The following is a 144,179-nucleotide window of genomic DNA, read 5'->3' on the forward strand; positions in this document are numbered from 1 at the left end:
TTTTTTAATAGGCTATTCACCTCCCTCTAGCCATTAGGACCATTCAACGTGGTCCCTAATGTGCATGCAAGCCCAGAGATTGCGACTCCTTTGGACATCACTATGGACTATGTGGACACTTCTCTAGTGTTGCCACACGTCTAAGTGGTAACAGAGGGAAGTAGGTGCATGGTTGGGCCTCCTTCTTGCAATGGATCGTTGACTGGGCTGCTTCCACCTGTCTAGTCTCCTGTTAATGAGGGATCATCTCAAGACAATGCGCCAGGTGCTGGTCATCCTTCAGTCCAAGACTTCATTGCTAGTCTAAAGCTACCGCTTGACAAGCCACTAATCCAGTCACCGCCGCGCCTTCATGTCTTGCACGTGCCTGTCGAAAGTCTCATGCCTTGGCGCAGTGATAGACTCGCAGCCAAGTCCGCCTAATGTGACCTGAACCTAGAGAAGCAAGCCAATTGGGTGATGCTCACCAAATGGCGGCCCTCGCCGAGTGCTCCACGGTCTTCGCCAGTGACGCCTGATACGTCCATCGCGACTTAGTTCCCGAGACGTTCCAAGAGCCACTATCTTCCTCCAAATGCGTAGCCATGTGTGAGCTCTTTCCCATGGCTGGCTGGTGCTCACAAGAGGCGGGCGCCGCCTCAGGCATCTTGAGCATAGGTTCGCTCAACGTCGCAAGCTCTTCGGTCGCACATTTAGTCTCTTAGTTACAACAGCATGCGTTCCACCGTCTAGCGGTGCCTTGTGTTCGTGTTCAACGCCATCCGTCATGGCACCTTGCCATGATGTGATGTTGGACGGTAAATCTTCTAATCTTTTTCTTAATGAAACACGTGCTATGCACGTTCTTGATTTTTTTACGTTTAACTAACTATAAATAAAAATGTCAATATTTATAATATGACATAAGTATCATTAAATTTGTTATTAGATATACTCTCATATATACTATATTTATTTGGTGTTATAAACATTAATATTTTGTGTATATATATTTATTTAAATTTTACACACGTTAGCCAAAACTACATCTAGAATTGTATTTTGGACAGAGGTACTACTACCTCATTTTTTTTCTTTTTTTAGGCAAACTACCTCATTGTCTCCCTAGCGAGGATTATTGATGAGCAACGGGCCGGCTTGGCATGGCACGGCACGGCACGAGTGAAAGCCCTAGTTTGGTTTTGGTTAATTGATGAAACCCTAAGTTCTAACCTAGTTTATCAAAGTAATTATGAGATAAGTAGCACTATTCTAAGTGGTGAAGCAAATGAAGATCATAACATGATGATGGTGATTCCATGGTGATGATCAAGTGCTTGGACTTGAAAAGAAGAAAGAGAAAAACAAAAGGCTCAATGCAAATGTATAAGTTGTAGGAGCCATTTTTTCGGTGATCAAGACACTTAGCGACTGTGATCACATTTATGATCGATAGTTGTACTATTAAGAGGGGTAAAACTCGTATCAAAATATAGTTATCAAAGTGCCACTAGATGTTCTAACTCATTGCATATGCATTTAGGATCTAGTAGAGTGCTAACACCCTTAAAAATATTTGTGAAAATATGCTAACACACATGCACAAAGGTGATACACATTGTGTTTTGCACTTGGGAGCAAGGGTTCAGAACACCACCGGCGGAGTGTCTGCCCGTAGAGTGCGGATAGTCCGATGATGCCACCGGTGCCCTATATAGAAAAGACAGGGGTTCACAGAGTGTCCAGACACTGGTGGTGCAGGGACCAGACGCTGGGGTCCTGTGTCTGGTCAGTGTGTAGTAAAGTCCGCCCTCGGTCTCTTGACTGGACACTGGCATGAGAAAAGACCAGACACTCAGGGCCTGAGTCTGGTCAGTATGACATATGATGACATATGCGGCGCATAGGGGAGACGTTGAGTGACCGAACACTGAGTGAATCTAGTCGGGCATGACCAGACACATCCGGTTGTGATTTTTCGCTTCTAGATTCTTACTGGAAACAACCGGACGCTGAGGTCCTATGTCCGATCACTTCGAAGCAACATGTCTGGTCACAACTTAAATGTACTGATAACCGTTGAGATCGGACAATCAACGTTTGAAGCAGGGGACATGTGGCACACATCGTGCGACCGTACGCTATGGTCCAGTGTTCGATCGATCTGATCTATGCGTCCGGTCATCCTGTTTTTAGTGGACTGAGGAGCCAATGACTCTATTTCATAGGGGCTTCTATTTAAGCCTCGTGGCAGGCTCAAGTTCACTCTTTTGGCCATTTGCATTGATATAGCAACCTTGTGAGCTTAGCCAAAGCCCTTCCACTCATCTCCATCATTGATCCATCATCATTGAGAGATTGGGAGAGAATCTAAGTGCATTGCTTGAGTGATTGCATCTAGAGGTACTTGGTATTTGTATTTTGCTGCGGGATTCACTTGTTTCTCTTGGTGGTTGCCACCACCTAGATGGCTTGGTGCAGCTATGGAGGATTGGTACGAGTCGATGATTGTTCGTGGCCATCTCTTGGTAATTGTGAGGGGTCTTGTGCCTTCTCCGGTGGAGCACCGAAAGGTAACTCTAGTGGATTGCTCGTGTCATTGAGTTACCTCACTTATGGGTAGGTTCTTGCGGTGTCCAATTGTGTGGACGAGGTTTGTGCAACACCTCTTAGCCGCCAAACCATCAAGTGTTGGTCGACACAATGGGAACGTAGCATGTTGGCAAGCACGTGAACCTCGGGAGAAAATTGGTTGTCTCTTGCCCCTTGGTATTCTCCTGGTGATTGATTTAGTATTCATCTTATGATTGGTCCACTCCTCTACACGGCGGTATAATCACCCTACTCACTCATTTATATTCTTGCAAACTAGTTGTAGCAAGCTCTATAGAATTGAGAGCTTGCTTTATAGTTTAAGTTCATCTAGTGGAGCATTTTAGTGTAGCAAGTGTGAGAGCTCTTAGTGAGTATGACATAGAGTATTGTGTGATTAGTGATCATAGCAACTAGAATTGTTGGATAGGTGGCTTGCAACCCCTATAGAGCTAGAGGAAGTTTGCATTTTGCTATTTGTTATACTAATCAAATTGCTCTAGTTAGTTTATAGATTTTTAAATAGGCTATTCACCCCCTCTAGCCATATTAGGACCTTTCAAGTGATATCAGAGCCGTGGTCACTGTTTAATTGAAGGCTTAACAACCTCGGTGTCAAATTATGGCTCAAGTTGTGTTCAACCATGTGGGGGGTAAACCACCGTTCTTTGATGGCATAGGCTATGATTATTGGAAGAGAAAGATGAGGATGTATCTTGGTTCAATCAATGATCAAGTATGGGATGTGACCAAAAATGACTATGCTATCATTGATCCCGTCAATCTCACCAACCAAGACAAGACCAACAAGCAATGTAATACAATGGCTCTCAACACCATATACAATGTCATTGATTCCAAGGTGTTTGAGCAAATCAAGGATTGTGAAAGAGCTAATGAGGTGTGGAGAAGATTGGAGGAACATATGAAGGCACTCCAGCGGTGAAGAGTGCCAAATTGTACACCCTCAAGGATAAATTGACAAGCTTCAAGATGAAGGAAGATGAGAGCATTTTGGAGATGTTCCATCGATTGTGAAGTGATTGTCAATGATTTTGAAGGCATTGGGAGAGAAGATCAAGGATGATAATGTCTCTCATCGGTTCTTGATGTGCCTACCTCCAAGATTTGAGATGTTGAGATTGCTTATCATAAGAGAAGGATTGAAGAAGATTACCCCTAACCAAGTACTAGGTGATGTTATGACACAAGAGACATACCAAGTGGAAAGGGAAGGGGTTGATAAGGATGACAAAAAGGAAGAAGAAGACAAGAAGAAGAAGAGTGTAGCATTCAAGGCTAGCTCATCATCCAAGAACAAGGGCATGTCCAAGAAAGAATCAAGTGATGATGAGGATCTTAGTGACATTGATGATGAGGCCATGGCTCTATTTGTGTGCAAGATAGGAAAATTCATGAAGAAAAAGGGCTATGGTGCAAGAAAGAGAAGAGATCATACCAAAAGCAAAGAATATGTGAGAAGATGCTACAATTGCAAGAGCCACAATCACGTTGTAGCGGATTGTCCCTACAATAGTGACAATGATGAGGATAAAAAGAAGTACAAGAAGAACAAGAAGGAAAAGAAGGAGAAGAAGGAGAAGAGGATGACCTTCCAAAAGAAGAAGAAGAGTGGAGGATATGTGGTCACTTGGGATAATGATGGCTCGTCGAATAGTGATGACTCTAGTGATGATGGTAAGAAATCTATCAAGAAAGCACTAGCAAGCATTGCCATCAACAATAAGCCCTCCATCTTCGACACTCCATCGACATGCCTCATGACAAAGCCTATCAAGGTAAAATATGATGTGAGTGATGATGATGAATGTGAAAGTGATGCTTGTAGGAGTGATGATGATGATGAGGAGGAGGAGGAGTACACCAAGGAGGAGCTCTTGGACATGTGTGAGCAAGTACATACTTACGTTGAGATGAAGAGAAAGGAGTGCAAAGAATTACACAAAAAAGTAAAATTTCTTGAGCAATCCTTTGATGAGTTCAATGCCACTCATGAGAGGCTAATGGAAGCCCATGAAAAGCTTAGAAAAGCTCACTCTAAGCTTGAAAAGGCTCACTCCTCTCTCATCGAGCAAGTCAAAATAGAGGAAGCCAAGAAGGAGCAAGTGATTATGTCTTGTGATGTGGGACTAACATGTGATATTATTAATGAATCTTTTTATAAACCCATTGTAGTTGCTCCCACTAACATTTCTTGTAGTACTACTACTACTACTTCACCTTTGAGTGATGGTCTCACTTGTGATGCCTCACTAATGGTGGAAAATGAGACCCTCAAGAAGGAGATAAATGAGCTCACTCGTGCCTTAGGCAATGCCTATGGTGAAGATGCCCTCATGCTAAAGTGCTTGGATAGCCAAAGATTTTCCCTCAATAAAGAGGGATTAGGCTATACCCCCAAGAAAGGCAAGATGGCCTTTGTCACTCCCAAAGTTAGCTTTGTGAAGGGCAATGGTCGGTTTTGCAATAGATGCAAGCAAGTTGGACATATAGAGCAATATTGCAAGACTAACAAGAACAAACTACCTAATATATCCTCAATTAAATTTGATTTTTGTTACATGCTTGTTAAGGGTGTCAATGGTGTGAAGGCTAAGTTCATTGGTACACCAATTATGAGCCCAAAGAAGAAGGCTATTTGGGTACCAAAGACCTTGGTAACTAACCTTCAAGGATCCAAAGAAGTTTGGGAACCTAAAAAGAATTAATCTTCTTTTATAGGTCAATTGTAAAGCCAGAGGAAGGCATTTCATACTTGATAGTGGGTGCACACAACACATGACTGGTGATCCAAGAATGTTCAATTCAATCAATGAAAATAAGAGTAATGGGATTGATAGTATCACATTTGGTGATAATGGCAAAGGTAAGGTCAAAGGTCTAGGTAAGATTGCAATATCCAATGACTTGAGCATTTCTAATGTGTTGCTAGTAGAGAGCTTGAACTTCAACCTATTGTCGGTAGCTCAATTGTGTGATCTTGGTTTCAAGTGCATATTTGGTGTGGATGATGTAGAGATCATGAGTGTAGATGGCTCTAACTTGATATTCAAAGGATTTAGATATGAGAATCTATACTTGGTTGATTTCAATGCTAGAGAAGCTCAATTGTCAACATGTTTGATCATTAAGTCTAGCATGGGTTGGTTATGGCATAGAAGGCTCGGTCATGTTATAATGAAACAATTAAATAAGTTGATCAAGCATGATTTAGTTAGAGGCTTGCAAGATGTTATATTTGAGAAGGATAAGTTATGTAATGCATGTCAAGCCAAAAAGCAAGTTGATAACACACATCCTAAGAAAAGCATGATGAGCACATCTAAGGTATTTGAGTTGGTGCACATGGACTTGTTTGGACCAACCACATACACTAGCATTGGTGAAAACAAATATAGATTTGTGATTGTGGATGATTTCACTAGATACACATGGGTGTTCTTTCTTATTGACAAGAGTGATGTGTTTGCAACATTTAAATAATTTGTCAAGGGCATTCATAATGAGTTTAAAATAATTATCAAGAAAATTAGAAGTGACAATGGTAGTGAATTTAAGAACACTAAAATTGATGAGTTGTGTGATGAATTTGAAATTAGACATCAATTCTTAGTCAAGTACACTCCACGATCAAATGGTCTTGTTGAGAGAAAGAATAGAACACTCATTGACATGGCAAGATCAATGTTAATTGAGTACAATGTGAGTCATTCTTTTGGGGCCAAAGCAATCAACATGGCTTGCTATTATAGCAATCGACTCTATTGTCACCCCATGATGAAGAAGACACCTTATGAGCTATTGAATAGAAGAAAGCCCAACATAGCATACTTTTGGGTTTTTAGTTGTAAATGCTACATATTAAAGAAAGGCACTAGATTGAGCAAGTTTGAAAAAAAATGTGATGATGGTTTCTTGCTTGGTTACTCCACTACTAGCAAGGCATATAGAATTTGGAATTTGGCTAGTGGTACTCTTGAGGAGGTTCATGATGTGAAATTTGATGAAACAAATGGTTCCCAAGAGGAAGATGAGAATCTAGATGATATAAGAGGCACTCAATTGGTCAATACAATGAAGAACATGGACATTGGTGATATAAGGCCTAGAAAGGTGATTGATGTTGAAGATGACAAGAATCAAGTGCTCTCTAACTTAAATGTGCAAGCTAGTGGTTCTCATAATCAAGTTTAAGCAAGTACTAATGATGACAAAGTGCAAGATCAACAACAAGTGGCTAGTTCATCATCTCAACCAAGTGATCAATCAAATGCAAGCAATCAAGTACAAGTGCTTTAACCAACCAATGTTGCAAGAGATCATCCATTGGACACTATAATTAGTGATATTTCAAGAGATGTGCAAACTAGATCAAGATTAGCTTTATTTTATGAGCATTTCTCATTTGTGTTATCTATGGAACCTAAGAAGATAGATGAAGCTTTGAAGGATGTTGATTGGGTCAATGATATACATGAAGAGCTAAACAACTTCACAAAAAACTAAGTATGAGAGTTAGTTGAGAAGCCTAAGGATCATAATGTGATTGGAACCAAGTGGGTCTTTCAGAACAAGCAAGATCAAGATGGGATAGTAATAAGGAACAAAGCAAGATTAGTGGCTCAAGGTTACACTCAAGTTAAAGGTCTTGACTTGGGAGAAACATATGCCCCGGTTGCAAGATTGAAAGCAATTAGGATCTTGTTAGCCTATGCTTGTGCCCACAACATCAAGTTGTACCAAATGGATGTGAAGAGTGCATTTCTTAATGGGTACATCAATGAGCTTGTATATGTTGAGCAACCTCCTGGTTTTGAAGATGAAAAGAAATCCAACCATGTTTACAAGTTGAGAAAGGCTTTGTATGAATTGAAACAAGCACCAAGAGCATGGTACAAGAGATTGAGGGATTTCCTACTCTCTAAGCGATTCAAAATGGGAAAGGTTGACACCACTCTCTTCACCAAGAAGCTTGGAAATGACTTGTTTGTAATGCAAATCTATGTTGATGATATCATATTTGGATCAACAAATCAAGATTTTTGTGAGAAGTTTGGCAAGATGATGGCAAGTGAGTTTGAGATGTCCATGATTGAAGAGCTTAGTTACTTTCTTGGTCTTCAAATCAAGCAAATAAAGAATGACATATTTATGAGTCAAGACAAGTATATCAAGGACATGCTCAAGAAGTTTAAAATGGATGATAGTAAAGCTATTAGTACACCAATGGGGATAAGTGAAAGCTTAGATAGTGATGCTAGTGGCAACATGATGGATCAAAAGATGTATTGGTCTATGATTGGAAGCCAACTCTATGTGACCGCATTAAGGCCGAATGTGATGTTTAGTGTATGTATGTGTGCTAGATTTCAAGCCTCACCAAGATAAAGTCATTTGAAGGCGACAAAGAGAATATTGAGGTACTTGAAGCATACATAAAATGTTGGATTATGGTATCCCAAAAGAGCAAGATTTGAGTTGATTGAATATTCAGACTCTGATTATGTGGGATGCAAAGTTGAGAGAAAGAGCACATCGGGCACATGTCAACTATTGGGAAGATCACTTGTGTCTTGGTCATCAAAAAAGCAAAATAGTGTGGCACTTTCAATCGCTGAAGCGGAGTACATTTTGGCCGATAGTTGTTGTGCTCAATTACTTTGGATAAAGGCTACTTTGAGTGACTTTGGGATCAAATTCAAGCAAGTGCCATTGCTATGTGATAATGAGAGTGTCATAAAGCTCACCAACAACCCGGTTCAACATTCAAGAACAAAGCACATTGATGTCCGCCATCATTTTATAAGAAATCACCAATAAAAAGGGGATATTTGCATTGAGAGTGTGTGCACGGAAGACCAACTTGTCGATATCTTCACCAAGCCACTTGATAAGAAGAGGTTTTGCAAACTAAGAAATGAATTGGACATACTTGACTTCTCCAATATGTGTTGATGCACCCCCCTTATATGACATGCCTCTCCTTCGAGCAAAGCAAGGTAAAGTTGATTGACATGTCATCCATCCATTGCTAAGGACTTGTTTAGTGTATCTAGTCATTCCTATCATGTCCTAGGCTCATTCATGAAAATCAAATGAATTTGATGCTTGTATGGTACCACTATTGCTTGTATGTTTGAAATGATCTAGTGGTAGCATATGACATGTTTGTGGGCTTGTAAACCTTGTGCTTGATCTAGAAAATAAGCTATAAGTGTTTAACTCAACATGGTACAAGATAACTCTTATTTGGAGGTGTGAAGAAGCTTGTCCTTGGATCAAATCGAGTTAAATATCTTTTGCAATTGATCTATATTGAACCAAATTAGGAAAATGATCCTCATTTCACATGGTTTCACCCCAAACCTATTTATAATTTGAGCTCATCTTTTGTGCTAATTGTTGACAAAGATAGTAAGATAGGAGGAGCAAACAAATGAAAACAAATGAAATAACATTGTAAAGGGATCAATAAAAAATGCACACAAGTAGGGGGAGCAAGCTCATAAACTTGTATGTTGCATTTGAATGTGCATTTCATATATTTGCTTGCATGACATAAGTTTTAAATTTTAATATCCATGCTTGTGTGGTGTATGCTAGTTATATGCTTGAATTGTGAAATGAAAAAACTAGCATGCATAGGCCAAAGTAACTAGACTTATATTCATCTTATGGAAACTAGACCCTTGCTTATAATGTTGATCTCATGGGATATTCTAGTTTTTGTGTATGTTTAGTTACTAATGGTGCTAAGGATGGTATATTGATGCACTCCAATTGGTATCACGCTTCAAAGGTCCATCTCTTATACCTTAGCATCATTTGGTAGACATTGCGTCCTATATTTCCTATCTAAGCATATGTGCAAGCTACAATCCAAACTCTTAGCACATATGTAGGAGGAGCAATTGCTACCATTTGGGGTTCATAAAACTTGTCCATATCCTTTTACACTTAGTAAATATGCTTGGGCAAGCAACGTGGATTCAATTAAATCTAAATTCATATATTTGTGTAAGGGTTGTCATCAATTACCAAAAAGGGGGAGATTGAAAGCTCTAGTTTAGTTTTGGTTAATTGATGAAACCCTAAGTGCTAACCTAGTTTATCAAAGTAATTATGAGATAGGTAGCACTATTCTAAGTGGTGAAGCAAATGAAGATCATGACATGATGATGGTGATTCTATGGTGATGATCAAGTGCTTGGACTTGAAAAGAAGAAAGAGAAAAACAAAAGGCTCAAGGCAAAGATATAAGTTGTAAGGAGCCATTTTGTTTCGGTGATCAAGACACTTAGCGAGTGTAATCACATTTAGGATCGATAGCCGTACTATTAAGAGGGGTAAAACTCGTATCGAAATGCGGTTATCAAAGTGCTACTAGATGCTCTAACTCATTGCATATGCATTTAGGATCTAGTGGAGTGCTAACACCCTTGAAAATGTTTGTGAAAATATGCTAACACACATGCACAAAGGTCATACACATTGCGTTTAGCACTTGGGAGCAAGGGTTCAGAACTCCAATGATGGAGTGTCCGCCCGTAGAGTGCGGACAGTTCGACGGTGCCATCAGCGCCCTATACAGAAAAGACAGGGGTTCATAGAGTGACCGAACGCTAGTGGCACAGGGACCGGATGCTGGGGTCCTACATCCGGTCAGTGTGTAGTAAAGTCCCCCCTCGGTCTCTTGACCTGGACGCTGGCACGAGAAAAGACCAGATGCTCAGGGCCTAAGTCCGGTCAGTATGACGTATGATGACATATGCGACGCACAAGGGAGACGTTGAGTGACCGGACGTTGAGTGAGTCCGGTCGGGTATGACCGGACACGTCCGATCATGATTTTTTTGCTTCTGGATACTTCCTAGAAATGACCGGACGCTGAGGTCTTGCGTCCGGTCACTTTGAAGCAGCGCGTCTGGTCACAACTTAAATGTATTGATGACCGTTGAGATCGAACGATCAGCTTTTGAAGCAGAGGACACATGCCACACATTGTGCGACCAGACGCTGGGGTCCAGTGTTCGGTCGATCTGATCCGCGCGTCCGGTCATCCTGTTTTTTAGTGGACTAAGGAGCCAACGACTCTATTTCATGGGGGCTTCTATTTAAGCCCCGTGGCAGGCTCAATCTCACTCTCTTGACCATTTGCATTGACATAGCAACCTTGTGAGCTTAGCCAAAGCCCTCCCACTCATCTCCATCATTGATTCATCATCATTGAGAGTCTGGGAGAGAATCCAAGCGCATTGCTTGAGTGATTGCATCTAGAGGCACTTGGTATTCGTGTTTCACTGTAGGATTCACTTGTTTCTCTTGGTGGTTGCCACCACCTAGATGGCTTGGTATAGCGGTGGAGGATTGGTACTGAGTTGGTGATTGTTTCGTGGCCATCTCCTAGTGATTGTGAGAGGTCTTATGCCTTTTCCGGTGGAGCGTCGAAAGGTAACTCTAGTGGATTGCTCGTGTCATTGAGTTACCTCACTTGTGGGTAGGTTTTTGCGGTGTCCAATTATGTGGACAAGGTTTGTGCAACACCTCTTAGCTGCTGAACCACCAAGTGTTGGTCGACACAATGGGGACGTAGCGTGTTGGGAAGCACGTGAACCCTGGGAGAAAATTGGTTGTCTCTTGCCCCTTGGTATTCTCCTGGTGATTGATTTAGTATTCATCTTGTGATTGGTTCACTCCTTTACACGGTAGTATAATCACCCTACTCACTCATTTATATTCTTGCAAACTAGTTGTAGTAAGCTCTTTAGTGTAGCTAGAATTGAGAGCTTGCTTTGTAGTTTAAGTTCATCTAGTAGAGCATTTTAGTGTAGCAAGTGTGAGAGCTCTTAGTGAGTAGTGACATAGAGTATTGTGTGATTAGTGATCATAGCAACTAGAATTGTTGGATAGGTGGCTTGCAACCCCTATAGAGCTAGAGCAAGTTTGTATTTCGCTATTTGTTATACTAATCAAATTGCTCTAGTTGGTTTGTAGATTTTTAAATAGGCTATTCACCCCCTCTAGCCATATTAGGACCTTTCAATGGGCCTATGCCAGGCATGGCCCGATGGCATCGGGCTAGCACGGCACGACGTGCCCTACGGGCCATGCCTCTCAGGCACGTGAGCCTGGCCTTTGACCCAGGCATGGCACTATGGGCCGTTTTTCATGTCGGGCTGGCCCGGTAAGCACGGCAAGCTTAGCAAGTCGTGCCTAGCCTGAGGCCCACTTTATAGGTTTCCAGAAGGGGAAGGAAGCAGGAAGGTGAGCGAGGGAGGAGGTCGAGCTAAGGCCGATGCCGTGACACCCTCACGAAAAAGGTGTGCTCGAGGACGGCAGGTGGTCGCACCCTCATAGCATGCGCCCTGCGTAGCTGTGCTACGTGCTCGAGGGCGGTGCCCTTGCAGCCGCCGCCCTACCGCCCCATGGTCGCATGCTTGAGGCTGACAGCGCCCACGTGACCTCCGCGCTCGAAGCTGGAGAGCAAACATGAGCGAGGAGGAGATGCGGGAGGAGTCGCTCGAGCATAGCCACCATAGGGGAAGGAAAGGGATCCAGGAGGGGAAGCTAGGAAGGATGAGGAGTCAGTGCGACTCACGTCGCGAGACTCACTGACCATGAGCATAGAGAGCCGAGGGAGTGCGAGCGTGTGGTGGCTGGGGTGTGAGGGGAGGGGGGAAACGAAGTTAGGGCTAGAGAGTGGGGAATAGCAAGGAGTGCACTGGGCTTTTTGTGGGCCAAAATCGTGCTTGCCTGTAAATGTCGGGCCGGGCTGTGCCGACACATCATGCCTAGGGTAAGGCCAAGGCACGACCTATTCCTTCGGGCTATGCTAGCCTGGGCCCACTGACCACCTGGGCCATGCTAAAAAAATAGGCCTCGTACTGGGCTGACGGGGTCAAGCTTCATGCCCATATATAGCGAGGATCGCTTATTCGGAACTTGTGTGTGTTGGACCACGAAGCCTCATGATAACCAATGTGTGTTCGGCGTATATGGGGTAGGAGACTCAACTGGCCTAGTATGTAACTGGTGGGCCTTAGGGAGTACACGTGGAGCTGGATCAGCATAGGATGGCAGTTGTCCCTGTCACCGCGCCAGGGTGCTTGTGCTTCCTTGTAGCCTTGCTAGGACGGGCCGGTCATCGCGATGCCCTGCCGCATTGGCCCAACTCATCGCGGTCATGGCCTCTCGTTTGTTGCCGCTCTAATGCCCACCCAACCGAGCCCGGGAGCGAGTGCGTACGCGGCCGCGTGTGACGTTCGGTGGCTCACACGCTTGCGATGCACTGGCTGATCCTCCGTCCAAACGCGTGGCCGCCACACACGTAGACATAGGTGGGCAACACGAGGCTCGCCGCCGTCGCCGCTCTCGAGGCCACAGTCACCCACGAACACCTATAAATCGCTGCCGTTAGCGCACATACACACACCCCCAATCCAATCCAGACCACAAGTGTAACAACCAAAAATCCATACACCAAAAATACCAACTACAAAATTTTTCTCAAAACTCCCATGTGATGATGAGTGTCATGTATAGAAACACAACCTAAGAGATGCATTAGGTCTAACCCCAACCCAAGTCAACACATAAGCATGGCATGTCATTTGTTGATTATGATTATTTAATTTCTAACATATAAAGTGATGCATACATTTGTTAACTCAAATTGTGATTTGGATTTCCATTTGTTTTATGTTATGCTTAACAACTCTTTTAAAGAAACACACCATAAAGTAATTACTATTCAAACCAAAGGATAAATGTGTAAAAAGAGAAAACTAATTCTATTTTTATATATAACAAACTACACCTATGATTGATATACAAACTAGCTAAATAAATTCCTAATATATATATATATAAAGAATGTGGTGGGCCTCATATCTAAAACTCCTAATGAATTTGGTGCACCCATTTTGAATTCAAATACCCAACAATTGAATTCAAATCAAGGAAGAAGAAAAGAAAAGAAAAAGAAAAGAAAAGAGGAGAAGGCCTCGTAGCCCAGGCCTACTCAGCTTCTCGGCCTGCCAGCGCGCAGCAACCCAGCAAACAGCCTCGCCAGCGCATAGCAGGCTGGCCCAACTCGCGCACAGCAGCCCAGCAAGCAGCCCAGCGCGCGTCGCCCATGCCCGCACGCCTCCCCGTTTCCCTTGCTGCCACTGCCACTTGGCCCCACATGTCAGCCGCACCCCGCAACAGCGTCATCTTCCCCCATGCCTCAATCGCCGTGTGACCAAAGGCCGACACAATGGCAGGAGCGGGCTAGGGGATCATGCCCGGGGCATGGCCCTGTCTCCCCTTGCACCGCACCCACGCAACCATGCGTGTGCCGTTGGATGCAAGCGAGCGCCCCCGATCACCCCTCGATCTCCATCCATTGATCACCGAGCTCCATGGCCGAGCTCGGCTATAAAAGCCCCAGCCCCGGAGCCCTAGCTCATCCCATCGCCCCGCCGCCACCGTGGTGGCCATCCACTGCGCACCCGAACCAAGAGAGAAGAGGGAGAAGGGGAAGAAGAGAGGGGGAAAAACGCCAAAGCCGCTGTGGGGGAGGAGGTCATCAGAGCCGAAGACAAAGCCGTCGTCTTCATCACTGACATAGGCAACGCTGCACTGCACGGCTTCTGGAGCTACATGGCCACAACTCGTCACTACACCGCCATCCCCACTTCCACAACACCTATGGTGAGCCCCTGGTTCTTCCCCTGCTCGCCGCCGGACCCTGCTACTCCCGCCATGGCGCTCCACACCGAGAGCACATAGGCTAGGGCCATCTCTGGCCACTGGGAACACACACACCCACACACACATCCGCGACCACGCCGTGACAACTCCGCTGGAGCCCCATAGTTCACTCGTGCGCCTCGCCGTCGTCACCTTGTCACCGTGGCCGCCGGGGAGTCCCTACCGGCCACCTGGAAGCCAAAGCCCGCCTTGAGCCCTAGACGCCTTCGCCGTGCACCCATGGATCCGCAGAGGCCCCTATCTGCCCAGCCAAGCCATCGGGGAGCCTACTTGCGTGACTTCGCCACCGGCAAGCACCGCCGAGCCGCCAGCCGCCATGGCCAATGCCCTGGAAGGCCCCTGGCCACCACTTAGACCCCTAGCATCATGATCATCGTGGCCTAGGGGAAGCTTTTCCCTTCCCCAATTGGACACCATCACCACCACGGAGGCTCACCAGCGAGCACGCCGCCGGTGGGAGCACAGCCGTGGGAGAAACAGGGGAGACTCCCCTCAGCCGATCGTCCACGCCTGCACTTGGTCCACGTGAGCCAAGCCGAGGGAAAGGATGGTGGACTCAGTCCACCATGGACCCTATCTTAGGTCCATGGACCGTGAACCTACGTCCACCATGAACCACGCACCGTGAGCCAGCACTGTGGACTGAAGCCCAATAGAAGCCCATGACTACGACGTGGCAGCGTCACAGCTTGACACAGTGGCGGTCCAAGCCTGGCCTAGATCCAGCCCTGTCCAGGCCCAGTTTGAACCCAGCCCGTGTTGACCATTGACTTGTCACATGTTGACCATTGACCTAGGCCCCACATGTCAGTGACACGGACACTCTGGACCCACATGTTAGATGCTGATGTCACACGGGACCCACACGTCAGAAGCCAACACAGCCAAGGTGACGTCATGCTGCCTGTCACGATGACATCAGCTGCTGACGTCAGCAGCCCTGGCCCCACATGTCAGTGACCCTAATCGTTGACCATAGACCGTTGACCATGTGACTGACATTGACTTTGACTGGACCCACATGTCAGTGACCCTAAGAGTCCCTGTGCCCACTTGTCAGAACTAATGACATTGCTGACAGTCATGCTGACGTCAGCTGGACCCCACCTATTAGCTCGGAACCGAGACGATGACGTCATGCTGACGTTAGCATGCCATGTGGACCAGTCACTAGCGTGACACGTGTCAGCCTAGGATTAATTTAGCCTTTTTCCATTTTCAGAAATAGATTTAAACTTTGGAAATTCATAACTAATTCATATGACCTCAGAAAAATACGACACTAGGACCAAAATTCATCTAAAATCGAGCTCTACGCAATGAAAGCATGTTTGAGTGCATTTGGCTCTTTTGAATTTTCATTGCTTCTTTGTGCTATTCTATAGACGTCGCTAACATGACTATAATACGATCGTTTGTAGACTCAGGAGGAGAACCTAGACCGACGAGGATCGTGAGTACTGTGAGGAGTATGGAGACGACTACACTGAAGGTGCCACATCCCACCTGATCTCGTAGCACCTATTACGCATGGCTAATATAGAACTGCTATTGCTTTACTTTATAGTTGTAATCACACTGTGATAGGACCTACATGGCAGTATGCTTTCTTGATGGCCTTTACCTTGACGCAACCTTACCCCTGCTCACCCTGCTATTAGGCTAGACACACTGCTTGCTGCTATATTACTTATTACTTCTACTACTGCTTGTACTACGTTGATGCATGGTGGAAAACTAGTGTTATTTGGACTATGGGGAGAGTGCTGCAGTGTGTGACTTGGGTGTGTGGAGGGTGAGGGCTTGTGTCGACCAAGTTGGAGTATACGACTGAGCCTAGGGCAAGTCTTGCCATGGGGTGCTACCTAGGGCACCAATGGAAATGGATACCTATGGTGGGTAAATGGTATATGAGGTGGTCCTGGGTGTGAACCTATGATGGGAGGAGCCCGAGATGGAGGTGCTGTGGTGGCACGGTAAATGGAAACCCTGATGGAGACATTCTGGCTTGGTCAACCCTAAGGACTTAGTAGTACTCAGATTCACCGGGAAACCTTACGTACCACTCGCCCTATATGGTGCGGGACTGGCCGGACTACTTGATAGGATATTGCCACTACTGCTAGGTTGATAGCGGATAGTGCGAGAGAGGTACTGAGGCATAGAGGATTTCCCCCACACCCTTCCAAGACTTCATGGAGACCTTGTGGACCTAGGCTCATGACTCACTAGTTTTAGCCACCCCAGACTAGACTTGGGGTGTACTAGGGCTGAATGATAGAGTGGCATTATCCTAGGCTAGCAAGCGGCTAGGAATCAGCCTAGTTGACGACGGTCAGTGAGGAAGGTGAATCTTGTGGTTATGTAAAACCTCTGCAGAGTGTATGGTTGATCGATCGATACATGTGCTGATTTGTCGGCTATGGACCTTTCCTAGGTTTCGCTTAAACTAGATAGTGAGATGAGTCCTTGTTTTCTCCCCTTGGGAGTGAGTGTTCGGTCATAGCCAGGGGCTATAGGCCTTGAGACAGTGCCGAGAGGGAGTTGGCCTATCGACTGAGCGATGGTATAGTTATGGTATGGTGAAGGTGTGGTGATGGTGGTATATCGATCCCTGGATCGAAACCTAGCTCTGGAATGGGAATGGGGTGGAATGTGTGTGGAAATGGTGTTAAAACTTAACCAACTACTTTTATATACTTGATATGCTAAATACATAGGAAACCCCAGCCTTATAGGTTCCTTTGATTATATCTAACTTGCATCCAAATTCCACAAAGCAAATGCTCATAGGGTTGGGAGTGGCCAGTACAAATCGTACTGATAAATTTTGGCACACAGGTTCTGCTGAGGAGTTTAGCTCCGAGGAGTTTGATGATTGAGGGGTTCGTGCCTACGCTCAAATTTGGTGATCTTATCTTAAGCTATTCTGGATGAATGCTACTTTGATTCCACCAATGCGGCGATGTAATAATTTATGTAATTCCGCACTACTTGTACTCTGATTTTATCGTTGTATGGATGTGATATTCGACTGGAATTTGGGTAATATGATCTACATCGGTCTTATTACACTTCGACGCTGTGGTTTTCCCATCACGGAAAACGGGGTCGCTTCAGTTGGTATCAGAGCCATACTTGACCATAGAACGAAACCCTTAGAAATGGACGATAGAATAGGACGTGAACAGCCCTTCTTTCGATTATATATCGACCCTGCATTTACTTTTATGCAAGGCTTATCTATTATTGACCTGCTAACACCTGATTCCTTAAAACATGCAGATGGCAACGAACATCGACTGGCCGCCTCTAGGACCGCTACCTCTGGACCATGCCAAGCTTACCTTCGACCTACATGAGCTCGGGGGATTTGCACAGACCCTCTACCAAGTTCTTGTCATGTTAGGTGTCCCCAATGAGCTAGTCAAGGTCACCTACACTAGGAAGCTAGCTTAGGAAAGAGGAATCGAAGGACCAGTTATCACCTCAGTCGAGTTCCCAGCTAGCACTACCTTACCTTATGTCCCAGCTTTCACCGAGTTGACTATAGAGGACATAGTCAAGGAGGGACTGTAGGCTATCTCATACAAGGCACTTCATAGAGTGATGAGGGACCACTACGAGCACTTGAAGATGACAGAGTTCCGTCTACTTCCCCTAGGCCCTCGACCTCAGCCTTACCCCTAGTGAGCAGAGTTTCGCAGCCTGGTAGAGTTATCCTTGCCGAGGAGGACAGATGCCTTCACGTCTCAGCTATCCACCTACTGGAGCAGGACAGGTATGTGACCCAGCTAGAGTAGAGGAGACGCTAGGACCTAGGCCCTTCTAGTGGGAGTACTAGGAGCGAGACTCACAGGGAGCACAGAGCATGAGCTAGTCTACTAGAGACAGTCGCCAAGCTACAGGACGAGCTCAACCATCGTGAAGAAGTCCATAGAGCCGAGGTCGCTGACTTATAGGACAAAGTAGCCTACCTAGGCAACAGGAACTACTACCTGGATAGCAAGGTCTTGGAGTTGCAGAGAGAGTTGGACGATAAGAAGGCCTGAGTTCAATCGTAGAGGAGATAGAGAGAGGTCCAAGGGGATTGATATGCTGAAAATCCAATCTAAGAACAAGACCATGACTCAAGATCTAGAGGAGTTCAGGAAGAAGGCCATTCGCAACCAGGGTCACCTGATCGAGGCACTCAGGCAGAACGAGTACCTCCAAGACAAGTGTGAGAGGACTCGGTAGGCTTGGCAGAAGTCTGACAAGAAGCACCTTAGGGAGATGAAGGGTATGTGGGATCAGCTACCCAAGGAGATTCGTAGCAAGATGAAGCCTAGGATAGAGGAGTTTGAGTTAGCCCCAACTCGCCTCAACCTAGACGCCTGCCCTACCTTACCTAGATCCAAGCCTACTAAGGAGCTCGCCGAGGCCTTGAAGTACGTGTCCCGACTTCACAAGTCTGATGAGGAGATCGAGATTGAGAACAGTCGTATCCCAGCTGTGGTGTATGAGTTAGAGTAGAATGACCCTATGAGGTCATAAGTCATGTCAGTAGCTTCCGTAAGTTGTACCCCATGATGTACCCCTCATGAGATGTATTATGAGACACTATGCATAGAATGATTCTCGCACGTCTTCAAGTGTAGCTACTGGAGATGATGCTAAGTAATAAAACCCATGTAATGAATGTTTTGGATCTTATTGCATCTCATGGATCTTATTGCTTCTTTGAAATGAGTGTTGGATAGTATAAACGTTTTTCTTTAAATCGTCAAAATCATGTAATCATATTGAATTATAAGCACTTATGGCACAAGCACTAAATTCTCTATGATCCGTGTTACAGATGTCTAACCACCGATCTAATCGCCTAATGAATCATGGACGTGCACCCACCCCTGAACCAGTTGAACCAAATGGGGGACGTGGTGGCAACAACCATGGCGTGGCCTGTGGCCATGGACGTGGACGTGGAGGGATACCCTTCCACCTGGAGAATACTCCGCTGCCTTGAGGAGAACATTCCACCACCACCACCCCCAAACCTGGTAGAAGTGATGGCACAACAGACCTAGCTTCTTGCAGCTCTTGTTGAAGGAGCAAATCATGGCCCAGGGAGGTCAGAAGAATGATTTCCAAAGGAAGCTAGAAGGATTCCTAAAGCTAAGGCCACCTACCTATGATGGCACCGACCCTGACCCTGCTTGTAGCCGATGACTGGCTCAAGGAGATGGAGAAGAAGCTTGACCTCACTACTTTCACCGACGATGAGTGTGTTGGAGCAGCCACACACTAGCTCACAGGTGCAGCACGCGCCTGGTGGGACAGTTTCAGTGATTCCCATGAGGACCCTGCTAACATCTCATGGGATGAGTTCACCGAAGCATTCACTGAGTATCACATTCCCAAGGGTATCATGGAGGCCAAAGCTGAGGAGTTCCACAACATCAAGATGGGAAAGGACAGGGTGACTGAGTACACCACTCGTTTCACCAACCTTCTATGCTATGCACCCTCCTATGTTGTGAACTCTGAGAAGGAGAAGCTATACTATTACCGCAAGGGACTTAACCCGTACATCAAGCTAAAGTTTGGCGGTATTGAGAATAACACGTTGCGTGCTCTGGTGGATCGCTGCATCCAGATCGAGAAAGATTGTGCTGAAGCTAGAGAGGAGTACAGGGAGAGGAAGCGTAAGCCTGAGGAGTCCTTCCGTGGATGCGATCGCAAGAGGTTCCATAGAGATGCACCATCCAGGGAACGCTCTTGCCACACCAGGGATGATAACCCTAGATTGAGTAGGGGTAGTGGAGGTTACATCGCCAAATACTCCTGCCCTGCTCAGGATCATTACACTCGGGACCGTTATGCTTAGGACCGCAACACTCAGGACCATTTCAACCATTCCCGCTCTGTGAATGAGCGCCCAACACAAAACCGCTCCACACCTAGCACTGGAAACTAGAAAGGCACCCGTGCCAACCCCTATAGGCGGTACACCTTTCACCTACTTTGCTTGTGGCCAACCAGGTCACAAAGCCACTAAGTGCCGTCAGAACTCAGCTGCTCAGAAGTCTCAGTTCAAGGGATCTGCTACCCATGGATGTCTCAACCATCTAGACGCTGAGGAAGCACAGGCTGCCCCTGACGTTGTGTATGGTATGTTTTTAGTTAATGGCAATACTGCATTAGTTCTATTTGACTCTAGAGCAACTTGTTCTTACATATCATCCAAGTTTGCACGAGAACATGACCTACCTATAACCCCACGTGAAAAGCCTATCATCACTAGCTCACCTTTAGGAGACCTAAAATGCACCCACATCTGTAAGGGAGTGAGTCTTACCATTGAGGGTCTTATCTTTAAAGCCGACCTAACCCTGTTACCTTCCACCAACCTAGATGTCATCTTAGGTATGGATTGGTTAACTATTCACCGATGTATCATATCATGTTCGCCTAGATATGTCCAAGTGACCCACCCATCAGGCCAAGTCATCAGATGTGAACCCCTAGTCCAAAAAGTCCACCTCTATCCTGTGTGCCCTTAAAGCCAGTTCAGAGTCATAGAAAGAGGAGAAGACAGTTCATGATGTGCCGGTGGTCAGAGACTATCCTGATGTATTCCCTGAAGAATTACTGGGTATGCCACCAGACCATGATGTAGAGTTCATCATTGATCTTTTGCCTAGGAACAGGACCTATTGCCAAGAGACCCTATCGTATGTCCATTGATGAACTGGCCGAGCTCAAGAAATAGCTTGATGAGCTCATCTCGAAGGGATATATCAGACCTAGTGCTTCACCCTGGGGATCCCCTGTTCTGTTTGTTAAGAAGAAGGATGGCTCGATGAGAATGTGCATTGATTATCGGAACTTGAATGCAGTCACCATCAAGAACAAGTACCCTCTGTTGAGAATCGATGATCTGCTTGATCAACTTCGAGGTGCCAAGTATTTCTCCAAGATTGATCTTAGATCTGGCTATCATCAGATAAAGATTCGAGAGAGTGACATCCTGAAGACAGCTTTTGTGACTAGGTATGGATAGTTTGAGTTCACTGTGGTGTCCTTTGGACTCACGAATGCTCCCGCATACTTCATGAACTATGATGAATAAGGTTTTCATGGATGAACTGGATAAGTTTGTGGTAGTATTCATTGATGACATCCTTGTTTATTCATCCACCACTGAAGAACACGAACATCATCTGAGAACGGTGCTTGAGAAACTAGCCCAACATCAGCTTTATGCAAAGTTCAGCAAATGCGAGTTTTGGCTATAGAAAGTTGCCTTCCTAGGCCTATGTACTATCAGCTGAAGGTGTCAGCAGTTGACCCAACCAAGATTGAAGCCGTGAAAGAGTGGGATCAACCCCGTAATGTGACAGAAGTCAGAAGTTTCTTGGAATTGGCCGGATATTATCGCCGATTCATTGAGAACTTCTCCAAGATAGCCCGTCCAATGACCTAACCTTCTAAGAAGACTAAGGAGTTTGAATGGACGCCCTGAGTGCGAACAAAGCTTCCAGGAATTGAAATAGAAGGCTTACCACAACTTCTGTGTTAGCATTGCCTGATATCAGCAAAGAATTCGTGGTCTATTATGATGCATCCCATCAAGGACTTGGTTGTGTACTGATGCAAGATGGAAGAGTGATAGCATATGCGTCTCGACAGTTGCAAGAACACGAGAACCGTTACCCAACCCATGATCTTGAATTAGCAGCAGTTGTACATGCCTTGAAGATCTAGAGACACTACTTGATAGGCAACAAGTGTGATATCTATATGGACCACAAGAGCTCGAAGTACTTTTTCACTTAGGAAGATCTAAATATAAGACAATGCCGATGGCTAGAGTTGATCAAGGATTATGACCTAGAAATTCACTATCATCCAGGAAAAGCTAATGTAGTCACAGATGCTCTTAGTCACAAGAGTTACTGTCACACCTTGATCATAGAATCTGTACCACCTGAGCTCAAGGAAGAGATTGATGATTTCCAACTAGAGATACTACTGCATGGTTTGTTGAATGAGCTCCGCATACAGTATGATCTCACGGATCACATCCATCAAGCTCAGAAAAGTTACGAAGAGATCGAATATCTCTGTGGTCTGATGAAACTAGGCTATAAGACCAACCACCAAGAAGATGAATAAGGAACCATCTGGTTCAAGAATAGAATCTGTGTTCCATCTGACCCAGTACTACGAGAGGAAATTCTGTCAGAAGCTCATGATTCCAAGTACTGTATTCACCCTAGAGGTTCAAAGATGTACCAAGACTTGAAGAAATACTTCTAGTGGAAGGGCATGAAGACAGACATTGCAGGACATGTGGCACGTTGTGACACCTGTAATAGAGTCAAGGCTGAACATCAAAGGCCTGCAGGTTTGCTAAAGCCTCTGACTGTTCCCGAGTGGAAGTGGGAGAGCATATCCATGGATTTCATAGTTGGATTGCCCCGTTCACAGAAAGGCAATGATTCCATTTGAGTGATTGTTGATCGTCTGACCAAGATTGCTCACTTTGTACCAGTAAAGGCCAAGACCAATGCAGAAAAATTAGCAGACCTATATGTTGAGCATATTCTCAGACTGCATGGAGCTCCTTCTAGTATTGTATCTGATCGTGGTCCTCAGTTTGTGTCCTGATTCTGGGAAGCTCTGCATAAGTCTATTGGAACCAAACTTAATTTCAGTACCGCTTACCATCCACAGACAGATGGACAGATAGAATGAGTAAATCAGATCTTAGAAGACATGTTTCGCGCTAGTGGGCTCTGATTGGGAGAAATGCCTACCCTATGCAGAGTTCTCTTATAACAATAGCTACCAAGCCAATATCAAGATGTCGCCATTTGAAGCTCTGTATGGCAGACCTTGCAAGACACCTTTGATGTGGTCCCAACCGAGAGAAAGGTCGTTCTTTGACTCCGCAAAAATTCAAGATGCCGAAGGAGTGGCTCAAGTGAAGGAGAATTTGAGGATTGCTCAAAGTCGATACAAGAGCTATGCTGACAAAAGAAGAAGAGAGCTAGAGTTCAATGTGGGAGATTTTGTCTATCTCAAGGTATCCCCGCTACGTGGAACTGTCAGATTCCATGTGAAAGGAAAGATTGCCCCTAGATTTGTTGGACCCATATAAGATTTGCAAGAGGATTGGAAGGCTCGCCTACAAACTTGAGCTACCCGAGGAATTGATGGGTGTACATCCCGTATTCCATGTCTCATAGCTACGTAAGTGTTTGAGAGTACCCGATGAAGTAGTTCCAACTAATACACTTGACATTCAAGATACACTCGAGTATAAAGAACATCCTATCAGAAATCTAGGTAGAGATACCAAAGAGACCCTGAAGCAAGACTATTCCTATGTGCAAGATCTAATGGAGCAATCACACTGAGAGAGAAGCAACATGGAAGAAAGAGTCTGACCTCTGGCTACGATATCCTTACCTCTTCGAAGAGTACGTTATGCTTTAATCTCGGGGACGAGATTCCGTCAAGGGGGTAGGACTGTAACAACCCAAAAATCCATACACCAAAAATACCAACTACAAAATTTTTCTCAAAACTCCCATGTGATGATGAGTGTCATGTATAGAAACCCAATCTAAGAGATGCATTAGGTCTAACCCCAACCCAAGTCAACACATAAGCATGGCATGTCATTTAGTTGATTATGATTATTTAATTTCTAACATATAAAGTGATGCATACATTTGTTAACTCAAATTAGTGATTTGGATTTCCTATTTGTTTTATGTTATGCTTAACAACTCTTTTAAAGAAACACACCATAAAGTAATTACTATTCAAACCAAAGGATAAATGTGTAAAAAGAGAAAACTAATTCTATTTTTATATATAACAAACTACACCTATGATTGATATACAAACTAGCTAAATAAATTCCTAATATATATATATATAAAAGAATATGGTGGGCCTCATATCTAAAACTCCAATGAATTTGGTGCACCCATTTTGAATTCAAATACCCAAACCAAATTTGAATTCAAATCAAGGAAGAAGAAAAAGAAAACAGAAAAGAAAAGAAAAGAGGAGAAGGCCTCGCAGCCCAGGCCTGCTCGGCTTCTCGGCCCGCCAGCGCGTAGCAGCCTAGCAAACAGCCCTGCCAGCGCGTAGCAGGCTAGCCCAACTCGGCACGCAGCAGCCCAGCAAGCAGCCCAGCACACGTCGCCCACGCCCGCGCGCCTCCCCGTTTCCCTTGCTACCGCTACCACTTGGCCCTGCATGTCAGCCGCACCCTGCAACAGTGTTGTCTTCCCCCACGCCTCAACCACCGCGTGACCAAAGGCCGACAGCAATGGCAGGAGCGAGCTAGGGGATCACGCCCGGGGCATGGCCCTGTCTCCCCTTGCGCCGCACCCACGCAACCACGCGTGCACTGTTGGATGCAAGCGAGCGCCCCCGATCACCCCTCGGTCTCCATCCGCCGATCACCGAGCTCCATGGCCAAGCTCGGCTATAAAAGCCCTGGCCTCAGAGCCCTAGCTCATCCCATCGTCCCGCCGCCACCGTGGTGGCCATCCACTGCGCACCTGAACCAAGAGAGAAGAGGGAGAAGGGGAAGAAGAGAGGGGGAAAAATGCCGAAGCCGCTACGGGGGAGGAGGTCATCGGAGCTGAAGACAAAGTCGTCGTCTTCATCACTGACATAGGCAACGCTGCACTGCACGGCTTCCGAAGCTACACGGGCGCAACTCGTCACTGCACTGCCATCCCCACTTCCACAACACCTACGGTGAGCCCCCGGTTCTTCCCCTGCTCACCGCCGGACCCTGCTAGTCCGGCCATGGCGCTCCACACCGAGAGCGCATAGGCTAGGGCCGTCTCCGACCGTTGGGAACACACGCACCCACGCACACATCCGCGACCATGCCGTGACCACCCTGCTGGAGCCTCGTAGTTCACCCGTGCGCCTCGCCGTCGTCACCTTGTCGCTGTGGCCACCGGGGAGTCCCTACCGGCCACCTGGAAGCTAAAGCCCCGCCTTGAGCCCTAGACGCCTTTGCCGTGCACCCACGGATCCGTACAGGCCCCTATCCGCCCAGTCGAGCCACCGGGGAGCCTGCTTGCGCGACTTCGCCACCGGCGAGCACCGCCTGAGCCGCCAGCCGCCATGGCCAACGCCCTAGAAGGCCCCGGCCACCACTTAGACCCTAGCATCATGATCACCGTGGCCTGGGGAAGCTTTTCCCTTCCCCAATTAGGACACCAGCGCTGCCATGGAGTCTCACCAGCGAGCACGCCGCCGACGGGAGCACAACCGCGGAAGAAACAGGGGAGACTCCCCTCGCCGGTCGTCCGCGCCTGCACTCGGTCCACGTGAGCCGAGCCGAGGGAAAGGATGGTGGACTCGGTCCACCATGGACCCTATCTTAGGTCCATGGACCATGAACCTGTGTCCACCATGAACCACGCACCATGAGCCAGCACTGTGGACGAAGCCCAGTAGAAGCCCACGGCTACGACGTGGCAGCGTCACAGCTTGACACATGGCGATCCAAGCCCGGTCCAGATCCAACCCTATCCAGGCCCAGTTTGAACCCGGCCCGTGTTGACCGTTGACTTGTCAATGTTGACCATTGACCTGGCCCCACATGTCAGTGACACGGACACTCTGGACCCACATGTCAGATGCTGACGTCATGCTGACATCACACGGGACCCACACGTCAGAAGCCAACACAGCCAAGGTGACGTCATGCTGATGTCACGATGACATCAGCTGCTGACGTCAGCAGCCCTGGCCCCACACGTCAGTGACCCTGACCGTTGACCATTGACTGATGTTGACTTTGACCGGACCCACATGTCAGTGACCCAAGAGTCCCTCGGCCCACTTGTCAGAACTGATGACGTTGCTGACGTCATGCTGACGTCAGCTGGACCCCACCTGTCAGCTCGGAACCGAGACGATGACGTCATGCTGACCTCAGCATGCCACGTGGGCCAGTCACTGCGTGACATGTGTCAGCCCAGGATTAATTCAGCCTTTTTCCATTTTCAGAAATAGATTTAAACTTCAGAAATTCATAACTAATTCATATGACCTCAGAAAAATACGAAACCAAGACTAAAATTTATCTAAAATTGAGCTCTACGCAATGAACCCTATGTTTGAGTGCATTTGGCTCTTCTGAATTTTCATTACTTCTTTGTACTATTCTATAGACGTCGCTAACGCGACTATAATGCGATCGTTTGCAGACTCGGAGGAGAACTAGACCGACGAGGATCATGAGTACCATGAGGAGTACGGAGACGACTACACTGAAGGTGCCACATCCCACCCGATCTCGTAGCACCTATTACGCAGTGGCTAATATAGAACTGCTATTGCTTTACTTTATAGTTGTAATCATACTGTGATAGGACCTGCTATGGTAGTATGCTTTCTTGATGGCCTTTACCTTGACGCAACCTTACCTCTGCTCATCCTGCTATTAGGTTAGATACACGCTTGCTGCTATATTACTTATTACTTCTACTACGCTTGTACTACGTTGATGCGTGGTGGAAACTGGTGTTATCTGAACTATGGGGAGAGTGCTACGTGTGTGACTTAGATGTGTGGAAGGTGAGGATTGTGTCGACCAAGTTGAAGTATACAACGAGCCTAGGGCAAGTCTTGCCATGGGGTGCTACCTGGGCACCCCTGGAAATTGATACCTATGGTGCGTAAATGGTATATGAGGTGGTTCCTGGGTGTGAACTTATGATGAGAGGAGCCCGGGATAGGAGGTGATGTGGTGGCACGGTAAATGAAAACCCTGATGAAGACATTCTGGCTTGGTCAACCCTAAGGACTTACTAGTACTCAAATTCACCGGGAAGCCTTACGTACCACTCGCCCTATATGGTGCGGGACGGACCGGACTACTTGGTAGGATATTGCCACTACTGCTAGATTGATAGCGGACAGTGCGAGGGAGGTACGGGGCACAGGAGGATTTCTCCCCACACCCTTCCGAGACTTCATGGAGATCCTTGTGGACCCGGCTCATGACTCACAGTTTCAGCCACCCTAGACTAGACTTGGGGTGTACCAGGGCTGAATGGTAGAGTGGTGTTATCCTAGGCTAGCAAGCGGCCGGAATCAGCCCAGTTGACGACGGTCGGCGAGGAAGGCGGATCTTGTGGTTATGTAAAACCTCTGCAGAGTGTATGGTTGATCGATCGATACATGTGCCGACTTGTCGGCTATGTACCTTTCCTGGGTTTCGCTTAAACTAGATAGTGAGATAAGTCATTCTTTTCTCCTCCTGGGAGTGAGTGTTCAGTCGTAGCTAGGGGCTACGGGCCTTGAGACAGTACCGAGAGGGAGTTGGTCCTGTCGATTGAACGATGGTATGGTTATGGTATGGTGAATGTGTGGTGATGGTGGTATATCGATCCCTGGATCGAAACCTGGCTCTGGAATGGAAATGGGGTGGAATGTGTGTGGGAATTGTGTTAAAATTTGACCAACTACTTTTATATACTTGATATGCTAAATACATAGGAAACCCCAGCCTTATAGGTTCCTTTGATTATATCCAACTTGCATCTAAATTCCACAAAGGAAATGTTCATAGGGTTGGGAGTGACCAGTACAAATCGTACTGATAAATTTTGGCACACAGGTTCTGCTGAGGAGTTTAGCTCCGAGGAGTTTGACGATTGAGGGGTTCATACCTACGCTCAAATTTGATGATCTTATCTTCGAGCTGTTCTGGATGAATGCTACTTTGATTCTGTCAATGTGGGATGTAATAATTTATGTAATTTCACATTACTTATACTCTTATTTTATCATTGTATGAATGTGATATTCGACTGTAATTTGGATAATATGATCTACGTCGGTCTCGATCTTACACTTCGACGCTGTGGTTTTCACATCGCGCAAAACGGGGTCGCTTCAACAAGAGCCAGCAGTACGTGCTACGCAGCACGCCCGCTGCTGCTCAGCGTACGCGAGACGACGGTCAGGCCGGCCGGTGCTTTTCAGTTTGGAACAATGGCGATGGCGATGGCGACGACTACGGCCGGCGGCGGCAAGGCGAAGGTGCAGCCGCGCGGGCCGGTCGCGGGCGCTGTCCCTGCTGCTCGTGGTGCTGGCAGCGGGGCTGGGCGGAGGCGCCGAGGCGCAGCAGACGACGTGCGCGGGGCAGCTGAACGGGCTGGCCCCCTGCTTGCGCTACAGCGTGCCGCCGTTGCCGGGGCAGGCGCCGCCAGGCGCCCGGGCCGGACTGCTGCTCCGCGCTGGGGGCCGTGTCCAGGGACTGCGCCTGCGGGACGTTCGGCATCATCAACAGCCTGCCCGCCAAGTGCGGCCTCCCGCCAGTCAGATGCCGTAAGACCTCGATCTCTAGTTACTTTACACACATTGCATTGGTTTATGATCACTGATCGGGCGAACGTGTGTTTATTTGTCGTGCTGACGATTTGCTCTTTGTTGCCGTGCGTGCGTGCAGAGTGATAAGCTGACGGCCAGTGCATCGCGCCAGGCAAAAGGTGAAGGATCCAAGTTCCAAACAGACTGAATAATAAAGACCGTCTACTCCAGTGTTGGTTTAGTTTTCTGAAGTTTTTTCATCTACACGTTCAGCCAGTCCTATCTTTGAGACACCAGTCAATGCTAAAGCAAACTCATCTGACGGTCGTTTCGCACCATCTCCTGTGCCCTTTTTGCGACCTCCTTATCTTGTACGCACGAGACCAGCCTGTGGCTGTGCAATGTGCTTATGTGCAACATCGCTTTGATTTACAGAACCAACTATATATATATATACAGAACCACTCTGCACAGCGGGACTCATTGAAACGAATGGTCATGCGTAGGTATAAGGTATCACATTGTTGTATACACATACTGGCCCCATGCCGTCCACGGTTTACCCTGACATAATATGCATAGCAAAGCGCAATGCGTCACGACATGGCGCCACAAAAGAAATTTTAACCTCTGTTCGCCCAACCCAACCATTTGACAGACTTTGAGTTTTTACTGGCAAAAGGTGCAAGTATAAAATGTAAAACCTCCGACTCCAGCTGTGGTATCTCTAACCATGCCTAACACTTATCCTCTACTCCGTGATCTGTTCTAGAAACAGGGCTTCCTGCTTGCTTGTTAGGCCAAGATCACTGAACGATACGCCACCCTCACTGTTGGTAAATGTACGCCTTGGGTATGTCCTCACCTGCGTGATGCAAAATGGTGGCAAATACAAAGTTCGGGTGAATTTAAATAGAAGAATGACAATGTGCCACAAGAAAACTTGTCAAAACGAATTCATAGTCAAAACGCTTCATAGTCAAAACGAATTGTACTCTGGATCAGGGATTTTCAAATAATGATAGCTGCCTGGTTACCAGTCATTAACTGAAATGGTCATAGATGATTTATGGATACAATAAAAGAAACACCATCCAGCCAAATTTATACTATTTTGTTGCCAGAATGCCACCAGGAAACTACCAGTTTCAAGAGATCTCCAGTTAGGGAGGGTTTTTCTTCAAATGATATTCCAAAATGCACCCTGCATAGCCAACTAGCCTGACACTAACTACCTACTTTTTCTGCAGACCATTTCAGAGCAATGATAAGAAATCAAGCTAGCTACTTCTACCATTTCTTAAGAATATCAGACATAGAAAAGCGATGGCCTGGAACAAAACTATGTGTTTGTGTTTGGTTGCCAAGTATAAGTTGCATTTGCTAATATTGTGTTTGGTTAGTTGGCTGCATTTTATTTCCTGTGATCACCCATGCTTGTTGTGGTGAGATTAAACTCTCACGTTTAATGCTACAGAAGCTTGCATGAAACATCGCTCAAAAGCCACATAGCATGCCCTGACTCACGAATAAAGTAATTCAAACTGATTTATTTGAGAAAACAGGAAACTGACAAGTTCTTTTTAACACAAAATTTTATTAAAAACTAATGGTAGACAATTACCAATCTGTAGGTCCCTGGCTTGCAAGTCCTCCCAATGTCTAAGAAATCAAATAGGAACTGCAGACAAGACAACAAGCAAGTATTAATCACTCAGATATAAAAAAATACAGGAAAAAAGAAAGAAAGAAGGCTAATGGATGATTTTGTTCTGGATTCAGGCATCTCAAAATTGTTTACCTGAAGTTTATCAGTTTTGAGAAAGCGACGCCCCTGTCGACTACCATCAGGCATGCGGACTACAATTGTCACAGGCACCCTCTGTGTCTGGAGGCGGTTCCAATGGTAATGATGCTTGCTTAGAAGCGAGACTGGACTCTAGCTCCTATTGATCGAAACATCAGGGACAACATGACAAATAGGTAGTCAAATATCCAGTCAAGAAAAAACAGATAGCATAAACAATGAAAATAAAGATCAAGTAAGCCAAACTGAAATTGGTGAGATGAAGTGGCTAGTTATCATAACCTCGTGCAAATAAGACATTTTTACCAGTTTGCAGTCCCAACTAAACACATGATATTAATATGATGAATAATTGAATACAACTCACAAACTAAACCTACACCAATATCCATGCAAACATAAGATAAAAAGAGCACCGAGTTTCATATGATCACACTGATGAACTGATGCTGTAGTTATCTTTTTTCTCGAAAACGAAGGAGAGCTGCGCATCATTATATTAAGAAGAGAAAAGGGCAAGAGCCCAAGATGCTGTAGTTATCTAGCATTCAAATATTTAAGATAGTTGCCTATCAACCCTTGACTTTCCAGATTACATGTGACAGAAAGATACCTCTTCCTCAAGTTGCTTTGTATGCCTTTCCTCCTCCTCTTGCTTCTGTTTCTCAAGAGCAGCTTCTCTCGCAGCAGTTTCTTCTAGGCGACGTTGCTCTGCCTCCTGTAAGGCCTTTAACTCCTTTTCTTGATCAGCTTGTAGCGATGCAAGGTATTCATCATCCTGTAAATCAAAATTGATAAAGTAGCTCACCCATAGTGGCAATTATGAAAAGATTGATGAATATTAGACCTCGAACCTGCTGTTCTCGTAATAACCGCTGTTCAGTTAATGCTGGTGATGGAGAGTGAGCTATTGGGGGATAATAAGTAGAGCTTCTGTGAGAAGGCATGGAGAAAGGATATGTTGGTCCTTCAGGAACTCCACCAAACATTGCAGCCTCAAGCATAACAGCTTCATCATGTTCCTCAGAAGAAATGCCACCCCACTTTTTTATAAAGAAAAAAGAGGTCAGAAATTAAACAAATGCTGTCTAATGTCCTACCGAACATTGGGACCTCAGATTATAATACCTCAGATGGAAAATCATCTCCATTATTATACTGGTGATCGTTCAGAACAGGGCTAGCACCTGGGTGCACCATTTGTGCTAGCTCGGTGTTCTCAGAAGGGGCACGCCGAGAACGGCGTCTAACTAACGGTTGTTCCTCTATATCTTCAGTCTCCTCTTGGAAGCTCTCTTCATCTATTGGTTGCCTAGACGTTCCAGCCTTTCCTGAAGCTGGTCCTTGCCTCCAAAAGGAAATTGCGTGTATAAGGAACCAACTGGTGCTGTAGTAGGGTAGCTTGGGTAATGAGGTGGGTAGTAAAAGTTAATATTCACCTCTCGACTATTCCATCTACGGTTCCCATGTCTGCTTTATCAGAAGAATGTTCCTCCAAGTTCACTCCCTCTTGATGCTGGTCTCCTCCTTGCCCTGCTATCTGAAAATTATTGAAAAATTAGAGATGACATCAAGATAGATTCAAGTAAGCATGTTGGGGACAAAATATGAGCATAGAACACAAGTGAGCGTGCAAACAGATGTCATAAACCAAAATTGAAGATTCACAAAAGAATGTTGGAGAAAATATGTGTATGCACTTGCATGTATGCACACAAGCTAGCACATCCATATTGGAGAAAGAAAATATAAGCACACAAGCACACACAGCTACATTACATTTGCCAGTGCTTCGGAATCCTTCTTTGAAGCTTCAATTGCTGCCCTAATCATTTCCTCTTCTATGTCATCATCATAGTCATTAACTTGAACCAATGGAGGAGCAGTTGGCACAGAAGATGTATTGCTAGGAATACTGGCATGTGGAGCAGATGGTGCAGATAACAATCCGCCGTCCTCATCATCAATTATGATAACTTCAGGGCCATTTAAAGACTCATTTCCAGTAACATCCTCAATAACAGGGGCCTGGCCAGATGGACCTGTTTGAGGATCACTATCCTTAACTTCGATAGGAATCTCCCTAGCCTCTCTAGGGTGCGAAACCAGCGGTCCACGACTGACACCATCAGTGGAGCCAACTCTGTCAAAAAACTGGCGCTGAAAATTTGGATCCATTAGCGCAAAAGGGTCACGGAAATTCTCTGGGAATGAAGATCTTTGAAATGTATTGTCAAGTGGTCCATCCAGGTCCATCATATCATCATGACTAGCGGGCATGGTGTTTTGACTGATTCCATTCCTGTAAACAACAAACATGTTATTAATCTGGACAGTATGTGTTACCAGGAGTGAACTTCGATATCCATAGCAAACATGGTTAGGAAAGCTGAAACACTTACAATATGCTGTCTCCATCATTGAAATGCGAATTTATTGCTCGATTAAGGTCACCACCATGTTCCTGGGTTACATTAGTCAGTTAGCCACTATGACTAGATGATAGGTAGATGAAAACAGATGCAAATAGAGTTTGCTAGACTTCTGAAAGAGAAAATCATAGTAATAGAAAGTTAATGAACTGTTATGTGATTTCCCTCCTAAGATCAGATCGAAAACATTGGATGATGGTATGGTAACAAGTGTAGCCAACACTCAACAGGCTCATTGGAAATGTAACTATGAACCCTCATAGTAAACAAGTACAGGAAATGTCTGCATATGGTACAAGCAGAATGAGCCAAGTAATCATTTAGAACATGAACAGCGAATTGGACCAGATCATGAAAACAATGCTAATCAACCTGGATACCCTGTGACCAATTTGAGCCCTTTTTTCGTTGAGTGAGGCAAAATAGTGTTGCAGTTTAACTACCACTTCATAGGTGGTATCTAAAGATAAGAGTTACAGTATCTAGACCCCTGAAAAAGAAAACAATAGGAATAACAAGGTAACAAAATTGTTATGTGAGTTCCATCTTAGGATTGGATCGAGCAAATTGGATGACAGTATGATATCAAGTGTAGTGAACATTCTGACAGGTTTGTCGTGGAATTGTAACTATGAACACCCATATATGTAAGTAGCACGAGATATTTCTGCAAATACTACTTAACAGAATGAGCCAAGTAAATCATTCCGAACAGGAACAGCAAACTGAACCAGATCATGCAAACAATGTCAATCAAACTGGATGCCCTGTGACCAACACGGGCCCTATTTCACTTGAGTGAGGCAGAAATTGAACCTTTTCTGAAAAAAAGAGACACTTTTGATGAAATAACTATATATAAAGAGAGAGAAAAACAGAAAGGGGACAAGAAAAGCGACGAGATTTGGTAACAAAATCCATTCCGTAACTGCACACCAATTCCAGCACTTGCTAGTGACTCCAAAATTCAAAAAGCCATGTGGGTTAATAAGCCCGGCACGCAAATCTGGTGCACCTCATCTCGATGACATCTCGTCGCATCACACCAAAACCCCAACCCCATCCGCTACACACCCGAAAACATGATTAAACACCAAGGCCAAACGGTCGCCCCAGCGCGACCAAATCCATCACGAGCCTAACCGATTTCGCCAGATTCCGGATTCTGAATTGAACAGGGGAAAGTGAAAATGAAAAAAGGAAAGGCCTTTGGGCGGTACCTCGAGCTTGCGTACGGCGACGGCCTCGTCCGCCCCCGTGATGCTGATGAAGGTATCGATCGCCTCCTGCGGTGGCCTTGCCATGGCGGGAGGATTCGGTGCCAACGCGGCGCGGAGGAGGGAGCGAGGGACACAGAAGATATGAGGGGAGTTGCGTGAAGAGGAGAGAGACGGCAACACACTGAAGAGAGCAGGTGTTCTCTTCTGATTCTGATCTCTGTAGAGAAGCTGTGTTTAGTTCCAAGAAGTTGAAATTTAGCTGTACTGTACTTTCGTTTTTATTTGGTAATTAGTATTCAAACATGGATTAATTAGGCTTAAAACGTTCGTCTCGTAATTTCCCATTAAACTATGTAATTAGTTTTTTTTTGTCTACATTTAATGCTCCATGCACGAACTGCAAATATTCAATATGATAGATACTGCAGCACCTTTTGGGATTTTGGGATCCAACTAAACACGCGCTGAAGCCGCGACTCCGAGCGGTGACCTGTTTGCTGAAGTCTTTGAGTTGAACAACCCACCTCAAAAGGGCTTTCCCTTATCATCGTTCTCAGCACCTCCCCCCACTCCGATTTACAGGAAGCATATTATTCTCTTCGTTTCTAAATTATAAAATATGTTTTAATTTGCTATATACAATTTATATTATATTATACACTTAGATATATGCTATATATCTAAATAAAAAATAAAAATATATATCGAGAAAAACAAAATATCTTATAATTTAAAATTATAAGGGAGTACAATTTAAATTTATAATTTTCTTAATAATTAAATATTGTATAATGTAATGCAAACTTACAGTTAGATTTATAGCTAAATATACTATCCAATAATTATGATTTTATTATCTAAAAAATATAAAATAAATGAATGGTTAAGTTATAATTTTAAAGACTACTTTATGTTCGAGTAACTAATTACAGTAATTTTTTCACGGACGGATGGATTAGTAGAGTGTCCAGCATTTATCTTGGTTTTCTAAATACCCCTCTAGTCCACCATCTTGATCTATCAATGGGTATCAGAGCCGAGGTCTCTCATCTGTGGTCATCACCGACTTGAGAGGATGGCGACTTCTAGGCTAGATGTTGATTATCCACATATTTTTTATAGCACACACTTTGCACGGTGAAAAAAATAGATACTAGCAATTTTAAGTTTATTTGCTCTCAAATATGGTGGATCGTAGATGCAAACTTTTTTTATGTGTTGGGTGAAGAGAATCTAACTCAAGCACAAGAGAAATGCCTAGATCTTGAAATCCAAGCCACTTGCATTTTACATCGATCTTTGGGTGACAAGATATTTGGAAAAAAACTATGTACATGAAGACCGCCCATGATATTTGGTTGTATCTTAATTTGATATATGAAGGATCTCTAATGATGATGAGTACAAGGAGGAGGTATGACGTGCATACGTGTATGGAACATGCGACTGCAGCTTGTATGGCCTAATCTTCATAGTGGAGTCTAAGAAACCTTGATAATAACTATCGTTGCATGACCTGATGGAGAGGTAGCGCACCACGAGATCTTGCACTCGCAACGAACTGTCGAGACATCCACCCTTCCACGCACCGACAAAATCAGTCCACGCAATCAAGCCATATAGACATGAAGGCACGAACTGAATGAACCGAAGTTCGGTGTTCTATAACTCCCTCAGGAATCGAAAGAACAAAAATTGCAAAGCACTCATGCCTTGCTGAAGATTCCAAATATTCTCTCCATGAGAGGAGAACACACACGATGTGGCTATATTTTAACCAAAAAGACTCTCTTACATTGAAGCATTACATGAGTATCTATACTATGATGAAAAGTATGTGAAAAGTTGACATTAATCTAGGTGCTAAGCACCATGCTGAAGGTCATCTTTACTTTTGGCTAACTGAAGTGGAAACTCAAGCAATCTCTTCAATTCTCACGGAAGTGTTGGACTGCATGTGCACCTTCCACTAAAACAATTATAACTCTTAGCTCGAAAGTCCAAATGTTACACCGTTGGTTGCGTGTGGAACTAGACTTCAATATCTTTTTGTTGATATGGAAAAAGGATGCTAAAACGTGGCCCATGTTGTAGGTATAGCTATAAGAAACTGTTGAATCATAGTTGAGGTTGAGTTATCCTTGTCCACATCAAAGTACATGAGGATGTTGAGCATATCCACAACACTGTGGTTGTGAAACTATAGTTAGAGCTAAGAAAACACAATTGCAACTTGTGAAAAGGTTGTAGTCAAACTATTAGGAAGTAAGCTCATAACAGAAGCAACAGATGCACATTACATTTGAAAACAATGCTTGCCCTAGATAAAATCGTAAGTAGGACACTCACCAATATTGGTTACAAAACATCACGGTGTCTAGTGAAACATGATTCCTATCATCATTTGTTCTAACAATAGCATTTACATTCTTAGTCATGGAATTCCTTTTCTTCTTAATAGCCTTGACTATCTTGCTAACTCTTTCATTAAACAATTTGCTTGTGAACTCATCTGAGCACATATCTGCATAGTGTGTTGACATCTTGCTCATTATTATCGCATAATGGATTGAAATGACATTCTCTGTTTTTCCTCCACAACTTCACCTCTTGTCATGTCCTTAATTTCCTATCCATTTCAATTGCCCATCTTGGGCGAATGAATGATTCTGGCAATTTAGTCGTACCTTTTCTTGTTGTTATATTAAACACATGGCAACAATGAAGGCCATCCCTTTGGAATTTTGCACATGAAGACTTGTATAGTTGGCCATCTTGAGAAACAGTAACCTTATATAGATTCTTTTGGTACTCAGTTGTATCATATTGTTTTACTCTCTTCAACAAAAAATATGTACCAACACGCTCTTGTTCAACAATATATGTTGTACCGTTTCTCATTTCCTTCTGCAACTTACCAACAATTGGCCTTGTGAATATATTCATTGCCTCTTCCTCAATAACTGACATAACATGAACTGTGCAGACCAGTCAGGCAGCTTACTGATTGCATATTGAATGTATATTTACTACATTGACTAACAACATGCAGACAAAATATAAAATCTTACGAAAACAGGTATATTTGTAAAATTTGGAGTAAACCAAAATGGCACAAGTATGGCAACGGAAATGTGTACAGAAGTCAGAAGTGCCAAACATGTAATCGTGCAGACGAAAGTAAACATTACCTCCACAAAACTGATGCCACTTAAGCAGTTAAACTGCAAAAGGAGCAAACCACTGGTTAAATTTCAACAAAATCAAAGTTGGGGTTTGCAGTCGAGCTCATCTGCTACTTTGATCTCGGACTACACAGAAGACACAAAAGTTCATACTCCAGTTGGCAAGTGAAGCAAGGTTCAAAATTTCTGACAGATGCATACCGTCAAGGTATACGAAGCCTCCAGTTTACCAATATTCTTAGTTGTGACCTTTGCAGTGCCATATTGACTTAAGGCTTCAAATGTTGGAACACTAATGTTGGTTATCTTCCCTGGACTCCTGATGTGGAAGTACGACATATTAGACATTCTCCTAAATTAAAGAACATAAAAATGTAAAGAGCGGGACTTGAGAAGAAACCTAGAGTACCAACGTTTGTTTCCCTACTGTTTGTCAAACATGGCATAGATTTAAAGGGACACTTGTTATTTGGATAGCATCTACTTTTAAGAATAGGGCAGTGGTCAACAAATATAGACATGGCTCTAATAGCTAAATTGAAATGAGTATGAACACCTGATCAATATAAATCTGTCTGCTCCGTTCAAAAAAATATATAAATCTGTCTGTACTTGCTAATTTGAAATGAGTGGGGCCGTGGTCAACAAATATACCTCTGATACATGTATTCTATGTCATCAGCACTCAGCTCTCTCCGTAAATTGCTATTACGAACTTCTGTCACTCCAATAGAAAAAGTATGAACACTTGCATTCTGTGTAGGAGGTGTGTCAAAAACTTGATCCAACGTTAGCAAATGAGAACAAGATAGGAAAAGAGATGGAAACATTACTGGATGTTGATTGATCCTCTGAAACCTTCCCTGCACAACATATTGGGGCTGTTGGCTCCTGTTTATCCGATTTTTGTCAGACTGAAACATATGGGTGACAGTTTTCAAAGACTTGGCGCATAATAGGAGTAATTCATTGCAAAGAGCAGATAGTGGTTTAATAAATAGGCACCTAACACTTGCTCTTTTATGGGGATCTCAGTGCTATCGTATGAAATTAATGACAAACAATCTGAATTTAAAAATATGATTCAAGGTATGTGTGTGTGTGTGTGAGAGAGAGAGAGGGAGTTCAGTGTGGTCCAGTTGCTATATTGAATCTGCCATAACCAGTGATAACCAATCAAGGTAATAGTTATTTTTGCTGCTCTTTATAGGATTGATGCACAATTTCCCATCCTAGTGCAAGAAAAAAGGGAAAAAATGGAAGCTTAGGGTTTTGGTCAAAGATGGCTTGATTGGATGAAGGCATGGGAAAACATTCCATTGTAAAAGAGGAGTCAGGCAAGGGGATCCCCTCTCTCCCTTGCTCTCTGTCCTTGCTGCAGACTTCCTACAATCTATGATCAACAAAGCCAGAGCCATGGGTCTGCTCAACCTTCCAATTCCTTTGGAGCACAACCAAGACTTTCCTGTAATTCAGTATCCTGATGACACCTTGATCATTGTTGAAGGTGACACCAGGCAGCTCTTCTTCCTCAAAGCTCTTTTGAACACATTTTCTTTGTCCACTGGATTAAAAGTCAACTACAACAAGACCATGATGGTTCCAATCAATGTCTCTGAGGAAAGATTAGAAATTCTATCCCAAACTTTTGGCTGTGCTAAAGGGTCCCTGCCCTTCACATATTTGGGTCTGCCTCTAAGCCTGACTAAGCCCAAGGCACAGGACTTCCTGCCATTAATAAACAGATGCAAAAAGAGGCTTGCTGGTGTCTCATCCTTGCTGAGCCAGGCTGGGAGACTAGAGCTCACAAATGCAGTGTTTACATCACTACCCACCTTTTACATGTGATCCCTTGATCTCTCCAAAGCAGTAATAGAACAGATTGATAAATTCAGGAAAAACTGTCTTTGGCAAGGTGGAGAACTGAGTGCCAGAAAACCCCCAAAAGCAGCTTGGAAGATGGTCACAGTACCAAAAGTTGATGGTGGGCTGGGAGTGACTGATATCAGAAAGCAAAATGAAGCCTTATTGCTCAAGAACCTGCATAAATTCTTTAACAGGATTGATATACCTTGGGTGAACCTAATCTGGGAAAAGCACTATAGGAATGGGAAGTTACCAAGCCATATAAAAAAGGGCTCATTTTGGTGGAGGGATGATCTGAAGTTGTTACCCAAGTTTAAAAGCCTCACTCTGGTCAACATTGGAAATGGTGAAAGCTGTCTCTTCTGGACCGATAATTGGGCTCCACATTGCCCAGCCAATGCAGCACCTGAACTGTACTCTTTTGCCAAGAACAAATCCTTATCGCGGTTAATGCTGTGATCAACAAGAGCAGCTTCTCTGATCTATTTCATTTACCAGTCTCCCAAATAGCCCTCTTCCAAATGCAGAATCTGTCAACCAGTATTGCCCAGATCGCCCTGACTGAAGATAAGGACAAATGGGGTTACCTATGGGGCTCGGGGCTCTCCCTTCCTGAAGGCGTCGCATCTGGATTATCGCCGCGGCCTCGATGCAAGGCATGGGTTCGCGACTGGAAGTCGGAGCTGCTCTTCGCTGGTTGAGCTTGGCAACGATGACCGGTGGCGGTTGTTTCCTTTGGACCCATCGAGAGGTGACCAGTGGGTGGGCTGCCATGGGATGTCCAAGCTGCTGGCAGCTTTCCTTCCATGCTCGGCAACGATGATCCATAGCAGTGTGTCGTGTTTGTGCTCTTTCGCGTCGCGTGGGGTGGTTAGCCCCTCGGGTGCCATTTTGACTACTCGGTTGGCTAATCTTCTTGTACATTATTACTTTCTTTCGTCTTAATTGAGCGGCAGAGCTCTTGCCTTTTGTTTCAAAAAAAAAGGGGGGCTCAGGGCTCTTCTCTTCATCTAGAATTTACAAGGCTTTGATAGAGCATCCAGTTGTACACCCTGCTTTCGAATGGATCTGGAAGTGCCCCTGCCAGCCTTCTTTTGGTTGTTGCTCAAAGATCGGCTCAGCACCAGGAACATTCTAAAGAGAAGAAACATGGCCATTGATGATTATAACTGTGTTCTATGCAGCCATTCAGTAGAGGAGACCTCTGAGCATCTTTTCTTGCACTGTCAGTTTGATGAGCAATGTTGGAACATTTTGTGAATTAATATAACCCCAGGCAGCACCTTCCCGGAAGTGGTGACTGAGTTCAAAATAAGGTTGCAGTCCAAATTCTTCATGGTAGCAACAATTCTCATGAGTTGGGCCATTTGGGCAGCTAGAAATGATTTAATCTTCAAAGGGCTGCAACCAAACATAGAGAGATGCAAAGCAATCCTTTTCAAAGAATTGAGACTGGTTCTCTTCAGAGTCAAGCCAAGTTTGCTCCCAAGTTTCGAATTATGGAGTCACAACCTTATTCCCTTGCAGTAGTCCCTTCCGACCTTATTTTCTTGGTTTCTTTCTGGGTTCCCTAAGCGAACCCCATGCTAGCCTTGTCTTTTGTTTTTTCTGTTTCACTTTGTATCTAAAACTTGTTTTTACTATTAAATAAATTTTCTGTAGGGGCTACGGCCCCTCCAGTTCTCTCTCAAAAAAAAAGGAAAAAATTCCAGGGGCTGTTTACAATATTGTTATTATATAATTACCTCCAAAAAGGTCCATAGCTGATTGTACAAACAGCTCCCAAATGCCGATGCACAGAAGTTAGGTTGGTTTTGGAAAGCCTGATAACCAACACCAATTTTGTCACATTCGATACCGTCTGTAAAACGAACTCTCTCCAACAGCATCCACTTGCTATATTCAGCACCAAGGTTTTGTGGCTCACCACTACCAGCACAAGGGCCGGCCCTGAGATTTTGGGGGCCCAGAGCAAGACTAAAAAAATGAGGCCCCTGTTATCACTCCTATTAGTTTGGATACTAAGCTAAGAGTAGTTAGCTAACATGCATTACCTATTCTCCTTGCATCATACACTTTCCAAAAAAAAAAGTTGTCACATACCTCACCGATGTCTAAATTATTATCTACTGTAAGGCCTTGCTATTAGGATTATCTTGTCACATACTGGTTAATAGAATTTTTTTAATTTTCTTCGAAATGAGACACATCAACTAGTACGGTTGCTTCAGAACACACACGTTTCTATTTCTCCTTCACAAAAAGCTTGGCAAAACGTAAGAACCAAACTGGTACAGACGTACAGTTGGGGGTTCATACATACGGGCAACGCATCAGGCTGAGCTAACAATGCTTATTACTCGGTGATTATTTTCAAGAGATAATCTGGAGAAGTAACCATCAAGCTAGCCGAATGGCTGCATGATGGAGTGGCTGGTCATTGTCAGATAAGAGCGGAAGCAGATCTTCTTCTAGGGCCTCGAGGCGGCCAACGGGATATCCTCCGAGAAGAAGAAAGTGGGCGAGCTTTAGCAAGGCTTTCTGCAAGAAGGATGCGAACAAGAAGGTTGCAAATTTTGCTACCGAGAACAACCACCTCTACAAGGCCGTTGACTCCAAGAACGAGTTGAGGGCCGGGAGTCAGAGTCCGCAGCGGCCACTGGGGACAAGCTTGCCGACGCGACGACGAGGCTAGAGTTGGCGAGAAGAAACTAGATGGGAGCGCGCGCGAGAAGGAGAGAGGACAGACGTGCTCGGGGGCCCTGACGGATCGGGGGCCTAGGGCGACCGCCCCGCTCACCCGCCCCCAGGGCCGGGCCTGCCAGCACCCTTCAATGTAACACATCAAAAAATGTTTTCAAGTCACATAATAGAACACTGCAAATACATTGATAGCGTCAGGGTGTCTATTGTAATTTAGTGATGTACCTTCCTAGGGGTCACAAGATAGAAGTGCTCAAATGTTGGGATGCTGTTATAACCATCAAAATCACCAATAAGATCCACTCTCAGAAAATTGTCTTTAGAAACAACAGTTCTATTCTCCGGACCAACAACAACCTCCTGCAGTGCAATTGGGGATAGATATAAAAGACACTTCTGAAGTGAGTGACATAACAAAAAATCTACTGCAAATTATGAGGAAAACCCATTTAAAACTAACTTTGGTTTTATAAGTAAACACCAAAATTCACAATTTAGTTTCTAGACTAGAAAGAAAAACATCTCAAAATAAACAAATAAGTATAAGCATAGTAAGGTTGTGGAATTTTCTCAGCACAGATCATGGGTATGTATGCTTAACCAAGCAAGAAACTGGCATGAGCAATCTGATAATTTATGCCCTAGTCCTCACGTGATACTAGTTGGAACTCTTATGCAGAATTTCAAATCCTACCGATACGGATGAACCTTTCTTAACTTGTACCCTGATGTTGAACCCAAGTGACCGTGTTTCAATTCCAAAAACATGGAACCTGTTCATCAGAAAATAAAGGAATATCAATACACATGTTTATTATTAGTATACTTGTATAGCCTATTGTCGTACCACACTAACTTGTATTGTATCACAAGATATATGTAACACCTCTGGTGTTATGAGCTCGCTAAGCAATGAGATTATGGCCTGAGAGATAGATCTATAAATATAGCGAGTTAGATACGTAAATGCCTATATGTGTTAATGAAAAATCATAATGCGAAGAATAGAATAAGTAGTTCTAAACATTGCCACGGAAGCAATTTTTATAAACAAAAATACAATACGACTTGTATATAGTACTTAAATAAAATTCGAAGTGTAAGTTTAGTAGATGGAAATACAACTTTTGTTTTGGTAAATAAATGTTGTTCAATAGTATTTTTGATAGCTCAAGGATTGAAGTTGGAATTTAATTCCAGCCTCTAGAACTAGAATAGTCTGAAAACCTAATGACGATGCTGTTTTGGCATTTAAATTTTGATTAAATTTCTTAAACACTAGATTCGTGTTTTGCACTGTTGGGTGTACCAAGGTGAGTACATGAGTATAGTGTAGGTCGAAGTCGTGTTGGAGATCCGTTGCTCTTGTAAAAATTGTCCAAACTTCGTTAGAACGCGTTGCGGTCAGGTTTTGGCGCTCCGTTCGCGAATCAGCACCTGGCCTGACGAACCTATTTTGGCATGTCTCTATCTCTCTCGGTAGTTCATCTAAGTTTGCGTTTGATGCTCCTTGGGATAGCCTTTAGGACCCTCTTGAGCCTTGGCAAATTGGTTTGGTCTCAACCGAGCTGGTTGGTTTTGGTCGGAAGCTTTAAAATTCCGTGCACGTCACTGATACCAGCCGCTCGGTCCGGGCTCATGGTCACCGCGCGCGGGGCGCTGCTGATGCTAGGGCTGTGGCCGTGGCCGGGTGAAAGGTCCCAATGGCTAGAGGGGGTGTGAATAGCCTATTAAAAATTTCTACAACAATACTAAGACAAATAATTAGTCAATAAGATAGCAAAGCGAATTTTACGCTAGCACTATACTTGGGGTTGTAAGCCACCTACCCAATTCTATTTCCTATGATCTCTAGTATATCACAACAAAGCTATGTCACTAATATACACCTAGGTGATCAACCTAGTGAGAGTAATATAATTAAATGATACACTATCTAGTCTTAACTACCACTAGCTCTATCCAAGTGAATGTATAATGAAATACAAGAGAGTGGTAGAGAGGTATACCGTTGTGGCAAGTGACCAATGAGTGAATACCAATGAATACCAAGGAGACAATCAAGACAAAATGATTTTTTCTCCGAGGTTCACTTGCTTGCCGCCAAGCTAGTCCCCGTTGTGGCAATTCACTCACTTGGAGGTTCACACGCTAATTGACATCACACGCCAAACCATCAATAGGGTGTCACACAACCAACACAAGATGATGATCACACAAGCCATGAGCAATTTACTAGAGTATCTTTTGGCTCTCTGCTGGGGAAAGATCAAGAACCCGTCACAATCACAACGATCGGAGCAGAAGATAATCATCAACCTCCACTCGACGATCCTCGCTGCTCTAAGCCATCTAGATGGCGGCAACCACCAAGAGTAACAAGAGAATCCCGCAGCGAAATACGCACACCAAGTGCCTCTAGATGTAAACACTCAAGCAATGCACTTGGATTCACTCTCAATCTCATAAAGATGATGAATCAATGATGGAGATGAGTGGGAGGACTTTGGCTAAGCTCACAAGGTAGCTTTGTCAATGCATATGGCCAAGAGGGTGAGCTAGAGCCGGCCAAACAATATTTATAGACACCCGAAACAATAGAGTCGTTGCCTTAATTATTGGGCTGACTGTGGGACGACCGGACGTGCAGGTCGTGTGCATCGAACGCGTCCGGTCGCTGCCTGACCGCCACGTGTCCCTTTCAAATTGTTTAGCCATTTGCGCCCAATGACTATCTCTACGCACAGTAATACTACGTGATCGGATGCGCTGTTAGAAAACGACCAGACACGGAAGACGCAGCGTCCGGTCGAGTCTAGAGAGCTCCTAGAGCCGCTCTGGGCCAACCGGATGTGTCCGATCACATCGGACCAGACGCTCCCAACATCCAATGAATTATGGCACTGAAAAACCGAGACTTGCTGGCAACTAGACGTGTCCGGTCGCTCTTTGTAATCCTACTTCGGGCTATATCACTTTGACCTGACGCTAAACAGTAACTCATCAGCATCAGGTCACTCCACTGAGCCAGAGTTCAGTCATGTCGGTAACTCTTCCCGCGCCTAGCCAGAATACCAGACACGTCCGGTATCAATATTGGACGCGTCCGGTCACGTCAGGAACACTGTCGCCTAAGACAGTACTGGATGCGTCTACTAGATGCGTCCGGTACGCATGTCGGACGCGTCCGATCGCCCCGTGACCAGTGCATTCAACTTTGTTTCAACTCTATCTTCTTTACCCTTGCTCAAATATGCCAACCACCAAGTATATCACCTTGTGTACACGTGTTAGAATATTTTTCACAAATGTTTTCAAGGGTGTTAGCACTCCTCTAGATCTGAAATGCATATGCAATGAGTTAAAGCATCTAGTGGCACTTTGATAACCGCATTTCGATACGAGTTTCACCCCTCTTAATAGTACGACTATCGATCCTAAATGTGATCACACTCACTAAGTGTCTCGACCACCAAAACGAAAAAGCTTCTATCAATTTTCTGATGTGAGGAATTTCTTCGGGATCTTCCTTTTGCTCTCGAACAATCTGTTCCAGCAATTCTGAGGTCAATGCAATGTGAGTAGGGATGAAAACGGATCGGATACGGACGGATATCACCGATATTACATTTGTTTTTATATTTCTGTCCGGATTCGGATTCGAATACGGATAGTGTCAACTATGTCGGATAGGATACGATTGGATATCGACATCATAAATATGCGATTTGAGTATTCGGATACGGATACGGTATCGGATGTTGGATATCCGGACTTGGATACGGACAGATCTCAACCCCTCTAAACGGATTCGGTTTCGAATACGGTCGGAAAATATCCGTACCGTTTTCATCCCTAAATGTGAGCCAACACCTCTGTGTGGTTGAGAGATAAAGGTGCTTCCTCAACCTGATGTGACTTTCGGCTCAAAGCATCAGCTACCACATTGGCCTTTCCTAGGTGATAATAGACTTCCAAGTTATAATCCTTTATCAATTCTAGCCATCTCCTCTACCTCATATTTAGCTCAAACTGAGTGAAAATATACTTGAGTCTCTTGTGATCTGTAAAGATATGCACTTTGTTGCCCAACAGATAGTGCCTCAAATCTTTAGAGCATGGACAACAGCAGCTAGTTCTAAGTCATGAGTGGGGTAATTCACCTCATGCTTCTTCAGTTGGCGCGAAGTATAAGCTATCACACGCCCATCTTGTATAAGCACACACCCCAACCCTGTCTTCGAGGCATCACAGTATACATCAAAGGGCCTATCAATATCTGGTTGGGCCAACATAGGAGCAGTGGTCAGAAAAGTCTTCAGAGGCTGGAAAGCTTCTTTACAGGCTAGGCTCCAGTCGAACTAGGTTTCTTTTTGGAGCAGCTTGGTCATTGGCTAGGCTATCTTGGAAAAATTAGGAATGAAACACCGATAGTATCCAGCCAGACCAATGAACTAACGAATCTGATACACAGACTTGGGAGACTTCTAATCCAATACATTTTGCACCTTGCTGGGATCTACTGAAATGCCCTCAGGTGTCAACACATGCCCCAAAAACTGCACTTGATCTAACCAAAATTTGCACTTGCTGAATTTAGCATACAACTTGTGCTCCCTTAGTCGAGCCAGTACTATTCGAAGGTGTTGGGCATGCTCTTCATCATTCTTGGAATAGATCAGGATATCATCAATAAAAACTACCACAAACTTATCCAGCTCCGGCATAAAAACTGAATTCATCAGGTACATGAAGAAGGCAGGAGCATTGGTGAGAACAAAAGACATCATTAGGTACTCATACAGCCCATACCTAGTAGAAAAAGCTGTCTTTGGTATATCATGTGACCTGATCTTGATCTAATGATAGCCTAACCGAAGATCTTTCTTTGAGAACACCTTGGCACCAGCTAATTGGTCGAATAAAGTATCTATGTGGGGCAAAGGATACTTGTTCTTAACTGTTACCACATTAAGAGGGCAGTAATCCAAACACATCCGCAGAGTACCATCCTTCTTCTTCACGAAAATAGCTGGACAACCCCATGGTGAAGAACTAGGATGGATGAAACCTTTGTCCATCAACTCTTCCACCTGCTTCTTTATTTCTGCTAGTTCCCTTGGAGCCATGCGGTACAGGCGTCTGGAGATAGGGGCAGTACCAGGCTCTAGCTCAATGGAGAATTCTACCTCTCTGTCCGGTGGCAATCCAGGAAGATTTTCAGGGAAAACATCCAGGAACTCATATACTATCGGAATAGAGGTAAGATTAGGAGAAGCTTCAGCATGGGTAGCAACAGGTAAGACTAGATCTGAGGGTACAATAAGAGACATCCTATCCTCAGAAGAAGGAAGTCGTAACTCCACACTTCTTCTCTTCAAATCCAAGACTACCCCATACACCCGCAACCAGTTCATTCTAAGAATAGCATCAATGCCTTGCCTAGGCATGACCATGAACTGTAGGCGGTAAGGGTGGGTGGCTAATACCAAACTTACTGTATCTGTACGGGTATTGATGAACATTTGCGAACCCAGTAGTATGGATCTTATATGCATAAGGTATAGCCATAAGTGGTAAGTTATGCCGCTCTACAAACCCTATGCTCATAAAGGAATGTGATGCACCAGAATCGAACAACACATAAGCTGGATGGGAGTAAATGGTAAACATACCAACCATCATCGGCTCCTGCTACAAAATCTGCTTAGCATCTATGAAATGCACCTGACCAGATCTGTTGGGCACTTTCTTCTTGATTATGGTCCTCTCGATAAGCCTGGAGTTCGCTGACGGTTGAGCGGACTGAGCTGGTTGGTTCTGGGGACAAGCTCAGGCATAGTGGCCATCTTTGCCACACTTGAAGCAAGCACCTAGCTTGTTCCCAAACCCCTAACGAGGTGGGACCTACTGTCCCTAAGACTATTGGGGCTGCACCTACTATGGGGGTGCATGGTACTATGTGGAGAAAGTTTGAGAAGTATGCTGGGGCTACCGGAATGAAGGCTCGCCTGATGACTGATAGGGCCCTCGTCGGACAACCTATACCTTCTGAGGGTGAGGGTGGCTAGAAGATCCAGCTGCCACCCACTTCCTCTTCCACTCTGCTTGAGACTCCCACTAAAAACCCTCCATGGTGATGGCGGTGTTCATCAGCGCCCCGAAGGTCTGATAGTTCACCATGTACAGGATGGAAGAGAGACCATGGAAGAAGTGGTCCTTCTTCTTGTCGTCAGTGTCCATATGAATACCAGCATACTGGGTGAAGTGATTGAACTTATTCACATAGTCCATCACTGTCATATTCCCCTAGCGCAGCTCCAGAAACTCAGTCACCTTCCGGTTGATGACACCCATAGGGATAAAGAAATGTTGAAATGTGATGGTGAACTCCTGTCAGGTTGCCGGATGATTAGGCTGCTCCATGGTATGGAAGGTATCCCACTATGCACTTGCAGACCCCAAAAGCTGCTACGCTGCAAAGCGCACCTTCTACTCGTCAGCCACGTCGAGAAGCAAAAACTTTTGCTCTAGAATGTGAAGCCAGTGCTTCGCATCCAGAGGCTCATCTGATGGTGTGAAGGTGGGTGGGTGAGTCTTGAGGAAGTCCGGGTAAGAGAGTGGTCCCTTAGGATGGTGGGCACCACCCCCGTTCCCACCGTTGCCCCTGTGGCCTCCGTAGGCGAGGCCTGCGATAGCTTGTGCCATGATCTCCATGGCATGGGCTGACTCACGGCGAGCAGCCAATAGCTCCGACATCATCTTAGCGTGGGTCATCAGAGGCGGCGGTGGCGGAGGAGGAGCCAGAAGTGGAGCCCCATGGCTCTCCCCGTTGGGCTCATGGGCCCTGGTCACTCTCGTCGTGGCCCTCGCCAAGACCATGAGCCACCCCCATACTAGTGCTCCCGTGTCCAAACATTAGATTCACCTATAAGAGATATGAACCATCCGTTAGAACACCTTCCCGATCGGAATCAAGGGATTAGAGAAATGACATCACCTTTAGTAAAGCATTCATTTAGTTAGTCCTATCAATTTACTAACTCAATTATACATGAAGGGGGATTTTAGTTTGAGTAAGATGCTATTATTATGATGCATGCTTTGGCCTATTCGCTCACTCAAGCTGGAATATAGCAGTATTCGTTAAATTTCCGGCACATTGCACACTCACTTTCCATATAATAAGCGATTTTTTACGCAACATAAGTTAGTGTACCTGTAGAAAACTGATTAGATGAAACCAGTGCCGCTATCCTAGATAGACCATATTGCTAGGGCTTATACTTATTTACCTAATATAATCGCATCCTACTTTTCGCAAAACTTTTGTTGGTCAAATTTTTAAGTTTTGAAAATGGGTGATGAAATCGTAACCATTATTGGCTCTGGTACCAACTATGGTAGAACCGCCAGGAAATAGCACGCTTATAGAGGTGCTCAGTCTCCCACCAAACACTAAGCACCCTAAAAACAGGCTACCACAAGCGGTATCCGTCGGGCACACCCTAAGAGAGAACCCGAAAGATCAACATTTTTCCCAAGGATCCAATAATAACAACGAGTTACAATACAAGTCCATTTCATACATCAGAGATTATTATAAAGTACATTATTACATTACTAAATGTCAGAGTGCGGAATGATAAACATTGGAATTTAAATAAACATCTAGCGATAGGAGCGAGGATTCCGTCTGAGCCCACCAGAAGAACCCTCCACACAAAGATACTTCTCATGCATCACCTGCTACAGGTGTAAATAAACCTTGAGTATATAATGTACTCGCAAGACTTATCCGACTAGAGAGAATAATTTTCCTACTTCAAGGAATATGAAAGCTTTATGGTTTGCTGGTTTCTTTTGGTAGAAAGCAATACTAATAGTGACTCATTATTTATGTATTATTATCAGCCGTATTAGGTTATTACCTAGCTAGTCTATATAAGCACCTGTTCTACTTTCAAACAAGAGTTGAGCAATCAGTTCCATTTCTTCTTTCAACTTTTAGTTCTTACTACGGTGCTAAGCCGTATCGGATTTCCTGATGATTCACGAATCAATGTGCCTAGCTGGGTGCCCTGAAAACACACGCCCCGCTTGTACCCTAGGCACAAGCAGGACTAACCCATCACTCTCCTGTCCCTGGTGTCCAGGTCCCCGTCCAAACTTGGACTCCAAGCCCCCACTCCTGAGTCCTAGACTCAGTGTGGTGCAAGGACCTCCACCATCTCCGCCTCCCTATCAGTCGGTCCGAAAAGAGCCGGATCCGTGATAAGAGAGCAACAAGTTTTCCCTGCGCCCATACCCAAGTATGCGCTCGGGACAGTAAATCTGTGACTTGCCTAGAGTCATATGCAACGATCAATCCTTAATCGACATAGATAGGGAAAAAGTGTAACCAGGCTATGCCCTGTTGGCCGCAGGAACACAACCCTTTACACCCACCAATACCCAAACCATATCTCTACCCAGTCACCAATTACCTTTACACATTTTATCATGAGTGATCATATTTATCACCTACTTGCGAGTAACGACAGGTTACTCATGCTACCGATATCCTGAGCATAGCAGCTGCTCGACCTATACTAGTAGAACTCATGGATAGATATATTTATGCATGTAGTTTTCATGAAATGCCTATAACTTAAATGCACATCACATATATATATTCAGTGAGGGTTATACACCAGGGCTTGCCTTGGGCAGGCGACGGGTCAGTAAGGTCAACACCAATAGGCTCCGGGGCTCCCTCCTGCATGAGGATCTCCTCCTCGTACTCCTCAATCACCTAGTCGTACACCTGCTCATCGACGGGCACATGAATCTACCAGCTCGTGATCTACATGTATAAAATGATGATGCAACGCTTAGTAACATAGCAACAACAACTCTTAAAATAAAGTTACATCTGTTTAACCACTAAGATAGTACTACTGACCACAGTATTAAGCTATCTATCGTTACCGATAACAAGTTTGAAATATGACATTCATTGTTATTATAGCAACTACAGGTATTCTTACTCCTAATGCTAATTTACGCTATATACGATAAAGCAAGGGTAATAGCTACTCTATTTAGCATCCTACTCTAGGACTATGAAATTTATAGCAAGTACATAATAATCTAGTGAGGTTACTATAAAATTTTTATAGCTATATCCATCGCCAATCTACCACAAAAATTCCTACAATTATTAATCTACATAATACTAAGCCATCTAGTTTGAATTTATGAACCTACCATTGTCACGGCAACCTGTAATCTAACTGCACTAACAGGTAGATGGAAATTTAGCGAACCTAACAAACTTGGTTTCACTATTTTTAGACATCTACATAATTTACTGTAATTTATCAAAGTTTAGCTCATAACTAAATTAAATAAGTATTTCTACTTTACTGGAAATTGAAGAAACCAATTTCTAACACGCGGCCCAACTCGCGTGGCTCGGGCCATAACGGTGCGACGCGCGCGCGCAGCGCTTCCCAGCCAAACGACGGCCCGCGGCGGGAATGACCCGCGCGCATTGGTCAAATTGTAGAAACACCCCTGGACTACTCTGTATTCCCATCGAGCTCTAAGGCACTATTCCACTAGCCTACGGTTTTACAGTTACGCCCTTGGAATATCTATCTTTACATCAGCGACATCCCCGACACCCGCGCGTGCGCTCCGGCGCGGCGACGCTGGCACCGGCGGCATACGCCGGCCACAGCAGGTCTTCCCCTCCCTAACAACTGGGCTGACCCTTACCTAGGAGCGAACGTGAAGTGACAAGCGAAGAAAGTGCGAGCCTGAGATGTAGTAGCATGGTCTGACCACGACTGGCTTAGGTCCTGCAGTCACGGTGGTGCCGTTTTGGTGAATTTTAGCAAGGCCAAGGAAAAATAGGTAGCTAGTGAGCTCCAGTGACTCACCCCAGGAACCCTTCGAGGCAGGTGATTCGTTCGGAGATGGCCCAAGCCGAGCTGACCACGTGCGCGTGGGGTGGTGCGGCGGCACACGGCGATGGCACAGCCGCGTCAGGGAAAGCTGGGCTGTGGTAGGGTTATGGCCGAGATGCATAGGGTACTTAGGAGGGGGCGATGAGGCTAGTGGTGCAAGGAATCGCCACGAGGTGCTTTGAACAATTGGCTTGTCATCGGTGCGCACCCGTCCGATCTTAAGGACCCGGCGGAGCGGCGATTCCGAATTGTGGCACTATGCAACGGTACATGTAGTGTGGTGGGGTCAGTTGGCGGGCCGGCTGCCTGGCAGAGCTGAGGGCATGACTAATTAAATCACGGTACTATCACCATGGCGAATCAAAGGAAAAGGTCCCGCCGGCCATGGTGACAGCAGAGACAGGGGGTTTTGGCATGGCTTGGCTCGGCATAGTTGTGGTTGTCAACGCAAAGTAGGGCTATCGACCCAAGCCATGACATCACACCACTTCTTAGGCCGTAAGCTCTACAAAAATTCCCAAACGCGGCTTCATCGACCCAATTACAGACTTAACGCGAAACGAGTAAACCTCGATGGTTTCGCGTCGAATTCAATTTTCGAGCTTCTTGATATACTAGCTAGCGAGCCTCGTCCTCGACCGTATGCATTTTATCGTTGCCTATGAAGTACATACGACAAACTTTACTAAAGTTTGCATAAACATTCTATAGCATTTTTGTTCGATAAAAATTCGCTTAGAATATTAAATGATATTAAACGACATGAAGCGTAACATTTTTTTCTTGTTTCGTATAAACGTTTCAAGTGTCAGTACATTGATTTATACCTTATGTTACACACCTTTACACATAAGTATAATGCTCATGCAGTGTTTTAACAAAAACTAGTACAATGTAACATCGAGGGTGTTACAAATCTACCCCCCTAAAATAAAATCTCGACCCGAGATTTCATGTGCCTAGTGTGAGAAAGAGGTAGGGAATACATTTTTGGCAGCAACAACTAACTAGCAGAGCCGACGAGAAGGTGGGAGTAATGCTGCAATAGGTAACTCTCTTGCTCCCAGGTGGCTTCATCATCCGAATGATTTTGCCACTGCACCTTGTAGAACTTTACCACTCTGTTCCTAGTCACTCTCTCCTTCTCATCCAAGATTTTAATAGGGTGCTCCACATGAGTCAAATCTAGCTGGAGGGGAAGCTCTTCAATTTCCACAGCTTCATCAGGAGCACGTAGACATTTCTTCAATTATGATATATGAAACACATTATGTACCATAGATAAAATATCAGGAAGCTAGAGACGATAAGCAATGGGGCCACACTGTTGCAACACCTGGTATGGGCCCACATACCGAGGGGCTAGCTTGCCATGGACACCAAATCGATGCACCCCTCTCATAGGGGACACTTTAAGATACACATAATCCCCAGCTACAAACTCCAAAGGCCTCCTTCGCTTATCTACGTAAGACTTTTGTCGGCTTTGAGCTGCCTTCAAGTGGCTTTGAATAATGTTTACTTTCTCTCAAGCCTCTTTTATGAAATCAGGCCCAAAGTACCCGCGGTCTCCCACTTCAACCCAGTTCAGTGATGTTCTACACTTCTGCCCGTATAAAGCCTCAAATGGTGCCATGCGGATGCTCTCTTGGTAGCTGTTATTGTAAGAAAATTCAGCTAACTTCAAGCACCTATCCCACTTCTCAGGAAAAGAGATGGCACAAGCCCTCAATATATCCTCGAGCACTTGGTTAACCCTTTCAGTTTGACCATTAGTTTGTGGGTGGTATGTTGAGCTTCTAAGAAGATGAGTACCCAGAAAGTGTTGCAGTTGCTCCTAGAAATGAGAGACAAAGATTAACCCTCTATTAGAGACAATAGTAATGGGGAACTCCATGAAGGGTCACAATCTGATCGAAATATATCTCATCATACTTCTTGGCTGTATATCTAGTGTCCACCAGGACAAAATGGGTAGACTTGGTGAGACGGTCCACAATGACCCAAATAGAATCAAAGCCCATGGATGTGCGGGGATAAACCCATAATGAAATCCATAGAAATATCTACCCATTTCCAAATAGGAATGAGCAAGGGCTGCAAATATCCTAGGGTACGCATATGATCTACTTTAACCCTACCACAAGTATCGCACTCCTGTAACATGCCGGGTGATGTCCTGCTTCATGTTAGACCACCAGTACAAGTGACGCAGATCATGATACATCTTGTTGCTGCCAGGATGAATAGATAGTTTTGAATGGTGAGCTTCATTCAAAATCTTTCTTTTCAGCTCTCCATTGGATGGAACCACCAATCTATCCTTATATCTCACTACTCCATGTTCATCAACACTAAAGTGAGGGCCACGTCCTTCGGCCATCAATTTTCTGATATGAGGAATTTCTTCGGGATCTTCCTTTTGCTCTTGAACAATCTGTTCTAGTTATTGTGAGGTCAATGCAATGTGAGCCAACACCTCTGTGTGGTTGAGAGACAAATGTGCTTCCTCAACCTGATGTGACTTTCAGCTCAAAGCATCAGCTACCACATTGGCCTTTCCTAGGGTGATAATGGACTTCCAAGTTATAATCCTTTATCAATTCTAACAATCTCCTCTACCTCATGTTTAGCTCAGACTGAGTGAAAATATACTTGAGTCTCTTGTGATCTATAAAGATATGTACTTTATTGCCCAACAGATAGTGCCTCCAAATCTTTAGAGCGTGGACAACAGCAGCTAGTTCTAAGTCATGAGTGGGGTAATTCACCTCGTGCTTCTTTAGTTGGCGTGAAGCATAAGCTATCACACGCCCATCTTGCATAAGCACACACCCCAACCCCATCTTCGAGACATCATAGTATACATCAAAGGGCCTATCAATATCTGGTTGGGCCAACATAGGAGCAGTGGTCAGAAAAATCTTCAGAGCTTGGAAAGCTTCTTCACAGGCTGGGCTCTAGTCAAACTGGGTTTCTTTTTGGAGCAGCTTGGTCATTGGCTAGGCTCTCTTGGAGAAATCAGGAATGAAACACCGATAGTATCTAGCCAGACCAAGGAATTGACGAATCTGATGCATAGACTTGGGAGACTTCCAATCCAATACATCTTGCACCTTTCTAGGGATCTACTGAAATGCCCTCAAGTGTCAACACATGCCCCTAAAAACTACACTCGATCTAACCAAAATTTGCACTTGCTGAATTTAGCATACAGCTTGTGCTTCCTTAGTCGAGCCAGTACTATTCGAAGGTGTTGGGCATGCTCTTCATCATTCTTGGAATAGATCAGGATGTCATCAATGAAAACTACCACAAACTTATCTAGCTCCTGGCATGAAAACTGAATTCATCAGGTACATGAAGAAGGCTAGGAGAATTAGTAAGACCAAAAGACATCACTAGGTACTCATACAGCCCATACCTAGTAGAAAAAGTTGTCTTTGGTATATCATGTGGCTTGATCTTGATCTGATGATAGTCCTGACCAGAGATCTATCTTCGAGAACATCTTGGCACCAGCTAATTGGTTGAACAAAGTATCTATGTGTGGCAAAGGATACTTGTTCTTAACTGTTACCGCATTAAGAGGGACTGGTAATCCACACACATCCGTAGAGTACCATCATTCTTCACAAAAATAGCCGGGCAACCCCATGGTGAAGAACTAGGATGGATGAAACCTTTGTCCATCAACTCTTCACCTGCTTCTTCATTTCTGCTAGTTTCCTTGGAGCCATGCGGTACAGGCGTCTGGAGATAGGGGCAGTACCAGGTTCTAGCTCAATGGAGAATTCTACCTCTCTATCTATAACACCTCGGTGTTACGAGCTCGTCTAGCACCGCGATTTAGGCCTAATAAAATTTACCGAAATGATTTTCTCGGATTTTAAAATTTTAAATTATGTTTAAAATATCCGATAGCGATTCAAGCAAGTAAATAGTGAATGGCTTGTTCTGTTGGATTGAGCATGAAAACAATTTTTGTTACAAAATAAAATATCACTTGTAATTAGAACTTAAATAAAAATTAGGAGTTAATCAGTGTTAAAACTTAAAATAAAATAAATAGGAATGAGAGTGTTAGGTGGAGAAAATATTTTTATACGTACCCTGCTGTGAATCAGTCTTTTGATTTATGGTGTCATGTCGTGTTGCTCTATGTCTAATTGTCCTCATTTGCCTCCGTTGTCCCATCACGCTCTTGTCATTGTTGTAGCTTCGTGGTCTGCCTCAGTGTTCCGCCAAGCTGAGCCGTCTCTGTCCTTACTTCTGCTGTCTCGGTCTGACTCTATTTCTCTGCTCCCCTTTTTTCTTTACCACCAGAGCATAGCATGCAAATCCTTGTCATGTACGCCATCAACGCAGCCGTCGCCTCAACGCCATCGCCACCTGTGGTTTCACTGCTGTGCAGCCCCGGTAGCCCATGCCTAGCCCTCGCACGCCTGTCTGCCTCTGTCTCTGATTTCTCTTCCGAGCCAAGCACTAGTTTTGGCTGAGTCCGCCATCATCGGTTTCCCTAGCGCTCCTCCTCCTTCCTTTTCCTTTTCTGCTACCAATGGGAGGAGACCCCACCCTGCTCTCCTTCTCCACAGTCAGCCACCATAGCCGTGCATAGCTCCACCCCTCCTAGACGCCTCCTTCGCCTCGGTCCGTGCCATGGCCCGACAGGCTCGGTCGTGGTCGTGTTTCTCCGTGCGCCGCTCCTGCTACGGCCGCGCGTGGCCATCATGGCTGCGCCACTACACCAGACCGTAGCCATCATGTCCTAGATGTGCCGCTGTTTTCCTTCCACCCGTAGCTGTGTAGCCGCCCCTTCCTCGGTCCGCCCCGAGCCGCAGCATCCCTGCCGTCCTTCGTGAGCACACCACGTGTCCCACACTGGCGTCCCCCCTCCTTCCCCCTCTACCTTGGTCCACCACCATGGCTAGGCGCGCTTGTGCCCAGCGGCTCTCTCCCACGTGTGTGCTCGCTCAAGCTGCGAAGCACCTCCCCGCTCCATCTTCGCACCACCGCAGCCGCCTCACGTGCATCTGCTCCACGCTCATGCCCACCCTAGCTGTCTGGTTGGGCGATTCGCCACCCTATCAGCCGATCTTGGCCACGCTGAGCTGGCTGGCTACCGCTGCCTCCTACGCAACGCGCAGGGGCTAGGCACCACTAGCGGTCCTGGCTGAGCCGTCGTAGGCCACTGTTGCCAGGCTGGGTCAGGTACGGGTGGGGCCGAAGACGTCGGTGGCCACCCGCCACCAGAATCGATCTCGCCCAGCGCTCCTCTGCTCTACGGCCACCGAGGTGCATGGCCTGGATGCCTGGCACCGCCTTCGGCTGTGCCATGGTCGCCTTGGGGTCGTGGAGGGACCCGCGCTGGGAGCCGTCCATTCCGTCATCGCCGTGGCGCTCTTCCCTACCGAACCGGCCATCGATGAGGCCAGATGCGTGTTCCTCTGCTCTGCTTGAGAAAAGGTAGAAGAAGGATCTTAATGTGAATAGACATGATACAGGGTTCTTAGTGCAAAGTACGTGACTCACTTGAACAGTAGAATGCGAAATAGATCGAAGTGCGGGGTCATTTTCGCATAAATAGACAGGCCGGTCGGTGGGCAGGCCACGCTGGGCCGATCGACTGCTGTTGCATCGAGCCGGCTTGCTGGGCCATGCGCCCATGCCTGGGCCATCCGCCGCCGTCTGGTTGGGCCATTGTCGCGCCCGTCTGGGCCACGGCCTATGCTTGGCCCGCGCATGGTCGGTGGGCCACACTACACTGCTGGGCCACCGCCTGCGCCATGTGCTGGGCTAGCCTACCACTGACCAGCCTACGCCTGGGCCGTGCATGCCACACCCGCCTGGGCCGGCCTGACCGATTGGGTCGATTTGTTTACTACTGGCCCTTTTTGTTTCTAAAGCGATTACTAAATTAGTTTCGGGAATAAACTTGTAAAATCAATATAAGATTATGTAGTTGTCCAAAAATGATAAAACCAATTTTGTTAGTCTCCTAAAATCATAATCTACCTATTAGTATATTTTGTTCATATAGTTTGATAATGTTCTTGGAAGCTATGTAACTAATTTAAGATACTTAATATTATAACATGTAAACTAGTAGGAATTTCCATGCTAAATTGGTAATAGTATTGAATCTAAAATTTTTATAGTAGACTCCTAGCAATATTAGGTGCTCACTATAATTTTTGTAGCACTGGAATAATTAGGTTGCTAGATAGATAATAATGCCCTATTTCGAATAAGGATTAAATTGATAGAATAGAATAAAGAAACAACTTTAGTTTATATAACTAAAATAGTTTTTGGGAAATAATGTCTTATCCGACAACGTGTATATATAGCCTAAGTACGGTCGTTGTTAGAACTAGCCCAGTTGACTTGGGAGGCGTAAATTGTATTTTACGAGTCACGATTGCAGTCGATTAATTATGTCTTTGCATTGCATCACATTGCATATCATATAGGTACGATGATGGATCAACGGATCAATTGAAGGATGATTGGGAATCCGAGAATGGTGTAATGGTATTCTCCCCAAGAGATGATGCAATGGGCTTTCTATTCGGATGATGGTGGATGATCTGAAGATGTAGATACTAACTTTTTAATATATCATACCCAGGCAAGCCCCGGTGCATAACCCCTACTTTTCTACATGTTAAATTATATTTGTGCATTAAGTTTTAAGGAGTTGAATGAAACCCACTTGCATATATATCTTTATCCTATGAGTCTTACTAGTATGACAGGATCATGTAGAATGCTATGCTATAGGACTCCGGTAGAAGTCGAATGATTGCCTGTCACTCGCGAGATATAGGAAATATATTACGGTAGTATTATCAAAAGGAAAAATAGTGATCGGGCAGGGATATGGTTTGGAGTATTGGTGGGTGTAAGAGGTATCGCCGTGGACGCAGGGCATAGCTTGGTTACACTGCTTTCTCTGTCTGTTTTGGTTAAGGACCGATCATTGCATAAGCCATCGAGGCAAGTCATAGACTTATTATCCCGAGCACATACTTGGGTATGGGCGCTTGGAAGACTTGTTGCTCTCTTGTTGTGGATCCGGCTCTTTTCGGACTGACTGACAGGGTTTTATTTTAGTGGAGGAGGTCCTTGCACCACACTAAGTCCAGGACTCAAGGGCGGGGGCTTAGAGTCCTAGTTTGGACAGGACCTGGACACCTAGGATAGGAGAGTGATAGGTCGGTCCTGGCTTGTGCCTTGTGTACAAGTGGGGCGTGTGTTTTCGAGGTACCCAGCTGGGGGCATTGATTCGCGAATCACCGGGCAACCCAGGTATGGCTTGTTTCGTGTCTAGCACCATAGTAAGATCTAAAAGATGAAAGATGGAATGGAAAAAGGAAATCTGATTGCTTATCACCTGCTTGAAAGTAGTACAGGTGCTTACATAGAATGGTTAGTTAATGAATCAATGCACCTAGTAATAAAAATCAAATATAAGGATGCACTTTTAGTAATGCTCCTGCAGATGCAATAAACCCAAAAGCCAGATAGCCTTGCATATATCTTGGAAGTCTTTTTCTTTCCTCCTTTCGGGTAAGTCTTGTTGAGTACAATTAAGTATTCAGGGTTTTATTTCCCCTGTTGCAGATGATAGGTGGATGCTAGAGCTGACCCTTGTGTGTGGATACCTCCCGATGGGCTCAGCGAGGATTCCTTTACGCTGCGATCGTAGTTTTTACTTACAACTCTCACCAAATATTTTTATAAATGAAAGCTTACAATCTGTTGTCATAGTTCAATTATCAATGTTTCATCATGCTATGAATAGATATTTATTTTCTATTGTAATTCTGATCACATGTTTATATTCCACTGTCAATTTTAAATTGTTCATAACTCTGATAACATGATTACATTCCATTGTTACAATAATAAATATTATACTCTGATGTTATAGTTAAAAGTGATGTAAGAAATGGTTAAATGATGTAAGCTTTATTCTCTCATTTGTGATCCTGATGGCAAAAATGTAGATTTTTCAGGTTCTCCCCTGGGGTGTGCCCGATGGAACTACGTAATTTGGTGTTCTCCCTTGAGTGCTAGTGTCTAATGGAAGACAAGCGCTCATGTGAGGCATTAGATTAGACGGTTCTGCCACAGGTGGTATCAGAGCGCAAATAAGGAAATAAGGCTTCGAAAACCTTTTCTAAACTAAAATTTGACAACCTCTTTTTGCAAAAGTTAGGATATTTTTATGTGAAGTTATATAAGTAAGCCCTATTACTATGGTTATGTATCTTGGATAGATGGCACTTTGCTGACTTAGATAGGGTTAATCAAGTTTCTGTAGGTACACTGACTCGAGCATAGTCCGATAGTATCGACTAGTTACATGGAGAGAACTATGTGCCGAAAATTTGAAAATGGTTGCCCTATATGTTAGCAACAGTGGAAGAACATATAGGACGTGCATTCATGCATATCCTATTTCTACATTATAGTGCCATATTACTAGCAGATACATCATCCATAGGAGTCACGTGTGTCGTATTATGTACGAATGACTCGTTTCTGTTCTGGAGTTAGATATGCACTGTGGCTTCAGTGCTCCGTGTTCGCCGTGGTTCACGCCTATCATGACCCACGTCTCCTTGTACCCCTTTTCTACGCCCTTGTCGGACCCTTGCCCTGCAGTCGTACTAGTCAGTAATGGCCTCAGGACGTTGCTCGCCTCGAACGCGTGAAATTTGGTCGATTCGTCGTAGTGATCACACGTGGGAACCCTAGTGGACCACTGCCAGGACCACTAAATGCTCTGCCTTTATAAGTACAGCCTAGCTTAGCCATTGGTACCACCACTCAGCGCACTTTAGCTCGCTTAGCTTTTCCTTTGAGCCAGCCTTTCGCTCAGCCTTCCTCGCAACCACCGCCAGAAATGGTAGGAGCCTAGGTTAGTACCTACTGCCTGAATATTGAGGGTTTTCCCAAAATCCTGCATGCCACCCTACAAAAGCTTGGAGTCAAAGATCGTCCTGAGTATGAGGGCCGTGAGTATGAGAAGTATGGCACCGATCGGTGTGAGGTTACCGTCTACATTGGGAAGAGTAAAGAGTTCCCCGACATCACTGAAGCCTAGAGTGTGACCGCAACTGGGTGTAGCTTCACCGACACCTACCAGGTTGTGGCCCGTAAAGCCTTGCGGCACCTCTTCCAGATCTATGAAGAGCCCATTGCCCGTACCCCTATGAGGTTCTTTCCACCCTTGGACAGGAATCGGTGGGCATGGAAGGGCTCGCATGGAGGCTCTTGCAAGGGCGGGATGCGCATAGAGGATAGTCCAACTATGGTGCACTTGACCACATACCTTGACTCGCTCTAGATGAGCAGTATGACCGGATAAGCCTGGAGCTAGGGGCGTGCCTTCAGCGAGCTGAGGAAGCCAAGATCTTCAACCGGATGCTCCGAGGTGCAGCTCGCCGAAGCGCATGCCAGTGCGTAGCTACTAAGAGCCAGGAGGATTGCCATAGTCAGAAGCCTTAAGGAGGCTAAAGATCGGCATGTTCATCATCTGCGTGAGGCTATCTTGTCACTAGGGCTTAGGTGGAGGACACTGGTTGTCGATAGGTAGGATGCCCCGATCTTGAAGGGATCCCTATCCACCCGCTAGAAAGAAGGAGAACTGGTGATTGCAGCACCGCCAGCACCTCCACCTCAGAAGTAGTCAGAAGTCAGACCCTTGATTCCTCTCACTCAGCCATTGCTACGAGAAGATGTAGATTAGTTGCCTTGTAATATTGTACCCATAGTAGTAGTGCATTTTCGTTGCTGTCCTCCATATGGTACTCTTACCATTGTTGTCAGTCCGTAGTTGTTGAGATCAGTCTAACCATAGGTGAATGTTGTGTCATGAATGGGAGCCTGAATGCCTGTATGATGTACCCGTATAAAACCTGTTGGAACATGCATTTTAATTAGTTCAGCTGTGTTTATTGCGTTCACCTACCTTAAGTTCGTTAGAGGTGCTTAAGAGTTTCATGGGCGGTATTAAGTGAGTTACAAGAGAAGTTGCCATTCAAATATCAACAAACTAGTCGTGATTGGAGAACTTTGGACACTATATTGACTAATGGTGGATGTCCCAACATAACCCTTGAATCTCTGTAAAACAAATCCATCATTGTATTTGAAATCCCTTGTCCCTCATTGTGAAGGGAACCTTTGTTGTTTGAATTTTTCCTTGCAATACTCCTCTTATTTTGTGGTCTATGACCCCACTGCCTTCATGGCGTGTGAGTTGATAGTAGTTGCCTGGTTAATAGCTTATGGTGCCGTGATGAAACCGAGGGCTCCCTTGTGGAACAGCTGCCACATGGTGACGCTGCTTGGCACACACTGGTATCAAGGTTTTTGACCAAGTACCTTTACCAAAGTTACACCGCCATACCACTTTTGCTATATATTTTCTTCTTGGAAATATTTGGGTGTTCAAACGAGAAATCCACAACAGGGTTGATGCAGAAGTGTTCTCTCAAGGTAAACAAGAGGTGGTTTTGGAGGAAGAAAGTATGACGTGGTCTCAGCCTACATGAAAGATGGATGTGGTCAAGGAAGGAAAGACAAAAGAAAACTAGTAAGAAAAGTTAGCAGTGAATAGTTGGAAGTAATTGAAAAGCCTAAGTAGATGTCATGTCCCAAGCCCTGTGTTTAGTTGACTGCGCTACTGCATGCTGGGTCATTTCACTGCATGCCCTACGAATGCTGTCTGTATCGGGCCCTCAGCTCCTCGTTTTTGTGTGGCTGTAGCATCAGTGTTGTGCTCGCCATCTTTGTGCACTATGCATTTCTCCTTTTCCCTAGCATTCCGGTCGCCTCTCGACTCTCACGCCTCATCCCTCGTACCGGACCCCCTTCCCCTCTGTCCTTTCTTCTTTTTTGAACATGGCCGCCCGCACGCCTGCCTTGTCGAGCGGACCCCTCCCCCTCTCCTATCCTTTATTTCCCCCTACCGTTCGCGCAGGAAGCGCACCATGTCTTCGACCTTATCTCCATAGCATGCACCATCTATGTATTCTATCCCTTGCCGCATCCGCTTTTAGTGTGTTGCGCCCCACCTCCGTTCGCCTCTATAAAATCCCCTTGGTCCTTGCTCTTCTTCTTCATTCCCATTCCCCTCGCATTCGGAGCAGGGTTATGAAATCCAGTCGACATTGTGAAGCTAGGTTCGTCAGTCTGAGGTGATGTTGTAATCTGAGAGAAGAAAGGATCTGGTTTGTCGAAGAAGTTCAAGTTCCCTTTGGTTAGTTGGATCTTAGGATTCTAGATGTTTGACTTCTCAGTCGACTGTTTTTGGATCTGTTGGACCAACACCATGTTTTGGATCATCGTTATCTTGTTGTTTCTCTATTGTCCTCGTCTATCTCGACTTCTGGATTAAGTCTTGGTTGTATTAGGTTGCTCTTAACCATGTATCCCTAAATCCCCGTGTGGTTCAGTATTTGAAGTCGTGTAAACTTTCATGTAATCCCTGATCTACGAAATGTAATCGCGTTTTCCCTCTTCTAGTTCATGCTTCGAATCTCGGGATGAGATTCTTTTTAAGGGGGGTTGGTTGTAACACCCCGGTGTTACGATCCTGTTTAGCACCGCGATTTAGGCCTAATAAAATTTGCTGAAATGATTTTCTCGGATTTTAAAATTTTAAATTATGTTTAAAATATCCGATAGCGATTCTGGCAAGTAAATGGCGAATGGCTTGTTCTGTTGGATTGAGCATGAAAATAATTTTTGTTACAAAATAAAATATCACTTATAATTAGAACTTAAATAAAAATTAGGAGTTAATCATGTTAAAACTTAAAATAAAATAAATAGGAATGAGAGTGTTCGGTGGAGAAAATATTTTTATACGTACCCTGCTGTGAATCAGTATTTTGATTTGTGGTGTTGTGTCGTGTTGCTCTGTGTCTAATTGTCCTCATCTGCCTCGGTTGTCCCGTCGCGCTCTTATTATTGTCGTAGCTCCGTGGTCTGCCTTAGTGTTCCACCAAGCTGAGCCGTCTCGTCCTTGCTTCTGTTGTCTCGGTTTGACTCTGTTTCTCTGCTCCCCTTTTTTCTTTACCACTAGAGCATAGCATGCAAATCCTTGTCATGTACGCCGTCAATGCAGCCGTCGCCTCAATGCCATCGCCACCCGTGGTTTCACACTATGCAGCCCCAGCAGCCCATGCCCTGCCCTCGCGCATCTGTCTGCCTCTGTCTCCGATTTCTCTTCTGAGCCGAGCACTAGTTTTGGCTGAGTCCACTGTCATCGGTTTCCTCGACGCTTCCTCCTCCTTCCTTTTCCTTTTTTGCTGCCGATGGGAGGAGACCCCACCCTACTCGCTCTCCTCACTTGCCCTCTCGCTCGGCTCCTCTCGCTGCTGCTTACCGCGCGTCGACGCCCTTCCCGCAGCACCTCGCCTTGCATCGCCGGTACCGTCCCTCCCCAGCGAGTGAGCCCCCGACCCAGTGCACAGCTTTGCTGCTCTCCTTCTCCTCTGCAGTTAGCCACCATGGCCGCACACATAGCTCCGCCCCTCCCTAGACGCCTCCTTCGCCTCAGTCTGTGCCATAGCTCGGTAGGCTTCGGTCGCGGTCACAGTTTCTCCCTACGCCACTCCTGCTACGGCCCGCACGTGGCCATCATGGCTGCACCACCGCACCGGACCGCAGCCATCGCGTCCTAGATGCGCCGCTATTTTCCTTCCACCCATAGCAGCAGCAGTCGCCCCTTCCTCGGTCCTGCCCCAAGCTGCTGCCATACCTGTGAGCCAGCGCTCGTAACCAGCCGAGCTGGAGTGCCCCTGTCGTCCTTCATGAGCACCCCGCATGTCCCACACCGGCGTCCCCTCTCCTTCACCCTCTACCTTGGTCCACTGCCATGGCTAGGCGCGCTCGTGTCCAACGGCTCTCTCCCACGCGTGTGCTCACCCGAGCCACGAAGCACCTCCCCGCTCCATCTCCGCACCACCGCAGTCGCCTCGCGTGCATCTACTCCACGCTCGTGCCCACCCAGGCTATCTGGTCAGGCGATTCACCACCCTATCAGCTGGTCTTGGCCACGCCAAGCTGGCCGCCTGCTACGCGATGCGCAGGGGCTCGACACCACCAGCGGTTGTGGCTGAGCCGTCGCAGGCCACCATTGCCGGGCTGGGTCAGGTATGGGTGGGGCCAAAGACGGTAGTGGCCACCCCATCGGAATCGATCTCGCCCAGTGCTCCTCTGCTCTATGGCCATTGAGGTGCATGGCCTAGATGCCTGGCACCACCTCTGGCCATGTCGTGGCCAGCCTTGGGGTCAGTGGAGGGACCCACGCTGGGAGCCGTCCATTCCGTCGTCGCCGTGGCGCTCTTCCCTGTCGAACCGACCGTCGGTGAGGCCAGACACGCTTTCCTCTGCTCTACTTAAGAAAAGGTAGAAGAAGGATCTTAATGTAAATAGACATGATACAGGGTTCTTAGTGCAAAGTACGTGACTCACTTGAACAGTAGAATGCGAAATAAATCGAAGTGTGGGGTCGTTTTTGCATAAATAGCTAGGGCCGGTCGGTGGGCAGGCCGCGCTGGGCCGATCGGTTGCCTGTCGTGTTGGGCCGGCTTGCTGGGCCATGCGCCCGCGCCTGGGCCATCCACCACCGTCTGGTTGGGCCGTTGCTGCGCCCGTCTGGGCCCCGGCCTATGCTTGGTCCGCGCTTGGTCGGTGGGTCGCGCTACACTACTGGGCCACCGCTTGCGCCGTGCGCTGGGCGGGCCTACCACTGACCGGCCTGCGCCTAGGTCACGCATGCCGTGCCCGCCTGGGCTGCCCGGACCGATTTGGCCGATTTGTTAACTACTGGCCCTTTTTGTTTCTAAAGTGATTACTAAATTAGTTTCGGGAATAAACTTGTAAAATCAATATAAGATTATGTAGTTGTCCTAAAAATTGTAAAACCAATTTTGTTAGTCTCCTAAAATTATAATCTACCTATTAGTATATTTTGTTCACATAGTTTGATAATATTCTTGGAAGCTATGTAATTAATTTAAGATACTTAATATTGTAACTATATAAACTTGTAGGAATTTCCATGCTAAATTGGTAATAGTATTGAATCTGAAATTTTTACAGTAGACTTCCTAGCAATATTAGGTACTCACTGTAATTTTTGTAGTTCCGGAATAATTAGGTTGCTAGATAGATAATAATACCCTATTTCGAATAAGGATTAAATTGATAGGATAGAATAAAGAAACAACTTTGGTTTATGTAACTAAAATAGTTGTTGGGAAATAATGTCTTATCCGACAACGTGTATATGTAGCCTAAGTACGATCATTGTTAGAACTAGCCTGTTGACTTGGGAGGCATAAATCATATTTTACGAGTCACGATTGCAGTCGATTAATTATGTCTTTGCATTGCATCACATTGCATATCATATAGGTACGATGATGGATCAACGGATCAATTGAAGGATGATTGGGAATCCGAGAATGGTGTAATGATATTCTCCCCAAGATATGAAGCAATGGGCTTTCTATTCGGATGATGGTGAATGATCTGAAGATGTAGATACTAACTTTTTAATATATCTTACCCAGGCAAGCCCCGATGCATAACCCTTACTTTTCTGCTATTTAAATTATATTTGTGCGTTAAGTTTTAAGGAGTTGAATGAAACCCACTTGCATATATATCTTTATCCTATGAGTCTTACTAGTATGACAGGATCATGTAGAATGCTATGCTATAGGACTCCGATAGAAGTTGAATGATTGCTTGTCACTCGCAAGATATAGGAAATATATTACGATAGTATTATCAAAAAGAAAAATAGTGACCGGGCAGGGATATGGTTTGGGTATTGGTGGGTGTATGAGGTTGTGTCGCCGTGGACGCGGGGCATAGCTTGGTTACACTGCTTTCCCTATCTGTGTCGGTTAAGGACCAATCATTGCATAAGCCATCGAGGCAAGTCACAGACTTATTATCTCGAGCACATACTTGGGTATGGGCGCTTGAAAGACTTGTTGCTCTCTTGTCGTGGATCTGGCTCTTTCCGGACCGACTGTTAGAGTTTTATTTTGGTGGAGGTCCTTGCACCTCACTGAGTCCGGGACTCAGGGGCGAGGGCTTGGAGTCCTAGTTTGGACGGGACCTGGACACCTAGGACAGGAGAGTGATGGGTCGGTCCTGCTTATGCCTTGTGTACAAGCGGGGCGTGTGTTTTCGGGGTACCCAGCTGGGGGCATTGATTCGTGAATCGTCGGATAACCCGGTACGGCTTGTTTCATGTCTAGCACCGTAGTAAGAACTAAAAGATAAAGATGAAATGGAAAAAGGAAATATGATTGCTTATCACATGCTTGAAAATAGTACAGGTGCTTATATAGAATGTTTAGTAAATGAACCAATGTAGCTATTAATAAAAATCGAATATAAGAATGCACTTTTATTAATGTTCCTGCAGATGCAATAAACCCACAAACCAAATAGCCTTGCATATCCTTGGAGTCTTCTTCTTTTCTCCTGTCAGGGTAAGTCTTGTTGAGTACAATTGAGTACTCAGGGTTTTATTCTCCCTATTGCAGGTGACAGGTGGATGCTAGAGCTGACCCTTGTGTGCGGATACCTCCTGATGGGCTCAGCGAGGATTCCTTTATGCTGCGATCATAGTTTTTACTTACAACCCTCACCAAATATTTTTATAAATGAAAGCTTACAATCTATTGTCATAGTTCAATTATTAATGTTTCATCATGCTATGAATAGATATTTATTTTCTGCTGTAATTCTGATCACATGTTTATATTCCGCTGTCAATTTTAAATTGTTCATAACTCTGATAACATGATTACATTCTGTTGTTACAATAATAAATATTATACTCTGATATTGTATTAAAAGTGATGTAAGAAATGGTTAAATTATGTAAGCTTTATTCTCTCATTTGTGATCCTGATGGCAAAAATGTGGATTTTTTGGTTCTCCCTAGGGGTGTGCCCGACAGAACTAGTGTAATTTGGTGTTCTCCATTGAGTGCTTAGTGTCTAATGGAAGACAAGCGCTCCTATGAGGCATTAGATTAGGTGGTTCTACCACACTGTCCGGTGGCAACCTAGGAAGATCTTCTGGGAAAACATTCGGGAACTCACATACTACCGGAATGGAGGTAAGATCAGGAGAACCTTTAGCATAGGGCAGCAGCAGGTAAGACTGGATATGAGGGTACAATAAGAGACATCCTATCCTTAGAAGAAGGAAGTCATAACTCCACACATCTCCTCTTTAAATCCAAGACTACCCCATACACCCGCAACCAGTTTATTTCAAGAATAGCATCAATGCCTTGCCCAGGCATGACCATGAACTGTAGGCAGGTAAGGGTGGGTGGCTAATACCAAACTTACTGTATCTATATGGGTATTGATGAACATTTGTGAACCTACAGTATGGATCTTATATGCATAAGGTATAGCCATAAGTGGTAAGTTGTGCCGCTCTACAAACCCCATGCTCATAAAGGAATATGATGCACCAGAATTGAACAACACATAAGCTGGATGGGAGTCGATGGTAAACATACCAGCCATCACCGGCTCCTACTGCAAAATCTGCTCAACATCTGTGAAATGCACCTGACCGGATCTACTAGGCACTTTCTTCTTGATTATGGTCCTCTTGACAAGCCTAGGAGTTCGTTGACGGTTGAGCGGACTGAAGCTGGCTGGTTCTGGGGACAAGCTCAAGCATAGTGGCCATATTTGCCACACTTGAAGCAAGCAACTGGCATGTTCCCAAACCCCTGATGAGGTGGGACCTACTGTCCCTAAGACTGCTGGGGCTACACCTGCTGTGGGGTGCACAGTACTGTGTGGAGAAAGTTTGAGAAGTCTGTTGGGGCTACCAAAATGAAGGCCCGCCTAATGACTGATAGGGCCCCTGTTGGAGTGTGAGGGTGGCTAGAAGATCTAGCTACCACCCGCTTCCTCTTCCACTCTGCCTGAGACTCCCGCTAAAAACCCTCCATGGCGATGGCGGCATTCATCAGCGCCCCGAAGGTCTGATAGTTCACTATGTACAGCTTCTCCTAAAGGATGGAAGAGAGACCATGAAATAAGCGGTCCTTCTTGTCGTTAGTGTCCACATGAATGCCAGCATACCGGGCCAAGTGATTGAACTTATTCACATAGTCCATCACTGCCATATTCCCCTAGCGTAGCTCCAGAAACTCAGTCACCTTTTGGTTGATGACACCCATAGGGATAAAGAACTGTCGGAATGCGGTGGTGAACTCCTGCCAGGTTGCCAAATGATGAGGCTGCTCCATGGCATGGAAGGTATCCCACCATGCACTTGTGGACCCCAAAAGCTGCTGCGCTGCAAAGCGCACCTTCTGCTCGTCAGCCACGTCGAGAAGCAGAAACTTTTGCTCTAGAATGCAAAGCCAGTGCTCTGCATGCTAAGGGCTCATCCGACGGTGTGAAGGTGGGTGGGTGAGTCTTGAGAAAGTCCTGGTAAGAGGATGGTCCCTTAGGACGGTGGCACCACCCCCGTTCCCACCGTTGCCCCCGTGGCCTCCGCAGGCGAGGCCCACGACAGCTTGTGCTATGATCTCCATGGCACGGGCTAACTCACGATGAGTAGCCAATAGCTTTGCCATCATCTTAGCATGGGTCATTGGAGGCGGCGATGGTGGAGGAGGAGCCAGAAGTGGAGCCCCATGGCTCTCCCCATTGGGCTCATTGGCCCGATCACTCTTGTCGTGGCCCTCGCCAAGATCATGAGCCGCCCCTGCACTGGTGCTCCCACGTCCAGACCTTAGATTCATTTGTAAGAGATATGAACCATCCGTTAGAACACCCTCCCGATCAGAATCAAGGGATTAGAGAAATGACAGCACCTTTATTAAAGCATTCATTTAGTTAGTCCTATCAATTTACTAACTCAATTATACGTGAAGGGGGATTTCAGTTTGAGTAAGATGCTATTATTACGATGCATGCTTTGGCCTATTCACTCACTCAAGCTAGAATATAGCGGCATTCGTTAAATTTCCAGGCACATCGCACACTCACTTTCCGTATACTAAGTGCTTTCTTACGCAACGTAAGTTAGTGTACCTACAGAAAACTAATTAGATGAAATCAGTGCCGCTATTCTAGATAGACCATATTGCTAGGGACTTATACTTATTTAACTAATATAATTGCATCCTACTTTTTGCAAAACTTTTGTTGGTCAAATTTTTAAGTTTTGAAAATGGGTGATGAAATCTTAACCATTATTGGCTCTGGTACCAACTATGGCAGAACCGCCGGAAATAGCACGCTTACAGAGGTGCTCGTCTTCCACCAAACACTAAGCACCCCAAAAATAGGCTACCACAAGCGGTATCCATCGGGCACACCCCAAGAGAGAACCCGAAAGATCCACATTTTTCCCAACGATTCACGAATCAATGTGCCCAGTTGGGTGACCCGAAAACACACGCCCCGCTTGTATCCCAGGCACAAGCAGGACTAACCCATCACTCTCCTATCCCGGGTGTCTAGGTCCCCATCCAAACTTAGACTCCAAGCCCCCACTCCTGAGTCCTGGACTCAGTGTGGTGCAAGGACCTCCACCATCTCTGCCTCCCATCAGTCAGTCCGAAAAGAGCCGGATCCACGACAAGAGAGCAACAAGTCTTCCCTACGCCCATACCCAAGTATGCGCTTGGGACAGTAAATCTGTGACTTGCCTAGAGTCATATGCAACGACCGGTCCTTAATCGACATAGACAGGGAAAAAGTGTAACTGGGCTATGCCCTGTTGGCCGTAGGACACAACCCTTTACACCCACCAATACCCAAACCATATCCTTACCCAATCACCAATTACCTTTACACATTTTATCATGAGTGATCATATTTATCACCTACTTGCGAGTAACGACAGGTTACTCACGCTACCGATATCCTGAGCATAGCAGCTACTCGACCTATACTAGTAGGACTCATAGGTAGATATATTTATGCATGTAGTTTCCATAAATGCCTGTAACTTAAATGCACATCACATATATATATTTAGTGAGGCGTTATGCACCTGGGGCTTACCTTGGGCAGGCGACGGGTCAGTAAGGTCAGCACCAACAGGCTCCGGGGCTCCCTCCTGCATGAAATGATGATGCAACGCTTAGTAATATAGCAACAACAACTCTTAAAATAAAGGTACATCTGTTTAACCACTAAGATAGTACTACTGACCATAGTATTAAGCTATCTATCGTTACCGATAACAAGTTTGAAATATAACATTCATTGTTATTATAGCAACTACAGGTATTCTTACTCCTAATGCCAATTTACGCTATATACGATAAAGCAAGGGTAATAGCTACTCTCTTTAGCATCCTACTCTAGGACTACGAAATTTACAGCAAGTACATATTAATCTAGTGAGGTTACTGTAAAATTTTTATAACTATATCCATCCCCAATCTACCATAAAAATCCTACAATTTTTAATCTACATAATACTAAGCCATCTAGTTTGAATTTATGAACCTACCATTGTCATGGCTAACTGAAATCTAAGTGCACTAACAGGTAGATGGAAATTTTGTGAACCTAACAAACTTGGTTTTACTATTTTTGAACATCTACAGAATTTACTATAATTTATCAAAGTTCAGCTCATAACTAAATTAAATAAGCATTTCTACTTACTGGAAATTAAAGAAAACCAATTTCTAACATGCGGCCCAACTCGCGTGGCTCGGCCCATAATGGCACGACGCGCACGCGCAGTGCGGCCCACGCGCGGCGCGGCCCAACCAGACGACGGCCTGCGGCGGGAATGACCCGCGCGTGTCGGTCAAATTGCAGAAACGCCCCCTGGACTACTCTGTATTCCTCGTGAGCTCTAAGGCACTATTCCACTAGCCTACAGTTTTACGGTTATGCCCTTGGAATATCTATCTTTACATCAGCAACATCCCCGACACGCGCGTGCGCGCTCCGGCTACAACAGGTCTTCCCCTCCCCAACAACCGGGCCGACCCTTACCTAGGACTGAACGTGAAGTGCCGGGCGAAGAAAGTGCGAGCCAAGATGTAGCAGCGCGGTCTGACTACGATGGCGAAGGTCCTGCAGTCACGAAGGTGCCGTTCTGGTGAATGTCAGCAAGGTCAGGGCAAAATAGGTAGCTAGTGAGCTCTAGTGACTCACCCCAAAACCCTTCGAGGCGGTGATTCGTTCGGAGATGGCCCGAGCCAAGCTGGCCGCGTGCGCGCGAGGTGGTACAGCGGCGCACAGCGATGGCACAGCCACGTTAGGGAAAGCTAGGGCTGTGGTAGCATTACAGCCGAGGTGCGCAGGGTACTTAGGAGGGGAGACGAGGCCTGGTGGTGCAAGGAATCACCACGGGGTGCTTTGATTAATTGGCTTGTCATCGGTGCGCACCCGTCCGGTCTTAAGGACCCGGCGGAGTGGCGAATTCCGAATTGTGGCACTGTGCAGCGGTACATGCAGCGCGGTGGGGTCGGTTGGGTGGTCGGCTACCTAGCAGAGCTGAGGGCATGACTAATTGAATCAGTGGTACTGTCACCACGGCGAATCGAAGGAAAACGTCCTGTCGGCCATGGCGACAGCAGAGACAGGGGGTTTTGGCACGGCTTGGCTCAGCACAGTCGTGGCCATCAATGTAAAGTACAAGTGCACACCATGATGAGGAACAGCGAGGCGTGCCTAGGTGGCTGTCCGTATGCCGAACCCGCAAGCCGACGAAGCTTTGTACAGCGTCACAAGCGGACGGCACCGGACAAGGGAACCAATAGCGCAACATGACGCCTAAAGTGATGGTGGAGCAGGCGACCGTCCCATGCGCGTGTAGCCACGGTGAGTCAATGGGAGCAGTGCCGGGAGTGGCAATGGATGGCACATAGCACGGCCGGGGTACCGTGCGACACGATAACGAGGCAGAGCCGCCAGGACCTGGACGTAGTGCGCTTGCGTGCGTGCGTGCGAGTGCCGGGCAGATACATCCGCCCACAGCAGCAGCGCGGGACCCAGCGCATATCTAGCCAGAGCAAGGCAGGGCGTGGGCGGCGTCCTGGATGCAGCACGTCAGCCATGGCGATGTGAACCACGCACCAGATGCGTGGCAGCAAGCAGCCGAGGCAGCAGCGCCAGGACCATGAGCGCGATGTGCTTGCATAGGGCGACAGTGAGGACACGGCCGATGCATGCTGGGCGAGCCAGCAGCAGCGGTGACCGCGGCCAGCGCGGGCTCTGTTCGAAATAGGTGACATGCATGGTTTTTAAAGCTGTTGCAAAATCCTACCCGATGGTCCAAACGCCAAACCAATTCTTCTATGCGCAAGAGGGTATGTAGGGCTATCAACCCAAGCCATGACATCACAGCCACTTCTTAGGCCGTTCGCTCAACAAAAATTCCCAAACACGGCTTCGTCGACCCAATTACAGACTTAACGTGAAACGGGTAAACCTCGATGGTTTCGCGTCGAATTCAATTTCTGAGCTTCTTGATATACTAGCTAGCGAGCCTCGTCCTCGACCGTACGCATTTCATCATCGCCTACGAAGTACATATGACAAACTTTACCAAAGTTTGCATAAACATTCTATAGCATTTTTGTTCGATAAAAATTCGCTTAGAATACTAAACGATATTAAACGACATGAAGTGTAACATTTTTTTCTTGTTTCGTATAAACGTTTCAAGTGTCGTACATTGATTTATACCTTATGTTACACACCTTTACATATAAGTATGATGCTCATACAGTGTTTTAACAAAAACTGTACAATGTAACACCGAGGGTGTTACAGCTCCCCACCGCTACCTAGGAGGCTAGGAGTGCACACTTAGCGGTAGGCAAAGGTCGGCTCCTTACCCCTGTGGTAGAGAGCTTAGGGTGCCCAACGCAGCCGCCCATGTCGCTGGTCACCATGTCCGACGAACGTGGGATAGAGTAGGGACCTCCCCGTTGTGAAGGCGATAACATCCAGGGTCCTTACTGCAAAGCTTGTCTCTGGTGTAATAGTGCTTAGTGACGCCATGTGATAATCTGTTATGCTGATGGTTTTTCTGCAAAGGGTGCAGGGGCGCGCGAGGGGCTCCCCGTCGCAGGCCGCCGTTGGGCCGGCCTGCTACGCGCAGTGGGCTCCCTATCACTGGCCGCTTGTTGGGCTGGCCTGCTACACGCGCGGGCTCCCCATCGTGGGCCGTTTAGGTTGTTGGGCCAAAATCGTTGGCCACCGGCTTTTCCTTTTTCTGAAGCGTTTCCAAATTAGTCTCTAGGGTAAATTTGTAAATTCAAGAAAAAATTGTGTAGCTGACCAAAAAATTGTGAAACTAATTTTGTTAGGTTCCTAAAATCATGACCTACATGCTAATGTATTTTGTTCACTTAGTTTCATAGAATTTTCAAGAGTAGACTAATTAATTTGAAGCACTTAAAATGGGTAAAACATGAAATTATAGGAATTATTGTGATGAATTGGTAGTAGTACTGGCCCTAAAATTTTTACAGTAGATTCCTAACAATATTAGGTGCTCACTGTAATTTTGGTAGCTCCATAGAAATTAGTTTGCTTAAGGTAACTATATGAGCCCTAGTACGAATATATATATTTAATCAGTCAAATGTCAAAAAATAATTAGGGGTTTGTAGAACAAAAATATTTTCTAGAACAAGCCTTACTTGGCGACTTGGATACGTAGGCTAGTACTGTTAGTCATTAAGCTAGCTCATTAGCGCAGCGGAGCGTAATCATATTATAGAGATGCAGTTACTATTGATTAATTACGTCTCTGTGTTGTATCCATGTATATCATAATAGGAACAACGATGGATCATGGAGATGACCGAAGTAGCAGAAAAGATGGTGACTTGATGATCGTGTCATCATGATGGAATGATAACTTTTGCTTATATCTTACTCAGGCAATCCCTGGTGTATAACCCCTATTATTCTACACTTTATTTTATGCTTGTGCATTAAGTTTAAGGAGTTGAATGAAACCTATTTGCATATATATACCTTTATCCTATGAGTTTTACTAGTATGACAGGATCGTGTAGATTGCTATGCTACAGGACTCCGATAGAAGTCGAGTCATTGCCTGTCACTCGCGAGAGATAAGAAAGATATTATTGTTGTTATTATATTACTATCACTTGGAATATATATGAATGATAATTGGAGATCGAACGGAATGGTACTTTAGATCTGGACTTAGTTTGGCATTCGAGCGAGGCTCGGATTGCACTTGTTCCGCCTGTGTCGGTTAAGGACTGGTCGTTGCATTAGATTCTAGTCAGGTCATAGACTTATTATTCTGAGCACATACTTGTTTATGGGAACGGGAAGGCCTGTTGCTCTCTTGTCGTGGGTTTCGGCTCTTTCTGGACCGACTGATTGGAGGCGGGTATGGTGAAGGTCTAAGCACCACACTGAGACCGAGACTTAGGTGTGGGGGCTTGGAGTCCAAGTTTGGACGGGGCCTGGACCCCTTGATAGGAGAGTGATGGGTTAGTCCTGCTTGTGCCTGGGGTATAAGCGGGGCATGTGTTTTGGGGTACCCAGCTAGGGCTACATTGATTCACGAATCGTCAGATAATTCGGTACGACTTGTCTACAATCTAGCCCCGTAGTAAGAACTGGAATATGAAAGATGAAAACATGGTTCTGATTACTTACCACCAGCTTGAAAGTAGCACATGTGCTTACATAGAATGGTTAGTTAATGAACTAATGATGACTGCTAATGAAATTAAATATAAGGACGCACGTTTAGTAATGCTTCCTGCTAGATGCAATAACCCGCAAGCCAGATAGTCTTGCATACCCTTAGAGTCTTTTCTTTCTTCCTGACGGGTAAGTTTTGCGGAGTATAATTGAGTACTCAGGGTTTGTTCTACCCTGTTGCAGGCGGTAGAAACATGTGGAGCTGACACTTGTGTGTAGAAACCTCCTGGTGGGCTCAGCGAGGATTTCCTTACGTTGCGGACATAGAGTTTATTTAAAACTTTCATCCAAAATGTTTTACAATGGAAAAACTTATAACATGTTATGATGTATATAACAGATCATCATGTTAATGTTTAACTTGTCATTAAATGATTTTATTTCCACTGAAACTCTGATAACATGGTTATATTCCGCTGTTATAAACCATAAATATTATACTCTAATGTTGCATGGAAAGTGATATAAGAAATGGCTTAAGAATGTGTAAACTTTATTCTCTCATTTGTGATCCTGATGAAAAAATATGGATTTCTGGGTTCTCTCTCGGGGTGTGCTCGATAGAACTGTTTAAATTAGCTCACTCTTGGGATGTTTAGTGTTTAATGGAAGACAAACACCTCCAAAAATAAGTTATTTTAGATGGCTCTGCCACGATATACTATTCATGTACATGGCTATATATATTAATATATATGAAAGGAACCCCCACAATGGGTACGTGGTGTTCCCCGTATTATTTGGCTTCCGTTTGGCTGGCAGAATTTTGGCTGAAACTAGGCTGAAAACATTGTTCCGGCTGAATTATTGTGAGAGAAAAACACTGTTCCGGCTGAAAAAAGAAGCCGAACAAAGCCAAATATGGGGTAAGCTGAACAGGGCCATTGTCCCCAGCTTATTTTACATTATATTTATTCAGACCGGACCTGAACAATTAATCGAGGATACCCCAAAGTTTTAGAAGAGTATATCGCCCTGTTTGTTTGGGCTGGTTTGGCTTATAAGCCATGACTGAAAGTACTGTTGGCTAATTTGGTGTGAGAGAAAAATACTGTTCATTGACTGATAAGCCATGACTTATAAGCCTAAATATGACCAAGTGAACAGGCTTTATAAGCTTATTTTAGAAGGGCGGGTCTGCTGCAAGCGGTAGTCTTACCGCCTGTGACCTGAGTCGCGGTCTCCTCTCATTGCATAGGTAAGGATAAGGCTTCGCCACTGACACCATTTCCTAGACCCCGTAAAGAGTCCGCCGTACTGGGTACGCCTTTTTTTATATAAGCTTATTTTACATTACATTTATTCAAACTGGCCCTGGACAATTAATGAGGATACGCCAAATTTGTAGAAGAGTATAAGTTTGAAATAAGAAAGTATTCCCCTAATTTAAAAATAAATAAGTTCATGTTTGATTAACATAACAGACTATATATTGTGTATCTAATAATTGAGCCACTAGTCATGTTGAGAAATTTTACCGTCAGGTCATTAAGTCATAGCAAAGACATGAACCTTTATTTCAGTTAACTCAGTACATTGAGTCAAGGAATTATTAATCCAATATAAACAACAGAGGTACATCACCAACAATACGTACCAGTCACCTGGAAATCGTAGACAGTGAGCCGTATTAGCTTTTCCTTTGAAAATTTTCTCAACTATAAATTAGATTGTGTGAAAGAGGTGTTAGGTCATGTACCAAAACAACAAGAAGACAAACATTATTTCTGAACTTACAAACGTTTCCACAAGATGAAGGTACACGGCGGTTAGGACCACAGGGACAGCAAATAGGCTAGTGCAAGCCAAAGTAAACGAAAACATGAGAAACACAAGGAGATTATAAATTATACAAGATATATAAGTAAAAACAAAAACAAAGGAATGTCCATCTATGTGCCTTGTTTCGGTTAATGCTAGCATGTCTCCCGCACTTTGCTGCTGGGTCACTTAAATAATGCCTACTGCCAAATCAACAATTTTCAACGTTTATAGTTTCTAGTCGAGAAAGACTTACCTTTTTCATGAAAAGATGTATTACATTTTAACTAAGCACTACCTCTTCAATCAATATGTAGCTATAGAACAACTCTTAAATATTTAAGATCTGATACTGATTTTTTTTTTTAATTTGACCGAGTATCAAGGGCCAATATTTTAGAGGTGACACTAGGCACATCAGCACATGGCATAGAGTGGATGTTAAACTAGGAGCCGATTTCTTATTAAAGGAAAATCAATCAATGCAGAATAGGAGGTTAAATACTATCATACTATATACTGAGGAGATACAAAGCATATGGGTAAAGTTGTTCTCACCTCTGAGTGCTGAATTATAGAACCGTTCTCATACCATAACCTGGCCATAATCATAGAAAAAAAAACAGCATTGGCGTATAAACAGAATTGGGAATGCTAAGTAAATTTAAAGAGCCTACCAGAAAAGCTCACAGATATGATCCATGAGTACAAGGATCTACCGGAAGGCTTGCAATTTTTTAAACAAAATGGGCATTACAGACTTCCAAAATTTCTAAGAAACTTTGCTAAAAATAAAAGGAAATGGGGTTGCCGATATCTACTACTCTCCATTCCAAATTATAGGTTGTTTTGACTTTTCTAGATATATCGAGGGAGTAATTGAAAAAACAAGAATAAATGGGAATCGCGAAATACCATACCTTTCACAAGCTCCAACAACATCAGCACCAGCATCTGGTTCACATTTGCGTGTCTCGACAAACTGTTCCTCAGGTCTGTAAGCAACATCCTGAAGAGACAAACAAAGAAGAAAGGAATCGAGTAATAGTTGAATACACTGGTCCGAGAAATAGTAAAAAAAAAAAGACTGCAGCCATCTGAACCAAAACGGCCGAGCAAGTCAGCAAACACACATGAAGCTTTCACACAAATGGATTGTTATCACAAGTTCACAACCAAAGGCACAATTAACATGTACGTTTCCTGAAACCAGGCCCCTTCAAGTGATAGCAAAGCACATAGAATGGGTATCAGAACCTTCCAGAGATTCTCTAATCGCACTCCCAACCCGGTAACACGTCAAATCTTTCTGAACGTGAGCCTACTACAAAACCATCACACATTTCTCGAACCAACACGTCAAAAGATTGCTGAAACAGCCATAGATTGAGAAAATCGCTAAGAGCTTGCCATTAGTATGTTCTGCTCAGACGCCACAACTAAATGAAAAGACCCATTCCCCTAATCCAAAACCTATCGACACACAGAACTGTGCAACTTCCACGTTGTGTAAAGGTACAAGGATGCATGGGAGTAAATGGATTATATGATCAAAGGCCACATACAAAACAGCAACGTTGTCATCAGAAGAGAGTACGATCGAGCAAAGGGTTTTACCCTGATGTAGTTGAGGGCGTAGAGCGCGAACACGGCGCCCTTGTTGACGGTAATGACAGGAGGGTTTCTTATGGTCTTCGTCTGCTCCGTGTCGTTCACGTGCGCGCCCAGCGACGCCTCCCCGCCGCTCTGCACCCAAGAACACACGCACACGGTGACACGGCACGCCAGCGCCGTCGTCGCAGCCGTCACTCAGAACACACATACAATTCGGACGCGGCGGGAATGCCGGGTGTGGAAGAGGGAGTAGAGGCGCTTACGGATTCTCTGGGCACGGCCATGTCGACGACAACCTTTCTGTCGCAGGAGAGGCGGCCCCCCGCGCCCGAGTCGTCAACGCAGCTCTCCAGGAGGGACTTGGCGAGGACCTCCACGCCACCTGCGCCGCCGGCCGCGAGGAGCACGAGGAGGAGGACGGGGAGGACGGAGGGGAGAGGGGAGCGAGGAGGAGCCATGGAGGTTGCCGCATGCGAAGAAGCGTCGAGCGGAGCGGAGGGGTCAGGACTCAGGACTCAGGAGTGGGCTGCGGATTCTGCAACTGCTAGTCTCTCTCTCTCTTTTTGGTCGAAAAAGCAACTTGGAACCGAGCGCACTGGCGGGTAACCGTTTCTGTGGACTGTGGAATGAACTTCTCTTTTGTGGGACGCGAGTTTGTGGCACGCACAAGTGGCAGGCAGAGGTGGGACTTGGGCCTTGCCGTGGGCACAGTATGGCCTCCTATGCTTCGTGCTGTTTCGTCATGTAAGGTACGTCGGAAAGTTTTTTTTTTCCGGCTCAAGCATGGCCAACAGCACATCAACACGTCCTCGTGCTACACCAGCCCAAACACGGTCCTCAATATATTTTTGTAGTTTTCTTCGTCCGTTCATGACATAAAATATATTTTAGAGTAAAATACACCGGAGGTTTATTAATTTTTGGTGAAGTGTTATCTAGGTCCATCAATTTTGAAACTGCATTTTTTGATCCATTAATTTTCGTTTTGTGTCATCTAGTCCATCAGCTTTGACTCTTGCATTCTTGGTCCATGAACTTTTAAAATTGTTCACTGCAAGTCTACGCATGCATGTACGCACGTTGGCTTTTTGCGCCGGTGGAGCCATGCCTGCACTCGCCGCCGTCGCTCGTCTGTCAGGCATGCATGTGTGTTTTCCTGCTCGAATCATGACAGGGTTAGTGCATTTCGGCCAGACTAACCGGCTAAGCGGCCCTGGCCGGCCGCCGTAGACGAACCGCAGCGCCTTGCCGCCGCCCTCGACGGGGAACGCCCTGGCTGGACGATGTTGAGATCAGATGAAATGAAGTGCAGTAGCTAGCTAGCTAGCTAGTAACAGGCGACCACATGTCGTGCAGTGAACGAACTACTGCTCTACTGGATTAGACCAGAGCCAAAAGAAGAAAGAGAGATCGTGCATAATGGACCGGAAAGGATGCCGCTGGTCGGTCGTTGGAGCGTCAATCAGAAAGACGACGATGGGCCGGCCGTGCGCCGGCGTGCGTGCCGCGTGCGTGAGTCATGCTTACGGCCTCCAGCTCGGGTCTCCTCAGCGCGCTCTCGGGCTGGCCGGGCGGCATGGAGCTCGCGGCGTCCATCTTCGAGTCGCGATCGTGAGCCGGCCGTGAGCCGGCTGCCGCGCTGCGCCTGTACGTTGACATGTTGGAGACGGGCGTCGGGCCTGACAGCTACACGTTCTCGTTCGTACTCAAGTCGTGCGCGCAGCTCGCGGCCTTGCAAGAAGGGAGGCAGGTGACAGCTTCAGCTCGATGGGTGGAGACCCGACGAGAGCTCCATGGTCAGCGTGCTCTCGTCGTGTGCGCACCTGGGTTCCTTCGACGTCGGGCGGAGCGTCCACTGTGCGCTGCTGAGGAACACCGCGAGGCTGAACACCATCATGCAGACGTCCCTGGTTGACATGTACGCCAAGTGCGGCAGCATCGAGAAGGCCACGACGGTGTTCGACGCGATGGACGGCAAGAACGCGTGGACGTACAGCGCCATGCTATCCGGCTTGGCGCTGCACGGGGACGGGCGGAAGGCGCTGCAGGTGTTCGACGCGATGGTCAAGGAAGGCCACGCGCCCGACGCGGCGGCGTACGTCGGCGCGCTGAACGCCTGCAGCCGCGACGGTCTGCTCGAGGAAGGGCTGCGGTGCTTCGACCACATGCGGCTGGAGCACAAGGTCGCGCCCAACGCGCAGCACTACTGCAACGAGTGGCGAGCCTTTGCCGTTGCACAATCAGAGCAAGATGACTGACTTCCAAGTACAATTTGTGCGCTGCTAATACGCAATTCAATGATCTCAGTGAAAAAGGACACAATGCCGCGCAGGGAAAACTCTGAAAGAATCAAGAGAACAGAACAATGAACTCAAAGCTAGGATGTGCAATGGCTAAGAACTCAAAGGCTCTGCTCAATGCGTGGCCGGCGAGTCCGTGCCACCACCGTCCGCTGCTGCGACTGGCAGACCTACGTCGGGAATTTGCACCCGAACCGCTTCGTCACTATCGCGCCCCACCTCCCATCCGCCGGCACGGACGGCGCTCCCCTATCCACCGGTGCCCCGCCTCGCCGGTCCATCTTGTCGATGGCTTACCTCATGCTCGTGCACTCACGCTCGAGCTCCTACACGCGGTTCCGCATGCTGTCCATATCGAGCCGCAGCATCTGGTTGCCCCGTGCGGCCACGCGCCATGTCGTAGAGCGTCCCCACGAGGTAGGAGTAGCTCGGGATGAGAAGGTCGTCGACGGCCACGTCGGGCAGCCGCGCGGCGATGCGCCCCTGTCATGACTCAAGCAGGAAAACACACATGCATGCCCGGCAGACGAGCGACGGCGGCGAGTGCAGGCATGGCTCCACCGACGCAAAAAGCCGACGTGCGTGCATGCATGCGTGGACCTACAGTGAACCATTTTAAAAGTTCATGGATCAAAAATGCAAGAGTCAAAGCTGATGGACCTAGATGACACAGAACGAAAGTTAATTGACCAAAAAATGCAGTTTCAAAGTTGATAGACCTATATGACACTTCACCGAAAGTTAATGGACCTCCGGTGTATTTTACTCTATATTTTATATGAACTATTTTTATGAAAGTTTTAATAATTTTTACAATTTATTCAAGAATGAGATGAAATGCAATATAGTAAATACTGAAAAATTACATCGTAGCATTGTAGATATACTTACATGCTTATGTTCGTGCGGTCCCAGCCCGAGCATAGTCCATGTAGTCCATCATGTCAGAGATTCTAAGCACGACACGGCCATAATATTTTCGTGTAGTGCTATTTGGGACCGTGCCAAAAGACCATGCCACAGACACCCCTCTCAAATGGCACAATCAAATCCCAACTCTAGTGGTAGGCAGGTGGCTTTCTTTTTTCTTTTTCTTTTTTTGCCGGTGTGGACATTTGGATGGACGCTTGCCATAGCCTGCAGTGTCGCTGGTCATGGTGGTGCAGTTTTAGGTTTTATAGTTCAGGGGGATTTAGTCAACCCTTCATATGTTAGGGGTTATATAGACTTTTTTTTACTATTGTTTGCTGATTTAATGTCATGTGAGCACCCACACACTATGCCACGTCAGTGAGGGTTTATTAGATGGGTTTTTAATAATTTAAGAGGTAGGACATCTGATTTGTAGGGGGTAAAGTAGACAAGCACTAATAGTTTAGGGTTAAGTAAACTTTTTTCCAAAGCTTAAGCTGATGGGACGAGAAGAGGTGGAAAATTCATTTATATTTTAGCACTTTCCCTCGTATGGAGGGGGAGGTGGACAATTTACTTGTACTTCAACGCTTCCCCTCACATGGAGACTTCCTCATGTCTTAGATGTAGGATAGGAGCAAGCAAAAAATTGCTTGATTTAATTACGTTAGAAGGATTCGAAATCGAGACCTTTAGCTTTAATACCATATATTTAGTTCGTCGTCTACACTCTACATAAGCGCCACACTCGGTTGAGCGGAGGAGCAGACAAAGACAATGTACCTGTTTAGTTGGTGCTGTAGTTTGCCACGCCTCAACTTCGGCAAATTGTGGCTGCTACAAAGTATGACGAGTAAAATCGAAGTCACACTTATGATAAGTTTGGCATAAAAATAAGTCTGACATGTGAAACAGGATACTAAGAAAGTGTGGTGCGTCATTGTTATGGCAGTGAATCAAACCGTTATCGAAAAAACAAGGAAATAACTAACCTCTGGTGTGGCAAGTTTTGGTAAACAAAGCCTGGAAGTGAACAGGGCAGAGATCGGTTCCTGCGGCGAAAATCTGAACTTAGAAAGAGATCCTATCTTTCAAAATTAACTTTCAAATTTCGTCAAACGATTGGTTTCAACCAAATTTCTTTAGCAGAACTCATTTGATCAGATGGATAATGAAGGCTGAAGACCTGATAAATAAAACTGAGGAAAGCTGTAAAAAAATTGACGATCACAAAGCGCCGTCCGTGGGGATCGAACCCACGACCACGTGGTTAAAAGCCACGCGCTCTACCACTGAGCTAGGACGGCTAGTCTGTTCGTTTAAAAATGTTTCTCATTTTTATTTGCTAGAACACCGCACTGTAATTTACTAGCCAATCAATAATTTTGAACAGGTATCAAGCTCGAGTTATAAACATACAACCCTCAACAAAGCAGTTTACAGAGACCAGGAAACTCCAACCCAGTAAAGAACAAAGAACTTGTTCATATCTACAGACAAACAAACATAAAAAATGGTCTTCTGAATCTGAATACTACATATTTCGCCGGAGAGTGTAACAGAAAACTGAGGTGTCTAGGTGTTGCACTTCCACTTAGATGTTGGCACGCAGTTCAGGTAGTGGCACCAGTGGCAGCCATCGTTCCCATTCTTCCCTTTGAAAAGCATCACCAGTGAAATCACAAACCTGAGCCACAAGAATTTTGACATCAGTATCATTCCAAGCTTTCACAAAAACAAGTAACATCTTAGTAGCTCGTCCAAAAATTAGCACTACGAATCTTTGCAGCAACATTTTCTGCAATACATGTTTAAACACGTAAAGACATGTCTACAACAAATATCCGAACCAGTCTGATGGATTTACTTACCCAACTAACAGCAAGACGAGTGCCACAACCCACAAAATATACTGGTATGCTTTGTACTTGGGAGGTTGGTTGGTCTGTGGCAACTCATGGCGCTCCATCCAGCTAAATTGAGGCCTTGCCAACAGAACAAAACCCAAGAGGAAACCCGTCGCGAATCCACCAATGTGAGCAAAGTTGTCAACGTGAGGTAGTATCCCAATAGCTAAGTTGAGTGCAATAATAAACAGGAGTGTTATTATAGCTGCTGCCTGCAAGAGCAAATTAAGTATATGAGCTAAACGATTATCAAGCAGCTGGATATAAATGAAGTATATATTTATCTATTGCTTGTACTGGCCTTGTTGGAGTATATAGTCCAGTTCATGAGTAGTTCAGAAAGCATGGATCCAAGCAGGCCAAATAAAGCTCCAGAAGCACCAACGGAGATGTAGTTGTTCCGTAGGAAGAGTGCAGACAACACGCTGCCACCAAAACCAGACAGTAGGTATATGGCACCAATGCGAACTTGCAGGCAGGAAAAACAGTGTCAGTGAAATGACCATGTAGGGCGGATGATTGGAACATTTAACTTCAATGAATGGTTGGATCGATGTTGGTGTACAATGATTTTTTTTTAAAAAAAGCTTACCAAATCCAAATTGCTGCTCAAGGCGGATTCCAATAAACAGCAAACTTAGCATGTTCACAACCAAATGGATTAGGCCAGCATGGAGCCAGATGCTGCTAATAAGGCGCCACCCTTGGTTTTGATGAACAATTTTATTCCAGTCAAGAGCTCCCATTTTCTCCAAACTGGCAAATAAAAAAACAGTGTTAATAAATCATGCTATAAATCTTGCACTGTCTTACATGGGCAGTGTAGTGTAGATGAAATTCACAAGGACAAAACACAAAAGCCTCATGGCTACTTCGCAGCAATCCTAGTACACAAGTTACAGTAAAAAATAAGCATACATGCAAGTACGACCAAACAGGTAACTCCAGGGAGTATTATTATCTCAGCACATGTTCTGCAAGGGCCATAAGTAAAACAAAGGCCTTACACAAGTCAAAGTGTCTCATGATTCCATCAACTATATTAAAGGATACTGTGCCTGCTACATAGCCTCCGACAGAAGTATCAAAACTTAAAAGCATCCATCATTAATTCATTCCTAATAGCCTCTGTGATTTTGGTATCAAAGGACTCCAAATAGATAACATCTAGGCAATTTTCATTGTGTTCATTTATCGAGTTGATTGGACAATAAATCGAAATCGCAAGATTTTAGGAGAACAGTTGAAGGTAGACGCGACGGATATCTGAATGCAGTCACATCGAAAACTCCCCTGCCTCGTGGACTTCTAAACCATTAAAAGGTGAAAAGGACTAAACTCAAGGAATAAGGCGATTCAAGCTTTAGACTTTATAAGCAAAAGATCTTAGTAGTCTACAATCCTTCCAGACCACAATCTTCGAACGGCAACAGAAATGGCCAAAGGTTTCCTCCCACTAAAACCACCCCAACAAAATTGCCTTCTTTTACCACAAAGCGTGAGCTTTAAACCCTCGGAACTACCCAAACAAAATCCAAATTTTGCTCAGAAACTAGCTGCAAAGATGGTAAGTTCTCAAGTTTCCGCTACTGGTACCATCCCTACCGAACCGCAAGATCCCAAACGCGAAATAAATCCATCTCCCCCCACCCAATTCCACCTGAAGCGCACCCAAATCACTCTAATTGGGGTCCTACTTCACTTGGTGTACGCACAGCAGCACAGGTCAACAAAACGAAAGCTTGTGCAGCGACAACGTACGAGGAGGATGACGGCCCGAGCAGCGGGTTCTCGCGGAGCGGCTGGAAGGAGAACCGGCGGAGGAACCCGGCGACGCAGCCGCCGAGCTGGCTCCCGTGCTTGGGGCAGTTGTTCTCGTACATCTCGACGACGAACACGGCGATGCAGGCGACGATCACGGTGGGCACGAGCCATGGCCACCACTTCCGGTCCTCCGGCCCCTCGTAGCCGCCGTACCCGTACCCATACCCTCCCCCCGGCGCCGTCGCGACGCGGCCCTTCCCGTCGCCGTCGCTCGCCATGGCTTCTCCTTCGCGTGCCCGCTTGCTTTCCTCCTTTTGGCCCGCTTCAGTGGAGTGGACGCCAAGGGGTCGCTGAGATGCCCAGGTGGTGGTGGTGGCTGTTGCCGCTCGCTGCCGCTTCGGGTGTCGCTTGGAAGCGAGGAGGCAGGAGGAGGGGAAGGCTGGCGAAAGACGATGAAGTCTCGTTTAGTTTCGGGTGTAAAGTTTCGAGGTGCATCGCCAGGCGCGCGCGCCCGATCGATCACGACGCGGGTCCGTGCCCACGGCCGGCTGTGTGCGTGGCTGCGCTGCGTACAAGCAACTCGAGGCGCGACGGGACGACGGCCACGAGGCACGAGCCGTAACGCAATCGCGGCGTCCAATTTGCGCACTGTGCATCCGCGTGAATGCAGCGCCGGACGGCATGGACCAATCAACGGCACAAGTTCCCCACAAAAAGCTGGATCTCCCACAGTTATATCCCGGTCGGCCGCAACGCAATGCGAAGGAAGCAGACCCCAGATCCGTCCCGTTCACGGACGCCGAGAGCGCGTTGAGGTGGCGCGTTGTCGCCGGGCCAGGAGCTGGCGTGCCACGCCTTCGCGCTCGTACGCGCAGGACCGACCTCTCGCGCCCGTCGGCTTCCGTAGCTTTGCCTGGTCCGGTACGGCACAGACGGGGTAGGTAAACTCCTCGTAGTCGTACGCGAAGTCGCGAACTTCTGTTCAATTTGTGGACGCTGCTCATTCCTCCGCGGGGGATTGCCGGATCGGGGGGCCTTGGTGGCGAGGGGGGTGTTACATGTCGTATGGTGTGTTTGATATTTATAAAAAAATAAATTATAGAATCAGTTAATAAATCGTGAGATGAATTTATTAAGTTTAATTAATCTATCATTAGCACATGTGTTATTATAGTACTTTATTATCAAATCATAGACTGATTAGGTTTAAAAGATTCGTCTCGTAAATTAATCATAATTTATGCAATTAATTTTTTAGTCTATATTTAATACTCCATGCATATGTTTAAATATCCGATATGACATCATGTAAAATTTTGATATGCGAACTGAAAAAGGGCGAAATGGTGTGGGCGCGGTGCGGCTGGGCTGGGGGCGCCAAGACAGCGACCGTTAAGGCGCGCGGTGGGTGGGCCGCCGTCAGGCTCGCGCGCTGGGCCCGTGGGGTGGCGGGACCACCGGGCGGTCAGACGTTGCTGTCCGCTGCTGGTTCGCTTGGGAGGAGCTAGTGACTAGAGGGGTGGGGTGGAGTAACTGCTCTGCGTGAAGAGGAAGGGAACCCGGACCGAGCTGAGCTGAGAGACGATGCCCGAGAGCGGCAGGTCCTCCTCGCTCGCTCGCGCTGAGCGGATTACGGCGTCGCGGGGGGCACATGCGCGTGGCGTTACGTGACGTCGTGACGAGGAGGCGCGAAACGTGTGGATGCCATGCCAAGGTGGAAGGCTGGACCCTGGAGGTGCAGGAGCCGCGGCACGCCACGGCACCGCGACTGATTCGTGGGCGAGCGAGCACCGACGCCGAGAGCGCGTTGAGGTGGCGCGTTGTCGCCGGGCCAGGAGCTGGCGTGCCACGCCTTCGCGCTCGTACTCGCAGGACCGACCTCTCGCGCCCGTCGGCTTCCGTAGCTTTGCCTGGTCCGGTACGGCACAGACGGGGTAAGTAAACCCCTCGTAGTCGTACGCGAAGTCGCGAACTTCTATTCAATTTGTGGACGCGGCTCATTCCTCCACGGGGGATTGCCGGATTGGGGGATTTTTTTTAATTTTAACATTTTTTGAAAACTAATTTTAAATCTAACATCATTAGGTTTTTTTAAACTACTTTTGGCCGCTGCCTATTGCCCTGGCACGGCCAAATGCCTGTGCCGCGCCATGTATGGTGGCGCGGCAGAAAGCTGACATGGCGAGCCTGTGGACATTGATTTTATATCAATTATTTATTTTTATATTCTATTCTAATCAACTTCAAAACTACACACGATAGTGTAACCAAACGGATAGACTCGTTGGTTGGACATTGATTTCTTTTTTGCCACATATAAATCTGGATTCGAATATTGGAATACGAATGCAAAACAAATAAAAGTTGGATACATATGGTAGCATCCGGATATCTAATAAAAAGTTAAAAGAATATAAATAAATAACTATTTCAATCAAATGTAAAACATTCATAAGGAAACTAATACAAAAGTATGGATGCAAAAATATTAGTCAACAGCAAAAAAAAAGACAATAATGAATCAATATATTTAAATTTTAAGAAAAAAATAATAAAATAAGGAATCGATATACGAAAACTTTATAACAACAAATATAAACTAAATCAAGTCAACATTGAAATAAAATTAGTATCTATATCTCAATATTAAATTTTATAGCACTAGTCATTAATCATATGTCATCATACTTTCTAAATAGTTTCATCATATTCATTATCGTTGGATATTTTGGATTTCTTTAATATGAAACTAAAATTGGATAGAGAGAGAAGTTATGTGGAATAAATCGGGACATATCCATTTCAGCATCTATATTCTATACCAAAAACATATGCGAAATATACATATATCCAAATTTAAGATTTGTCGAATATAAATTTAATTGCTACTATTGTAGGGGCGGCTCAATCACCAGCCACCCCTACAAATGACCCACATATAAAGCAAGCTGCAGCACCTTCTTTCTCTTCGGGTTACTCACTCCAACCCGTGAAAGAAAGGTGGGGAGGCCTTGGGCACCTTCCAACAATTGCTGGTTGGGCACCTTCCAACAATTGTTGGGCGGCTGGTACTACAACCGTCCTTACAAATCGATTTGTAGGAACGGCCTGAGAATCGCCCCTATAAATACATGATTTGTAAAGACAGTTTAATTGGGGCGGTTGGCCAAACCGTCCCTACAAAAGTCAGGAGCCGTCCCTAAAAAAAAATGTTTCTGTAGCAGTGGTCGCCGATGGAAGAAGGGAAGCGCGCTGCGTGAGGAGAGGGAAGAGATCAAGGGATTAACTCCAGCCGCACTGGCTCTTGCAGTAGAGAGACATGAGACAAGATAAGCTTGAGTGGTGACATGAGATCGATAAGAAGATACGTCTTGTGAACCTGGGGTTATGAGCGGATGCGAATAAATGGAGTTAGCTTGTTTGGATAATTTTTTTTGGATCTGTGCATCTGGTTTACAAACAGCAACTCAACCGTAGGCACAACCTTAACGTTAGTTGAAGGCCTAATAACGAGCACATTATTACTCATTTCACTCTTTGCTGATGCCACCAAAGTATTATTCAAATAAAACTGTTTGCATTATTCATTGCTATTAAAGAATTCTGAGAAAGCTGACCGTGTTCATTGCTATTCATTGCCCTTGCATCACTTCAGGCGTCATGTTCTATGGCACATGTATGGACGACCGTGTGCAAGCTGAGGTGTTCGGGCCTTGTTGAGTCCCAGGAAGTTGGAATTTAGGGTTACTGTAGCACCTTCGTTTTTATTTGGTAATTAGTGTTCAAACATGGACTAATTAAGCTTAAAACGTTTGTCTCGTAATTTCCCACAAAACTGTGTAATTAGTTTTTTTATCTACATTTAATGCTCTATGCACGGACCGCAAACATTCGATGTGACAGGTACTGTAGCACTTTTTTAGAATTTGGGGTCCAACTAAGCCCTTGTTTATTTCGCGGAAAGTTGAAAATTTGGCTACTGTAGCACTTTCGTTTTTATTTGACAATTAATGTTCAATCATGGACTAATTAGGCTCAAAACGTTCGTCTCGTAATTTCCAACCAAACTGTGCAATTAGTTTTTTTTCGTCTACATTTAATGCTTCATGCATGTATCGTAAGATTTAATGAGTACTGTAGCATTTTTTGAGAAAACTTTTTGCGAACTAAACAAGGGCTCAATTGAATATGACGAGTGCACTGAGATTTGACGTTGCACTGCCATGATTTGAAGGGAAGGGAAGGGCGCAGAAGGGAAGGGAGCTATGCACCGCCATGATTTGAAGGAAAGGGAAGAGAGCTGGGTTTGATTGGACTTTGCATTGTTGTGCAGGTGCGTGCAGGCTTGCATGCGGCAGGGTACCGGCGCCGCCGCGTCGCGGATCATAGCGCGGCGCTGTCGCGCCATGATTCGTAGCTTTATCCCGTCAGTGGTCAGCGAATTCGGTTGTCGCCACGTCAATTCTCTGTCGCGTCATCATGCATGACGCGGCACAAGCATTTGGTCGCGTCAGGACAATAGGCACGGCCAAAAGTAATTTAAAAAAAAAACCGATGATGTTAGATTTAAAATTAGTTTCCAAAAAATGTTAAAATTAAAAAAAAATAATTAGGGGACCTTGGTGGCGAGGGCTTGGTGCCTGGTGCTGTCAGTCTGTCACCGTCAACGGGGACGGATCTGGGTCTGCTTCCTTCGCATTGCGTTGCGGCCGACCGGGATATAACTGTGGGAGATCCAGCTTTTTGTGGGGAACTTGTGCCGTTGGTCCATGCCGTCCGGCGCTGCATTCCCGCGGATGCACAGTGCGCAAATTGGACGCCGCGATTGCGTTACGGCTCGTGCCTCGTGGCCGTCGTCCCGTCGCGCCTTGCGTTGCTTGCACGCAGCGCAGCCACGCACACAGCCGGCCGTGGGCACGGACCCGCGTCGTGGTCGATCGGGCGCGCGCGCCTGGCGATGCATCGATGCGCGGTCGCGTCAGCGCAGCATATGGAGCGTACGCGGTCCGCTGTCCGCACCACACGACAGCAGCACTGTCGCATCGCCCTGACCGTCGGTGGCCGCTCATTGCGTCGCATCGTCGTCAGAATAGATCCATGCAGGCTGCAGCTATGCTTCCACAGTCCACAGCACTATGGCCACTAGCCAGCGCCCAGCGGCATCGCCATGTGGGACTGTCAGTGAGCTTGCATTGCCGTTTGCTACCCTAGCTTCCACGTCGCCCATCTCGCATTCAGTCGCGTGCCTGTGTTTCTTTTGCTCCTCGACAGCGATAGCTCCGATGCATAGCTCTGAGCACGATGCCACCACGAAAAGGCCAACTGGACGAGCAGTGACTTCTCACTTTCTTTCACCACGTCAGCTAGGCTAGCTGCCAAGCTCGGCAGCTGGTACTCAAGTACCACTGTATCAGTGCTCAATCAGGCAACCGCAACCACCTTGCAGCAAGCTTGTGCACTTGTGACGTGAGTGGTGTACCTAGCTATCCACATGGCAGAAATGGCTTGTGGAGAGTGCAGACCGTCCGTCCACTCAAAGTCTCTGTAAAGCTGTGCTCTGACGACGTCCCAACGCTTCAATCATTTCCACGCGGTAAGCTGTTGGCCTGTTGGGTACCTTTTTTTTTGGAAAGGGGGGGTACCGATTCATTTCTGCAATTTTGACGGCCGTTACTTCTCCCTGGAACAAAACGGCATTGTTCGAGAGAGGAGCTACGTCAAGATCCATACGGGTGATGTTCCGATGTCTGCCAAATTCATTTGAATATATACATGAGTTAACATTCGATAATAGTTTGAATTGAGATGTACTCCCTCCCTCTCTTACAAACTATAAGACATGTTTGTTACTTCTTAACACCATAGATGATTGATTGATATGGTGCCTAGTCACATATAGTAAATATCGATATTGTATTCTACCCGTTTTAAATTATAAGACATTTTGGTTGTGTCTTCTGTTCTTGCTCGCTCCGATCTGATTTTAGTTATTGAGCTCTATACTCTGCTGCTAAATAGGGAGCAGTGTCAGTCACGTGTCAGGCGCTCCGCGACAGTAGCGGTGGCTACCCCGGTGAGTAAACAGGTAGCACACTACCATGTCTGCTTCAAGAAACGCCATACAACAGCTGAATTTTGGCGCCACTACGATTCAGGTTATGTCCCCGACCAAAGCCTTGCTACCGCAACCACTCAGGCTGTCTCCAACAGGAGACCTAAATCTAAAATGGGTCATCAACAAAATACCTATAGCCTTCAACAGAGTACTTATATGGAAGACCCATTTTTAGGAGAGGTATAACCCAAATCTGAGTATCATCTCTCCTGGAGACCCATTTGCAAAAAGGGTTCTCTTTTGGGTTTCGTTGTTGGAGAAGACAACAATGGGTATTGAACCCTTTACCTATAGCGCTAGCCAAACGTGAAATGGGTCTTGTATTTTAAGTAACCATTGTTGGAGACCGTCTACCCATTGCGTGTTACAATTGGTGTGGTGACACGAGGGGTGCAAACCTGAATAAAAGAGAACTTGACAAGCCTGTGATACATGACCGCTACACCAGCACACAGCTAGATCACGACTGCTAATGGGACAGGTATGGACATTCATCGCATTGTTAAATCCATTTATACACCCTAGTCAAGATATGTTCCCTCACATTGTCCTTCATGTCATACAAACTAGAAAAATCTTGTCTCGGTTCATCACTTTACCAATGATCACAATGCTTTTATTGAGTATCACCCTGGTTTTTTTCTTGGTCAAGGATTAGAACAAAGACAATCCTTCAACGCAACAGATGTTGAGATTATCTCTATCCTTTGCAATGCCACCATCAATAAACAAGTCATGCATATCACCATGGCGTTTCCCACATGTTGGCATAGTTGGCTTGGTCACCATGTGCAGGCACTTTAGAAGATAAGATACTCAACACATCATACACGTAGGAGTGTTGAGGTCAAGAGAAGACCAAAAGATCCAAGGAGGAAGCAAGAGGCTTTGCGGGCAATTCAAGAATGGGTGAATGGAGAGTACACAAGCTCATGTTCAAATGACGAGTCAAGCAAACTACCCGCTCCCCTAAGCCAAGCCTCTTCGCCAAGTCATCACCTATAGGTAAGAAAAGCAATGCAAGTGATGAATCCTCTAATGAGGAACAAAAAACTACTTGACTTGCTCCATGAATTATGCTATCTTTACAAATTTGCAGCATTCTTTGCAAAACTGCAAAGTGGTCTTCAAACAAGAACTTGCTCGAGTTAAACTCAGAGCAAAGAAGGATCTTCAACTACAATTACAGTTATGGCTAGATAACTTTGTGTAATCTTGTTCATTTTTTATATTTCCTTTTTTTTTTGTCTCCTGAAGGCTCTACTCGGAAAACTCTGTGTTGTTTTAATAAAGATCAGTAGGGGGCGACCCCTCCGATTTACCTCAAAAATTAAAGAAACAATCTAAAGCAATGTAAGTAACCTTTTGTATCTTGTTTAATTAATTGAAAATGTGATGTGGGGATCTCCCCCATAGTTAAAGGCCCCGTTCGGCTTACGCTATTACTTTCGGCTTCTTTTTTCAGCCTGAACAATATTTTTCTCTCACACCATTTCAGTTAGAACAATGTTTTTCAGCCAAGTTTCAACGAGCCGAACGGAAAGTCTAAAAAAAATTAAAGAAACGATCTAAAGAAATCTGTTACCATTTGCTACATTCTATGATGCGCGGATACTCCAGGGTCCGTATCGCGTATCCGATATGGCTGGGATACGTATCCGTGCAGTATCCTGAAAACTGGATACGTATAGATACGAGTATCCGACACATCGAGTCGAATTGGATACGGCCCATGGGAGGAAAACGACCATTCAAGGTTCAAGCCAGCCTCCACGCAGTGTAACCTAGCGATGACTACTGCTGCCTGCCCGCCGCACGCATTCGATTCGACTTCCCCCACTCCGCCCAGGTGTCTCACCGACTCCGCGTGAAGGCAAGACGGTGACTGCCGACTGGCGGCCGGCGGCCGGCGGCCGGCGGCGGAACAGCGAGCGCAAAGCAGCCGACGGCAGCTACTCAATCAGCCACAGCGCGCCGACGCCGACGGTGACGCCCCCTCCACGCTCCCGGCCCTGCACCTGTACTGCGTGGCCCGCGTCCCTCGGTGGCGGTGGTTCACCGGCTCCTGTTCGAATCAGCCGGCGGCGGAGGCACTGCTCCATCCCCCGTAACTTCCCTGTCCCTGGCCTCTTCTCCGTCCATCCCCACTCTTGTCTCCGCAGTAGTTTTCTTGTGCTTTTTGAGAAGGCTGTTTCATGAGGCAATGTTGTATGGCGATGCAAGTATTGCAATGTGGAGTACAACTGAACTGACTCTAGGATAAAAAATCATTTGCTTCGGATATCAGTAGGTGGAATCAAGATGTGCATGTGAACTCTGACTGTGAGACCTTATTAACTCTGGCAAACCGAGTTGCTCTTATTTTTGTACTATGGTTGTTTGATTAAGTTGTTATAAACGCCACTTATTTATTGGTAGAATGTAGTTAATTTGTTATTATTATTATTTAAAAATATGCTCGCCGTGTCCTCGTGTCACTGTTTTTTTTAGAATAGTGTATCCACGTATCGGATACGTATCATATCCGATACTCGTATCCGTATCCGGGCAACATAGGCTACATTACTCAAAGTAGTTGAAGAATTTAATGCTACCTTTGTCACTCATTATGAATCATTGTGAACAAATTTAATTCGTTAGACAAGAAGCATTGTGAACTTAAATCAAAATTTGAGAGCCTTAATACAACGAGCCTTCCTTGTGCATGAATATACCTCTTGCTCAATTCCTATCTCTAGGGTAGATGCCTCCACATTTTGTGATCTATCACTTGCAATGAAGTTTGTGTTGAGAAAGTTTTTATAGAAACTTATGATGAATCTATTGTGAAGGAGAATGACAAGCTCATGCAAGAGGTGGAGAGGCTCAAGGAGGTAGCCAACTTGAAGGGCAAGCACACCTATGTCTCGTAAAATTATTTATTACCGTGGTGTGGCAGAACCGCCTAATATAATGCCTCACAGGAGTGCTTGTCTTCCATTAGACACTAAGCACTCGAGGGAGAACACTAAATTACTCGGTTCCGTCGGACACACCCCAGGAGAGAACCCGAAAATCCACATTTTTGCCATCAGGATCACAAATGAGAGAATAAAGCTTACATCATTCGTAACCATTTCTTACATCACTTTTAATACAACATCAGAGTATAATATTTATGAATATAACAGCGGAATGAAATCATGTTATCAGAGTTATAAACAATTTGATTGAACAGCGGAATATAAACATATGAACAGAGTTACAGCGGAAATAAACATCTATTAATGACATGATGAAGTATTGATATATAGACTACAACAGCAGATTATGAAACTTTCATTTATAAAAGCATTCGGTGAGAGTTGTAAATAAAAACTACGATCGCAGCGTAAAGGAAATCCTCTCTGAGCCCACCAGGAGGAATCCACACACAAAGGTCAGCTCAAGCATCCACCTGTCACCTGCAACAGGGGGGAATAAAACCCTGAGTACTCAATTGTACTCAGCAAGACTTACCCAGCAGGAGGAAAGAAAAGACTCCAAGGATATGCAAGGCCATCTGGTTTGTGGGTTGCATTTGCAGAAAGCATTACTAAGCGTGCGTCCTTATATTTGATTTTTAACAATAGTCGTATTGGTTCATTAACTAACCATTCTATGTAAGCACCTGTGCTACTTTCAAGCAGGTGGTAAGCAATCAGATTTCTTTTGTCCATCTTCCATCTTTCATCTTCCAGTTCTTACTACGATGCTAAACCGTAGACAAGCCATACCGGATAGCCCGGCGATTCGCGAATCAATGCCCCCAGCTAGGTACCCCGAAAACACACGCCCCGCTTGTACCCCGGGCACAAGCAGGACCAACCCATCACTCTCCTGTCCCGGGTGTCCAGGTCCCCGTCCAAACTGGGACTCCAAGCCCCTGCCCCTGAGTCCCAGACTCAGTGCGACGCAAGGACCTCCTCCACCAAAACAAAACCCTAACAGTCGGTCCAGAAAGAGCCGGATCCGCGACAAGAGAGCAATAAGCTTTCCAAGCGCCCATACATAAGTATGTGCTCGGGATAATAAGTCTGTGACCTGCCTAGAGTCATATGCACGATCGGTCCTTAATCGACCAGACAGGGAGAAACGGTGTAACCAAGCTATGACCCGCCTCCGCGGCGACACAACTTCTTACACCCACCAATACCCAAACCATATCCCTGCCCGGTCACCATTTTCATATTTTCCAAGTGATAGTAATCCAATAATATATTTCCTATCTCTCGCGAGTGACAGGCAATCACTCGACTTCTACCGGAGTCCTGTAGCATAGCAATCTACCCGATCCTGTCATACTAGTAAGACTCATAGGATAAAGATATATATGCAAGTGGGTTTCCTTCAACTCCTTAAAACTTAATGCACATATATAATTTAAACTGCAGAAAAGTAGAGGTTATGCACCGAGGCTTGCCTGGGTAAAATATAATTAGAAGTTAGCTTTCCATCATGGCGACATGACCTCCAAAAGCACCATTTCTTCAGCAACTCCCGATGACTCCGTGATCCATCGACGTCCCTATCATGATATGCAATGTAATGAAATGCAAGGGTATGATCAACTGACTGCAATCGTGACTCGTATAAATACGCTCTACGCCTCTCAAGTGAACGAGCTAGTTCTAACGACGACCGCACTCGGCTACATATACACGTTGTCGGACAAGACGTTATTTCCCAACAATATTTTAGTTATACACTCCCAAGTTGTTTCTTTATTTTTAGCCTATTGATTTAATCATTATTCGCAATAGGACATCATTATCTACCTCGCAAACTAACTATTATCGAGCTACAAAAATTACAGTAAGTTCCTAATATTGCTAGGAATCTACTGTCGAAATTGCAGATCCAACGCTATCACCAATTTATCATAACAATTCCTACAAGTTTACCTTTTCACAATATTAAGTATCCCAAATTAATTATATAGCTCCTAAGATTATTATCCCACTATGTGAATAAATTACACTAGCAGGTAGGTCATGATTTTAGGATACTAACAAAACTGGTTTCACCATTTTTGGATTCCTACACAATTATCTATTGATTTTACGAGTTTGCTTCATAAAACTAATTGACCAACAGTTATCAAATTGGCCCAATCGATCAGGGCAGCCCAGGCGCGGCGTGTGGTGGCCCAGCAGCGCGGCTTGGCCCACAGACGCGCGCGCGGCCCATTCGCGGCGCAAACGGCCCAGGCGAGGCGTGTGGCCAGCGCGGCCCACCGAGGAGGCCGGAGGCCCACGCGAACGGCAGCCGACCAGCCCAGCCACGCGGAATGGCGCGGACGGCCTAGCAAGGAGGGAATCCAAGCCAGCACGGATGGGCCACTGGTCCTTGCGCAAAAAAAATGGGCCAGCCCAGGAGGAGAGGCTCCAGAGCAGAGCACCGACCGGGTACCGACGGCGTGACTTCGGCCGCGCACGGCGGCGAAGCATCGGCCTAGCTCCACTCCAAAGGCGAACGCGCGGTGCTCGGATGGTCGAGGCGGAGCTGTTCCTAGTCGTGCTAGGCATGGATGCTTCGAGCCGAGCTGGCCACGGACACATCCATGGCGGCGTCTAAGGAAAGACTGCACGCGGCTGCCGGCGACGAAAACGACACGCACGCGCGACCTGATGAACTAATGGCGTCCGATCCACGTCAAAGCTCTCTATATCCTCCTCACGACGCTAGGGATTCAAGGAATTGGAGAGGTATACCTTGTGTACGACGAATTTTGGATCGAAAGGGATGCGGTCATGGCGACGATGATCCTGGCGCGGTGGTGGTAGAGCGCAGGATGCGGCTAGGCAAGCCGTCTGCGAGCAGAGCCGCGGCGGCGCTGCGGGGCGCGGCCACGATGGAGACGCGGCGCTGACGAGGGTGCGCGCAGTGGTCGGGTGACGGCGGTGGGCAGCCTTGGCGGAAGCTTGTGCGAGGCAAGCAGAGGAGGGGCACTGCAGCTCGCCGTGCCGAGGGCGCCACGGCGATTGCGCTGCGGAGCGGGGCAGCGCGGGGGCCGAGAGCTCAGGCGCACATGGCGGCGTGGAGCATTACAGCGGGACCCGGCAGGAGCAGCGCTGAGGAGGCCAATCTCCAGCGCGTACCGAGGCGCAGCAGCCAGGCGAGTGCGGTGAGAGGCGCTGTGACTGTGGACGCCGCCTAGGTGGGTGCTCGGCTCGGAAAAACAACAAAGACGGAGGGGCAGCGCCGAGGCGGTGCAGACGAGCCCGCGCGAGCAGTGCGAGAGAGAAACGAAGAGGGCGTTGGTGCTTCGGCCTTGAGCAAGGGGAAGAGCGGGGACAGCTCAGGGAAACAGCTGTGACTGCGAAGCACGGGCGCGCGGGGCACTGGCGAGCTGCTGCGGTACGTGGTGTGGGGCAGCGCGGAAACGCTCGACGCGGGGAGACACACGGACGTCGGTGCAGCGGCCACGGCATGGCAGCCGGCATGCGGGCGCTGCGGCTCAGGCGCGGCCATGCCTCGGCGGCACCCGGTGGCCTGGCGAGGACAGGAGCATGGGCAGGAACCGAGGAGGGGAAAATCATGAGTAAATTCCCTCAGTGCCATTGAAAGCTATAACTATCCCCTATTTGCCATTCAAAAATATAGTTTTCCTTCATTGCCATGGATATAGATTTCTCTTCCCTTATGTGCCATTACTGCTATTTTTGGGAGAGTCAACAGCTAACGCCGTTAAAACTCCGTTCGATAGCACCTGCTCTGATCCTTTCTTTTACCCCTAGCGCTGCTGTCTGTTAGGCATAGCACCCATTCCTTGGGTCTGTGTCTGACGCATCAGCCATCAGGGCATCAGCCCGTGCGAAGCCAGCGCCCATCAATTGACGTTGGACCCACACCGCATCAACCAGTCCAGTAGCTGGATAAAGAGTGGGGACCACGCAGGCATGCAGCCATGCAGACCTAGATGGAACTCAGGTCCGCTCCTCGCCGCTCTTCAACCTTGTTGCTGTCTGCTTCTCAGGGCCTGGCCAATATCAGGGACGCCCGCACCATCTGCGCCATGGACGAAACTCGGGTCACGGGCTATGCAACAGCTTCTCGCCGTCTGCATGCAGCATGTCCTCGCCCATCTGCGAGTGGAGCCTCTACCCCAAGCACGGTGTGTGTGGCCTACTGGCCTTCAATGTCTGCAGAGTGCAGATCAGTTTCCCTCGTCCTCGTCTGTGGTCTGCTTGTCGAGACGAAAGTAACTCCCGCTTTAGCGCCCGGCGGGCACGTGCTCCACACGAACCCGGCCAACGGCTCGAACGTGGTGCACGCGCGGCCCTCCAGCGCCTCGTACGTACCTAGGCTGCAAGCAGCGGCATCTCGACAATGCCTGCCATGGCGCAGTCCACGCCAGCCTTCACGAACACGGCTCCCGTGCAGTCCATGACTAGCTTCCCCTCGCCTGAGATCGCCAGCCGCCCGGCGAGCGGGTAGTAGTGGACGAACACCTTCGCCAGCGACTCCCTCAGCACGTCGCAGGCGCTGATTCCGTCGCCGCCACTATCGGTCGCCCTGAAGCAGTACACGGTCTGCACGATGACGGTGATGTTCTGGTCCAGGTTAGAGAGGTAGTAGAGGCCGCTGGGCGTCTCCTCCGGCGACGGCACCAACGACGGCTCCCTGCGTGCGTGCGTGCATCCATCCATGCAGGAAAACGTAGACGAGTAGGAGAACTGGATGAACGAACATTTCCATTGTTGGAGTCAGATCAGCAGCGAGCAGCAACAGATTGGATCTGGACGACGTAGACCTAGTTCGTGCCGCAGTTCGCTCGCTGGCGTGGGCGTGGGCTTGCAGCCAGGGTCACGACGGTGGAGACTGCCGGCGGGGGTGGCTGGGTGCTCGCGCGCTCGCTTGGCTGCGGCGGCGGCGTCTTGATGCGCTGCGGCTGGCCGTTGCGCCCGAGCCGGAGCGTCCCGGAGAAGTTGAGCGACTTGAAGCTGGGGAGGCAGTACGAGAAGGTGGCTGGTACATGTCCCTGGTCTGCGACAGGAACGACAGCGGGCCACGGCCGAGCCCCTAGCAGCCCCTGCGGCGTCGTTGCTGGTGTCGACGGCCAATGAGCAGCTGCGGCGGCGGCGTGCCGAGGCGGGTGCACACCACGTACGTGGGCGTCTGCAGCAGCTGCCGCCCCGAAGAGATGGGCGCGTACGCACGGGCGCAGCCACGCGCCTCCAGCGAGTCTAGGTACAGCAGCCGCGACGCGTCACGCGACGCCTGGTCTGCCAGAACCCCGCCCACGACGGCGCCGCCGTCCCGGGCCCAGCGGCGAGCAGGGACCGAACGCGTGCGACACCTGCAGCGTGTTCCCGGCGTCCGGCGGCGTCGCGGGGCACGGCGAGCTCGAGCTCGAGCTTGAGTGCGACGCGGCCGCCCCGCCCATGACCACCAGCAGCAAAGGGAAGTAGGCAAAATTACTTCATCGCATCTAGAGGGCAAATTTGTCTTTTCAGTGTCACTTAACAGTCATCTAACGTGCATGCAACAGCAATGGCACACAGGGGATGCAAAATTTAAACTAATGGCAATGAAGGAAACTTACATTTTTTAATGGCATATAAGGGATTGATATAGATTTTGATGGCATTCAAGGGATTTTCTCGAAAATCATTGGTGTGGATGGCTTCGGCTGTTGGCCTAGTAGAAGAAAAAGGAGAGCAAGGAAGGACGGCAGGAGACAGCAGTGGCAGAGGGAAAAAATAGCGCAATGACCAGCAATGAAAGACAGAGACATGACCGGAGAAGACAGGAGCAGACAAGCCAGAGACGCAGCGGAGAAAAGAAAAGCAAGCAGCAGGTCAACTAGCACAGTCTGCAGGACAGAGTGGCCTGACACATCAAATAAGGCCAAGGCCACAGCGGAAGGTTTACCACAGCGCAGTTCAATTAAATTAGGAATATATTAATTGCTATCCATGCACAGGGTAGAAGTAAAAAAATTGTGGATTCCCGATGGAGAGCAATGCAGAGCCTCAACGTTAACCATGGCAAAAATGTTAGATAATTATTACACTAGTACGAGCCCCGAACTTGCTTAATTACACCGTGATAATATAAACATGTATAAAATTGTTATAATACTAGTCTGTACGCATCAACAGGAATAAAGTTTTTCCCCGTGTCTTACTAGTAAATTGTGGTTAAATGTCCGTGGGCACACATTTAATACGAGGACCCCAACCAGAACGATATATTAACAGCGGACTATATCGTTCTATTTATTAATGGATTTATTTTATTTATAAACATTGCTTTTCATGCTTAATTTAATAGAACGAACCGTTTGCTATCGATTGGCTCGAATTGCCGTTTGACATTCCTAATTATTTCTACGCCCGGCGTGATTCAACTTGAGCGTTTACTTGAGTCCGCGAACTAAGTCACACTGGATTCGCGTATCACATCGAATACGTTTTAAATCAAAAATCCGAGAAACTCGTTTCGAAAACTTTACTGAGGCCTAAATCGCAGCACTACAAAGGATCATAACACCGGGGTGTTACACGTGGCTTCCTTCACTTTACTAATCCCTCCGTTCTAAATTATAATTCACTACTTCACTATTCACACTAATTCTGTTCTAAATCAAAATTATCTAACCTTACTGGACTGTGTAGAAAAAATATATATGCATATACAATACAAAATCATTTTATTAAATTCTCCATATAAACTATGTCTTGATAGTTCATTTATTTGAACTCGCTGACTTGATATTTTTTTTTCTAAAAGCCTAGCTAAAGCTAGAGAAGTTAGATTTAAAAGCTAGAACAAAAGTAAAGTGAACTATAATGTACAATAATTGTTTAGATAAATTGTTTGAATCGTGGTGAAGAATTCCCGGCGAACTTCTGAGTTTGGCTGTCACTCTAGCCTCTTATTTACGGAGGTATCTTTATTATGTACAACATACCCCGCGCGTTGCTACGGGAACTACTGATTTAAATGAAACTAAACTATTCATACAATTCTTAGGAATGGATTAACTATTATTATAAACTAACTTGTGGATAGCATGGCAAGTTGATGTGGACAACTAAATATATGTTAGTGGATGATGTGTCTCGTTGACGTGGATATATATCATAATTGCTTGTGCTAGTGAACTTTAATTGTAAGTGAGTGGACTGTTGAGGTGGACACCTTGCATGTCAAGATAATTTTCTAGTTGGGTTTAGGACTATAATAGATATAGATATATAGATTAGAAACATATCCCTAGCATTGCCGTGGGAATTACTAATGATTATTTAATAGATATTATGATATTGCTGATGTGGACAAATAAATGCATGTTAGTGGATGACGTGGTTTGTTGACGTGGATAGCTTGTATGAATAGATAGGTGTCATAATTATATATGCTAATGAGCTGATGATGTGGATGACTTGCATATCGAGATAGAATTTTAGTGAGGATTAGCTTTATATAAAAAACTAGAAGCATACCACGTGTGTTGCTACGGGAATTATGGATTACATGGCATATTGACGTGGAGAGTAAAATACTTATGTGTCCTGCTAACGTGGATATTACAATTATCTGTGCTAGTGTATTACTGAGGTGAACACTTGCATGTGAGACATAGCTAGTAGGGTTTAGAGTACAAGAGAGAGAGATTTGCAAAGTACCAAAGTAACTAGGACAGTAGCTGCGTACCCTAGCTTTTGTTTTGTTAAGAAAACTTCTTTGCCATTGAAAGTTTGAAAACGTGCTTATGCTATTTTAATGATGAAATAAATAAATTCTATCCTATACAGCTATCCTCCCTCAGTTTTAAAATAAATCAATTTTTAAAATCATTCTAAATTAAACCATCTTAAATTTAACCAACTTTATAGAAAAAGGTAACAATATCTATGAGACGAAATAAATACAATAAAAATATATTTTATGATGTATATCTAGCGATATTAACACGATATCATAAATATTAGAGGTTTTTTATACAAACTTAGCTAAAATTAAAATAGTTTGACTTAGGACAACTCTAAAAGTTAATCTAATTTAGAACTGAGGGAGCATCTAATGATCTAAAGAGACTTTTGGCTGTCCATTATTACAATAAATAAATGCACCAACAGAAAGCAAAAGGTAATAGTTCTTTTTAATGAAAGTGCTAAATCAAAGGACAAGCATGTGCCGTTACCAAATCCGGTTGCTAAACTTCCAGCCACGACAAGTGAAGACCTCCATAATTATTGTATCCAGAGCGAAACCTGATTCAGTGAATGACTGTGAACACTAAAATCGGATTAAGGTCCTGTTTGATACCTGTAGCTAGTTTCTAATTGGGGCTAAAAATTAGCCTAAAATAGCTATAATTCGCTAGCTAGTTGGTTAGTTAGTTGACTAACAATTAGTTAGCGATTTAGCTAAAAAATTTGTCCACTTATTAGCTCTCACGTTTGGATGTGCTATAGCTAATTTTTAGCTAGCTAATAATTAGCTAATGTATACAAACATACCCTAAATAAATGAACTTTTTCTTATCCAACATAGCAATACTATTCCCACTAAGGGTCTGCTTGATACACGTGGCTAGTTACTAATTAGAGCTAAAAATTAACATAAATAACTATGCTTCACTAGCTAGCTGGCTAATAACTAGTTAAATAACTTGAGTGGCAAAGGAAAGCGAGACCGTATTTCTTTTTGACTGAAAATTTACCCTATTAGCTCTTTTGTTTGGATGTATTTTAGTTAATCTTTAGCTAGCTAGCAATTAGCTCTTGTATTCAAACATGCTCTAAATCACGTTGTCTAACATAGAACGCTAAAAACAGTCAAGATTGGAAAGGTTCCTGTGTACGAGCGAGTGTATATCGTTTTATCTTCAAATGTCAAGCTTCTTAAGGTTGTTTGCATAGTTTGATTCCACCATTTGTTTTATTGTTGAGATAAATATTTTTGAGAGGGCTTATTTTCAAATGTAAAGCTAGACTCCGCCTCACGGAAAGCGGCCCATATCTAAATGCGGCCTGTACCACCTCAGCCCAGCTAAAGGCCTGACCCTCACCCAACCCAACACTTCATCCACCCTCACCGGCGAGGTCAGTCACCTCACCTCCCCTTGCAGAATCCCACCCAAGTCTCGATGCTCCGCCGCATAGCCGCCCTCCGGCCGCCGCCGCGGGCGGCCGCGCCGGTGGGGGCGATTGCGGCGCCCTATTCCTCCAAGTCCACGTCCATCCCTCAGAAGCAGCAGCGCGTCCGAGACCATGCCTTCGACGGCATCATGGAGGTCCAGAAGCGCGTCCGCCGCTTCCACGCCCTCCACTCTCTCCTCCTCTACGCCGCCGCCCCCACCGCACCGTCCCGCGCCGGCGGAAGCGGCGCCGTGTCCGTCCCCTTCACCCGCCTCGGCGCCCTCGCGCGCCGCCAGCTCCGCCTCGCGCCCCTCGACGCTGGCCGCTTCCTCCTGCGCCACGCGCACGCCTTCCATCTCTTCCTCCACCCCGTCCACCGCATGCTCCACATCCGCCTCACCCCACGCGCCGCAGCGGCGCTCGGCGCTGAGGCCGACGCCGTCGCCGCCGCGCTCCCCGGCGCCTCCGTCCTACGCCTCCGCAAGCTCCTCCTCCTTGCGCCCCCGCACCGCCGTCTCCGCCTCGAGCACATCCATCTCCTCCGCCGCGACCTCGGCCTCCCAGACGATTTCGCCGAATCTGTCATCCAGTCCAACCCCTCGCTCTTCCGCCTCACCCCTGACGGCTTCGTCGAATTCCTGCCGTCCCCCACCGACCCGCCCGACCTCACCGTCGCTGCCGTAGAGCGCGCTCGGGAGCGCCACTACCGCGAGCACCGCGCCCCCGGCTCCGCCGAGGAGGACGCGCGTTTCGCGTTCCCCATTCGTTTCCCGCCAGGGTTTAAGATCGGTAAGTACTTCCGGATCGCTGTCTGGAAATGGCAGCGCCTCCCCTACGCTTCACCCTATGCAGACGTCACGGGGCATGATCTGCGCTCGCTTGAGGCACAACGCCGCATGGAGAAGCGCGCGGTCGCTGCTGTCCATGAGCTTCTCTCGCTCACAGTTGAGAAGCGCACCACATTGGAGCGCCTTGCACTGTTCCGCGATGCACTCGGTGTGCCCAAGAAGATCAAGGAGTTCTTGCTGAAGTACCAGGGCATATTTTACATATCCACGAGGGGGAATCAGGGGAAGCTGCATACAGTGTTCCTCAGGGAGGCATATTACAAAGGGGAACTTGTTGAGCCGAATGCAATACATGCTGCAAGACGGAAGCTGGAGGAGCTGCTCATGATCACCCCGCAGAAGGCAAATTTGGACAGAATGTTCACCAGCATGGGCCGTGGGTGGGATGAACTTGGTGGCAGCCGCCGAGGTGGATGTGAACTGAGGGATGAGTTTCTTGGCGATGGAGGTGGCTGTAAAAAGAACGCTGACGCTGATGGTGCTGAGAGTGGAGACGACTCGGGTGTTGAATCACTGTACATCGAGTGAGAAATAGAATCATATATGAAGGCTCTGGACATGAACTTGCAAGCTTGATTCTGAGCAGGCACCCCGTTCCCTTTGGACAAGGTTAACTTCTTGCATTGGTGTCATCACTGCTGTGTCGTGATTTGAAGGGATGTTTTCTTCTTCTTCTTTTGTGTGTGTGGAGGGGGGTGGGGATGGGGGAGGCTAGATTTTCAAAGATCAGCTCTTAGTGGTCAGTTACAGAGTTTTACTTTTAGTGGACAGTCCCCACAATGATTCAAGTTAGAACATCAGACACTAGGGCTGCCAGTCTTATAGAAGTATAGCATTTCTAGCTAATTGGTCAGTTATAGAGTTCTTTTCTGTAAGAATATGGTATAAATTTCCTCTTATGTTCATATCCATGATGGTGCCTTTTCTCCAGTCTAGAGTAATATCACAATGTTCCTTCATACAGGTGATGAGTTCAGAACTATCAGCAAGGAAATCACATTCATGAACCTGCAGTGAGTCGATAATAAGATGGAGACCGAGGAAAAGGCTAAAGGCCTCTGCATGAAGGGGAGAATTATCCTGAGAAGTTTTTGCTTGAAATAAGATGGAGACCGAGGAAAAGGCTACAGGTCTCCACATGAATGGGAGAATTAGCCTGAGAAGTTTTTGCCTGAACGTGTAATCTACAAGGGGACTGGAAACCACGATATGTTCTGTAAATGCCTAGACCAGTCTCCTGGCATTGATGTATGAGGCATCAGACCTGCAACAACAGCTAGAAAGGGAACCACGTCGTTCATAGTGACTATTGCTTCAAGGATTCTGAAACCTTACAAGATATTTGTTGTTCAAGGACGCAAGCTTTGTATTGAGCTTTGCCTTTTGCACAGCCTTTGCCTGAAAACTGATAGAGTGGATAGGCCACTTTTCTTTTCAATATCATTATCATCAGATCAGAATAACTCAGGTCAGTAGGTCACTGCAAATATAGTGTAAAATCTCAGACCAAGAGCCTTGCAGGAAATCAGATTTTGATAGCTAGACGAGAAGCAAACTAAACTACTCATGCAAAACTACAATCTCCTGTAACTAAAAAGAACAAAAGTAAGATAATTTTTTGTAGCAACTTTTATTTGAGTCAGCTCTTCCCTCCTGTCCGTGCGATACGACCGAACGTCGCGGCCTGCAGAAGGAAGGCGTCGTATACCTTGCGCGTACGAGGAAGGAAGGTGAGAAGGTGCGATAAATTGATTGGATGGAGCCTGTGCACGTCGGAACAAAGCCGCGTTTGTCGTTGCCTATAGACAAGGCGTCGTATCCCTTGTGTTGTGCGTACGAGGAAGAAAGGTGAAAAGGAAAGCGTCGGTGCGTACGTCGTGGCCCACAGAAGGAAGGCGTCGTTTCCCTTGCGATAGGACATCGCCGCCGTCCGCAGAAGGAAGGCGTCGTATCCCCGTCGCGGCCCGCAGAAGGAAGTACGTGAGCCGTGAGACATCGCCGCTGTCCGCGACCAAGAACGGCGCCGCTACCTGCGTCTCCGCCACCTCTGCTGCCTCCGGCAATCGCCGCCGTCCGTGACCAAGAACGGCGCCGCGACCTGCGCCTCCGCACATCGCCGCCGTCCACGAGTCATCGCCTGTCCGCGACCAAGAACGGCGCCGCGACCTGCGCTTCCGTCGCCTCCGGACATCGCCGGCGTCCCTGAGACATCGCCGCCGTCCGCGACCAAGATCGGCGCCGCGACCTGCGCCTCCTGTTACCTGGTTTGCACCACGCCTTTGCATCACTCATTCTGCCCTAAATATGTAGCCATGCAAATTAAAGACGATGCTGAGCCTCCTGTGTATTTCTGGTTTGGCAGATCCATATACCAGCTTGTGGGCTGAAGCAAGCAACAATCTCAACGTGGGTGATGATTGGAGCATGTTTGATGTACAAACACCTGTCAAACAATGTGCAGACTTTGAATATCACTTCTGTGATATAGGAGGTAAAGTCTTGTTCTCTTTTCTTTTTTCTTTTTTCTTGATAAAGGGGAGCTCTTATTAAATTCTCAAAGCACTACATCAAGATGATACAAGGCCTTGAAAATGTACTTCCGGCCTCTGCCTAACAAGAAGAGGCACAAGGCAAAAAGGAGATTCTAGACTATGAAATATACAGTTGCAAGCTTAAATGTAGATAAGGACTATTTCAGTTGACACCATGTTATCTGTCTTTTCCACTGCCAATATGCTGTACTATTTCACAATTGCGCGCGTTGATGATATTGTACTTCATATATATAGCTATGGTAACATGTAAATCCACAAGCAAACACATAGAAAGCGGAATGACTAATTCAATAGCAAAGTCAGCTGATTATTTTCAATTGGAGCGAGTACCTTTCCTGGTTGCTATCTCCCTCTTGCATATGTTTAAGTTTAATCTGAGCGAGTACCTTTCCTAGTATGCAACCAATATATAGAGGATTTGACCTAACTATTACAATATCCCACTTGGTATTTCCTAATTTTATTGATGTGTGTTTCTTCTACTTCGACATTGCTTGGTGCTTGGAAACTCCCAACAGGATTCATTCATGCGTTAAGGATGTCAGGAATAGCAGTCAAGTTCTTTATTGCACATACAAATAATTGAGATGTCAGGAATATACCAATTCTTTACTCAGCTAAGCCTTAGAACATTGAAAAATTTAGTCAAAGTTCTAGGGGTGCTTAACTACCGGTTCTCTGACAGCACTTTACACAAAGAGAATGCGCCAAGGACAATGAGAACTCACATTGTTGTATCCGAGGAGTGAAGTTATAACAATTTATACCTAGATAATTATGACTTGAGGTCTATATTATTGTAAGCCTGCACAAATTATTTATCATTTAGTATTACAAATAAGAAGCATAACCAAAACCAAATAGCAAAATCGTATCCATTCATATGTATGTTCTACCTCTTTTTCAACTGAAGATAGAACTGGGCAATAGCAGATGATTGTTTCCTGCTTATATTATTCTCTGGTTGACTGACTTCAATGTGTAGTCAAGATGCGATGAGTTCAGGACAATGATCTCTGCAGTCCAAGATGCTGATGAAAATATGCCTCCTATTTTCCATTAGTGACAAAAAAATCCAGAGCGATTTCCAACATATGAGCGTTGAGGACGGTCGCATTGGGGGTTAGGCTTGGTCCGGATTGGTGATAGGAACAAGGAGATGGATGCATGCATCTAGGCCACTGTCTTCTTCATGATCTGTATAGAGTTGAGAGGAATGCATGATCGGACAACTCAATAGAAATCACTACCGGACAGAGCATCTTTGCTGAGGGCCCAGGGCACTCGGCAAAAGCCTAAAAGCCCTCGGCAAAGGCTTTGCCGAGCGCCGCCCTCGACAAAGAGCCCTCGGAAAAAAATTTAACGGCAAAGAGGCTCTTTGCCGAGGGCCAGTTGTCGGGCACTCGGCAAAGCATTTTCTGAGGGCCAACGGTGGCGCTCGGCAAAGAAAAGCAGCCGGCAACGACGCTGCTCCGTTGACGGCGTCTTTGCCGAGTGCCGGCAGTTTGGGCACTCGGCAAAGACATTTTTTATTTTTTTTTCAAAAACTCTTTGCCGAGTGCCACGGCGGCAAGGCACTCGGCAAAGACATTTTTTATTTTTTTTAAAAAAAAACTCTTTGCCGAGTGCCTCCCCAGCTTGGCACTCGGCAAAGATTTTTTGCATTTTTTTTAAAAAAAAAATCTTTGCCGAGTGCAATGTCCTGGCACTCGGCAAAGTTTCCCAGCTTTGCCGAGTGTCATGACCATTGCACTCGGCAAATCAACCGAAACTGCAATTTTTTTTTTGTTTTTTGCATTCCACTGACACAAACAGTTCAAATATATATGGCACATATATATCACAAACATCATAATAATCACATATATATCACAACGAAACCATTTTCACACATTATATCACAACCACAACTCAAATAACAACATATCGCAACACAAGTCAAATATCACAACCACAAGTCATAAATTCATAAACACAGTCCATCAAGTCAAAGCACAAGTCACAACCACAAGTGAAGCTTAAGTCCAAGCACATGACGAAGCACAACTCCTCAAAAAAGCAGCCTATGACACGATGGTTCATTCGGTGACGCATTAGCGGGGTTATTCGAACCCACCGACGGAAGCTGCAAAAAGGATAAGAGGTTGCATGTGTGAGATTCATCTAGTAAGTTTCTATGTGAAGCATTGGTGTATGTCATAGCTAGTGCAAGCATGTAGTAAGTTTCTATGTCAAGCATCTAGTAAGTTTCTATGTCAAGCATCTAGTAAGTTTGTATGTCAACCATGGTTGTATGTCAAGGAAGCATCTAGTAAGAGTGAATTTTCATACTTACAGGAGTGGCTATAGGAGTAGGCGGTGGAGGTGCTGCCAATGGCAAAGGTACACTCCTTTGCTGGACACTCCGCATGAAGGCCTCCATTTCTTGCATCCTCCTCTCCTGGGCCGCGAACGCTTCCCTCTGGGCCTGCAGTTGTGCGCTCTGAGCCTCGACCACGAGCTTCTGGGCCTGCAGCTCGGCCTGCAATACAAACTTCAATGTTTCAGTAATGCAAATGTAACTTAGGTGTGCAAAGATGAACGTACGACGAGTAAAACAGGATGTACCTCGAGAGCGTCGATCCGCTACAGTGACAGACTAGGCCGTGGGCGTATGGGCTGGCTGGAGCTCGTGCTCCGTGCTCGGAGCACGTCGAGAGAGGGAACAGTGGTGGAGTCGATGGCGCCATCTGCAATCCACAGCCGCCCATGCTTCTTGCCTCCTCCTAGCCTCATGATGGTCTCTGCATCAATGGACTCAGTGCGCACATCGTAATCTTCCCCATGGACCTCCCTCACCTTTGAGGTGTACTCTTGGACCTTAGTGTGCACGGTCGGGTCGGAGTACACCTCGCGCGGGGCAGACGGGTCGAAGGAGACATAGGAAGACGCTCTGCCCATGTGGGACATAGCCCACGCAGAGAACTCCAAGACCTCCACGCCCGGGTGTGCAGCCTCCTGCGAGTAAGACGGCAAGATGGTGAGAAATAAGGCAAAACTCAGCGTCAAATAAGATAAAAGAAATCACTTACATATGCTTGTTTGTAGGCTGGGAGGCTGTGGCTGCCTTGATGGTGAGTAGCACCTCGCCTCAGTAGACGCTGGTCCCGCTGCCTCCACATGTGATAACAAGACACCTCGACAAGTTTCGTGATTTCGGACTTCGTTTGGATTTTATATAATTTAAATACACTTTTACCGCAAGTACATCGCCATGTTACGACAACAAGATGCTCGTAATTTCATGCGAGTTCCTGGATACGGCCTCAACATACGCCAAACATCATGAATACCATTTTTTGAATGACCAAATTCCATTATTTCATGTACATGCAGTTCAAATTTGAAATAGTCGAAAAAATTCAACGAAACAAAAATAATTAAGGAAATATAGTAAAAAAACTCAAAATTGTCCCAAATTTTGAAATGGAGTTTCAATTACTGTAGCAAGGCCCAGGAAAAAATGGGGAGAAAAAAACAAATTTTTTTTAATTTGCCGAGTCCCAACCTTGACACTCGGCAAAGACTGTCTTTGCCGAGCGCCAGGTCACAGGGCGCTCGGCAAAGGATTTTTTTAAAAAAAATTTGCAAAAACGGTTAAAAAGTCTTTGTCGAGGGCCTAACGGTGATGCCCTCGGCAAAGATTGACGGTAGAAGACGGACATCGTGTCAGGCGGTGTTGCCGAGGGCCGACCCTTTATCAAGGGTTTAGCCCTCGGTAAATAATTATTGTTGCTGTGTGCTTGTCTTTGCCGAGGGTCTGGCCCTCGGCAAAGAGTCTTTGCCGAGGGTCTGGCCCTCGGCAAAGAGTCTTTACCGAGAGCTGTTCTTTGCTGAGGGTCAGGCCCTCGGCAAAGACTCTTTGCTGAGTGCCCGATTATTTGCCCTCGGCAAAGGGACAGGCCCTCGGCAAAGATGCTCTGTCCGGTAGTGAATTCTTTGCCTTCTAACGAGTATATAAAAAAAGGAGAAATGATGTTCTTGCCCCTTACATAGATGTGCAATTGTGATTTTGCCCTCGTTTTTCTAACTTTGTGATTTTACCCTTAACTGTTCACAAGTCAACGCGAATTTGCCCCTGGTCAACGCGAATTTGCCTCTGTTTTTTTCGTTGACCAGGTGCAAAATCGCGTTGACTTGTGAACAGTTAAGGGCAAAATCATAAAGTTAGAAAAACGAGGGCAAAATCACAATTACACATCAAAGTAGGGGCAAGAACACAATAGCCCCATAGAAAAATCAGCTGCTGAGAACATCTTATAATACTTTAAAGATAATTTATGGGTTCAGATTGGAAAGCTATTCATTTGAACAGAGGTTGCATTGCCTTGTCACATGTATTTTTTTGGTGTTTTTGGATAGCACTTTATACACTTTGAAACTGGATAGCAAATAAAAATAAATGGCTAATGGCTTTGCTGTTCAGGTCAGACAACTCCTGTGGTGGGGCATCCACGGTGATCAATCTCACCACAAGGATCTTGTAGTGAACATTCTCGCAGATGTCTTGGTACTGACTGCCATCTATCTTCACGATGAAAGGTGTACTTATCTGAACATTTTTTTGTATGCATCTGAACATTTTTGTGGCTGTAAGAAAAGAAACAAAATTGACGTGATCTATTGACGAAATGTTTTATGATTACTACAGACATGATCTAAAATTGCTTACTCTTTAGAGAAAACAGTTCAGAAATTTGTTATTCACTGTTTGCAAACTTACTGTCATCTAATTATGATAGTTTCATTATTTTTTTTTATTTTTGTGAAATCAAGTGTGAAAGCAAGTATAGAATAATTGAAAAAACAATTGATTATAGGACAATCAATCAACCAGGTTATGGATATCATTCATCCCCCGAGTTGTCATATAGTGAATAGGACTGTATGCTCATGTTTTTCCATCATCACTGCCTCCTCCATCTTAGGAACTCCGATGCGATAAGTCCTCCACTTTTTTTTTCAAAAGTCAAAGCAGGAGATTGCGGTGACCGTTGTGGTCAGCAGGCCAAGTTATACTAATCCAGATTCTCGATATCCTCTCTTTCAGAAAATGTGTGCTTTAACAAAAATGCCAGAATTCCGTAAAAAATACAATACGAAAGAAATGGCTGCTGCGATTGATGTATGTGAGGATATGGAATACAACTTAGCATAGCGCATATACGTAAGTCACTTGCTCCTACTTTTATTACTTGTTTCCTATATACTATTCTAATTGCTACCATGTTTGTAGTTTTTTTATCATGGCTGCACGTTCAAAAATATATGCTTTATGTTTTCCATCAGCGGAAAAAATGCTTATCATGATTGACCCTAGACCTGTTGAAGAGTGGTGTAAAGACACCAGCGCTGATGTATGTCAAGTACACTCTTGGATTTAGCTTCAATGTCCTGTTCGTTTAGGCTTGTTTGGCTTATAAATCGTACTTTTTCAACCAATGAACAATATTTTTCTCTCACACCAAATCAGTCAACAGTACTTTCAGCCATGACTTATCAGCTAAATAAGCCCAAACGAATAGGGCGCAACAACATGGCCGCAGTGAATAAATATATTCTTGGATGGAAAGAGGATGTCTTCAAATAAAAATTCAAACGGGAAGAAAACATCGTAGAGGACATAGATGGGTAACTAACTCAGAGCCACCGTCGCTTGCAATAATAATACCTATAATTTAACTATTTCTACATATTGCTGATCGTGAATCTTACCATAGACACTTAAGTGGATATCTTATTCTATAGTATATGTCTACGTGGAATAGACCAAAAGCCACACATATTTATACGATGAGTATAACACTTTGTTTTAAGTTTTTGTAGAAGATTTTTCAAGAGACACAGTATTACCAATGCGACAGGCACTAATATTGACATATATACTCGAATCTGTGTATAGGATGGTATGGAGATGCGGCGGAACTTATTCGTGGATTTATTGACGCACAAAAGAAATGGATATCAGAGATTTCTTCCTGTCGATATAAAACATTATCTTAGCCACATCACGGAAAGGTCTATAAAGTAGAGTGTGTGAGCCTGCGATGCCGCGCACTCCGTGACTGTGTTAAATTCATAAACTTTGCTTTTTAGATTAAATGTCACTTTAACGTTGGTATTTAATTTTTACAGTATTTTTATCTTATCGTGTGATCTATATGTTTTTAGTATAAAATGTTAGCTATCCCGTAGCAACACACGGACACGCTACCCAGTGGAACAAAAGATACCATTTTCAACCATATTACAGTGTGCACGGTTGGGAGTAATATCTTTAGCCCCGTTTGCTTCGCTGAAAAAACAAGGCAAAACACTGTTTCGACTGATTTGTTGTGAGAGAAAAACACTGTTTCGGCCAAAAAAAAGAAGCTGAAAAATACGGATTATAAGAGAAACGAACGGGGCCTTTAATTCTTCCGTGTACACGCTGAGCATTGGGAATATTTTTTTGTGAGGAGCCTCCAGACAAATATTTGAACTCAACGAAGGATTTGTTTATTGCTCCATATTAAATCAATGACAACCTCTGTGTGATTATGATGGTGAAGATTACTTACATTTAAGTCATTTTTTCTAGTTGTAGGATCGTTATTTACAAAATCTGGACAAAAAAATGATAGCAAAATGAATTTCCATCTTTTTGGACGAGTCAGCCATAAATTTGTGAATAAATCTTGTGCATTCACAGGAAGGTTGGAAACCAAAGCATCTGGTTCTTGATAGAAACATTACCATCAAAGAGCTGCCATTGAACAGCATTAGACAAAAATATGTCTTACCTTAACAATCGAACCCCAGTTCCACGATTTTGAGATTCGAGAACTAGCTCTCCAGTAAGAAGTGTTGGGACAATAAGAACTGTTCGGATATATAGGGGGGATTGGGCCAGGGCTTGGATCAGTTCTTGGTCTGTACTAATAATACTTAGTTTGCCAAGGGTTTTTACACTTGACTGCCCTGTTCGTTTGAACTGCTTATCAACCATGGTATAGTGTTTTTCTCTCACAACAAATTAGCGTCAGCCGCAGAAACCATGCAGTGTTTATGCACCATGTTTGAGTTGTTGGTTTCTCATATGCACTGTTAGGTCCATTAGTTCATAGTCTTGACTACTGAGCAAGTCTAACCTGATTTTGAGGTTCAGCAAAAGAAAGGCTTAGCTCTTAGCTGCTAATACTAGTTCATTAGCTAAATTGATTGTCAAACAACTGACTGAAACCTTTACTAAAGAAATGTTTGTGTTGGACCCAGGCACTCGGTAACTACACGACAGACATAGGAACCTAATCAGCTCTAATGATCTTCCATACATTTCTCCTATCTGAATATAAGCAATCCCTTGATTATCAGTAGAGATTTTTTTTTCACTTTCCTGTTAAAACTAAGGAGAATAATAGAACAAAAAAAACATATATTTTGATCCGGCTGTCGGGGGCACCTTTGTGTCCATTCAGTGAACCAAGCTTTGTATCATCAAAATGACAATCAATAGACAGAGCAGAAGGCGATGATGAAACAAGAGTGCAAACTGTACATGACTAGTCCATCAAGTCATCAGTGTTGGCTATGAAGCCGGATGTCATGTTGATAGGTCATAGTAGCTGGTTTGTGTTGTCACTATTGAACATCTGAGCCATGCACTGAACAGATGCACGTAGTGAATTCGACCTGTCTAGTGCTGCTTGTGTTATTCCATAGTACTGTCATTTGAAATTTCAGAATTGCACTTACAGAAACAAACCTTAATTAGGAGGCCAACAGTTGGAATCTGTTGTGACCTACAGTTATCATGTCTGGCATTTTCTGGAAAAGATGATGTGCCCTGAAGGTGCTGTGATTTCCAAAATGTGGACTTTCGGAATTTTGGGCCTTGTTTAGATTGAAACTTTTTTCAACCTGATGAATAGTACCACTTTCGTCTTATTTGACAAATATTGTACAATCGTGGACCAACTAGGCTCAAAAGATTCATCTCGTGATTTCCAACTAAACTGTGTAATTAGTTATTTTTTTACCTACATTTAATACTCCATGCAAGCGGCTAAAAATTGATGTGATGGAGAGAGAGTGAAAAAACTTAGAACTTTGATGGAATCTAAACAAGGAATGGACTGCAAAGGTTAGTTTTTGCGAAGTTTTTTTTTTACTGATTCATTCCATCTTTGTCGAATAACAAATAGGACACGATTCGATAGTATTTTGACCTAAGCTGACTCGTCGTCAGTTTGCCACATGAGATTGTCAGCACTCGCTGCAAATAACAATAATAACGTTGTCTCGTAGGAGTACTGTATCTCACAAGATAGTTCTTGTCATTTCTCATCTGGCGTTATCATTTGATGGGACTTGCTTTAGCTTGTTGTTTGCTCTCTAGCTACTGTATGTCTTTTCTTTTCTGAAAACCTGTCCATCTCCAGTGTATTTAGATGTCGGGGCTGAGCTAATAAGCCATGTCTAAAAGTACCGTGAGCTGATTTGTTGTGAGAGAAAAATACTGTTCGTTGGCTGAAAAAGTATGGCTTATAAGCCAAGCGAACAAGACGTTAATAATATGGTCTATTTCTCACTTGATTTGTTGTTAGCAGCAGTGGCTGACTGATATTAGCTTGTTCGTCAATCAGGCTGAAACCTCGGCTCTGTTTGGCTGATGCATAAGCCGGCTGATAAGCTGGCTGAAGCTGTTTTGTTGTGAGAAAAAATTATTGTAAATACTAGCAGATAAATTGATCGATAAATTTAAATAAACAGTGCCCTCGTTTTAATATGCGAAAGTGCAGAAGATTGAAATGCGCAGAACAGGCCACGTCGTGCGTGATTCAGACGACCCATCATGGATTCAAGGGTCACTCTCCGTCCATCTAATGTGCCGGGCACAAACACCAAACGAGAAGGCAAGATCGCACGTGCTGATATGCTGCACGTAGCCGAGCTCCCGGCTGTAAGCTGTCCAGAGCAGTAAATAATCGTCACCGAATTGCGTCCGCTTCCGATCTACAGCCGAGAACATCACACTCAGCTCAGCTGGTCCGTACGCTCACCAGCCCTGGGGGCCCACTAGGCGCCCAGGTGCAGCGCTAGCAAGTCAAATCACGGGTTTGAACTTTGAGCCCTTGTTTAGCCCTTGTTTAGTTGAGGGCCAAAATCCAAAAAGTTGCTACAGTACCTGTCACATCGAATGTTTGCGGCCCGTGCATGGAGCATTAAATGTAGACGAAAAGAAAAACTAATTGCACAGTTTGGTGGGAAATTGCAAGACGAACGTTTTAAGCCTAATTAGTGAATGTTTGGATACTATTTGCCAAATAAAAACAAAGGTGCTACAGTAGCCCCAAAATCCCAAATTCGCGAACTAAACAAGGGCTTAGTTTCACCCCAAAATCCAAAGAGTTGCTACAGTACCTGTCACATCGAATGTTTGCGGCCCGTGCATGGAGCATTAAATGTAGACGAAAAGAAAAACTAATTGCACAGTTTGGTGGGAAATTACGAGACGAACGTTTTAAGCCTAATTAGTCAATGTTTGGACACTATTTGCCAAATAAAAACGAAGGCGCTACAGTAGTCCCAAAATCCAAATTTCGCGAACTAAACAAGGGCCGAAGTTGCTGGACAAATACACCAGCAGCAGCACACGAATGTTCACATCATTGGTTTCTCGTTTTGCGCGTGACAAGTTTCCTTCCGAAACAACATTTTTTTTTCGGAATAATGGATCGGGTGGCTCGAAACAATAACCATAGGCAATAATGATCTTTCTGAAGCGTAATGGCCCGTTCGCTGGTCTGAAAGTTAACTGAAACTGACTGAAAAATATTCTTCCGGCTGAATTGTTGTGAGAGAAAAATACTGTTCCGGCTGAAAAAAAAAATCGAACAAACTGAATATGGGGTAAACCGAACAGGGCCAATAAAACTTCCTTTGTATAAAGAAAACTTCTACGCTATTTCATCTAAATTTTAGATAAAGTTCTTCCAAACAGACAAACTAATGGGTGTACTAAACTTCAGTTCAGCTCCAACAAGCTAGGGCCCGTTCAGATAAGTTAGACTTTAGAACTTTGATAAAAAAAATTATACACCATCCCATCGGAGGAGATAGTAAGACAGGTTCTGAAAAGTCTTAATACTACTAAAAAATCTCATGATCTGCTTCGCGCTACATAATTCAGATTTCTATAATACCTGTCTTAATACTACTAAAAAATCTCATGATCTGCTTCGTGCTACATAATTCAGATTTCTAGAATACCTAGTCATCCACACGACACCTTATTAGTTCACTAGTTGGCAAACTTTAAGTCGGACTAAAAATAGACACAAAACGCAAAACGGCATAAATGCCCTCTCACCAATCCTTTCTCATCTCTCTCATGTGCAAAGGGTAGTGTAGCCTATTCCCCCGTGAACAACGAGTTCATGGGGATAATCGAATATGTCGCGGAATCATTCCACGACCTCCTCGCGAGATAAACGGAGTCGTCCTACACCTCTGACACCAGCAGGGGGAGCCATCACCCCTCTCGTGAATGTTTCATGGCAGGTACCCCCGAGGGACACGTCGAAAGCATCCACGAGGAAGAGGCTACCCCAACAAACGACCTCGACGACGAGGTTGAGAGGGATGCAGGGCCCCACCACACCTGCGGGTGGAGCAGCTGAACGCCCGGCACCAAGAGCTCGAGGAAGCGCAACTCCAGCTCGAGCAGGAACGCGTGGAGATCGAGCGAGAGATCGAGCGCCACAGAGACGGTGGGCGTGCACGCGCCATGGCCCGCGACGTGAACCGGAGGATCATCGAGGACGATGAAGTGCTCCCACACTTCGCTCGGGCAAGCCAGAACATCGCTGCTGCTGCAGCCTTGCTCCGGGGGCTTCCGAGGCCGCGATGCCGAAGGATCGTCAGGCCCATCGCGAGATTCGCACGCTACTCGACGCTAGCCAACGCACGCCCTCAGAGCGATCCGACAAGGATGCGTCAGTCAACCAGGCGCTGCAATGCCGTAGGCCATGCACCACAGTCCTGGTGCATGAGCGTATCGGCCGCCATCGTGACGCGCGCGACACCCTCAACGCCCGTAGACATACCCGTGACGATGCGAGGGAGGGTCTGACTGTGGCTACCACCCTCATCGTGGCGGACGCTATGACAGTGGCGAGGACCAAAGCTCGAGCCCTGACTTTCTAGGACCTCAGGCATTCGGCTGACACATCCTCAATGCCGCCTTTTCATCACGGTATCGACTGCCGACCAATATCCCAAAGTACTCTAGGGAAACGAACCCTGGACTATGGCACGAGGATTATCGGCTTGTTTGCCAAGCCAGTGGAGCGGATAATGATGATTTCATTATCCGCAACCTTCCATTGTTCATAGCCGATTCGACGCGAACATGGTTGGAGCACCTTCGGCCCAACAGAATTCAAAGTTAGGCGGACCTAAAAGAGATCTTCATGAGAAACTTTCAGGGCACATACAAGCGTCATGGGAACCCATGGAATCTCAAAAACTGTCGACAAAAGGCCGGAGAAACCCTTCGTGGGTACATCCAGTGCTTCTCCCGGCAATGCAACGAGCTGCCTAACGTCACCGATGCCAACGTCATAGGAGCTTTTCCATCTGGGACCACCTGCGAGTCCCTGGTCCATAAGCTAGGACATAAGGGTCCGCTAACCACCAAGGAGCTCCTCGACATTGCCACTAGCCACGCCTCGGGCGAGGAGGCGGTCAGAGCGATCTTCGACCGCCTCAAGGGCAAGGCGAAGCGGGACTAGGACACCGACGAAGGCGCCTCCAACGCCCCCAGCAAGAAGAAGAACAAGCAACGGCGCGAGGGCTTGCTCATGGCCGCCGCCGACCGCAAGGGGGGTCGGAAGCCCGCCGAGGGTACCCCGAACCACTTCGAGAAGCTGCTCGAAGGGCCATGCCTTCCCCGTCAGGCATCTCTACAAGGATTGCGACCTCATGAAGCGGTTCTTATCCAGAGGCTCCAACAAAGGGGAGCATAGGGGGGACCCCAAGCCGACCGCAGATGACGCCGAGGAGAAGGACGGTGGCTTTCCGACGCTAGATAGCTGCCTCATGATCTTCGGAGGGTCAATGGCCTATGATTCCAAGCGCCGCCAGAAGCTTGCGCGCCGTGAGGTCTATACGGCTGAGCCGGCCACGCTTGCCTTCCTCTGATGGTTGGAATTCGCCGTAACCTTTGATCGGACCAACCACCCAGAGAGCGTCCCACAACTGGGGAGATATCCGCTCGTGGTCGACCCGATCATCGGCATGAAGTGGCTCACCAAGGTACTAATGGATGGAGGCAGCGACCTCAACATCATGTACGTCGAAACGTTCGATGTCATGGGCATCGACCGATCACGCATCTGACCGATCGGAGCGCCTTTTCAAGGCATCATGCCTAGAAAGCAGGCCGTGCCACTTGGGCAGATCGACCTGCCCATCACCTTCGGGGATCCGTCCAATTATAGGACGGAGACCCTCACCTTCGAGGTGGTCGGGTTCCATGGAACCTACTACGCCATCCTAGGACGTCCATGCTACGTGAAGTTTATGGCCATCCCAACTACACCTACCGAAAGCTGAAGATGTCGGGACCATGCGGAGTCATCACCATCGGCACCTCCTTCCAGCGCGCTTACGAGTGCGAGGTCGAGTGCTGCGAACACGCCGCGGCAATCGTCGCCTCCAAGGAGCTTGCGGCCATGAGGAATGAGGTCGCCGAAGAAGCGCCCGACCCCAAGCGGTCGGCCAGGTCTTTCGAGCCCGTGGAGGGCGCCAACGAGGTCCTCATAGACCCCAGCGGCTCCAAAGGCAAAGCGGTGCGCATTACCACCACGCTTTTCTCCGAATAGGAAAGCGTGCTCGTCGACTTCCTCCGCGTCAACAGAGATATCTTTGCATGGAAACCATCGGACATGCCAGGCATTTCGAGGGAAGTCGCCGAGCACGCCTTGAAGATCAGGGCAGAATCCAAGCCGGTGAAGCAGCGCCTGCGTCGCTTCGACAACAAGAACAAAACCAAAAACTTGGTGAGATGGTAGGAACGACGGATCGCAAAATAAATCACACATGAAAAACATGCGATGGTGCGGATAGTTAGAAGTTGGAATCTAAAACACTAATCTTATACTCTTATAAAGCTAATCCCCACTAGATTGTTTCTCTCTTCATGCAAGATGTCCATATCATTTTACATTAAATGTTCCACTAACTTGCAATTCTTTCATGCAAGCTATCCGTGTTATCCTTATTAATTACAAAAAAACATCCACAGCATCTCTATTATTTGCAATACTTTTAATCTTTAATCAATTAACGTAAAGTCATCTACATATGCTATTTATTTCATCACCTATCTTCTATAATATAATCAATATTCTATTGGTTTTTCTTCTATTAGCTTACTGAATTTTACCAGATTCGATATAATAAAATAATATGTAAGTCAAATTTTTATATATATACATAGTATACAGAATATCATATAAGTAATACTGTATATAAAAGAATTCAACCGAAGGAATAGGCTTCTGGCCGGCATTTTCCGGGCAAAACTTCGCAACGAAATTCGTAGGCTGATGGGTACCGATGAAGGTGACAGTGACACGCCAGCCGTACGTGCGTTCATGTAAATAAAGTTGAATAAGCAAGCAGTAAATTCAATCCCAACAATTATTAGTCTAATTAGCGCCCGTGGAAATAACAAAACGTGCTGTCACATGGGCGGTGATCGTCTGATAGAGCAGCGCGTACGACGAAAATTTCGTACGAATGAAAGCAAACCTGGATTTTAATTTCGAGATGGGAGGAAAACATGTTCGCGCGGATGTCAAGGTCGGCGAATCAGCGGGCGTCAGGTGGAGCGTGATGCCATATGTCCCCATTAGTTGTGAACCAACCAGGGTATTGTTATTCGGCTCGGGGACAACATATATTTATGGAAATTTAGTTGCTTGCGCAGTTGCGCTTTCGGAGTTTCGGGCTCGGCGGCAAGAAAAGATCTAGAACTCTGACTAATGTCGTCCTTCGACGCTGCACCTGCAGCCCCACGTAAAAAACATGCTCGTAAAACAGATTACTTGGAAGGAAAGCAAGATTTTCTTAATCTAACATATGAGATACGACCTTTGACTCTTATAACAAAACCAAATTTGCATACAATTTACACGCTAGTATTGCATCATCGTTTCGCTAAAAGAAAAAAAAATGTCATTTGAGTATTAATCATGTACGTACTACTCGTTTATATATGTTTGGACGGCGCCTATGTCTGCCGTGCCCAACCTGCGGCTGCGCCCGCCCGAGGTTCGGTGCTGAAAAAGCTCACCAAACATTTGGCGAGGTGTGGCTGCAAATATGAACTAGGCTGCTGCGGCGCGGTTGCGGCAAGCCTTAACTTCGTCATCAACCAAACGCTAGTCGTAGTCTGCCATATTTATGGCGCGAGAGTTGCGGCAATGTATGACAATGAACCAAACAAACTTCGTTTTCAGTTTTGGATATCTCTTTTGTCCTTTATTTTTTCCATGTTCCATTATTACCTCTTTTAGAGGAAATGCTCAAAGATAGCTTTACTTTTGCTGTTTTGCACACCAACCGCATGTCTCCTCTGTTGTAATTTTGTTTGTTTCCTGAAACATTATGCAGTGTCTTGTTATTGTCTCTGTGCCTGCTGCCGATCGAGCTACCTATGTTTCTGGAACGATCTAGCGCAAAGAGATTTGTGCCATGTGTTTCTGCACACATGGCTACAACATGAACACATGCAAGAATGATCACCAGATCTGGAGGAGATTCATATACGCGACTAACTAGATGGATCTTTCGGCGTGACAGGCGACAAGTGTGTTGGCATCGTATTAGCTTTGAATTCCTGAACAAACTGCGCTAATAGGAATTAAGGGCTAATGGGCGTTTTAGGTAGGTAGGTTTGTTTGGTGTGGCTCAGAGTAACTGCTATCACTGTTGAGCCTCCGCAATTAGGTGGCCTGGACCTGGATTGATCCAGGGCTAGCGTGGTGCATCCGTAACCATCATCATTTGAGGTGATTCACGTTAGACTTGACAGGATCATTTAGCCATAGATCCACCATACATACTAACATCTGATTGAATAGCAAATTCTAGAACATGTTAGTGCGAGAAACAGAGAGAAAGAGAGAGAGAGAGTTGCAGAGGTGCAAACCATCGGCCGCATTCGTAGAAGACAAGCTTGCCATGGGGTGCTCGTCGGTGGCGCGGTGAGGTTTGGCGGTGAAGTCGCGGACGCAGTGGCGGCGGTGGCCGGTGGCGGTCTTTCCGTCGCTGGCAACGCCCTCTCACTAGATCGGCTTAGGGTTTAGGGACGGTAGGTGGGGCGTCTGGTGGCTAAGGTGATTCTCTATTCTCTTGCCTTGTGCCCTGACCCCCACCTCCCTTTTTATGACGCTGTGCGACGGGGGCCCCCTAACCATGGAGCGGTTGAGCGCCCCCGATCAGGGCGTGGATCCAAGGACCCAATTAGTCGTTGAGCCAATTGGTGAAAATCAATCTAACATTCTCCCCCTTAATCTCACCTTATGACTTAAACTTAACTTACTTACTTTATCTTGTTCCTATTCCATCACAGATCAGTGCATAGAGCGTGTCTTATCGTCACGGTCAGTTGCCATTAGATTAAACAGCTACAATACACCTCTCTGTTTTGAAACAGATTCTCAACTAGGCCCTTATTATCCAGGAATCATAGGCTTTCATGCCGGCTAAGTGTTCTCTGAACACACTGGGTGGTAAGCCTTTTATAAGCGGATCCGCGAGCATCTTTTTTGTTCTTATATGCTCAAGACTAATTATATGATCCCAGACTTTATCTTTCACAATATAATACTTTATGTCAATGTGTTTGGCAACACCACTTGACTTATTATTGTGAGCATAACATACTGCTGGATTATTATCGTAGTATAACTTGAGTGGCTTATGTATGTCGTCTACCACTTTCAACCTGGGCATGAATTTCTTTAGCTAATTCACATGCCCTGTGGCCTTATAACATGCTATAAACTCGGCATACATTGTGGATGATGTAGTGATAGTTTGCTTTGAGCTTTTTTATGATATAGCTCCTTCTACGAGAGTGAATATGTATCCTGACGTGGACTTTCTGTCATCTTCCGCATAATCAGAATCTGTATACCCCTCTATACACAGGGAATCAGATTTTCTGTACGTTAGCATGAGATCCTTCGTACCTTACAGGTAACGCAAAACTTTCTTTACTTATTTCTAGTGTTCTATTCCTGGATTACTCTTATATCCGTCAGGTAACCCGGTAACAAATACTAAGTCAGGGTGAGTACACACTTGAGCATACTGTAAACTTCTGACGGCTGAACTATATGGAACCGCTTTCATTTGATCGATCTCATATTGGTTCCTGGGACATTGAAATTCCCCATATCTGTCGCCCTTGACTATGGGAGCAGGTGAAGACTTATAATTTTGCATACTGTATTTCTTTAGAACTTTTTCTAAGTATGTCTTTTGTGATAATCCTAAAACCCCATTTTCACTGTCTCGGTGAATCTCTATTCCTAGGATGAACGAAGCTTCACCGAGATCCTTCATATCAAACTTCGAGGACAAGAACGTCTTTGTTTCCAGTAGTAGATTAACATCACTACTAACGAGCAAGATGTCATCCACATACAAGACTAGGAAAATGTATTTCCCAATCTTGAACTTTGCATAAACACAATTATCCTCTACATTTTCTTGAAACCCAAACTTTCTTATTGTACTATCAAACTTCAAATATCACTGTCTTGAAGCTTGTTTTAATCCATAAATGGATTTCTTCAGGCGGCATCCCATATGTTCTTTTCCTTCCACAACAAAATCTTTCGGTTGTGCCATGTAAATATTTTCCTCCAGATCCCCGTTTAGGAACACCGTCTTTACAATAATCTGATGTAATTCTAAATCATAATGTACTACAAGCGCCATTATGATTCTAAAAGAATCCTTATATGAGACTGAAGAAAATATCTCATTATAATCTATACCTTTTCATTGCGTGAAGCCTTTCGCCACAAGTCACGCTTTGAATCTTTCTTTATTTTCTTTGGAGTCATGTTTGGTTTTGTAGATCCATTTATAGTCTACTGTCTTGGCTCATTTAGGAATTGTTTCTAAGTCTCAAACACTATGGGTTTTTATTGATTTTATTTCATCTTCCATGGCTTCAAGCCACTTTGATGAGTGAGCACTTCTCATGGATTCATCAAATGAGGTGGGATCACCCTCTGTCGGTGCGAAAAGTGACCAACACATAAATATTTGTAGTTTTGCCGTACATTGTGATCAGATGTGGACTAGCACTCAATGATGCGGGGTTTATACTGGTTCAGGCAACGTGCCCTACGTCCAGTTTGAGTCGGTCAGTGACTTTATTCCCGAGCCTAGGTGCTCGAAGTTTGTTGTGGGTTACAAACAAGAGGGAGTAAGATGGGGGGTGCAAGACGTCCGGTCGACTCTGGACTGAAGGGCCAAGAGAGATGGGAGCTCCTACGTGCGCTAAGTATTTGAGCGTGTGCTCTATTGGAATCATTCGAATCATAGGTTGTTCGAATCATTCGTTAATCGATCCTTCGGTGGACGAATCGTCTATCCTGGAGAGAGCGCATCCACTTTTATAGATGAAGGGGATGGCTTTACAAGAGGGAGTGTGAGAGAAAGAGTGTGTGTGTGCTGTCTAGTCTTGTTGTCCACGTCGTCGATTACAAGGCGGTTTATCGGCGCCCATAAGACTGTTGATGTTCAGATGCATGTGGTAGGTTCCATCGTCTTCTTTTGGTATGATATATGTTGGCGCCTACCATACTGTAGGATAAATGTCGACGCTCACAACATTGTTCATGTTCTGACATATCTGGAAGGTTGCGGTGCATCCTCCTGACACAGCTTGATAGTACTGTCCTACAGGTATGCAGGGTATGGTCCTTGATATTGCGGTTGATTGGAGCACCCTGCCTTACTTGCTCTGTCTATTTCCTAGGTCTTCACCAAGCGGGTGACCCCGGTCGGTTGTTTCCCAGTCGGCTCTGGCCTCCTGGTCTATGAAGAGCTATAAGTAGAGGTTTGATGTACTCCTAGTAGGAGAAGCAAGTCAGAGTCAGAGGCGAGCGTTGTCCCTTCTCGACTAGGCCTTTCGATCAAAGAGGTAGGCCGGTGTCGGAGGCGAGCGCTAATCCTCTTTTGGCCAGGCCTTCTAGTCAGAGAGGCGGATCGGAGTCGGAAGGCGAGCACGGTTCCTCCTTGGCCAGGCCTTCCGGTCAGAGAGACGGGCTGGAGTCAACAGCGAGCATAGTTCCTCCTTGGCTAGGCCTTCCAGTTGGAGAGGCGGGCCGATGTCGGAAGCGAGCGTAGTTCCTCCTTGGCTAGGCCTTTCGGTAGGAGACTGGATCGCCCTTCTGGCCTGTCATTAGGTTTTTGGGCCAGCCTAGGAGTTGCGCGTTGTTCGCAACGTTATCTGCTAGGCCAAGCTTCTGCTGGGAAGCAGGTCCATGAGGGACCCCGGGTTTATGAACCCAATAGGAGCCCTTGAGACCCTGAGTGATTCGGGTAGAATTGTTTGGGGGATTTTTGTCTTGACAGCGGGTGTGCGCGAGCACACCCGTGGGTGTAGCCCCCGGGCGATATGTGTGAATCGTCTGGGGTTTTTTTTGTCTTGGCAGCGGGAGGATTCTTTGTTTTGACAGTGGGTGCGCGCGAGCGCACCCACGGGTGTAGCCCCTGAGCCTATGTCTGACTAGTGAGTCGATTGGAGGCTGAGCAACTTGGTACTCTTTTTCGTGGGGCCGTGGACTGTCGTTTTGGGTGTTCAACCATGTTTGTCCCGTCTATGACCTGCGCGGTTGGTTGATTTCCTAAGTCAGTATCAGGCGACCTGAGCCCTCGAGCCCCGTTGGGTTTTGGCAGGGGTTGGTCTAGTTCCAGGCATTACCCCGTCCACGGTCTTCACAACCAGAGGGGCTGAGCTCATGTTGCTTGCCTCGATGGCTCGACCGACGCGCTCGGTGAGCTCGCTAGTGGGCATGTTCGAGTGGAATCTGGGTCCGTCGTTCATGATGGGGTCGGCATAGGCGTCATGTGGCATTCCACTGCTCCTTAACACACGTCCCAACAGATGCTCGGGTTGTTCCAGAGACCGACCTAGGTGGCCCGTGGCCTCCCATCGATGGAGATTCTGTGGGTATGGCTCGAGGTTAGGATCGAACGAGAAGGTTGAGATGACCTTGTCTGCTTCGGAGCAGACTAGGCGAGGGCCACTGGGGCTCATCTACGTTTTCTTCCCTGGCTCTATTTTACGCGAGGCAGCCTCGAGCCCTTCATAAGCCGGCCTTTGAACCCCGGTCGGTCGTTGCTCTTGTTGAATGAGGCAAGTACCATTTCATGACGCAATACGAAGCGTTGTGATGCATTAGCTGCATATGCGATGCTTTGGATGTATGGGATGAATGAATGTGTGAATGAATGTGTGAGAATGGATGAATAAATGATCATGTATCCAAATAAATAAAGTAAATGGGATTGGTAGAGTTACCTTTTTGACCCGAGTGATAGGCTTGAGGAGTTTTTATTGGATATGTCCGAATGGGATCTACGCTCATCGTTTGTGATGGAGTTGGTCTTGGCCCACATGGGGTGTCCCTCAGCTCCTTACCTGTCCCTCGGTATTTGCCTGAGTTGTCCGATCGGCTCAGAAAGCCTGTTGGCCTCTCTTTGGCGCAGATCTCGTTTTTGGGCCCTTCCAAGTCTTGCTTGAGAAGGTGGAGGGACGCCTACATGTGGTTGTGCCTTGTTTCCTACACCCAGCGTGTGGTAGTGGTAGGCCATTCCTAGGCCACATCCCATCTAACCAGGCGCCGTCTCGTCGGGCAGGGCGCATCCCATTGGTCAGGGCACGTCCCGTCGCATCCCATTCGCATTGAATGGGGGAAGGGAGAGGGTTTTTCACCCCAATCCTTCACCTTTCTCCAACTACTGCACCTCCTCCTTAAATAGGGGAAGGGAGAGGGCTTTCGTCCTGTTCCTTTGCCTATTCCCCAACTGCTGCCTCTCCTCCTTCTTTCCTCTCGCCAAGAGCATTCGTGCCGTGGTGGTTCCTAAGTGAGAGAGGGTAGGAAGAGGGAGAGGAGAACTCACAGATCTATTTTGTGAATCCAAAGTGCAATGTCGAGTTGGAGGCCATCCGCTATGGATGAGTCAGTGCTGGCCGCCTTCGCCGAGAAGGGGCTGCTTCCACCGAAGGAGGTGGCGCACTAGAGGTCACCTGTGGGAGAGGATTTCCCACATCATTGGGCCAGCGAGGTCATCTCCTTCCTCACCTTCCATGAGCGTGGGTTAGGATACCCCGCGCACTAGTTCCTGTGTGGGATTCTCAATGAGTGGGGCCTAGAGCTGCAACACCTCAATCCGACTAGGGTGCTACATGTTTCTAGATTTGTCACCATGTGCGAGGCCTTCCTCGAGATGGAGCCACACATGGACTTCTTCCAGTGAATCTTCATCGGGTGAGACTTGTCGGAGGGGAAGCCGGCCAAGCCTACGCTGGTAGGGGGCTTTGCCCTACAAAAGAAGCCAAGTGCGTTGGGCTCCTACCCCGCGTACACCCCCTGCGACTCTAATCGAGAGTGGCACCAGGAATGGTTCTAAATTAGAAATCCGATGGAGGCGCCATTTCTATCGTTTACTAGAAGGAGACTGGAGAGGTGAGAGAGCTAGTCATGGGGCCCCTCTAGCCAGTAGAACAAGCTAGATATCATCAGGGCGGAGCTCTAGAAGCTATTGCAGCACGACCTCAATGGGGTGTGGGTGTTCCACACCTTCTTCCACCATCGGGTCGCCCTGCTGGTGGAAAGGATGTGGCCGATGTGGCTGTACTTTGGCTCGATGGACCCCAACCGCGCGTCGCCGGTGGAGCTGGCAAAGGACGAAGTTTGGAGCCGACTTGATCGGGTGTTGCAACTGAAGGCCTGAGAGACCATCGAAGGAAAGCCCGGACCTCTCCATGCCAAGAAGCTACCGAATATGGTACGTCCTCCTCTCCTTATTCCGTGTCCCTTTCGATCTCGCTCTCCTAGAGTTTGACTTCAAGTCGCTCAGCATGTGGCCCTAAAGGAGGCAGCAGACGACCGAAAGAAGAAGAGAGATGAGAAGGCTCATAGGAGGCACTAGAAGGAGCAGGATATCACTCGATGCGTGCGGGCAGAGGAGAATAGGAGTGACATTGAGGTGGAGCTCGAGTTAGAGGACCCCACGGAGATGGGTGACGATGTGATCTCCTCCGAGGAGGGAGGCTGGGAGGTCATCGCAACCTCGGTGGAGCATCATGAGCCTACGGCTGTGTCCACCCACAGTGGGCGGGAGGCAAAGAGGTACGACGATGTTCTCATGCCAAGGAAGCATGCCGCGAGCTCGGACATCTTTAGTGAGCGAGGGGCGAAGCGGACGCGATCACCGCGCCCTTTGGAGGCATCGCCGGCCTTGTCCCCACCTGCTCCGGCAATGGTGGGGCAGGCCACGCGGTCGGAGGAGCAGGCTCAAACCTATGCATCATCAGGGCCGGCACCGGTGCGTGACCCACAATAGGGGGATGCCCCACTAGCTGCTTCGGTCGCGCGCCTCGAGTCGGCGGTCGTGGCGATGTGTGGGCCAAGCGGGAGCCAACCAGGTCAACTTCCCCCTCGGTCGAAGTGGGGGGGGGGGGGTTCATGACCTACGAGCGGCCCTCGTCCGACGGGCCCATTTCTAGCGGGTCGGGGCTTTGGAGCCTTGCCGCCTATGTCCCGATATGCTTTCTCTGTTTCTCTTTCGATCTCATAGTTAGAGTTTTTGGAGTGCGATTGACCTATACTTTTTCGACAGTGGCCAGGTACTGCTGGGGTTGAGCATGACCCTGCCTCCCATGTGGGAGGAGTGGAGGCCCACCTTGTAGCATGTCACGATGAGCGATGGCAAGAGCAGGGTGGCGGTGATGCGTCCTTCCCCTCTAGGGGTGGTGCCTTCCCGGCCGGTCGCAAGTATGGCAGCAGCGGCAGTGATGGTGTTGGCGGCGATCCCGGTGGCAACCACGGAGGCCGGGTCAGAGGTGACCCTCATGATCCCTCCCGCACTGGCTGCGGTAGAAGAGAGGAGGGAGACCGGGCTCCCTGCCTCGCCCGATGGAGGGACACATGGCTTGCCCTCCTGGTCGGAGCTGTCTGGGTCAGGGGGAGACATGGCCAGATTGGAGGCAGAGTAGCCACCGATGGGCCATGAGGTCGAGGTGGTGGAGATCCCCTCCCCCGATGAAGTAGGCACTGGGGTGGAGCCACCGGCCCTCCCATCGTCGTAGGAGCTGGTGGTGGTCCGGTCGTCAGTGGGGCCTTCCAGCGGGGCAGGGGCGACCTTCGATCTGGTGTGGCCCTGCTCTGGTGACCCAAGGAAGGTGTGGTTCATCCTTCACAATGAGCAGGAGGTGCAGCTCTAGGATGTTCTTGGGGGGGAGAGGACTCGCCATGGAGTCCGATCTCGCCTGAACTAGGATGAAGCTTGAGGAGGCCTTGGCGCGGGTCAAGTTCGTCCACCAGTCGGTTACGGTCGACCTACCCCACATCATGGAGGTAAGTCTTCTGCGTTCATCCTTGACTCATTGGTCTTTCACCGGTTGTCTCAGGACGCCTGCTTCTTGCTTTGTAGGGCTTGGAAGAGATATCAAGCCACAAGTCCTATTTTCTTCGAAAGAAGCACGCTCGGATGGAGCGGGAGGCCACGGCGTTGCGGCAGGTCATCGAGCTCAAGCGCCAGCTAGAGTCTGCTTGGTTGGTAGAACTGCTCGTGGTGGAGCAGGCGTCCACCGCTAAGAGGGGTCTTGATGCGGCGAAGGTCTGCCAGGCGAAGACGGAGGCGGCGCTCCATAAGTCCCTAGCGGAGACCGAGGCAGCGCTCCAGAGTTCCCTGGAGGCCCTATGGTCAGAGCAGAAGGCCCAATCAGAGGTCGACTAGGAGGAGATGAACGCTCGGCTGCGCGAGCAAGTGACTCGGCAGGAGGAAGGACTCTCCATCCTCGAGAACACCTGCCTCGGTATGTACCTTTTCTACTTTTGGTTGATGTCTTGGTTTTTTTCTTTTCCTTGCTTTTGAGCTCATCATCTTTCTTTCAGAACTAGGCGGAAAGGTTGGTTCTCTAGAGCAGGACTTGGAGATGGCCAAGGCGATGATCGGTCGGAGCACGGAGGCACTGGCCAAGTCCCTTGCAGAGGGACGTGCTCTCGAGGGGGAGCTTGATCAGCTCTGTAACATCGCCTATGTCATCATCTCAGAAGTGTTCGGGTCAGTGCTGATGTAGGGTCGAGATGGCGGACTAGAGGGGTGAATAGTCCTTTCTAAAATTAATCGCATCGGCTAACCGAAATAAGTGCAGAATTAATACTATCGGTCTAGCCAAGACTACACCCCTCTATCTTTGTTCTCTAGCACGTTGTAAAGATCCTAATTAAGCAACAAAGGTGCTGGGCTAGCTAGAGCTCACCTAATCAATTCTAGAAGCAAGGTCACATAAACCTATGCCACTAGTAATTTAACCAACGGGGAGCTCCTACACATGCTAGTAAGCAAAAGCACAAAGCCAACTAAGCTCCCTAGCAATGCTCAATAACAAGGCAACCAATGCCAAATTAGAGAGCGTAAATACTTAGCTACACAAACTAAGCAATGTGACTAACAAGGTTACACAAACCAAATTAGTCATGCAAGGGAGCTACTTCAATGCTACACAAGCAAGAAGGTAACTAGTAAGCTATATGAGCAAACTAATTACAAGAGCAACTACACAAGCACAATGTATATGAAAGTAATTACAAGCTTATGTAACAAGGATGCAAACCAACAGGAAGAATAAAGATGACACGGTGATTTTTCTCCCGAGGTTCACGTGCTTGCCAACACGGTAGTCCCTGCTGTGTTGATCGCTCACTTGGTGGTTCGATGGCTAATGGGCATCACCTGCTAGGCCCGCACATCGGGCACCGCAAGAACCTACCCCAAAAGTGAGGGTAGCTCAATGACACGCTTTACTAGAGTTGCTCTTCGTGGCTCCCATGGGGTGAGCACAATGCCCCTCACAAAGCTCTTATCCAGAGCAGCGCACAAGCTTCTTGCAAGCTTCGACGGAGACCACCACCAAGCCATCTAGGAGGTGGCAACCTCCAAGAGTAACAAGCATCACCGGCTTGCAACTCAATCACCTAGTGCCACTGAATGCAATCACACTAGAATCGCTCTCTCACCCAATCAGATGATCACTATCAAACATATGTGAGATGGAGGGCTCCTAAGCACTCTTAAGCATGGACACAAAGTCCCCCGAGGTGCTCAGCTTAAGCCATGGCCAATACCCCCTTCTATTTATAGCCCCAAGGGCTAAAATAGCTGTTATCCCTTCACTCGGCGTTTTTCGGGTTGATCGGACGCACCGGTCATATCGACCGGACGCATGACCTTAGCATCTGGTCAACAGATGCTCACCACGTGTCACCTCCGTTCAACCTCAGTCGCTTGATCTCAACTATCGGGTTCATAAACCCGGGGTCCCTCGGGAACCTGCTTCCACGCCAAGGCTCGACCCAGAAGGACGACCTTTTCTTCTTCTGGACCAGCCCAAGAGTCTGAACTCAACAGACCAAAGCACTCGCTTTAGGCCCTGGCCACCTTCAGCCTATCTTTCCGACCGGAGCACCTCAGGCTCATGCCAACTCCGAATGGCCTCTCCGATCAGAGCGCTAGCGTCAGGCCCCGGCCGCCTTCACATGGCCTCCACTCAGAAAGCCTGACCCAAGGACCGCCTTCAGCTTCGACCCCATGTCTCTGACCAAGGTTTCTAGAAAACCCCGCTCATCGCTATTCTCTGACTGCCGTGCCAGAACCGACTGGGGACCATCCGACCAAGGATGCCTACTCAGAAAGAACCAGAAGGTGTACAAAGGAAGGCAAGACGGGGCTTGCAAGTCAAACCATGGCACCAGGGACCATACCCTACAAAATAGTGCTCTGCAGCCACAAAGTATTGTAGGGCCGCTAGAAACTCCCATATGATAAGCCCCCCCACATGTCTCTAGACATCGATCGTAGTATGGGCTCTAGGATTTGCCATACCGGGTGAACATAGCATGGCTCCTCACATGCCACTAGGCATCAAGAAGTATTTTTGTAGGTACCGACGTCATCCTTCCTAAAGAAGATAGCTCAACCTCCCGTGCACATCTGACATCCTACAGCGACATCAACAGTATTGGGGGGTGTCAACCATTATCTAGTTTCCATCACCGTAGGCAGCAAGGCTTAGAAATATCCGTACTCTCTCCCTCACACCTGTAAAGCCATCCCCTTCATCTATAAAAGGGAATGCGCTCCCTCCAACAAGGGGGGATCAACTTCTTCAAGCTCAGACTCACTAGATCAACATCAATGCTCCCAACCGCAGGACTGCCAAGTTTCGATCGTGACCCTTCTGGTCAGAGCCAACCAAACCTATAGTACACCCCCTCTCCTCTCCTTTTCGTTTATAACCCCACTACAGACTTTGAGCACCTGGGCTCGGGAATAAAGTCACCGACCGACCCACACTGGACATAGGGCACGTTGCCTGAACCAGTATAAATCACGTGTCATTGAGTGCTAGGCCACCTCCGATCACAATGTATAGCAAAACTACAAATATTTACTAAGTTGGTCACATTCTGCACTGACAGTTGGCGCCGTCCGTGGGGAAGCGCTGTACGTTCAACACTTTTTTGGTAATCGGATGGCCCATTTCTCTGCCACTCCCACCATGGCGGGCTCGGGCGGTACGATTCGCTTTGGCTCGATGGAATTTCCTACACTCTCGCCCGCCGGGATGCGGGTTCCGCCCGTCTTCGAGCCTTCGTAGGCCTTCTGCTTCGGAAGCCTAGACTTCGCCGCCGACCGGCTCGGCGTACTCCACCTCTGCAAGGAGACTCGCGACCCGGCACCCATTGGAGGGACGTCCTCCATTGACTCCGGGACGTGTGACTTCGATGGCATGGCATCTGTGCTTCATTCCGAGCAAACTCTCTGCTCAAACCCCGTTGTGAGTAATATACATGCTGTTATTTACTTACTACATTCTATCTTCCACCGAATACCTAGTGGGTTACCATTGTCCCTATCGCAGCCGCCATATGGCCGGTCCCCCTATGGCCTCATGTCTCCCGCAGACGCGTGCGCTTGGGGGCTCCAGCGGATGCCAGCGCCACCCCCTCTCACATCTAAACTCGTGGGGATGGCGGACTATGGTCCTAGCTGCCTCGACTTCATGGACGACGACGTCGAGAGTGACGACTCTAGCATCAGCGATATGGCACCAAGCCACCGTCTGTCCTGCGAGTGTGCTATGATGGACGCTTCGGAATAGCCACCAGGGGTAACGGAGTCCACACGGACTCACGCCCCCAAGCCCTTATGTGGAGACCCCTGAGCTCACGCGTGAGCACGGGGACGATCCACAACGACAGTGGCCGCATCGGCCACCAATTGCGCCAACGCGCTCGGCGCACCACGCTGTGCACCGCACGCATGGACCGGTGAACTGTGCCCGGGGTCGCGCTCGTCGGGTCCAGCCCAACACCCTGAATAGGGGAACCGATCCCCCACAGTTCACTCGGGCCAGTCAGAACATTGCCGCCGCAGCAATACTCCTGCACGACCTGTCCGAGCCGAACGACCCTCGTGAATGGGCGGTCCACCAGAACCTTCGGGCACCCCACCGCCGTTCAACAAACGGAGTCCTCCGTATTGCGACGCCGACTCACAACCTCGCTCCTCGTCTGAGGAACAGGGATGCAGCAGATGGGGCACTACACCCCATCACCGCCACAACCAATGAATGCAGCATAGGAAGCTGCAGCCACACCTCGCCTTGACTTGACGACTGCCCCGTGTGGACCGCCTATCAATGCACAGCTCGGGCCGAACCAAGACGTGCGCAGTGTTGACCGGAGTCCCAGCCCTGACCGCTTGGGACCACGGACCTTTGTCCAACCGCTCCAGCAAGCGCCATGCTTCAACGGAGGCTACGACAAAGGTAAGGCCAAGCGCCAGGGTCAAGACAAGGGTCCCTCCACACCGAGGGGGAAAAAGAATAGAAAGGATCACCGCCGACCAGCCAACTCCACGTTGGCCGCCACAGCAAATTATGCGAGCACTTAGCCCCAGCAAGACCCTCTGGACCACTTTCACAAGCTCATGGAGAGCCCATGCACCAACCACAACTATCCCATCAACCATCTCTACAAGGACTGCTGGCTCTTCAAGCGCCTGTAGAGGTAGGCTGGCAGGCCAAAGGAGGAAGAAGACGAGGAAGCAGCAACCAAAGAAGGGGGCAGAACGGGCAAGGATCCAGACGACTGAAGCAATCCGACCGGAAGCCTACCGACTGAAGAACGACGACGACGACGCTCTCTCCATGAACCTTGGAACAACTATGTCTTTTTCTCTTTTCCTAAGTTTCAGTGTTACCTTTACTTAGCAAACGCTCCTATAAGAGCACCCCGACCCAAACACTTTTCTGCTCGGGGCGCTCGGGGCTCCACTAGGGGGCTCTACTACCCCTCTGTTTTTGTTTTTACCTTAAGTACTCTTTTACTTTCGCATGGAGAAACTCCTTCCTACCTAAACAAAAGGATAGTTCATTCCTTTGTTTTACCTTATGTAACTTTGCTTTGAAACATTCCGACTGATTGCATCCCGCCTTTTCCTACGGTTATGATCGGCTGAGCCTCGCAGGCCACGCCCCGGGCTCGCAAAGTTGTAGCCTATGGAACAAACGGGCAGGTATGAGAAAGAAAGAAATTTAAAACAAAATTATGCTAAGGGAAAACTAAGGAATGAAAGGGAACAAGCTTCCTCAAATGAAGCAACTCCATCATAAGAACAAAAACCAATTGCAGTCATTAAAACACACCACGAACGTCTTACACGGGGGATTCCCCATGAACTTAAAACTTTTTACGTTTACTAACTAATTATATTTTTACATGCTACTGGGCCGGCCCGGTGACATCCGACGATGGTGCAACCGACGAAGGCGCAAGCTGCTCACTTCCCGACGGCACGACATCCAGCTCGGCCAAGACCGAGGCGACATCCACCTCTGACCCAGGCTCCTCGCCATCCAAGAGCTTTGTAGCATCCTCTCCACGCGTGCTTTTGGCTAGGTATTCATGGCAGATGTCCATCACCCACTCGGCGGAGACTTGGTCTGCCACCGACAGTGCATACGATAGCAAGCTCTCCCCGATGGACTAGATGTCCGCCATGCTCATGCCTTCAGCGTATCCGCTATAGATGGTGGCGAAGTCCAGGTGTGGATGGTGCATCCCCACTGCGGTCAGCACCCCCGACGCTTAGTAGAACAGCCTAGATCTGATAAGATCCTAGACCTCCCCCGGGACCTCCGCTAGCTGGACAGTGGGTGCGCTGGTGCTCGGCGCTGACCCAAAGATCTCTGAAACGCCGTGCTGGGCAACGTTGCGGATCTAGTCAAGACCCCCTCAAGAGCATGATGCTCCTCATGGGACTTGGCCAGCTCCTCCATACGCTGGCCAAGCGTCGCCTTGGTCATCTCTAGGTCCCGCTCCTGCACCTCCACTTTTTCGCCCAGCTCTGTGAAAAGAAGGAACGAGCTCAGAAACAGGCTAAGGGAAAAGCCAACACAACAAAAAACAAAAAGGGTACATACTGACGTGAGAGGCCTCAAGGGTGGAGAGATCCTCCGCTTGTCAAGCCACCTACTCACGCAGCTGGGCCACCTGCTCACGCAACCGGGCACTCGCGTCCTCCGTCTCCATCACCCAGCTTCGGAGCGCGAGCACCTCTCGATCCGCCTCCGACTGGGCCCTCCGCTCCACCTCTAGGGCCTTCTCTGCCGACTCTAGGGCGATGCGCTCTGGATCAAGGGCCGCCAAAGCCTCCTAAAGTGCCACCTTGGTGTTTGCCAGGGATGCCCACAACTCCACCTTAGTCTCCGCCTAGCGGGCCCTTGCCACCTCAAGCCCTTGCTCGGCTACAGTCGCCCGCTCCTCCACACGCTGCCCCTCTGCCCGCACTATGGCCGCCTCATCCGCCTCATCCCAGGACTCATGGCAAGCGGACTCCGCTCGATGCTCGAGCTCGGCCATTAGGGTGTACTCCAACCGGAGGAAGTGGGACTTGCGGGATGATGTGTTCCTTATCTCCTATGAAAGGTAAGCATGCTAAAAACAACCGATAAGGGATTCAAAGGGTAAAGGACAAATACCAGAAACTCACCTCCGCCATGAGCTGCATGTCGCCCTCAACCAAATGCTGAGCAAACAGAGCCTGCTTCCGGGCGCTTTTAAGCTACGTGGTCAGCTTGGTGAGTTTTGATACCGCAACATGCCCTTGCCCCCCAAAGATGTCCTAGAGATGATGCTCCTGGGACTCCTGAAGGATGAACCACGTGCTTGTTGGGTGCTCGGGGCAGGGCCACTCCAGGTCACCCTTCAGCACCTCACTGGAGGGCCCAGCCTCCAACCGTGCCACCGCCAAGTCCCGCAGCGACACCACCAGCCCGCCAGAGGTCCCAGCCACCGATTGGACCACCACCAAGCTCTGCGACGGGACCAACAGCTTAGCCGTGACATCACTGGCAGGTTCTTGCAACAGCACCGATGGCTCCGTGGGACCTTTGCCTCATCATCAGATGGAATCTCCACCACCTCGTTGACCTGGGCCATCACTGGGCGTCCTAACCCTAGCCCAACCATGACTTCCCCTGGTGCCTTTGACTATGACGTCAAGGGTGAGCCACGTGACCCTCCACCCGGCAAGGCAGGGAGCCCAGTATCCCTCACCTCTTCCACCACAACCGGTGAGGAGAAGCCACGAGAGTCACCTCTATCGCTATCGGCACCGGGATCACCACCAACATCGATGCCACAACTGCCGCCTCATCAATAGCCAAACCGGGGGTGCACCATCCCCAGAACAGAAGGTCTTGCCGCCACGACACGCTACAGAACGGGCTTCCAAGTCTCCCGCATGGTAGTCAGGGCAATACTCATCCCTGGCATCCTTAGGCCACTAACGGAAGGTATGGGTTAGTGACGCTCCAACAAAAAGCTCAACCAGCAAAAAACCAAAAGGAAACGGAGAAAGACATACCGGGAGGCAATCGGCACAACTCTAAAGGCCGACCCCGACGTTGATGGGCCTGTGCGTTGAGGACTGCTCCCAGACTGCGACCCGTGCTCCTTTACTTCAACAGGGGGCAAAGATGTCCCTACCAGCTCCTGCCTGGCCTATGGATCTTCCCGACCCCTGGATCGGGAATCCTCGACCGGAGCAATTGGCATAGTATCCTCTGATTGCGACTCATGCGGCACACGTGCTCCAGTCCACTCCTCAGACCATCCGGCATGCTCGACCACGCCCGCAGCAGACAGGTCCTCCCCCCGCTGCGAGTCATGCATCGGCACTAGTCTGATCGATGCACGAGTGTCAGTCCACCCTTCGACAGACCACCCACCTTGCTCCACCACATCCACAACAGGTGGGGACAGGGCCAGCGATGCTATCAAGGGGCGCGGTGACCGCGTCCACTTCGACGCCCACTCACCGACGACGTCCGTGCCTGCTGCGTGCTTCCTCGATGAGGGATCTGCCATATGACGCACGACCACTAGCTCGTCACCAGCGAATGACGTCGAGGCATCACGATGCTCCGCCAAGGTCGCAATGCCCCCCCCCACTCTCCTCCTCATCGGAGAAGACCATATCATCTAGATCCGTAGGATCATCAGACGTGAGTTCCAACTTGACGTCGCTCCTACGTTCCTCGGCCCTCGTGTGCTGGACGATCTCCTGCTCCTTCTCCTGCTTCCGTAGGATCTCCTTATTCTTTTTCTTCTTCCGAGCCTCGGCCACCTTCTTCTGACCGGTCTACCAAGCCACGCCCTCTGATCCCTTAGGAAGGTGTGGTCGGGACTTATACCTCCCAAGCCCCTATGGTACGAATGAACCAGATCAAAGAAATAGGGAAGAGCAGAGAAGAAGCACAAACAAAAACAAGGGAACACACCAATGTGGACACGATCGAGGCATTGAGCGGTATGGGTTTTCCCGCAACCGTCTCCCTGGGCCTCAGCTACAGCACCCAGCCGACACGACTCTAGACCTTGCCATCTGGCAACTCCTCTAGCGACACGCGGTTTGGGTCCGACCAGCCACCGTACTCCCACATCGGCTCCATCCTCTCCGCCAATGGCGGAATCCGGTGGCGGTAGAGGGTGTAGAACACCCGCACTCCGTCGAGGCCACACCTCACAAGCTTCCAGAGCTCCTCTTCGATGGCCTCCACCTTGTGCCTCCCCTTACGGCTGCAACCCCACGACCAGCTTTCCCGCTCCTCCGGCCTCCTACCGGTGAACACCGGAAACAGTGCCGCCTCCAGATTCCTAATGTAGAACCACTCCTCGTGCCACCCCCAGTTGGAAGTATATGGGGTGTACGTGGGGTACGAACCTCCTGCGCTCAGTTTCCTCTAAAGGGTGAAACCCCCCACCGGCATGGCCTCAACCGAGCTCCCCACCGCCAAGGTCCTCCTAGAGAAGAACTGCCGGAAGAGATCCGCGTGTGGCTCTATCCCGAGGAAAGCCTCGCAGGTGGTCACGAAACTAGCTATATGCAGCACCCCCATCGGATTGAGGTGTTGCAGCTCCAAATCCCACTCATTAAGGAGCCCACATAGGAACCAGTGTGCAGGGTATCCTAGCCCATGCTCATGAAAGGTAAGGAAGGACACCACCTCGTCGGGATGAGGTCGCGGGAGCTCTTCTTCCCCAAGGACCCTCCAGTACGCCACCTCCTGCAGTGGCAGAAAACCCTTCTTGATGAAAGACTCCAGCACCGACTTCCTCATGGTGGACGACCTCCAGTCCAACATCTTGCTCCAGCTTGCAAAAAGGATCAGTGAGTTCTCCTCTTCTCCCTCGCTCTCTCTCCCTTCCTTTCCTAGAGACCACCACAGCTCTCAGGGATGCTCTTAATGAGGAGGAAAAAGAAAGGCGGTGGCAGCAGACGACGAATAGGCAAAAGAACAAGGTGAACACCCTCTCTCTTCTCCTACTTAAAGGAAGGGGAGTTGCGGCTAGGAAAGGATGTGCCGATCGGGAAGGCGAAGCGGTAGGGCGAGAAACTCTCTCTCTTTCTTTTTCCATTTAATGCATATGGGATGCCCCCTAACCGACAAGACATGCCCAGCACGATGAAACAGCTCCTGATCAGGCGGGACGTGACCAGGACATGGCCCACCACTACCGCACGACCAACCACTACCGCACAACAGGCACAAAAACTGAAGCACCACCGCACGTGGACAACTCCCTGTCTCCCCAGGCCAGACCTAGAGAGATCCAACAGCGAAATCTTCACCGGGAGAAATCAGCCGGCTTCCTGAGTCGATCTATTCACCTAGGATAAGCCCTTGAGATAAAGGTCTCGGTCAGACAACTAGAGCTCTCCGAACCCTATCACTCCAGTCGCCATGGCCAGACCTAGAGAGATTCAACAGCGAGATCTCCACCAAGAGAGATCAACCGGCCTCCTGAGTCGATCGATTCACTCAGGATAAGCACCGAGACACAGGTAGGAAGCGAAGGGACACCCCATGTGGGCCATGCTAACTCCATCATGAACGACGAGCGTGGGTCCTGGTTGGACATTTCTGACTGAAGCTCTCTTAGCCCTGTCACTCAAAACTATCAAAGGTAAACACTGTAAAACCCCCTCTATTTCTTTATAATCATTTCATACATCCATACACGCATTTCATACCATACGCCTAAACCCCCCAGATGGTTAGGGCATGAACCGCCCGAGGGCTCAGGAACTAAGCATCGCACATGTAGCGAAATACATCAATACGTTCTGTGATTGCGTCATGAAGTGGCGGTTGCCTCATTCGATATGAGCAACTAAAATAGAGCCAGGGGAGAAAACTGCATATGAGCCCCATGCGGCCCTTGCCTAGTTTGGTAGACTAGGTCATCTCAACCTTCTCATTTGATCCTGAACCTCTCGCCAAGCCCATAGAATCATCGAGTTGAGGCCGAAAGGCCACCCAGGCTTAGTCTCTGGAATGACCTAGGCATCTGTCGGGTTGTAGGTAAAGGAGTAGTGGAATGTCATAAGAGGGCTATGCCGACCCCATCACGAATGATGGACCCAAATTCCACTCGATCGCACCTGTTAACAACTCACCGAGCTAGTCTTTTGAGCCCGAGCGATCGGGACAGGAGACGAAACTCAGCCCCTCTGGTTGTGAGGAACCGAGGATGGGGTAAACGCACATAAACTCACATTGACCCCTACAAAGGCCCAATAGGGCTTGGGGGCTCAAGAAAAATGCCAAGGACGGCAACCTCAAACTTGCCAGATCCACAACTACGACTCGCCCGGTTCCCGGCGCGCACCGACGCCTGGACCTGTGAGCACCACCTCGTCTGATCTTTAACTAAACTAACAATGTCTTTGTAATGGCTTTAGACGGCTTCACTGCACTCCAAAGAAACCCTAGGACCATGACCCTAAACTCGCGTCGATAGGATCAGCGACATCCGGCTACGGCTCCTGGGACCGCGACTCCAAAATGCGCGTAACGGCTTCCTAAACTAGCTAAACTAACTCTCTTGATCCACAGCATGCATTGATGCCTGGGTCCATTCGCAAACTCTGCCTCACTCGACCCCCGGCGTGCACCGATGCCGGGATCAATAAGTTCTGTCTCAATCCAATCCCCGCGCTTAAAAACACCTCGGCTGCACAACGACGCCTTGGTTAAAAACAAAATTCTATCTCAAACTAAAAACACGCATACACACCTGCTGAGACAACACCCCCAGCCGGTTCGGCCTGAACCGTCAGGGGCTCGAGGGCTACACCCGCGGGTGCGCTCGCGCACACCCGTCGACAAGACAAAAATCCCCTAGACGATTCTGTCCGAATCGCCTGGGGGCTCGGGGGCTCCTATCGGGTTCATAAACCCAGGGTCCCTCAGGGACTGGCTTCCATGCCAGGGCTCGGCCTAGAAGGATGACCTTTTCTTATTCTAAACCGGCCTAAGAGTCTGAACTCAACAGACCGAAGCACTCGCTTTAGGCCCTAGCCGCCTTCGGCCTATCTTTCCGACCGGAGCACCTCAGGCTCATGCCAACTCTGAATGGCCTCTTCGATCGGAGCGCTAGCATCAGGCCCCAGCCGCCTTCACATGGCCTCCACTCAAAAAGCCTGACCCGAGGACCGCCTCTAACTTCGACCCCAAGTCTCAGACTGAGGTTCATAGAAAACCCCGCTCACCACTATTCTCCGACTGGCGCGCCAGAACTGACTGGGGACCATCCGACTGGGGACGCCCGCTTGGAAAGAACCAGAAGATAGGGCTCGCAAGTCAAACCATGGCACTAGGGACCATACCCTGCAAAATAGTGCTCTGCAGCCACAAAGTATTGTAGGGGCCGCTAGAAACTCCCATATGGTAAGCCCCCTCATGTGTCTCTAGACATCGATCGCAGTATGGGCTCTAGGATTTGCCATACCGGGTGAACATAGCGTGGGCTCCTCACATGCCACTAGGCATCAAGAAGTATTTTTGTAGGTACCGACATCATCCTTCCTGAAGAAGATAGCTCGACCTCCCGTACACATCTGACATCCTACAGCGACATCAACAGTATTAGGGGGCGTCAACCATTATCTAGTTTCCATCACCATAGGCAGCAAGGCTTAGAAACATCTGTACTCTCTCCCTCACACCTGTAAAGCCATCCCCTTTATCTATAAAAGGGAATGCGCTCCCTCCAACAAGGGGGATCGACTTCTTCAAGCTCAGACTCACTAGACCGACATCAATGCTCCCAACCGTAGGACCACCAAGTTCCGACCGTGACCCTTTGGGTCGGAGCCAACCGAACCTCTAGTACACCCCCTCTCCTCTCCTTTTCGTTTGTAACCCCACTATAGACTTCGAGCACCTAGGCTCGGGAATAAAGTCACCGACTGACCCACAATGGACGTAGGGCACGTTGCCTGAACCAATATAAATCCCATGTCATTAAGTGCTAGGCCATCTCCGATCACAACGTACAGCAAAACTACAAATATTTACTAAGTTGGTCACATTCTGCACCGACATCAACGGTCAAGTGATGACCAGACATAGCTGCTCAAAGTGATAGGACACAGGACCCTAGCGTCCGGTCACTTCCAGTAAGCTTCCAGAGGTGAAAATTCATGACCGTACACGTCTGGTCGGTCACGATCGGACGCAGCATCATCGTCCGGTCATTTCTCCTCTTCTCTGTGCTGCCATGTCAGCGGGACCAGACAAAGCCACCTAGTGTCCGGTCACAAAGTGACCCAGCATCCGGTCGAAGATCGACGCCTATACCTTCACTGCTGCCACTAACCGGATGTAGGACCCCAGCGTCCAGTGCACATTGTGAAACCCTGTCTTTTCTATACATTGAGCCGCTGGAGTTTCAAACCTTTCTCACCTCCGTTCTATCACCGAGTTGATCCACTTCAACTCCAACTTCATCTCCTTTATAAATGTGCCAACACCACCATGTGTATGTGTGTTCGCATTTTCACAATCATTATCCAAAGGATTAGCCACTCAACTTGCCACGCCACTCAATCCTAGCGACGTTGCAAAGTTAGATCACTCGAGTGGCACTAGATGACCGATATGCAAACAAGTTTGCCCCTCTTGATACTACGGCCACCTATCCTAAACCCGGTCATCAACTTCTCTACACACCTATCACCGATGAAATGAAATGCCCTAGGTTATACCTTTGCCTTGCGCATTCCATTCCATCTTCTCCAATGTTGATGCAACACATGCACCAACATGATCAACAATGATATGATCCACTTCATATCATCACGTGATCATATTGGTTCATAGATCTTGACTTTACTTGCTTTTCACCATTGCCTTTGTCCATCGGCGCCAAGTCTTGCTCAAGCTTCACCGCCACGCGGTTCATCGCTCCAAAGCCTCCAACTTGCCCTTCACGCTTACAATTGGTCCATCAAGCCAAGTCATGTCTTGATCTTCTCCACCTTGATCACATGACTCAATATCATGTCTCATTTGCAATGAGCTCCTTCAACATCACATGTGTGAGCTTTGTAACATCTCCAAGCCATTTTCACCTTCATGGCATATGTTGCTCACACATGTACCTATGGACTAATCACCTATGTATCTCACATAAACACAATTAGTCCACCTAGGTTGTTACTCAATTACCAAAACCACACAAGGACCTTTCAGCCGAGCACCAACACGCCCGCCATACGACTAGCAGAGGTCTCGGACGAAGTTTGGGCACTTATCTCCGACGGGATGTTCTACAGCATGTTGGGGGAGCTGACTTCCGTTGCGACATAACACCTAGACCTAGACTTTGCCGCCATCTGCAATGGATATGCTGACGGATGGAGCCCGGAGGCCATCCATGCGCTCGGGAAAGCTTGCTGCCACACGCACAGT

The 144,179-nt window shown here is 46.9% G+C and overlaps 4 protein-coding genes, 1 long non-coding RNA gene, 1 other non-coding gene and 2 pseudogenes across 7 annotated transcripts; 4 read left to right on the forward strand and 4 right to left on the reverse strand.

Moving 5' to 3' along the window:
• The first annotated feature begins 3,773 nt into the window (after positions 1-3,773).
• Positions 3,774-28,041, forward strand: LOC136548840 (nucleolin 1-like). Its single transcript, XM_066540221.1, has 3 exons — positions 3,774-4,005; positions 4,090-4,479; positions 28,001-28,041. The coding sequence occupies exons 1-3, from the start codon at positions 3,774-3,776 to the stop codon at positions 28,039-28,041; spliced, it is 663 nt and encodes a 220-aa protein (XP_066396318.1).
• A 265-nt stretch (positions 28,042-28,306) lies between these two features.
• LOC136548841 (anther-specific protein MZm3-3-like) lies at positions 28,307-28,769 on the forward strand (annotated as a pseudogene).
• A 409-nt stretch (positions 28,770-29,178) lies between these two features.
• Positions 29,179-34,371, reverse strand: LOC136550038 (plant UBX domain-containing protein 8-like; annotated as a pseudogene).
• Positions 34,372-37,183: 2,812 nt separating this feature from the next.
• LOC136548842 (protein HAPLESS 2-A) lies at positions 37,184-79,516 on the reverse strand. The gene is made up of 14 exons (XM_066540222.1): positions 79,259-79,516; positions 78,999-79,127; positions 78,302-78,390; positions 77,940-77,979; positions 77,358-77,415; positions 77,218-77,278; positions 42,603-42,681; positions 42,133-42,268; positions 40,951-41,144; positions 38,173-38,253; positions 37,994-38,094; positions 37,541-37,658; positions 37,346-37,378; positions 37,184-37,192 (listed from the first exon to the last, which is right to left on the reverse strand). Exons 1-14 carry the CDS (start codon positions 79,451-79,453, stop codon positions 37,184-37,186), a joined length of 1,323 nt encoding a protein of 440 aa, XP_066396319.1. The 5' UTR covers positions 79,454-79,516.
• A 3,926-nt stretch (positions 79,517-83,442) lies between these two features.
• On the reverse strand, positions 83,443-83,514 carry TRNAK-UUU (transfer RNA lysine (anticodon UUU)). The gene has a single exon. It is a non-coding gene; the product is annotated as a tRNA-Lys (tRNA).
• Positions 83,515-83,599: 85 nt separating this feature from the next.
• Positions 83,600-86,580, reverse strand: LOC136550039 (RHOMBOID-like protein 3). 2 transcript variants are annotated; one of them, XM_066541472.1, is made up of 5 exons: positions 85,876-86,580; positions 84,707-84,870; positions 84,416-84,582; positions 84,079-84,326; positions 83,600-83,894 (listed from the first exon to the last, which is right to left on the reverse strand). In XM_066541472.1, the coding sequence occupies exons 1-5, from the start codon at positions 86,154-86,156 to the stop codon at positions 83,783-83,785; spliced, it is 972 nt and encodes a 323-aa protein (XP_066397569.1). In that variant the 5' UTR covers positions 86,157-86,580; the 3' UTR covers positions 83,600-83,782. The 2 variants fall into 2 exon arrangements, with proteins under 2 accessions (XP_066397569.1, XP_066397570.1); XM_066541473.1 differs by having other exon boundaries at positions 84,079-84,322; positions 84,412-84,582.
• A 17,490-nt stretch (positions 86,581-104,070) lies between these two features.
• LOC136552163 (protein ROOT PRIMORDIUM DEFECTIVE 1-like) lies at positions 104,071-106,528 on the forward strand. Its single transcript, XM_066543698.1, has 2 exons — positions 104,071-105,563; positions 105,919-106,528. Exon 1 carries the CDS (start codon positions 104,115-104,117, stop codon positions 105,480-105,482), a length of 1,368 nt encoding a protein of 455 aa, XP_066399795.1. The 5' UTR covers positions 104,071-104,114; the 3' UTR covers positions 105,483-105,563; positions 105,919-106,528.
• A 220-nt stretch (positions 106,529-106,748) lies between these two features.
• On the forward strand, positions 106,749-113,682 carry LOC136552164 (uncharacterized). The gene is made up of 4 exons (XR_010782761.1): positions 106,749-107,218; positions 107,317-107,445; positions 111,975-112,090; positions 113,451-113,682. It is a non-coding gene; the product is annotated as an uncharacterized lncRNA (long non-coding RNA).
• The last annotated feature ends 30,497 nt before the right edge of the window (positions 113,683-144,179 follow it).

The sequence above is a fragment of the Miscanthus floridulus genome, chromosome 4 (assembly GCF_019320115.1).
Source record: "Miscanthus floridulus cultivar M001 chromosome 4, ASM1932011v1, whole genome shotgun sequence".
NCBI classification, from domain to species: domain Eukaryota; kingdom Viridiplantae; phylum Streptophyta; class Magnoliopsida; order Poales; family Poaceae; genus Miscanthus; species Miscanthus floridulus.

Bases quoted from the DNA above. Each gene is read 5' to 3' on its own strand.
- LOC136548840 (XM_066540221.1), top strand. From the start codon at position 3,774: ATGACACAAGAGACATACCAAGTGGAAAGGGAAGGGGTTGATAAGGAT. The intron at 4,006-4,089 runs GTGCAAGAAAGA...ATCACGTTGTAG, and splicing joins CATGAAGAAAAAGGGCTATG to CGGATTGTCCCTACAATAGT. The intron at 4,480-28,000 runs GTGAGCAAGTAC...TTTGGCACACAG, and splicing joins GGAGGAGCTCTTGGACATGT to GTTCTGCTGAGGAGTTTAGC.
- LOC136550039 (XM_066541472.1), bottom strand. From the start codon at position 86,156: ATGGCGAGCGACGGCGACGGGAAGGGCCGCGTCGCGACGGCGCCGGGG. The intron at 84,583-84,706 runs GTAAGCTTTTTT...CCTGCCTGCAAG, and splicing joins TGAGCAGCAATTTGGATTTG to TTCGCATTGGTGCCATATAC. The intron at 84,327-84,415 runs GCCAGTACAAGC...TTGCTCTTGCAG, and splicing joins GGACTATATACTCCAACAAG to GCAGCAGCTATAATAACACT.
- LOC136552163 (XM_066543698.1), top strand. From the start codon at position 104,115: ATGCTCCGCCGCATAGCCGCCCTCCGGCCGCCGCCGCGGGCGGCCGCG.
- LOC136548842 (XM_066540222.1), bottom strand. From the start codon at position 79,453: ATGGCTCCTCCTCGCTCCCCTCTCCCCTCCGTCCTCCCCGTCCTCCTC. The intron at 77,980-78,301 runs GTATGGTATTTC...GATTATGGCCAG, and splicing joins GTTGTTGGAGCTTGTGAAAG to GTTATGGTATGAGAACGGTT. The intron at 42,269-42,602 runs GTAGGATTTGAA...ATTGCACTGCAG, and splicing joins AGAAAGGTTCATCCGTATCG to GAGGTTGTTGTTGGTCCGGA.